At 45.5% G+C, this 144,179-nt stretch overlaps 2 protein-coding genes across 3 annotated transcripts; both read left to right on the top strand.

The window, feature by feature from the left end:
* The first annotated feature begins 25,130 nt into the window (after positions 1 to 25,130).
* Positions 25,131 to 94,750, top strand: LOC148481774 (phospholipase A2 inhibitor and Ly6/PLAUR domain-containing protein-like). Its single transcript, XM_088453024.1, has 6 exons — positions 25,131 to 25,182; positions 29,776 to 29,889; positions 30,258 to 30,404; positions 55,012 to 55,169; positions 90,936 to 90,972; positions 94,632 to 94,750. The coding sequence occupies exons 1-6, from the start codon at positions 25,131 to 25,133 to the stop codon at positions 94,748 to 94,750; spliced, it is 627 nt and encodes a 208-aa protein (XP_088309150.1).
* An 838-nt stretch (positions 94,751 to 95,588) lies between these two features.
* Positions 95,589 to 137,288, top strand: LOC148481773 (phospholipase A2 inhibitor and Ly6/PLAUR domain-containing protein-like). 2 transcript variants are annotated; one of them, XM_088453028.1, is made up of 5 exons: positions 95,589 to 95,727; positions 123,010 to 123,126; positions 124,669 to 124,815; positions 133,018 to 133,158; positions 135,402 to 137,288. In XM_088453028.1, the coding sequence occupies exons 1-5, from the start codon at positions 95,679 to 95,681 to the stop codon at positions 135,596 to 135,598; spliced, it is 651 nt and encodes a 216-aa protein (XP_088309154.1). In that variant the 5' UTR covers positions 95,589 to 95,678; the 3' UTR covers positions 135,599 to 137,288. The 2 variants fall into 2 exon arrangements, with proteins under 2 accessions (XP_088309154.1, XP_088309153.1); XM_088453027.1 differs by lacking the exon at positions 95,589 to 95,727 and adding an exon at positions 105,680 to 105,868.
* Positions 137,289 to 144,179: the final 6,891 nt, after the last annotated feature.

Genomic DNA, 144,179 nt, shown 5'->3' with positions numbered 1-144,179 from the left:
AGGAGGAGCTAAGACGGAGCGATTCCGCTCGGCATGTGGGACTTGTGGATGAAGCCCTTCATTCGCTTTGCCAGGATTCCAGGGTGGTCAATCTGTTGAAATCAGACCACTACATTTTGGCCACCGTGCTCGATCCTAGGTTTAAAGCCTATGTGGTGTCTCTCTTTCCGGCCGACACAAGCCTGCAGAGGTGCAAAGACCTGCTGGTGAACACACTGTCAGCTGAAGCGGAACGTGACACGTCAACAGCTCCTTCTTCATTTTCTCCTGCAACTGGGGCTGCCAGGAAAAAACTTAGGTATCCTAAGCAACCCGCTGGTGGTGATGCAGGACAGGCAGGACCAAGTTTGGACATCTGGTCCGGACTGAAGGACCTGGCAACAATTTCTGACATGTCTACTGTCACTGCATATGATACTGTCACCATTGACAGAATGGTGGAGGATTACATCGGTGACAGCATCCAAGTAGGCATGGCAGACAGTCCATACCTGTACTGGCAGGAAAAAGAGGCAATTTGGAGGCCCCTGTACAAACTGGCTCTATTTTACCTGAGTTGCCCCCCCTCCAGTGTGTACTCCGAAAGAGTGTTTAGTGCAGCCGGGAACCTTGTCAGCGAAAGGCGTAGGAGGTTGCTTCCACAGAATGTGGAGAAGATGATGTTCATCAAAATGAATTATCAGCTCTTCCAGGGAGACCAGCCTCCAGAAGGTACAGAGGGACCTGTGGTGGTGGATTCAAGTGGGGACGAGTTAATACTTTGTGAGGATGAGGATGTACACACTGAAGAGGGTGAGGAATCGGTGGATGAGGAGGATGAGGATGACATCTTGCCTCCATAGAGCCAGTTTGTGCAGGGACACATTAATTGCCAGCTTGTTTTGTGGGGGCCCAAACGAACCAATCATTTCAGCCACAGTTGTGTGGCAGACCCTGGCGCTGAAATGATTGGTTTGTTAAAGTGTGCATGTCCTGTTTATACAACATAAGGGTGGGTGGGAGGGCCCAAGGACAATTCCATCTTGCACCTCTTTTTTTTCTTTGCATTATGTACAGTTTGGGGCCTAGTTTTTCAAACTGCCATCCTGTCTGCCACTGCAGTTTCACGCCTAGATGGGTCACGTGTTTGTGCCGCCCACTCGTGTCGCTTAGCATAGTCATCCAGCTACCTCGGTGCAACGTTTTGGACATAAAAACACTATTGTGAGGTGTGAGGTGTTCAGAATAGACTGGAAATGAGTGGAAATTAAGGTTATTGAGGTTAATAATAGCATAGGAGCAGAAAAACCTACAAATTCTGTGATTTTAGCTGTTTTTATGCTTTTTTTAAAAAAAATACAGATCCAAAACACAAAACCCAGAACCCAAAACACGGAAGGGTGGTTTTGGCAAAACCAATCCAGATCCAAAACACGAAGAAAGATCCAGATCCAAAACCAAAACACAAAACACGAAAAGTGGCCGGTGCACACCCCTAATATATATATATATACTCCACTGCGGTGGCACTCTTGTAAAAGAAATATGCAATAAAGCAGGAATAAATTTCCGACGTTTCGGAGCTTAATTTATTGTCCCGTCCTCAAGGTACAAACACCAAATACAACAAACAACATTTAATTATACTTACAACCCACCACGTGTGTCCAGCGCTGCTTGGCGCCTGGGACCGGAGCTCACTCCAATGACATCATCACCCCAGTCCAGACACTCCGCGCATCTCTATGACGCACCCTCATCAGGGCGGGGGGAACAGTCCAGGATCGCGTCCCGGTAACCAGGGTAACCCGCAGCACCTGACCTACAATAGAAAAATATACAAACATCATACATATACATACTAAAAACTAGGGGTGTGCACCGGCCACTTTTCATGTTTTGTGTTTTGGTTTTGGATCTGGATCTTTCTTCGTGTTTTGGATCTGGATTGGTATTGCCAAAACCACCCTTCCGTGTTTTGGGTTCTGGGTTTGTGTTTTGGATCTGTATTTTTTTTTTTTAAAAAGCATAAAAACAGCTAAAATCACAGAATTTGTGGGTTTTTCTGCGCCTATGCTATTATTAACCTCAATAACCTTAATTTCCACTCATTTTCAGTCTATTCTGAACACCTCACACCTCACAATAGTGTTTTTATGTCCAAAAGGTTGCACCGAGGTAGCTGGATGACTATGCTTAGCGATACGAGTGGGCGGCACAAACACGTGGCCCTTCTAGGAGTGGCACTGCAGTGGCAGACAGGATGGCAGTTTGAAAAACTAGGCCCCAAACTGTACATAATGCATATGCAAAGAAAAAAAAGAGGTGCAAGATGGAATTGTTCTTGGGCCCTCCCACCCACCCTTATGTTGTATAAACAGGACATGCACACTTTAACAAACCAATAATTTCAGCGCCAGGGTCTGCCACACGACTGTGGCTGAAATGATTGGTTCGTTTGGGCCCCCACAAAACAAGCTGGCAATTAATCTGTCCCTGCACAAACTGGCTCTACGGAGGCAAGATGTCGTCCTCATCCTCCTCATCCACCGATTCCTCACCCTCTTCAGTGTTGTGTACATCCTCATCCTCACAGAGTATGAACTCGTCCCCGCTGGAATCCACCACCACAGGTCTCTCTGAACATTCTGGAGGCTGGTCTCCCTGGAAGAGTTGATAATTCATTTTTATGAACATCATCTTCTCCACATTTTGTGGAAGCAACCTCCTACGCCTTTCGCTGACAAGGTTCCCGGCTGCACTAAACACTCTTTCGGAGTGCACACTGGAGGGGGGGCAACTCAGGTAAAATAGAGCCAGTTTGTACAAGGGCCTCCAAATTGCCTCTTTTTCCTGCCAGTACAGGTAAGGACTGTCTGACATGCCTACTTGGATGCTGTCACCGATGTAATCCTCCACCATTCTGTCAATGGTGACAGTATCATATGCAGTGAGAGTAGACATGTCAGAAATTGTTGCCAGGTCCTTCAGTCTGGACCAGATGTTCAAACTTGGTCCTGCCTGCCCTGGATCACCGCCAGTGGGTTGCTTAGGATACCTAATTTTTTTCCTGGCAGCCCCAGTTGCGGGAGAAAATAAAGAAGGAGCTGTTGACGTGTCACGTTCCGCTTCAGCTGACAATGTTTTCACCAGCAGATCTTTGCACCTCTGCAGGCTTGTGTCGGCCGGAAAGAGAGACACCACATAGGCTTTAAACCTAGGATCAAGCACGGTGGCCAAAATGTAGTGGTCTGATTTCAACAGATTGACCACCCTGGAATCCTGGCAAAGCGAATGAAGGGCTTCATCCACAAGTCCCACATGCTGAGCGGAATCACTCCGTCTTAGCTCCTCCTTCACTTTCTCCAGCTGCTTCTGCAAAAGCCAGATGAGGGGAATGACCTGACTCAAGCTGGCAGTGTCTGAACTGACTTCACGTGTGGCAAGTTCGAAGGGCTGGAGAACCTTGCACAACACGGAAATCATTCTCCACTGCGCTTGAGTCAGGTGCATACCCCCTCCTTTGCCTATGTCATAGGTGGATGTATAGGCTTGAATGGCCTTTTGCTGCTCCACCATCCACTGAAGCATATAGAGGGTTGAGTTCCACCGCGTCACAACCTCTTGCTTCAGGTGATGGCGGGGCAAGTTCAAGAGTGTTTACTGGCGCTCCAGTCTTCGGCACACAGTCGCTGAATGGCGAAAGTGGGCAGAAATTTTTCGGGCCACCCAAAGCGTCTCCTGCACGCCCCTGTCGCTTTTCAGAAAATTCTGCACCACCAAGTTTATTGTGTGAGCAAAACATGGGACATGCTGGAATTTGCCCAGAGATAATGCCTGCACAATATTGGTGGCATTGTCAGATATCACAAATCCCCAGGAGAGTCTAAGTGGGGTAAGCCACTGGGTGATGATTTCCCTCAGTTTCTCTAAGAGGTTGTCGGCGGTGTGCCTCTTTCTGAAACCGGTGATACACAGCGTAGCTTGCCTTCGAACGAGCTGGTGTTTTTGAGATGCTGCTACTGGTGACGCTGCTGCTGTTCCTGCGTAAGTTGATACATCTACCCAGTGGGCTGTCACAGTCATATAGTCCTTAGTCTGCCCTGTTCCACTTGTCCACATGTCCGTGGTTAAGTGGACATTGGGTACAACGGCATTTTTCAGGACACTGAGGACACTTTTTCTGACGTTTCTGTACAGTCTCGGAATCGCCTGCCTAGTGAAGTGGAATCTAGACAGGATTTGGAACCGGGGACACACTACCTCCATCAATTGTCTAAATCCCACTGCACTAATGGCGGATACCGGACGCATGTCTAACACCAACATAACAGTCAAGGCCTGTTATACGTTTTGCTTCAGGATGACTGCTGTTGTACTTCATCCTCCTCGCTAAGGACTGTTGGAGGGTCAATTGTTTAGTAAAAGTAGTGGTGTTCCTACTTCCTCTCTGGGATGATGAACGACTCCCAGCAGCAGCAACAGCAGCAGCAGGAGGCGTAGCAATGCAGGATCCTCCGGAGGAATCCCTGATAGGAGAGTCAGTCATGCCAGTGACATGGCCTGCAGGACTACTTCCGATCCTGACTAAGGAGGAAATTGACGAGGAGGGAGTTGACGGTGTGGTTTGCTGGCGCTTGGATACAACAGGACAACGGGATTTAGGTGTCCCTGGACTGCTTATGGTCTTAGCCAAAGTTTCTGAGCTTGACAGTAACTTTTTATGAACGCGCTGCAGGTGCCGTATAAGGGAGGATGTTCCTAGGTGGTTAACGTCCCTACCCCTACTTATTTCACCTTTACATATGGTACATATGGCAAGACAGTTGTTGTCCGGATTTGGATAGAAATATTGCCAGACCAAAGAGGTGGAATGTTTGGTCTTCTGCCCAGGCATGACCGTGAAGGGCTTTTTCATCCCACGGACAACAACTGTCTCCCCCGGAGCCTGATTTAAACAAACCACATCACAATCAGAATCCTCCTCGCCAACTTCCTCCTCAGCGCCAGCTACACCAGTATCCTCATCCTGTTGTACTTCAACAGTGACATCTTCAATTTGCATATCAGCAAGTGGACTGTGGGTGCTCCTTTCAGCACTTGCAGGGGGCGTGCAAATGGTGGAAAGAGCCACCTCTTCCCGTGCAGTAATGGGAAGGTCAGGCATCGCAACCACTACCACACTTGGACTCTCCTTGGGGATTTGTGATATCTTCTTAGAACACACAGTTCTTCGCTGTGCTTTTGCCAGCTTAACTCGTTTGACTTTTTTAGTGGGAGGAGGGCTTCCATCGTCATGTGAAGCTGAACCACTAGTCATGAACATAGGGAAAGACCTTAGCCATTCCTTGCCACTCCGTGTTGTAAATGGCATATTGGCAAGTTTACGTTTCTCTTCAGATGATTTAAATGTTTTTTTCAAGGTCATTTTCTTGAACTTTGTCATTTGGGATTGTATGTGCCCTCTACTATGACATTGGGCATCGGCCGTGGCAGACGACGTTGATGGCATGTTATCGTCTATGTCATGACTAGTGGCAGCAGCTTCAGCACTAGGAGGAAGTGGTTCTTGATCTTTCCCTATTTTATTTTTATCGGAGAAAGTTTGGTCCTCCATTTAAGTTATATTGATATATACGTGCGGCTAAGGCGCACACAAACACAGGAAATAATTTTTTATTTTTGTTGGAGACTAGTGCACTTTGTGGGTTACACCACCCTTTAAGAAATTAGCCAGCCAGCCCTTTACTTTTGGGACACAGGCGCACGCTTGGCGCTGCTCCTTTGTTGAGGCACGTGCAGCTACAGCCCACACAATTCACAAACACAGAAAATATTTTTTTATTTTGTTTGGAGTGCCCTTTGGGGGTTACAGCACCCTTTAACGGACAAGCCAGCTGGCCTTTTACTTATGGGACACAGGTGCACGCTTGGCGCTGCTCCTTTGTTGATGCACGTGCAGCCACAGTGCACACAATTCACAAACACAGAATTTTTTTTTAATTTTGTTTGGAGTGCCCTTTGGGGGTTACAGCACCCTTTAGCAGTCAATCCAGCCGGCCCTTTATTTATGGGACACAGGCGCACGCTTGGCACTACTTTGTTCATGCATGAGCGGCTACTGCGCACACAATTCACAAACACACAAAAATATATTTTTTTATTTTGTTTGGAGTGCCCTTTGTGGGTTACAGCACCCTTTAACGGACAAGCCAGCCGGCCTTTTACTTATGGGACAAAGGCGCACGCTTGGCGCTGCTCCTTTGTTGATCCACGTGCAGCCGCAGTGCACACAATTCACAAACACAGAATTTTTTTTTTATTTTGTTTGGAGTGCCCTTTGGGGGTTACAGCACCCTTTAGCGGTCAATCCAGCTGGCCCTTTATTTATGGGACACAGGCGCACGCTTGGCACTACTTTGTTGATGCACATGTGGCTACTGCGCACACAATTCACAAACACAAAAAAAAATATTTTTTTATTTTGTTTGGAGTGCCCTTTGGGGGTTACAGCACCCTTTAATGGACAAGCCAGCCGGCCTTTTACTTATGGGACACAGGCGCACGCTTGGCGCTGCTCCTTTGTTGATGCACGTGCAGCCACAGTGCACACAATTCACAAACACAGAAAAAAATATATTTTTTTGCACTTGGGGGAGCACCCCTGATGGACAGAGCACCCCCTGGACAACACTACAACACCCCTTTAGGACTGGGACACTGCACAGGACTTTGGAGTGGACACAGCCCCTATGGACAATGGACTGCACAACACAGTCCAGCCAGCCCCTATGGACTTTGAAGTAGTGGACACAGCCCCTATGGACAACAGCAGCACAGCGCAGCACAGCACAGCACAACACTACTCTGCACTACACTACACTACACTACACAGCCCAGCCAGCCCTAACTCCCACCCTCCCTCTTCACTGTCCACCGCCGAGTGAGAAAATGGCGCCGACGCGGGTACCTTATATAGGATCCAAAACCCGCGAGACCCGGAAGGCGGGATGATGACGTTTTGCCTCGATTTCAGATCCGAGTCAGGCGGGAAAAGTCGAAATATACTTTATGCACATTTTTGTACTTTACACAAGAGCATATTAATTGTTTTTCTGCGAGATGGTTGGAGCAATAAGAGTTTCTAAATTGCTAGAATCTTGTGACACAATTAATTTATGCGCTCTGCCCTATAAATAGTTATTTAGCTGAATCACGGTGCTGGTTTTTATTTACACCAGTTACATAAGCACATTTGGCACTCTACATCAGTTTCATTATTGTCATTCTTTTATATATAACAGATATAACCTGTGCAAAGTCATTTTCACCTGAGGGGCTAAATGAGTAGGAAGAGGGGGGCGTAGGCAGAAGTATGTATGTATATATTATATATATACACACAGTTTCAGGGGCGTAACTAGAACTTTTTGGGCCCCATAGCAACATTTTTAAGGGCTCCCCCCTAACTTAACAATGCCCACAGTAGTAGTTCCCCTAAAACACTAAATGCCCATTTGTTATGGTGCCCCTTATGCAATGCCCACTGTAATGGTGCCCCTTACACAGTGCCCCCAGCAGTAATAATGCCTCCTGTAGTAATTCCCCTAAAAGTAATGCCCCCTGTAGTAGTGCCCCCAGTAGTAATGCCCCCTGCAGTTTTCTCAATAGTAAAGGCCCCTGTAGTGCCCCCAGTTGTAATGCCCTTGTAGTGCCCCTAGTAGTAATGCTCCCTTGAAGTGCCCCAGTAGTAAGGCCCCTGTAGTGCCACCAGTTGTAGTGCTCCCAATAGTGCCCCCAGTAGTAAGGCCACTGTATGCCCCCAGTAGTAAGGCCCCTGTAGTGCCCCCAGTAGTTAGGCCCCTGTAGTAATGCCCTAGTAGTAAGGCCCCAGTAGTAAGGCCCCTGTAGTGTCCCCAATAGTAAAGCCCCTGTAGTGCCCCCATATGATGCCCCCATTAATAAGGCCCCTGTAGTGCCCCCAGTAGTAGGGCCCCTGTAGTGCCCCCAGTAGTAAGGCCCCTGTAGTGCCCCCAATAGTAAGGCCCCTGTAGTGCCCCCAGTAGTGCGGCCCCTGTAATGCCCCCAGTAGTGCGGCCCCTGTAATGCCCCCAGTAATAAGCCCCCCCACGCACACACATAAAAGAAAAACAACACTTACCTTAAACCCCGCTCCAGTGCCTGCTGCCGTCCATCCCCGGTGCCTGCTCCTCGGAACTATGAGAGTGACATCACTCCCATAGGGCACTGCCGGACCCGGAGGACGGAGCTCGGGAGTGTGCTCCGTTCTCCGCAGCCGCGGGGGGGGTGGTTGGTCAGGGGGCGGGTGCCGCCGGGGGGGGCTAGAGAAGGAGCTGGGTGCCCGCTCGTAACACAGTAACACAATCTCAGTGGCACTCGGCCGGCACAGGGCGCTATAAGCCCTGGAGCCGGCCCTGAGTGTGAGGACTGGATACTGGAGTCACTGGTCTAATTTTTTTGATTCATTAGACGTCAGATGAGTCTTAAAACTGAATCAGCATCTAGGAACGGCGCCGTCTTCTCCTCTACAAGAAATGTCCATGAAAAATGACACAAAAGAGGCCCCAAAGACACAGTGCTCCATTTTATATTTCTGCTTATCTCAAAGCTACATTTGGTTTTAGTCTGACTGCCTCCTCCAGCTTTACTTGTTACATCGCTCGCCCCTGGCTTATGTACATAGGCATCACATGTTCAGCCGCAGCGTGAGAAAGAGAAACAGTAACTGCAGCTAACGACGTTACAGTGACATGTGCTCTACAGGTTCAGTAATGTTTTTTTATACTTTATGGATTAAGGCCCTGATTCAGACCCACTCGCGAGCGGCTGTCCGCTCGCAAGTGGGTCGATGTTCTGCACTGAGCATGCGCACGACGGAGGGAGCTCCGTCGTGCGCATGCGCCAGACGCGATGAGCGAAGGAAAGTCCTTCGCTCGTTGTGTCTGATCAAAGGGGGCATGCTGTCGATGTTGATTGACAGCACGCCCCCTTTGGTGGGCGTGCCGGGGGCGTGCCTCCCTGACGGAGGCGTTCCCACGGGAACGCCTCCCGTCAGAAGCCGGCCCACTGACATCACTAGTGATGTCAGTGGGAGTGATTTTGGCTCTAATAGAGCCAAAATCACTCCGGGGCTTGCGGTTGAAAACCTCAACAGCAGGCTCCGGCTCGCAGTTTCGATGGTCGCGATGGTCATGACCATCGCGGCCATCAAACTGCACGCTCGTATAGGCTGTGGGTGGTGACCCACAGCTATACGAGCGTCCAGGAGGACGCTCTATAGTTATGGAGGCCAGCCCTCATTCAGAGCGTGCGCTCTGCTCAGAGCGTACGGCTCTGAATGAAGGCCTAAAACTATAATATGGATTAAGTGAGATCAGTATGCAACAGTAAATATGTTGAAGAACGATTCATTCAATATTGAAAAAAAGATCAATAATTGTATTTAAAAATAAATAAATAAAAAAAAACTAAAATGAATTAAACTAAAAATAGGAAAGCATCCTAAAGTAAAAAAAAAAAAAAAAATTAGTTGGGAGCAAAGCGAATAAAAAAGCAACTTTGCACCTTTACCGAACATAGGGGGCGATAAAGACCCGGACGCTAAGCCGCAAACGCTCACTATGGGCCATTGTCACCCGTCTGCGCATGAGTATGCATCACAGTGCGCGTGCGGAAGCCAGTCATTGCGATCGGGAATCATGCGCTCGTTGTACAAAGACTGAGTGCTACTTTGAGTGGCAGACAGCGCCATTTGTGGGTGGTAACAGCGGAAGGTGCTTGTGAACGGGGGAGGGGTGCTGCAAATGCAGTCATGTCTGGGCATCAAAATGGAGGTTTATGGGTGTCCATAATTAGCATGGAAGCGTCATTGTACACGTCACTTGGTTGTATTTCAGCCTGCAGTGATCGCAGTGCTTGCGGCGGGGTAGGGTCTACCTCAAGCGTTGTGTGCAGCTCCGATGATTCTCAATGGTTCTGATTAATCATACACTTCCTGGAGATGACGTGTAGTAAGAAAGAAAAGTGGGCGTCTTAATACCGGCGTACGCTCACTCTGCCGTTGCTCTCTAAGACATAGAGGGCGTCCTTACACCAGACAGTGCGATCGAGGAATTTGCATACCCGGCCCCTTTTGGATGTGAGCGATCGCGGCTTAGCGCCCAGGTCTGAAACAGCCCCAGAATCCCCATTATGTGGAATTCTTACCCTATAGTGTCCTATACCTCGTGGTGGTGCTGGTGGGATTATTATTACCAGATACAAGCTTGCAATAACTATACACTCCAGATCAACACAGGAATGTTCAAAAATATCTTCTGGAAAAATCTTCAATTAAAGATCTTGGGGTCTATTTACTAAAGTGCATGTTTCTAGAAGTGGAGATGTTGGCCATTAAAACCAATCAGATTTTAATTATCTTATAATTTAGCTAACATCTTTTAGAAGATAATCGCTAGAATCTGATTGGTTGCTATGGGCAACAACTCCACTTCTAAAAACCTGCACTTTTGTAAATATATCCCCTAGACTAAATACCAGTTTTCTATCATCTCTATCATCTGCCCCAAAAGATATTTAGGGCCTGATTCAGAGCCGCTCGTAAGCTGCCGCTCGTTCGCTCCGAGCGATGTTCGCACATCTGCGCATGCGTACGGGTTGTAATACGCATGCGCGAACCAGTCAGTGCGGTCGAAAATCGTGTGCTCGCAAAATAGCGAATGCCTGCTAATTTGAGTGACAGGATGAGGCGTTTGTGGGTGGAAGGTGCTTGAAAACGGGGAGTGGAATTCCGAACGCAGGCGTGCCTAAAGGTCAAAACGGGCATTTTAAGGGTGTGCATAATTAACAAAGCAGCATCATTGACCACGTCACTTGGTTGTCTTTTAGCCTGAACTGCTCGCATGATTGCGGTAGGAAAATGCAACCACAAGAATAGCGAGCAGTTCATACGCCTTTCGATGTACTCGATTAATCTAATAAATAGCGGAGATGACGTATGATGCGAGCGGCCAGGGGGCGTTATTTACAAAATAGCGAGTGCATGTTTTGTACGCTCGTTCAGACATAGAGGCGTCAACAGACCGCAAAGAGCGAATGTTCAATTTAAATAGCCAGCCCCTTTTTCTGAACGAGCGAGTGCAAATAGCGTCCGGCTCTGAATCAGGCCCTTAGTCCACTAGGATGTCCCATTATATCTGTTATAGGACCACTAACCATCCAATTATACAGCGGCAGAATATGGCTAATGTAATAGGGATAATTCATCTCTATAAATCACAGACTAAGATGGCAACAAATAATAAAATCATTTAAGAAAAAGCTATTTAAGCATAAAGGGTTTTGTACAGATGTGTCCTCATTCCTGGCTCTCTTGTGTCATGTGGTGTGAGCAGAGCCGGCCATAGGCATAGACAAGCTAAGCAAATGCCTAGGGCATCTGGAATGCCTCGGGGCTCCCAAGACCGCCAGAGGTTTGGTGCAGGCAGGCACGGCTGGAGCACCTGCTGCTGGCTGGGCAGAGACTATGGCAGCTGCTACTGTCACTGGCAGCGGCGGTTTGCGGGGATGGGGCACCTGGACGACGGCTAGTGGTTAGCGCAGGTGCTGTGCTAGGGTTGAAGGGTGGTGTGCTGGGTGAGGGGTGCTGTGCTCTGTGCTGTGCTGGGACACGGTTGCTGGGTGATAGGTGCTGTGCTATGATCTGTGCTGGGTGAGGGGTGCTGGGAACACAGCACAATGTGGAAAGGGTCCACAGCACAGTGAGACCATGCCCCTACTGTGAGGCCACATGTTTTTTCAGGATCCCACGGGGGGCACCACCCAAAATCTTGCCTAGGGCACTAATTTGGCTAGGGCCGGCTCTGGGTGTGAGACTCTTGGCACGACTTTGACACTCCAGCATGGGTTATCGATTTGTACTTTTTCCTTAATTTATTCGCATCATAGCCGCATATAATGTCGCTCATAATGTACCAGATGCACTAGAGTACAGTAGTTCTTTTATCACAAAGGAATTGGTATAAAAAAATCCATTAGAATGTAAGCTGTCACGAGCAGGGCCCTCCACCCTCTTGTGCTTCTCCTTACTTATACTTTTATCTTACTCCCCACTCTGGCACCTAACACTTATGTCCTGTTGCTTATTTGAGTTTTATGATAGCTAATGCAGCAATGCAGGGCCGCCCCAGTGGTCGGAGCACCCTGTGCCGGCTCTTGAGAAGGCTTCGCCGCGCGCGCGATCGAAAATGGGGGAATGGCCTAATTACCATAGCCCACGCCCCTACGTGACATTATCTGGAGACATGCCTACATGGCACGCCTCCAAATAACGTCAGGCTGGGGGGGAGCCTCACTAGCGGGGCATCCCCCAGCCCTCTCTCATCACTGAATGGATGCCGCGCGCATGTTCTCAGCATCTAATCAGACTACGGGGTCCGGCACCGCCGCACAGCAGTGGCGGTGGGGGTCCCCAACCCCCCGATTTTACCACCCGCGGGCCACCCGCTGAAATTGGGATGTTGGGGAGGGGTGCGCCCTCTATGGGTGGCTCCCCTGAGCGACCACACTGGTCGGCCCTAGAGCCGGCCCTGCAGCAATGTATATAAATCTTGTCCTGCTTTGAATTGTACTGTAAGTAACTGGTTTCTTGTTCACTTATTTGTTTAAGTACTTTGCAAGGTGCTGCAGATCACTTGTGGCGTCATATAAAAATAGGATAATAATAATAATAATAATAATAATAAAAATATAGCATATTAAGTATATGTGTAAACAAATGGGGTCCCCCAATTCAAAATGTTTTATATACCACCGCCAGCAGCCCTATAGGTTATATCACAGGTTTGCAGTGAACACTTTATGACCTCCCCCCCCCCACCCCCACCTGAGGCTGCTTAGCCTGTGCAATCACAGTAAAGATTATGTCTGCAGCTAGCAACGGCCAAAGCTTGGTAAAATGACCCCTACCTGATTGGTAGATAGGGTCGTAGGGCAGAAGAGCCCTGAGGCGGGCTGTCGCTGGGGCCCCTGACCAATGAGGGAAGGGAGCTGTGAGGAGTGGAGGCAGTCCAGGTGGAAGCTAGGAGTACAATAAAGAGCTCAGATGAGTTGCTGGAGGGCTGCTGCCTGCTGAGAAGGTGGGAGGAGAGCTGTCAGACCCCAGAGACGATGGAGGTCTGCAGATAAACATAGGCTGCTGATGTTGAGTGGACCAAGGTGAGGACGGGCCTGCCACCCCCTCGGAGAGAAGATTACTGACCGCTGTCTGGAGAGAGGAACTGGGACCCCTGAGGAGACTGCTGATGCAGAAGGGTTGCTGTCACGGACAGAGAGGGGCCAGACCTCCCAGTCAGCTGTAGTGATGGGAAATCTAGTTCATTTTGGTGATTAGTTCATTATGATCTGGTTCACTCAAAAGATTACTTCATTTAGGTCATTACATCACTGGCTCTGATACACTGCTGAGAGAAGTGATTGGAAACAGAACTAGTCTATAACACATACAGGAGGCATTTCTACTACTACTAGCTCATTGGATGAGATGAGTCTTGTTCAAATGATCAGATATGATTAATATGTCTAATCTTTTAATATTTTAAAACAGAAATCACTTATACAACAAACTAGTAGTGACATGTTTAGATCTGCAATGTTCATTATTTTTGAGAAAGACCCAAATTCAGAATATTGCTAAGTGTCATTATTTTGCCTTTAAAACACAGTAAATGGATAAAAGAAAAACCCTTACCTTTATCCCAGTCTTATATTTTAATTGCACCCATTAATGTCTACTAAATGCACACCAGGGCTAGATTAAAAATCTGGTGGATGGGACTACAGTTCCAGGCCTCCACATAAAAATAGGCCCATTATCATTACAGCATTATGATACCCAGCTGCCTAGCTGGCACACAGTCAGAGCTGGCGCTACCATTAGGCAGCTGCCTAAGGGCGCCGGCACCTGGAGGGCAGCACTCACTGACAAGAGAAAGTAGCACACTTAATTGCCGGTGCCCCTGCTATCACCGAGCCGGGGTTTAAGGGATCAACTGCATTCAGTACTGTGCACATCACACATAGCCACTCCCGCTGATGATGAAGTTGGGGAACAGCAGCCTGAAAGCTGGAACGCTGTCTGTAGAGTCCTGCCATGCTTGTAGAGCAGCCAGACAGCTCCTGGGAGTCCGGGCATTCTCCTATCTCCCAGGTTTGCTCCGGAGGATATCATGATCTCTGCTGCTGATACTGTAATTACAGGGACAATACAGTGTGACAGGCTCACACAGCACATGGATCTGTGGGCCTGATTCAGAGCCGGATGCTATTTGCGGACGGTCGTTCTGAAAAAGGGGCCGTATATTTAAATTAAGCGCTCGCTCTTTGCGGTCTGTTGACGCCTCTATGTACTGACTGGTTCGCGCATGCGTATTACAACCCATACGCATGCGCAGATGTGCGAACATCGCTCGGAGCGAACGAGCGGCCGCTTACGAGCGGCTCTGAATCAGGCCCTGTATCCCAGCATCATATAAGTAGGGAAGCAGCTGCTGTTGTTTACTTTTCTCAAACAGTTATTCAACTGCTGCTACAGCCTCTCCTTTCATTCAGTGTGTAAGGAGCCCTGTGATAAGCCCCAATTGTACCATCATTCAGGTTTTTTCAGTCATTTACTGCACCATTATTGCTTAGATTAGTAAATTACTTTTTGCCTTATACTAGACTGATATACTGTCATTATACCTACTACAGGTTTATTACTTGTTTATTCTTCCTATTCAAGTGTTCTTTCTTGAATAATATTTTTTTTGCTTAAATATGTTCACTCTCAGGACCTCATTCAGAGCCGCTCGCAAAAAAGCGAGCGCTCGCTCTGAATGAGGGCGGCCGCTTCTTTTTTAAGAGCCAGACTCCTGGCCGCTCGCTAAGCTGTGGGTGATCACCCGCTGCTTTAGCGAGTGACCAGGTGATGGTCGAGACCATCGCGACCATCGGGGCTTGCGACGAGACCCTTGCGGTAGGGTCTCGTCTAACGCAAGCCCCAGGCAGCTTCTTGCTCTGACAGAGCAGGAAGCTCCCTACTGACATCACTGGTGATGTCAGTAGGGTCGCTTACAAATGGCAGGCGTTCTATCAGGAATGCCTCCATTTGTCCGGCCACCCCCCACCACGCCTCCAAAATGGGGCGAGCTGTCGATCAACATCGACAGCCGCCCCGTTTGTAGCGAGCCCCGGAGCGAGTGAATTTGTCACTTGCTCCGGGGCTTGTGCAGTGCGAGTGCTGCGTGTGCGCATGCCCTCACCATCGACCCGATGGTGAGCGCATAGCACTTGCGAGCGGGTCTGAATGAGGTCCTCACTCTCCAATATATATTTCATTTTTTGATATTCTATTGATATTTGTGCCATAAATATTTTTAAAACAACACACAATGGCCCTCATTCAGAGCCGCACGTTAACAACAGTACGCTCGTTGCATTCCGATGTTGACTAACCGCGCATGCGTCGGTGTTACACTGCGCATGTGCGTACGGCAGATTGCAAGCTTTTATTCTCTTGTTCCTAAAATAGCGTACAGGAAGTGACATGTCAAATGTGATTGACAGAACAGGGCATTTTTGGGTGTTCACGGGGGTGGAGATGGAAAAACGCAGGCGTGGCGAGGCGTTTTTGGGGCGTACATACATTAGCAGATGCAAACGTCAAATGTGTTCGGACCGTCTCATACGTCACTGGAACATCCTCTTTCCCTTCAAAATGCTCGCACAGCTTAGGGTCTGGATTACTCGACCACATTGGCGATGGCCTTCTCCTCCGTCACGGGACTCCACGATGTTGCAGCGATTAATCGCGGGTGGTCACAAAAGCAATTAGTGTTGTATTGAAAACCGGCTTGGTATGTGTTTGGAAAGCAGTTTATTGGGATAGCACAAAAGCGTACGCAGGTGGAAATCATACCTGCTAATGTCAGGATTACACAATCAATTTGCGTACATTTTTTGGGTTTTATTTTGGCCTCAATTTGTTGTTTATGGCCTATTGTAACAATAATGTCATAATGTTTTAATTAGCTCCCCTTTTTTTTTTTACTGTGGAATTTGCATCAGGTGAATTTTTAAACGTTCCTTCAAGAGGCCTTTTTTTAAAATAAATGAAATTGTTTTTTTGGTCAGTTTTTGCCTTTAGGGCCAGGATTAAATGTAACCCATTTGTACAATAATGTCACAATACAATGTCAGATTTTTATCATAAATTTATTGTTTAAACACAAACCAATTGGCATAATATTTTGTTGCCTTTTTTTCTGGCAAAGATACTTTTTCACAAAAATAAATAATCAATAACTGATAACATAAACGTACAAAAATAAATTAAAAACATTTCACAAGAAAGGAGAGGGAAGTTTTGACCAGAAAGGAATATGAGCCAAGCACAGAAGGAGTGTGGGAAAAGTCGCCATTGCTGTCACCGTTTTTTCGCCCGTTTGGATGGGGGAGGGTGGGCGCCAGACCGGGTCCGGGATGCCATCGGGCTGGCCTGTCCAGAGGCAGATGTTGTGGCCTCTGGACTAGGCACAGGGCTAGGCACATTTGGAGGATTGGCTGATGTTGTGCCAGAGGTGGAGGATCCTGATGTTCCGGCAGGAAGGGAGGTCGGCTCCACCATGTGCTGGCGAACGAGCTGCTCCAGGGCATCGGCGATGCGGATGTTGGCCCTGGTATTTTCCGCCAGGGCCTGACCAATGGTCACGTTGGCCGCAGCATTTTGCTCCAGGGCCTCAGCCACCCGTATCAGACTGGCGTCCATCCTCTGCAGAATCTCCGTATGGAAATACGATTTTAAATTGAGTTCTGTGAGGAGGCCCACTGCCTGCGAGGGGGCACGCCCTGGACTGGCTTCTGCAGGGTCCTCAGCCGGATGTACTGGTTCCTCCCCTGCAGAGCCAGCAGAAATTCTGCGGCCAAGGCTCCCCTCTGGAGCAGACTCATCCGCCTGTGTCTCTGTTGGAAAAATGAGAAAAGAGTCACATTAGAATCTACATATTGGCACAATAGCATTTCAGAGTTGGTGACATCACAAGACTTACCTGGGCCAACATGAGGAGCCGCAAAGTCTGGCATGTCCGTATCCATGTTGGACACGCCAAACACCTCCACAGGCTGCACACACCCCTGTGCCAGCTCTTCTAAGTCTGTCAACTCCAATGACACAGGGGTGGGACCCCCACCTGTCCCCCTTGCATGCCTAGCCCTGTCGGCAAGTTTTTGCTTGAGACGATATTTGAAGTCGCCCCATCTGTGGAATGAAATTGGAACCATTATCCTTTTGTTTAAAATGGGGCTTGTTTATAGGGTGGGAAAGTGTTTACTTACCGCCTTTTTACATCCCGGGCTAGACGGACATAATCACCCACCCTATTGACAGCAACGGCGACCTCCTCCCACATTCTCCACTTCTGGCTTTGGCTCATATTCCTGTCTGCCTGGGGCAGGATGTCCACACACTTCTGGATCAAAACCTCCATCTCATTTCTTGTGAATTGTGGCTGCCTTTTTTTTTTGGCAGCTTTGGCGGGTTGACTGGGGCCAGCAGTCTCTTCCATGTCATCGTCCTCACCTATTTGGGTAAATATGCTGATTTAGCCACTTCACAACTTGCACAATATTATGTTTGAAAATAATCATTGAGCCAAAATGCATGAACGCCTTACCGCCGGAATTTTGCCCATTGGTTCCCTGGTTTGAAGCCATGTCTCTACTTCCAGCATGAAATCATCCAGAAATTCTATGTGAGTTCGTGACGTATTTATACATGCGTCCTTAGTTTGCGGCCGCATCATTGATTGTGCATCCCTGTGATTCATCCTTAATTTGTGCGGGAAAATAAACACTATTTATGGCTTGGTGTGTGTGGATTCGAGGTTGCGTTGTTGGATTATTGGCGGTTAAGTTGGTTGGAGTTTGTGGTTTACGGTTGGAGGATTTTGCGGATTTTGGCATTTTTTGGGTTTGCTACAGTTTATTTTTTTATCCGTTCGCATTTTTGTTGTTTTTTTTGGGCCTCGTTTCCTGATTTGGTAAGTTTGGTGAAGTCTAACTTGTGGCCAATTGGTGTCTACTTCTTGTTTTTAATTTAATATTTTCAGCTTAACACTAATTTCATCTCTTTTAGATTTTTTTGGCTTGCGGACCCAAAGACCTTTTTGAGGGAAATCTTTTATATTAGCTCTTGGTAAGTCCATTATTTCTCTTGCATTTGCGAACTAATTAGCGCATTTTTCACTGTTGGTCTAGTGACTTGCATTTGCGAACTAATTAGCGTATTTTTCACTGTTGGTCTAGTGACTTGCATTTGCGAACTAATTAGCGTATTTTTCACTGTTGGTCTAGTGACTTGCATTTGCGAACTAATTAGCGCATTTTTCACTGTTGGTCTAGTGACTTGCATTTGCGAACTAATTTGCGCATTTTGGGATGCTTATTCATCATGTAAACCAGTTTTTGTTTTCCCTTTTCCATTTTTGCCTTACATTTGACCCCTATTTGACGTACGGTGTGCAATGTCGTTTTGATCGATGCCCAAATGCATGTTTCGCCTATTTTATGTTTTGGCTTGCACCAATTTGACAAACATAAATTCACCCTGTAAATTTTTGATGTATAATTTTTGGCTTGTTTACAGTTTTGACGTATCATGACAATACCCCGGCATGTAAGCAGCTATGGATGGTATCATAAAGCTAAGTTGTTTTATGTTACTTTTGGGGTGGCTCAAAAGCCTTACATTGTAAACTTTGAATTTCAGGTAGATCTGGGTCGAATTGTTCTGGCCCTGCTCCCGGAAGCCGACCAACCTCAATCTCGTCCCAGGCGTAGGCATCGTAGGCATGCAAGGCCCCAGATATTTCGAACACGTGTCACCCTTTTTGGAATGCCCGATGATGAGGTTTTAAGATGCTACCGTCTACCTCCCAAAATCATCATAGACACTCTCTCATTAATAGAAAGTGATCTTGAGCGGCAAATTGACAGTCCAACAGCAATACCACCACTGACGCAATTTATGGCGGTGTTACATTTCTGTGCCTCAGGATCGTTTCAAACAACGGTGGGAATAGTGGCGGGCATCTCCCAATCCTCCTTTTCCCGGATCCTGAGGGCAGTGATGGAGGCACTTTTCAAACACCTCCATCATTTTATTAAAATGCCTTTGGATATGGGTGCCCTTAGTGTGGCCAAGGCCAATTTTTACCAAATAGCTGGCTTCCCACACATCATAGGGGTTGTGGATGGTACTCACATACCACTTCAGCCTCCAGCACGGCTGGAGGCAATATTTAGAAACAGGAAACACTATCACTCCCTGAATGTAATGGTGGTATGTGATGCCTCCCTCCAGATCCTGTCCCTGAATGCTAAATTACCAGGAAGTGCACATGACTCCTTCGTCATCCGGCAATCAGGGATATGGCAGAAATTAACCAACCTACAAGCTGGTGATGCGTGGCTTCTGGGTAAGTGGAGACCTTTAGTACATAACAATGTTAAGCTTGATACACAGTGTTCCTGATGTTGTCTCTTATTTTTCACAGGAGACAGTGGATACCCTTGCATGTCCTGGCTGCTCACTCCTTATTTGGCTCCCACACCAGGCCCACAAAGTGAGTATAATTCCGCACTTACAGCCACCAGGCAAGTGGTGGAGCGCTGTATCGGCCTTTTAAAAGGCCGATTCAGATGCCTCCACCGCTCTGGTGGCGAGCTCATGTATTTGCCGGATATGGTGTCGAAAATTGTGGTCCTGTGTGGGATATTTCACAACATCGCCATAAGGAGTGGTGTCCCAATGCAGCCAGAGGATGCCTTACCTGAGGATGGCCCCCCCGAGGTTGGTCGAGGTCAGTATGTGGGGGGGCCATACGCGATGATGTGGTGGCCAGATTTTTTAGGTAAGTTTTACCAAAACTACAGTGTTTATACCTAATGTGTTTGTGTTTGTTTGCGAACATCTAATTTATTTTTATTTTTTTCACTATCTTCTGTTTGTTCACATAATCTTTGGCACTCCAACGCTCACTACTTCCTGCTACCCTTACCAAACCTGGATCTGGTGATTTTGGGCATATATTCTGGAACCCATATCGCAACGCCATGTTTGTGGAATCATGTTGGCATGGTCCTTCGTCAACCAGTTCTTGGTTGTTTTTTTTATTTAAATATTTTATTTGTATGTGTTGTATTTGAGATTATCACTGTTTTTTTTGGGGGGGAGTTACCACTTTGATTTCTCATTTATGTTGTGAATAAATGTTTGGAGAGTGAAATGGTCTTCCTTTTTTTGGACGTTAACAGCAAGTGTAACCAGGTTAACACACCTTACATTTGACTAAGGGGTAATCCAGTACTGACACCAGTTGATGTAAACTGAAATATGTTTTCAGGTTCCCAACCCACACCAAAAGGAAGCCTGTCCAAACCTTTGGATTTGGAAGATTGGCCTAAGCAGCTTGCACACCAACTAGGAACCTGTAAAATGTAGAAATATCTAATTGACACTACACCCAAAAAGGGAAATGACATTGTTACTGTTATGTGTTTCTTGTGGCTGTTTAACATACAAATACAAAACACAATCTTACTTTTAAAAAAGGGAAATCCTTGTCAGGGAAAACTATTTTTGTTTGGGAAAAAAAGAATGAGCCAGAACGTATATTAGAACTAAAAAATTTATTTAGAAAACGAAAATAAACAAAAAAAACTACTGGCGAAGGAGGCCAGACAGCAGGTCAAGGCCCACAAGAACGCCAATGACATGTTGGTGCATCTGGGCAACACATTCGTCCACCTCTTGCCGACGCCTCTGTTCCTCTGTGGGTGCGAAAAGTGTGTGGATTAATAAAACAATAGGGAATCCACATTAAAAAAACAAAAACACAACGAAATCACTCCTAAACCTAAAAAAAAGAAACCAAAACAAAAAGGGGGTGCTGCCAAAAATACAAGGCCTATGTACAAATTCCCACAGGTGTGATATGTGTATGTTGAAATCAGCAGGAAGAGGTAAAGGCAAACTGCTAAATCACCAAAAGTAAACCAAAAAAGCACGAATAAAGGCACAACACATGATTACATACAAACAGTTTGTGCTTAACAAAAATGAGAAAGAAAAACATACCGGGAGCCAAAACGGGAGCTCCGAAAGTCCCTCCATGATCTTCCTCGGAGGAGCCTTCATTCCCCAAAGAATGGGGAGGGGTAATGACGGACTCCGGGGAGGGGGTAATTGGAAGAGGGGTGGGTGGAGGAGAGGGGGAAGTGGGACGGAGGGGAAGGAGGCCCGACAGTTCCGGGAGAGGGTCTTGGAAGGCTGGGGAGGAGTGGGGTATAGGGGAAATATTTGGGGTGGAGTGTTGGCTGGGGGTTGGGGATAGTGGGCGGGAACGCTGTCTGGCCGGACGGTGACGGCGTAGTCTTGGCTGTCCACCTAAAATATGTCAAACAAATTGAGGTTAGTTTCTGGCCAAATCCGGGGCCCAAAACAAAAAAAAAACCCACCAACAAAAAACATGAAAATAGGAGTAGAATGAAAAAAACAGAAATAGAGGGAAAACATGCACACGCAGATATGAGGACAAATAATAAATAGGACAGACAGGAAAACATGCACACGCAGATATGAGGACAAATAATAAATAGGACAGACAGGAAAACATGCACACGCAGATATGAGGACAAATAATAAATAGGACAAACAGGAAAGCATGCACACGCAGATATGAGGACAAATAATAAATAGGACAGACAGGAAAACATGCACACGCAGATATGAGGACAAATAATAAATAGGACAAACAGGAAAACATGCACACGCAGATATGAGGACAAATAATAAATAGGACAGACAGGAAAACATGCACATGCAGTTTGCCCCACAAACACAAACATGAAAACCACAATACATAACACTTACTTTCCTGTATCTGCATGCGAAAGCATGCCAGCAAGCGGGGCGTTCGCCGTTGCAGGTCTGACCACCTGCGCTCCAGCTGCCCGATGTTGCGGCGTGAACCGAAGGACCGCAGGCGGGACCGTGCCTCCGCATACGCGGAGCGCTTCTGCCGGTTGGTGATGGGTGGAGGCTGTCTGGTGATACGGCGATCCATCACCTCCGTAAGCACCAGCAGCTCGCGCCTGGTGAATGCGGAGGCTCTCATGATGGCAATGGTGTTTTTCATACAAATCATTTTTGATAAAGTGTGCAAAAAATTTCTGATTGGCTAATGTATTTTGGAAATTAACAGGAGCAATTTTATTGGTTAGTGTATGAGTCATGTGTTCAACAGGGCTAGAAATCTCTGGAGAGTTATGATAGGCTTGATGCAGTGACATGCGTAAGCAAATTTAAATAAAGAAATGAATCCCGGGAAATATGCGGGGATCCACAGCAATAGAACAATTGTTTAATTGTGGTTCACATGTTTTTTGAACAATAAAAGCGAATGTTCCATCCGTACGTATTCTGCGGGTAAACACAAACACGGACAAGAGTAAAGTTTCTTGCATTGTGTTGAAAAAAAAAACAATTAAGCTAATTGATACATTGATTGGCATGATACGATTGATGGAGGTAGGCAGAATAAAGGAGCAGGTAATCGACATCTGACAAGGCCACTTCCGGTTTCACTTGTGCGTGCGTTCCCTTCAAGCCATTTCGGGGATGTACGCTCGCTATTTCGCACGCTCGTTAGTTAGAGGAGGGGTCGTCTGAGTTTAGGGAGGAATTTTAGATGCGAACGAAAATACGAGCGAGCCATTGAATTTAAATCATTTTGTACGTACGCCTAACGTACGTGCGCCCGCTTGCGAGTGGGTCTGAATGAGGGCCTATGATCTCCTGTGTCTTCCCTTGTTCTACCTTACTGCTATTACTTATAGGTACAAGCTGGAGACTTTTGTACACCTTAAACCAAATGGCCCTCATTCTACTATATGGGGGCGGGGGTTGTGTAGCTTTGCCTAGGGCGCCTGCAAACCTTGCACCGGCCCTGCACGCAATCTACTATAGATCATAAGTATTATAATTATTAGTATTATTGCATTTCTCTTTTCCTTTTACAAATATAATTTTTTTCTATTTCTAAGTATTTAGGGAGATAGAGTCTGATAGTGTAGGGGTTGTATATGCCAGCTTCTATCATGTATCTAGCACAGTCTATAAAATGACAGAAGCTGATTGGTTGCTATGAACTAATCTTTGCCAGAGCTGTGAATTATATCGACTAGTTCACTATGAAGATTAGTTCATTTGGAACTAATCATTCGCGAACTACCCATTACTAGTCAGCTGCCACTCATCTGAAGACTGGGGACCCTGTCGAGAAGGAGGACCTGGAAATCCCTGGAGTTGAATGCGGCACTGCTTGACTGAGGAGGGACCCATCGCTGCTGAAGACTGACACTGCCTGCTTACTGACAAGGGAGAGAGGAGTCACGCCTCCATCTGAAGCGGATCCTTGGGGAGTAAGTGACTGCTGCGCTGCCTGAAGTACACCAGGTGGAGCCAAGGATGGACCAGACCTGTATGCAGCACTCGTAAGTAAGTAGACCTATGGGAAAAGCTTGCTGCAGGACCAGAGGAGTCGGTGTGGACCCAGAGTACCAGACCCTTACTGCATTGGATGATGGGAAAAGTGATCTACAGGACCACAGAGAGCCTTGGCAACCATCATGCAGCTAGCCACTAGGATACCCAACCTCAAGAGGTGTGCGACCCGGTGCGGTGCACAGCATTCTAGGCCCACTGTGGAGTGGAGTTCTGTGGGAATTGTGGAGCAGAAGCACCACTGCAAGAGGGTGAGAGACACTGGTCTATGATTGTAATTTTTACATTTGTCAATGGGATTAGGCTTTCCTTCCGCACTCCCCGTATTTAGTTTATATACCTAGCTCAGCGGGCTAATTAAGGGGTAAAATCTTCGGGGAGGGCAGGATATTCCTAGTTATATAAGGGACCCCTTTAATATTATATATAGGCTCACCCCGGCCCTATAAGGTAAATGGGTTTAGGGTAAGTTTGTAGGGACTCTAAGAGGATTTCTAAGAGGATAAAGGTTTGTTATACTCTAGAATGTAAGTTTTTACGAGCAGGGCCCTCTACCCTCTTGTGCTTCTCCTTACTTTACTTTCATCTACTTCTTACCCCCCACTAGGGCACCTAACACTTGGTTGCTTATGCTCTGTTGCATTATCTATGTGTTATGGTCACTAATGTAGCAATGTATATTATCCATGTCCTTGTCCTATACTGTACAGTAAGTCACTTGTCAAATTATTTGTTTATGTACTTTGTAAGGCGCTGCGGAGCACTTGTGGCACCATATATATACAGGATAATAATAATAATAATAATTATTATTATTATTCTACTATACTTATGGAAACTGTTGGTTTTGCTTCAAACGCCTGTATTTCTTTTAAAATGTATTTTCAGCTGAATTGCCAATATTGACTCTGAATTATTTTTGTCCCTAGGTTTGTACATTTTATTCTTCAAATAAACAACTTTGTTTTTGAAGAATTACCATCTCAGTCCTTGTGTCTGCAATAAGGGGAAATTCCACCAACTTACATCCCTCTCACGACGTGCCCCTGCTGTTGGTTCCAAGAAGAAGAAGATAGTGAACCCACCAGCTAGCATGCCCTAGAAGTGAACCTGGTATATTACACATATCTATATATGGAATGGCACGGTTGCTCGTATCAGAACTGTATTTTGTCTTTATTGCCCAGATTAATTACTCAGAATCACAAAGATTTACATGAAATGCCCAGCGTCAGTAGTCATTGTAAATTTTTGTATTGTTGCGGCTAAATTTCAAAATCCATGGGGGCATCAAATGGGGCTACAGATGTGTCCTGACGTTTCATTGCAGCAGTCGAGACAAACAGCCCCTCTCGGCGCTACACGTCCTGAGTAACAAGTATACTGTTACAAACCTTAGTTGTAGTGTACATAACTTTGATCTTAATCCAGCCCCACCTTCCCCCAGGTCTATTTAATAACAGGAGCTGGCTGATTACATTGCAGTAGACTGATATACTGTTGTTCCTGTACTCATCTCCTGCAATATATAATGGGATCACTCCTCGGATTACTGTGTGTCCTCTCAGCTCTCACAGCGACAGGTAAACCTATGTTACACTCAATAATCTGTTCCAATTACCTGTCCTATCACCAGGTTTTCTGCAGATATTCTGTCTGAATTTAACATGTCCCACACTATAATAGAGATGTGCACCGACCTTTGTGTTTTGGTTTTGGATCTGGATTCAACTACATGTTTTGGTGTTGGATCTGTAGTTTCTTTTTAAAAAAATAAAAAAAATACAGCTATAATGGTGTAATTTTGACCTGTTAGCAAGTATACAATCAACCCGAGCTCGATTTTAAAATCAGAGTTCTGAACCACGGGAAGAACTGAGCTCAGGACTCTATTTGACTCAGTACCCTAAAGTGATTCCGAACTTGGACTCGGGGCCTGATTCAGAGCCGGACGCTCTGACAAGAGCGCTCGCTCTGAATCAGGGCCGTCCTACCTGTTATTGGAGCGGCCTCTTGGCTGCTCGCATAGCTGTGGGTGACCACCCACAGCTTATGCGAGCGGCCAAAAAGATGGTCGAGATGGTCACTCACCAATCGACAGCACGCCCCCTTTGGTGCGAGACCCACAGCAATGGCTTGGCCATTGCTATTTGGGTCTCGCGCATGCACGCGATGGAGCTCCCTCTGTCGTGCGCTTGCGCACTAGGGCAACATCGACCCAATTGTGAGCGCTCAGTGCTCGCGAGCAGGTCTGAATCAGGCCCTCGGTTCAACTCGGAACCTCTAAATTCCGTTGTTGTGTTCGTTCTGGGAACCGAACCAGTACAACTGTGTAATATACTAATATATTTCTATAAGACAGTTAATTTATAAATGGACAGCAGAGATGCACCTACAAATGCCACAAAAACGGAGAGTGAGGAGACACTTCCCTCTAAACTACATGCACTGGTAAAGGAAACGCAACAGGAGGAGGGGGCCAGGGGAGGGAGCGGCCGAACAAAGAGATGAAGTGGGACCAGGGAGGAGCTGACAGCAGCTGATTCGGAACTCGAATTTTAAAACTGAACTCGAGTTTTGAATTTCATACAAACTGGTCAAAATTACAGCATTCTAGCATTCTAGCTGTTTTTCTATTTTTATTTTTAAAATAAAATACAGATCAAAAACCGAAACACGTTATGATGGTTTTGTGAAACCAAAACCAAGACACGAAAATGAATCCAGATCCAAATCCAAAACACGGGGATTGGCGCACATCTCTAGTTTATTAGTATTAGTAAACTCACCTTTTATGGACCTGCCGCATGCCTTATCTGACCGCCGTGGCTGACACTCAGGAGCACCGGCAGACAGGAAGACAGGCAGCATTAAATAAGGGCAGCAGGAGGAAAATACCTCTATTCCGATAAACTGTCTCCGCAGAAATTACAGTTTTGTGGAAGAGATACTTATGTAAAAGAGTGATGATGAATGACTCTGTTAATTAAGTAGAACTCAATCCAATTTCTAAACTTAATTAACACTACATCATTTCAAGGTTTGATGAATGGACCCCCCAGAGAGAGGGGTTATCACTGTTTCATAAGTAAGTAGAGATGAGCAGGTTTGGTTTCCTGGAAACCAAACCCACCCGAACATACCTAGTCTGCTCAGATCTACACGCCATTTTCGGATACAAAAATGAGTCACGACGTCATCTTCCCAGTGTTTTGGATCCTATATAAGTCCTTCCCGTGGTGATTAAGCATAATTTGACACAGGACTGCTTGAGGGAAAGGAGGGTAGGCTAGACTAGTTATACCCCTTTTACACCGGAGCTAAAACCTGGGTTTTTTAAGGGTTAACCCGGGCAGCTCCCTGGTGTAAAAGGGGAGAGGGTTGGATCACCGGGTCCAGTGACCCAGCAATCCAACCCAGGTAACTAGCAGGGTTTAACACGGGCGTAGCCCGTGAAACCCTGCTGTGAGAACAGCGCACTCCGGGTCACGATGACCTGGAGTGTGCTGCTAGCCGGCCGATTGGTCCGGCTTCAGTGGCGCTTGGAGATGACGTCATCTCCAAGCGACCACTTTCACTCCACAAAAGCCGGGTCTATGCAGACCCGACTCCGGTGTGAGTGGCGCTGACTCGGGAATATCCCGAGTCGGCGCCGGCAAAATTCTGGGTCTGATCCGGATAGGAACTTTGTTCCAACTCCGGGTCAGACCCGGAATTTAGGTGGAAAAGGGGTATTAGTTAACTTAGCTTAGCTAGTCTAGTGTCAGTCTAATAGTGACAGTGATAGTGACAGTCAGGTTTAGCAACACTGTCCTTGATGGGCAGTGCCACCTACAGTGTCAGTGACAGTCCATTAGGTAATACTGGCCAAGCTAGTTTTGTGTATAGGCAGTTAGCAAATCATTGTTTGTTTTCCTTTAGTGCAGGAACATCATTTAATATAATTAATAATTAATATTGTTGTATGTGTTGCTTGAAAATAATATATTTTTTTATTTGGTGCAGTAATGTCAGACCGTGTTTTACGGTCTGACATTACTGCACCATATATCAGTCAGTAACGGTCAGCAGGTCTACGGGCATATCGCAGTGTGTCACAGTCAGGCATGTTTTTTTTTGTGAAAAAAATATATTATTTTGTTTGTGATAAAATTCAGGCCGTGATACTGTCTGTGTGAGATATAACAGTCAATAAGGGTCAGTAGATCAACTAGATCTAGTGTGTTGCAGTTGGTGGGCACCTTTTTTTTGTAGTCCTGCAGCTGCTGCCACCACCAGTCATCATGACAATTCTACTTCAATGTCATCCACTAAAGCTGGTGCTCAAGGGTACGTAAGTAAATGGGAACAGCTTGCAACGTGTATATATGTCGAAACCGCCAGTAAGAGCAGCGGAGAAACGCGTAAGAACTGTATATACATGTTGCAAGCTGTTACCATTTTCTGCAAGACAGAGCGCTCAAAACAACTACCAGGGTCTGTTCATGTGGCTAAACCAAGTACGGAGCTAGCAACAAGGCGCGTGAGTGACTAATGTGGAGCTCCATCTACTTTGGGCACACGGATTGAAACTTTTTCCCTACCAGCCGGCCGGCGGTAAGCACCATCAATGTATGTCACTAAGTAAGCCAGTTTCTTAGTCCTTTCCTTACGGACCCTGATGTCTCTACTTGAGACTTATTCCATACTGCGGTGACAATGGGTGGATCCATCAGGACACTTTGTATCAACCTTGCCATCATTTACAATTGATACAAGTTTGGATACTTAATAAAAAGTCCAGAAGTCTATTAATATCTGGAGATGTACATCAATCATCTATAACAGCACTGGTGGTTAACCCTTGTTTACTTTTGGACAGCTCTATGCATATGATGAATCAGATGGTTCTATAATTTAATTCATAGGAGACACCTTCTGCAGAGGTGGTCTCCATATATTTATTTACAGAATTAATTTATTAGGAATCAGCTTGCTACTTTTATATGTGTGTGTTTTTGTTTTTTTGTTTTTATTTATATTTACTGTGTTTTATGTAATATATAATAAATTGTTATTTTTATTAGCGCTCCTAGTCTGGATCAGTTAAATTGATAGGCATTCACAGTGGCCAATAATCAGTTAGTATATTAACTACAGATCCAGGCTTTTTTGATTTATTAGTGCAACTGTCATTGAGGTATCTTCTTCTGTTAGAAGAAAAGCTGGATATACAGGGCGCTGATATGGGCACTCTAAAAGTGAAGGTATACAAACTTTAAATACACAAGATAATTGTAATATGTAGCAACAGATAGACAATTTAACGATCTATAGCACTTGTAAGCAGCCTCGAAAAAAAACAGATAGACTCCTGGCTGAAATCTAGACTAATAAAAAACACAGTGCCGCTTAAAGTCTATTTCTACACAGTTGTATTGAAAAAAAAAACACAATCCTTGTAAAAAACTATAGAGAGCCGTGTATTTGTTTACCATTAAAAAGGATATTTTCCTATTTTTTATTATTCACAAACAGCACTAAAAGTGCATACATAATAAACATCAATTCAGAAAAAATGCTCATAGAGCCAAATATTGCATATCAACACTTATTGGCGTTCTAAACCTTGAAAACCCATACACATGCTACAATCTTGACACAAAGTAATGGTGTAGTTACTATTTGAGTAGAATCAATATTGGCTACAAATGTATCCATGTAGCGGTGCAATTCACTTTGCTGCAATGCCTGACTACGCATGTATTGGCCAAATATGGTACCACTGGTATTGCAAGTTTCCCTGTGCACCTCTGTGGGGTGTGAGGTAAAGCTTGTGATGTAGCTGAATGAGATTTGCCGTTTATGGTGCTGATTTGAATAGATGCAAACTGCATTAATCGTGTTGAATTGAATTACCCCTGTAAACCATAATGGAGCTGTTGGGAGAGTAGACGGAAGAACCTAGAGGAGACCCAAGTCTCTAGGGCCACCAAGCGGCAGAGCCACAGGTGAGGTCTTCATGGGATCTAAGGACTTTGCCATAGCCATGTAGAGCAGGCTGATGTGTATCTAGACAGCAAGACATTTTTTTTGTTTAATTGTTGAAATTGCTCCATTGACTCAATCTGTAATGGAAAAATATTTGTTATGACACAAGATCGTTGTCTTCTTTTATGTTTTTTTTTTATTTGCAGGTTTTGCTGTTACATGCAAACTGTGTCTGGGCGCTGATACTACCTCTTGCTTTGGGACAATGACATGCCCAGAGAATAATGCTTGCGGTGGTACCTGGTCATCAACTAGCACAAGTATGTTACGCAGAGCCTGTAGGCCTAATGTAATAGCCTGCGAGATGCAGGAATGGGCATGAGTCTGGCAATACTGTATAGTTAATATATTTTTAATAATTGACTATTGTGAAAGTAAAAGCATATTGGTCATTTCATATTGTAGATAGAAAAAGTAACAATATATAATGGCATAGAGGTAAATAGAAATAGTAAATTTCGTTGGAAGTTCAATTTGACAGCAGCGGAAAAAGCCAAACAGCAACTAAAGTGATTTTTATGTGCCCCAGTTATATATAAGTTCTTTTATTTTGAATGAGAAAAGAGGAAATTGTATCAGTTTATTTAAAATATTTATTTTTTAATTTACTCATTTTTGTATACACTAGAAGGGATCACATCTGATGGCTTTGAGATGTCTTGTGTACCTATGGCTGAATGTAATACCCAGGGAAGTATCAGCTTTGGCTATGGAAAGACCAGGGTGGTAACTTCCTGTTGTTATGCAGACGACTGTATTCCATCAACACCTTCATGTAAGTGTTTCATTTTAGTTACTTTTTGCTCGCTCACCATTATAGTGTGCAGATATTTGTAAATGTAAATTTTCAAGTGAAATTTCATTCGTGACTGAGGGTGGTATGTACTAAGGGCAGAAATGTGGTCAAACCTTTGAAAACTGCATTTTCGGGGGTTTGACCACATTTCTCATATGTACTAAGCACTGGAATGCATTGCTTCGACCAGGTGGGCTTCAATCCGCAATGCCTCCTGAGCAGCGGTGGCTCCAGAGGTGGGGCTGCAGAGCAGTCCAAAATTCAAATAGGGGAGCCACACCAACTGCCACTCCAAACGCTGCCAAACCTAGATGGCTGGGACTCGCTGGCAGTTGGTGTGGCTCCCCTATTTGAGTTTTGGACAGCGCTGCAGCCCAACATTTGGAGCCACCATTGCTCCTGAGAGTGATACAATCAGATCCCTCCCAGCACCCTCAGCAGTGCATGTGTCCTACTGTGTGGAGCAGAAGGACACCAGGGGGACTTCTGGGTCGTAGACCCTGAAGTCGCTCTATTGCAAAGGACAGGTGATATTATTGCTGGCATTTACCCGATAATTAGCGTAATGTCCGGCATCTCGGATGCAATGTTTTGTACATCCCGTCCTAGAATTTGAACCTGGAAGTGTTATGGAAAAACATCTCGTAATTGCCATCACCTGATCATTCTGATTGGTTACCCATGTGTCTTTTTTAGCTATCAGTGTATGCACTGTGAAAATAACTCTACAATGTTGGATAAACTGCACAATCCATCATGAAAAAGCTAGCTCTCCCCAACTCTCTGTCATTATTCATCATGTTCAGAATGAATATTCAACGCCTGATTGGCCACTTGAAATGTCAGATCAAAAGCATGTCAGGCTTGGCAGGGGCTGCTACTGGTCTAGATCTAATGGTAAAGGCACTTTATGACTGGGCACCTCTCGCTGACTTGTACTGAGGGTTATAATAGTTATGGACGTGTTACTCTGCATCTCTCCTCACATTCACACTTCAGTTGGTAATTTGCAGATAATCAGTCTCCAGTCAATATATCCCCTGTTGTCTAAGCCCCTGACCCTAAATTAACCACAGATGAAGCACTGTCACCACTACATTATAAAATAGTAGGGATGTGCACTGACCCCCGTGTTTTAATTATATTTTTGGATCTGTATCTCCTTTGTGTTTTGGATTTAGATTTCGTTCCTAAATAACATTCATTTCCACTCATTTCCAGTCAATTTTGACCACCTCACAGCTCACAATATTGTTTTCATCCAGTTTAGGCCCAAAAATTTGCACCGAGCTAGCTGGCTGACTAAGCTAAGCGGTAGTAGTGGGTGGCACAAACACATGGCAGTTCAACTTCCAACATGGCACATAAGGAACATATGTTTCATTAATCAAGAGGCCTGAGGAAGATGGAGTATGTACTGTATGTAGTGGAAGACAGGGAAAGGAAGGGCTGATACATAAAAATGTATTTTATTTTTTTATTCCAAAGCAAATTTATGAGGGAGGAGGGGAGAGCATGGATGAATAATATGTCCCTTGTTTTGCCCACAAACTCAACTTGGTGGTTCAGAATATTTTCTTTAAATTAAAGGGGCATGCAGGAGATGCTGTGTGTGGCCATAAACATTTCTGCACATTTTCGGCATATGTCAAAGGATGCAGCAGCTATGGCAGTTCAACTTTCAACATGGCACATCAGGAAATAAAAATATTTGTATTATTTAAGAGGCCTGATGGAATTGGAGTATGTATGTACTTGAAGGCAGGGAAAGGAAGGGTTGATTCATAGTAAATTTTACTTTATTTTTTTAATCCAAAGCAAATTTATGAAGGAGGTGTGGAGGCATTTTCAAAAATTGCAAAAAAATATTTAAATCATTCACATCAGTCCTTGCCCCTGAAGAATCCTTGAGCACTATGCCTGCTGTTGCTGCTGGGAGTGGATCTTCATCCCAGAAGGGGACCAGGAAGTCTACTTGTAGTAGGTTAAATAAAATTAACTGTTAAACAATTCTTTGCAAGGGAGAGCAAGTATGACAGCAGTCACCTAGCTGCACAGCAGATCACCGACGACATAATATCTATGCTGTTGTTAGATGTGCATCCAATATCCACCAATAATGCAGTGGGTTTTAGACAGTTAATTGAGGTCCTTTGTTGCCACTACCAAATCCGATCTAGATTCCACTTCACTAGAAAAACAATTCCCAGCCTGTACAGGGATGTTAAAAAAACTTTATTAGTGTCCTCCAAAATGCCATTGTACCCACTGTTCACTTAACCACAGGTATGTGGGCAAGTGGAACAGAGCAAACACAAGATTTCATAACTATAACCGCCCACTGGGTGGGAGTATTGCCTTCAGCGGTACCAACAGCAGCAACATCTAAGAAACAGCAACTCATTCAGAGGCAGGCTACTCTGTGTATCACTGGTTTCACTAACAGGCACACCACTGATAACCTTTTAGAAAAATTCAGGGAAGTCATTACAAAATGGCTTACCCCACTTGGACTCTCCTCAGGAATTGTGTTTTCTGACAATGCCACCAATATTGTGAGAGTATTACAATATGGTGAATTCCAACATCCCATGTTTTGCTCACACAATCAACCTGGTGGTGCAATTTTTTTTAAATGACAGGGTCGTGCAGGAGATACTCTCTGTGGCCCAAACAATTTCTGGACATTTTTGCTATTCAGCAGGCCCATTTAGAATATTGCAGCACCTTCAACAATGTTGAATTTGCCCTGCCACCAGCTGAAGCAAGAGGTGGTTACAGGGTGGAACTCCACCCTTTATATTCTTCAGCAGATGGAGGAACAGCAAAAAGCCATCCAAAGCTCCACAGCAAACTATGACATAGGAAGAGTAGGGGGAATGTACCTTACTCAAGCTCAGTGGAAAATTCTTTCTGTGTTCTGCAAAGTGCTGAAACCTTTCAAAGTAGTCACATGTGAAGTGAGTTCAGACACTGCCAGCTTGAGTCAGGTAATTCTCCTAATTAGACCGTTGGAAAAGCAGCTTGAGAAAATGAAGAAGGAGCTGAAATTATGTGATTCCACTAAGTATGTTGGACTTGTAGATCAAGTCTTTATTCACTTCACCAGGATCCAAGGGTTGTCAGGACCTTCCAATCTGATCAATACATTTTGGCAACCGTGCTCCTAGGTTCAAGTCATATGTTGTTTCCTTCTTCCCTATGTACACAGATCTGAAGAGATGCAAAGATCTGTTGGTAAGCAAATTGTCAGCTCAAGTGGTACTTGATGCAGAGATGGCTCCTCCTTCATTTTCTCCAGCAAGTGTGGCTGCCAAGAAAAAACTAAACCTTACCAAAAGTCCCTCTGGTGATGCAGATGAGTTAAAAAAAACAAGCTTTGACATCTGATTGGGTCAAAAAGAATTGCCTACAGTTAATGAGACCTCTACCATGACTCCATTTGTTATGGTCACCAGTCAAAGAATGGTTGAGGACTATATTAATGATAGCATCCAAATAGGCATGTCAGACAGTCCGTGTGACTACTGGCAGGTAAAAAGGCAATCTGGAAGCCCTTGCACAAACTGTCTTTGCTTTACTTGAGCTGCCCATACTCCAGTGTGTACTCAGAAAGAGTTTTCAGCACAGCCGGGAAACTTGTCAGCATTTGCCATTGGATGCTACTTCCTCAAAATGTGTAAAAGATGATGTCAATCAAAATGAATTACAAATTCTATGAGGAAGACCTTTACCGCCAATTACGTCCAAAAATTACAGAGGCACCTGTAATGGTGGATTCCAGTGGGGACAAATTAATATTGTGTGAAGATTATGTACACACTGATGAGGGTGAAGAATCGGATGATGATAGTGACAACATCTTGCCTCTGTAAAGCTAGTTTGTGCACATAGAGATCATTGCCAGCAATATCAGCTGCCAATTGGTAACTTGTTTTGTAGGGGCCCAAACAAACTTGATTGAGGATATTGTTGATGAAGCTGTTGGTGGTTAAGATGGTAGGTGCTTGGAACTAGCAGAGAGAAGGGAGCTAGCTGACTCTGGACTGATTGTTGTTACTTTTTTAGCCAAAGTTTCAGAATTTTCCAAACACTTTATTGATGGATGCACTGCCGATGACATAACAGGGAGGAGGTTCCTAGATGGTTAATGTCCCTACCTAGGCTTACTCTGGCTTTACAAAGGGTACAGATAGCTTGACAATTGCCTGGATTTGGGTAGAAATAATTCCACACATAAGAAGTGGATTATGCCCAGACATGACAATGGTTTTTTCCTTATCATGAGCAGCAACTGTTTCCACTGGTGCCTGATTTACACAAACAACATTCTCATTAACAACATCCTCACCAACATCCTCATCATCAACATCCTTATTATCATCAGCTACACATCCTCCTCATCCTGGTGCACTTCCACAGAACCATCCTCGATTTCTATGTCAGCATGTTCACTTGTGCTGCTCATCCCCATATTTGCAGATGATGCACAAGTTATGGAAGGAGGCTCCTCTTCAAGTACAGTTTTGGAAAAAAAAGGTCAGGATCACACATGGCACCCTCCGACACACTTAGGCCCTCATTCAGAGCCACTCGCAAAATGTGAGCGGTCGCTCTGAATGAGGTCGGCCGCTTCTTTTTTTTAGAGCCGGCCTCCTGGCTGCTCGCTAGGCTGTGGGTTACCACCCACAGCTCTAGCAAGCAACCAGGTTGATGGTTGCAATGGTCAAGACCATCGAGACTATCGGGGCTTGCGAGGAGACCCTTGCAGTAGGGTATCCTCTACTGCAAGCCCCAGAGAGCTTATAGCTCTAACAGTGGGGCAGCCCACAAACGGCAGGCATTTGCATTGAAACGCCTCTGTTTGTGAAACCACTCCCCAGCCACACCTACAAAACGGGGCAAGCTGTCGATCACCATTGACAGCCGCCCCATTTGTAGCGAGCCCCGGAGTGAGAGAATTTCTCTCTCGTCTGGGGCTTGTGCATGAGCAGTGCGGCTGCTGCACATGCACAGTGCCGAAGAATCGACCTGCTCGCAAGTGCTCAGCATTTGTGAGTGGGTCTGAATGAGGCCATTAGACTCTCCTCAGGGATTTGTTCCATTCCTGAGTGCACAGTTGGTTCCTGTGCCTTAACAATTTCAATTTTTTTGAAATATCTACAAGGAGAAGGGCTTACATCATCATAAGAGGCAGAACCACCAGTCATAAATACAGGCCAAGTCATTAGTAGAGATGAGCGGTTCGGATTCTGTGGAATCCGAACCGCTCCGAACATTGGGGATCCGAGTCCACCCGAACCCTGTTCGGGTGTTCACCGCCTGACTCGGATCCCCGTTCGGGGCCGAACGGCGGCCGCCTGATGTCGGATTCTCACTAGAGAATCCGACATCAGGTCTCCTCGCGTGTAGGGCAGAGCGCAGTGATAGCGCTCTGCCCTACACAGACACAGACACACAGCCGCCAGCGGCAGCTGTGTGTTTGTTACAGCAGCCAATGAGAGTCACACAGACTCTCATTGGCTGCTGCACGGAGGGAGCCGGCTGGAGCTCACACATGAGCTCCGTCTTCCGGCTCCCTCCTCAGCGTGTGACAGAGCGGACGGCGCGGGAGCGGGGATACAGGTAAGTTTTATTTTTTTTATTTTTTTACTTGTCAAAGGTCCGGGGGCGCTACTGGGGGGGGGGGGGTCTGCACTACTGGGGGGGTCTGCTACTGGGGGGGGGCTATACTACTGGGGGGGCCATACTACAGAGGGGCCTGCTACTGGGGGGGCTATACTACTGGGGGGGGTCTGCACTACTGGGGGGGGTCTGCTACTGGGGGAGACAATACTACTGGGGGGGCCATACTACAGAGGGGCCTGCTACTGGGGGGGCTATACTACTGGGGGGGGTCTGCTACTGGGGGGGCCATACTACTGGGGGGGATCTGCACTATTGGGGGGCCATACTACAGAGGGGCCTGCTACTGGGGGGGGGCTATACTACTGGGGGGGTCTGCACTACTGGGGGGGGTCTGCTACTGGGCAGGGCTATACTACTGGGGGGCCATACTACAGAGGGGCCTGCTACTGGGGGGGGCTATACTACTGGGGGGGGTCTGCTACTGGGGGGGCCATACTACTGAGGGGCCTGCTACTGGGGGGGCCTACTACAGGGGGGGCCATACTACAGGGGGGGCCCATACTACAGGGGGGGCTACTACTGGAGCAGCCTACTACTGGGGGGGCCTGCTACTGGGGGAGCCATACTACTGGGGGAGCCATACTACTGGGGGGGCATACTACTGGGTGGCATGCTAATGGGGGGCATACTACTGGGGGGGCCTGCTAATGGGGGACATACTACTGGGGGGGCCTGCTAATGGGGGGCATACTACTGGGGAGCATTCAACTGGGGGCACTGCATAGTGGACCGTACTACTAAGGGGACTGCATAGGGGGCACCACTGCTGGGGGACATTGTGTAAGGGACACCGCTACTGTGGGCATTGTGTAAAAGGGTCACTACTGTGGGCATTGTGTAAAAGGGGCACTACTGTGTGTCGTAACATAAATAAGAGACACTACTTTATGGTGTAATGTGAATCAGGCCCTATGTGCGGTGTAATGCTAATAAGATTGTGCACTGTGACTCCTAGGGCCGTAGCCCACTTTGTAAACAAGTACTGTGACTCTGCTGGCCGTACCCCACTGGGTGGGTGCACTACTTTTCATTTCTGCCACTGCTGTGTGGCAATGTGTCATAGATGTGCTTTATACTGTGGTGTCTGTGTCGTTGTGCCGCTGCTTTGTCGCTTAGTAACCAGTCAGCTCACTGCAACCTTTGGCCAATAATGTTGAAAACAATATTATAAGCTGTGATATGGTCTAAATTGACTGGAAATTAATGTTATTGAGGTTAATAATACTCTAGGAAGAAAAAAAGACCAATTTATGTGATTTTAGCTTTTTTTGTCAATTTTTGTAAAAAAATCCAAATCCAAATCCAAATCCAAAGCCAGTCACCGCAGTTTGGCAAATCCAAATCCAAATCCAAAGCCGGACGACGAATTAGAACCAAATCCAAATCCAAATCCGGCAAAAATGGTCCGGCGCACATCCCTAGTCATTAGCCTTTCCTTGCCACCTTGTGTGGTGAAAGGCATATTGCCAATTGTATGTCTTTCTGCAGCAAACTTTCCCTTTTAATTTTTTTCTTTACCAATGTAAAAGATTGTTTCTTTGATTTTAGATGCCCTGAATTAAGCCCAATATGCCCTTGGACATCGGCTTTAGTAGATGACATAAACAATCTACTGTAGCATTGTCATGACTGGTGGCAATGGCAGCAGCTCCCTCACTAGTATGTGGTTCCTGCTCTTCTCTCAAATAATCATTCTCCATATTATCTACAAACATGAATGAAGTGGGGTACAGCACATACGTCAATTTGTACCAATTTTAAATATTACACTGTGGTATCAATGACCTACAGTGTCACAATATTTTTTCTGAATATTACATTGCGGTTTCACTCATAATGTCACAATATTTTTTATGTATATTACACTGTGGTTCTACTTACAGTGTCACAATATGTTTATGAATATTACACTGTTCTACCACTTACAGTGTCCCAATATGTGTATGAATATTACACTGCGGTTCCACTTAGTGTCAAAATACATGTATGAATATTACACTGCACTACCACTTACAGTATCACAATAATTTTATGAACTTTACACTGTGATTCCACTTACAGTGTCACAATATGTTTTATGAATATTACACTGTGCTACCACTCACAGTGTCACAATATGTGTATGAATATTAGACTGCACACCACTTACAGTATCACAATATTTTTTATGAATATTACACTGCGGTTCCACTTACAGTGTCATAATATTTTTTATGAATATTACACTGCACTACCATACAGTGTCACAATATGTGTATGGATTTTACACTGCAGTTCCACTTACAGTGTCACAATATTTTTTATATATTGTACACTGCGGTACTACTTAAAGTATCACAATATTTTTTATGAATATTACACTGTGCTACCACTTACTGTGTCACAATATGTGAATGAATATTACACTGTGATTCCACTTAGTGTCACAATACGAGTATGAATATTACACTGCGCTACCCCTTATAGTGTCACAATATATATGTATGAATATTACTCTGCACTACCACTTACAGTATCACAAATATTTTTTATGAATATTACACAGTGGTTCCACTTACAGTGTCACAATATTGTTTATGAATATTACACTGCGCTACCACTTACAGTGTCACAATATGTTACACTGGGCTACCACTCACTGTGTCACAATATGTTACACTGGGCTACCACTCACTGTGTTACAATATGTGTATGAATATTACACTGCGCTACCACTTACAGTATCACAATATTTTTTATGAATATTACACTACGGTTCCACTTGCAGTGTCATAATATTTTTTATAAATATTACACTGCGCTACCACTTACAGTATCACAATATTTTTTATGAATATTACACTGCGGTTCCACTTACAGTGTCATAATATTTTTTATAAATATTACACTGCGCTACCACTTACAGTGTCACAATATGTGTATGAATATTACACTGCGCTACAATTTACAGTGTCACAATATATGTGTATGAATATTACTCTGCGCTACCACTTACAGTATCACAAATATTTTTAATGAATATTACACAGTGGTTCCACTTACAGTGTCACAATATTTTTTATGAATATTACACTGCGGTTCCACTTACAGTGTCATAATATTTTTTATAAATATTACACTGCGCTACCACTTACAGTGTCACAATACGTGTATGAATATTACACTATGCTACAATTTACAGTGTCACAATATATGTGTATGAATATTACTCTGCGCTACCACTTACAGTATCACAAATATTTTTAATGAATATTACACAGTGGTTCCACTTACAGTGTCACAATATTTTTTATGAATATTACACTGCGCTACCACTTACAGTGTCACAATACATTACACTTGGCTACATCTTACAGTGTCACAATATGTGTATGAATATTACACTGTGGCCTGGCCTGCAGCGTCACAGTAAAAAAACTAAAAATAAAAGTTAGACCTCTAACATGTGTAATGTTCTCTATTTCATTAGAATTTTGCACCAGGCCAGAGCAGGTACAGTAGACCACTGGTTCCCCTCATGGCCATTAGACTGCACCTCATATCAGTCATACTGTCCCAACATCAGTTGTAAGATGATGGGGCTGGTGGGAAAAGGGTCAAACATTGAGGTGCATAGTGTGATCAGATTACTGCATTTAAAGGGCACATCAGCAGCTGAAATTCATTGCCAACTTGTCGAGGTGTACGGTGAAATGTCATGACATGGAAACAGGTTTTGGGTTTTGTGCGCTGCCTTTGATAAAGACAGGACAGGCATTCAAAATGAGCAGCGATCCGGCCAGGCAGGTACATTCACCACAGGTGAAAATTTGTGCCACATTGAAGGTCTGATTCAAGAGGACAGATGCCTTTGAGTTAGTGATATTGTTGATGAACTGAACATCTCTGTGTACTGTGCACAGCATTGTTCATGAGCAACTGGGGTACAGGAAAAAGTGTTCACATTGGGTACCAAAGCAACTCACAGAAGTTCACATAACCAAAGGGATGGGATTGTCTCTCATACAGCATATTGTTGCAGGTGATAAAACGTTGGTGCATCATGTGACACCCGGAGATGAAGCAAGCATCCATGACATGGGAACACACCTTCAAAGACATTCAAAACATCTCCATTAGCAAAGAAGGTCATGGTGATCATGTATTGGGACCATAAGGGTGTGCTTCTTGTTGATTTCCTCAGCAAGGGAGAAACTGTGAATGCTGTCCGCTATTGTGACACATAGAGCCGGTTGCAGAAGGCAATTCATCGGAAACAACCTGAGATGCTGTGAACAAGTGTCTTATTGCGGAACGATAATGCCAGGCCACAGTCAGCCAACCACACATGTGAGTTGTTACGGCGGTGCTACCATTAGGAGGTACTGGACCATTCTCCCTACAACCCTGACTTGGCACCAAGTAATTATCAATCTCTTAGGACCAGTGAAGAAGCACCTGGGCAGAAGGTGATTCGTAACTGACTGTGCAGTGGCTTCAGGTGTCTGAAACTAGACATTGGAAGAAATGCTTAGACAAGTATGGGGACTATGTGGAAACAAAATATGTACCAAGGCCATACTATTGATTATACAGGATATGTTCAAAAAATGATATAAAAAATTACATACCAAGGAAAAAGTGAACAGTTGATGTACTTTATATCCAAAAGCTAAGGGATAAATATATCGTGGGTAGGTGTCACAAGAAATCAAAGGAACCTCAAATTATAAACAAACTCAACACAGCACAATAAAGTTAGGACAAAAAAATATACAAGCCTGCACTAATGCAATTAACCATACCAGAACGTAGCTTTGCCAGGTTTGTAGTATCACTTTCTCAGTAGTGTTCTCCAGGTGTATACTCAGTCTTATCAGGGAGATGGATTATCACAGGATAGATGTTTCAAAGCATATAAGATTCATCCAAGGACCACAAAGTAGTAAATTACCCCAGAGGAGAAAGTACATATAGTGTAGCATATTGAGGTAAACAAAAAGGGGGAAGGCGGGCCCCTAATGAAACAATTAGGCCCCCTACCTTATATATTGTAGGTAGAATAGATACATAAGTCTTCCATCAAATTCAGAGGACAGTGATCTGTTTTTAATCTTTAATTAAAGAGGTGCAGAATGTCCAGCAGAAAATGGGAGGAGACAGAGGCAAGCAACAGGCAGACAAATATATTGGGATGTATACAGTAGATTGCCAGATGTTGCTCCCTCACCCCTTCTTATGGCCCTTTATATATATATATATATATATATATATATATATATAGACTCTCCCACATGACCCATTCCATTAGGTACAAAATGCTCTGCTCCTGGTCTTCCTTCTTAATTTATGATTGAAGCCACCTGTGCTGAAACACCCTTCTCTTGAAATAACTAGCTCAAAACAGGTGACTGCAATCATTAATTATATGGGAAGTCCAGGAGCAGAGCAGTTTTGGTCACGTTGGAGGGTATATATATATATATATATATATATAAAGGAGCAGTGTATATGTGGCACTCCGATGCTTCAATAATTCACAAGTTTTCCTGTGGTCAACTTTTGAATGGCTATGCATTTTCATCAGGATAAAGAACAAACATGACACTCATCATTAAATAGATGCTCCCTCTCACCAAGGGAGTACGCTGCCACCTGATGGTCCCATCTAAATAATTTTATTGTTACTTACAATCACATTGTCTGTGACCTTTGGTGATGGGTGCACAAGGGTGATGTCATCAGGAGCGCACCATCTGACGGGACCAGCAGGAGGCAGCGTGCTGGCTTGGTGAGGGGGAGCACCTATTTAATGGTGAGTGTCATGTTTGTTCTTTGTCCTGACGAAAATGCATAGCCATTGAAACGTGTCCTTGATGGCCCAGCCAGAGCCCAGACTTGAATCCGATTGAACATCTCTGGAAAGATCTGAAAATGGCTGTGCACTGACGCTTCCCATCCAACCTGATGGAGTTTGAGAGGTGCTGCAAAGAGGAATGGGCGAAACTGCCCAAAGATAGGTGTGCCCAGCTTGTGGCATCATATTCAAAAAGACTTGAGGCTGTAATTGCTGCCAAAGGTGCATCAACAAAGTATTGAGCAAAGGCTGTGATTACTTATGTACATGGGATTTCTTCTTCTTTTTTTTTTTAATTATTAATTTTGCAAAAATCTCAAAAAACTTTTTACACGTTGTCATTATGGGCTATTGTGTGTAGAATTTTGAAGACAAAAATGAATTTATTCCATTTTGGAATAAGGCTGTAACATAACAAAATGTGGAAACAGTAAAGCGCTGTGAATACTTTCCGGATGCACTGTATGTTGATGTGCTGATTCTGGCAATGGGGTAAAGTTATTCTGACATTAGGGAGTGCCGGACTATTGGACTATATATAATATAAAAATGGCTGTCTGGACCGGCACTCCACTGTACTAAGAACACTCATGCTCCTGTGCCCTCCGCAGATGATTGTAAAGAAAAAAACAATCAGTGGTACTAGGAGACTTAGAGAAAAGTTAACTTTAATATGACACAGGATATCACATGACCAACGTTTCTGGGCTCACGGGCCTCTTGACAAAGGGGGCCGTGAGCCCCGAAACGTTGGTCATGTGATATTCTGTGTCACATTAAAGTAAACTTTTCTCTAAGTCTCCTAGTGCCGCTGATTGTTTATATATATATATATATATATATATATATATATATATATATTAGGGGTGAGCGGGTTCGGATTTCTGAAAACCGAACCCCCCCGAGCCCCCCCGATCCGAGGCAGATCCGAGTCAGGCTCGACTTTTCCCGCCTGACTCGGATCTGAAATCGAGGCAAAACGTCATCATCCCGCCTTCCGAGTCTCGCGGGTTTTGGATCCTATATAAGGTACCCACGTCGGCGCCATTTTCTCACTCGGCTGTGGACAGTGAAGAGGGAGGGTGGGAGTTAGGGCTGGCTGGGCTGTGTAGTGTAGTGTAGTGCAGAGTAGTGTTGTGCTGTGCTGTGCTGCGCTGTGCTGCTGTTGTCCATAGGGGCTGTGTCCACTACTTCAAAGTCCATAGGGGCTGGCTGTGTTGTGCTATGCTGCTGTTGTTAATAGGGGCTGTGTCCACTACTTCAAAGTCCATAGGGGCTGGCTGGACTGTGTTGTGCAGTAAGTTCTCCATAGGGGCTGTGTCCACTCCAAAGTCCTGTGCAGTGTCCCAGTCCTAAAGGGGTGCTGTAGTGTTGTCCAGGGGGTGCTCTGTCCATCAGGGGTGCTCCCCCCAAGTGCTAAAAAAATAATATTTTTTCTGTGTTTGTGAATTGTGTGCGCAGTAGCCGCACGTGCATCAACAAAGTAGTGCCAAGCGTGCGCCTGTGTCATAAGTAAAGGGCCGGCTGGCTTGACCGTTAAAGGGTGCTGTAACCCCAAAAGTACACTGCAGTCCAAACCAAAAAAAAAAATATTTTCTGTGTTTGTGAATTGTGTGCGCAGTAGCCGCACGTGCATCAACAAAGTAGTGCCAAGCGTGCGCCTGTGTCATAAGTAAAGGGCCGGCTGGCTTGACCGTTAAAGGGTGCTGTAACCCCCAAAGTACACTCCAGTCCAAACCAAAAAAATAAATATTTTCTGTGTTTGTGAATTGTGTGCGCAGTAGCCGCACGTGCATCAACAAAGTAGTGCCAAGCGTGCGCCTGTATCATAAGAGAAGGGCCGGCTGGCTTGACCGTTAAGGGTGCTGTAACCCCCAAAGTACACTCCAAACCAAATAACAAAATATTTTTTCTGTGTTTGTAAATTGTGTGCGCAGTAGCCGCACGTGCATCAACAAAGTAGTGCCAAGCGTGCGCCTGTGTCATAAGTAAAGGGCCGGCTGGCTTGACCATTAAAGGGTGCTGTAACCCCCAAAGTACACTCCAAACCAAATAACAAAATATTTTTTCTGTGTTTGTGAATTGTATGCGCAGTAGCCGCACGTGCATCAACAAAGTAGTGCCAAGCGTGCACCTGTGTCATAAGTAAAGGGCCAGCTGGCTTGACCGTTAAAGTGTGCTGTAACCCCCAAAGTACACTCCAAAGCAAATAACAAAATATTTTTTCTGTGTTTGTGAATTGTGTGCGCAGCAGCCGCACGTGCATCAACAAAGTAGTGCCAAGTGTGCGCCTGTGTCATAAGTAAAGGGCCGGCTGGCTTGACCGTTAAAGGGTGCTGTAACCCCCAAAGTACACTCCAAAGCAAATAACAAAATATTTTCTATGTTTGTGAATTGTGTGCGCAGTAGCCGCACGTGCATCAACAAAGTAGTGCCAAGCGTGCGCCTGTGTCATAAGTAAAGGGCCGGCTGGCTTGACCGTTAAAGGGTGCTGTAACCCCCAAAGTACACTCCAGTCCAAACCAAATAAAAAAATATTTTCTGTGTTTGTGAATTGTGTGCGCAGTAGCCGCTCGTGCATCAACAAAGTAGTGCCAAGCGTGCGCCTGTGTCATAAGTAAAGGGCCAGCTGGCTTGACCGTTAAAGGGTGCTGTAACCCCCAAAGTACACTCCAAACCAAATAACAAAATATTTTCTGTGTTTGTGAATTGTGTGCGCAATAGCCGCATGTGCATCAACAAAGTAGTGCCAAGCGTGCGCATGTGTCATAAGTAAAGGGCCGGCTGGCTTGACCGTTAAAGGGTGCTGTAACCCTCAAAGTACACTCCAAACCAAAAAAATATATATTTTCTGTGTTTGTGAATTGTGTGCGCAGTAGCCGCACGTGCATCAACAAAGGAGCAGCGCCAAGCGTGCGCCTGTGTCCCATAAGTAAAGAGCCGGCTGGCTCATTTCTTAAAGGGTGGTGTAACCCACAAAGTGCACTACTCTCCAGCAAAAATAAAAAAATATTTTCTGTGTTTGTGTGCGCCTTAGCCGCACGTATATATCAAATCGATATAACATAAATGGAGGACCAAACTTTCTCCGATAAAAATAAAATAGAGAAAGATCAAGAACCACTTCCTCCTAGTGCTGAAGCTGCTGCCACTAGTCATGACATAGACGATAACATGCCATCAACGTCGTCTGCCAAGGCCGATGCCCAATGTCATAGTAGAAGCCACATACAATCCCAAATGACAAAGTTCAGGAAAATGAACTTAAAAAAAACATTTAAATCATCTGAAGAGAAACGTAAACTTGCCAATATGCCATTTATGACACGGAGTGGCAAGGAATGGCTAAGGTCTTTCCCTATGTTCATGACTAGTGGTTCAGCTTCACATGATGGTGGAAGCCCTCCTCCCACTAAAAAAATCAAACGAGTTAAGCTGGCAAAAGCACAGCGAAGAACTGTGCGTTCTAAGAAGATATCACAAATCCCCAAGGAGAGTCCAAGTGTGGTGGCGGTTGCGATGCCTGACCTTCCCAGCACTGAACGGGAAGAGGTGGCTCTTTCCACCATTTGCACACCCCCTGCAAGTGCTGAAAGGAGCACCCACAGTCCACTTGCTGATATGCAAATTGAAGATGTCACTGTTGAAGTACAACAGGATGAGGATACTGGTGTAGCTGGCGCTGAGGAGGAAGTTGGCGAGGAGGATTCTGATGGTGATGTGATTTGTTTAAATCAGGCTCAGGGGGAGACAGTTGTTGTCCGTGGGATGAAAAAGCCCATCACGGTCATGCCTGGGCAGAAGACCAAACATTCCACCTCTTTGGTCTGGCAATATTTCTATCCAAATCCGGACAACAACTGTCTTGCCATATATACCTTATGTAAAGGTGGAATAAGTAGGGGTAGGGACGTTAATCACCTAGGAACATCCTCCCTTATACGGCACCTGCAGCGCGTTCATAATAAGTTGCTGTCAAGTTCAGAAACTTTGGCTAAGACCGTAAGCAGTCCAGGGACACCTAAATCCTGTTGTCCTGTTGTATCCAAGCGCCTGCAAACCACACCGTCAACTCCCTCCTCATCAATTTCCTCCTTAGTCAGGATCGGAAGTAGTCCTGCAGGCCATGTCACTGGCATGACTGACTCTCCTATCCGGGATTCCTCCAGAGGATCCTGCATTGCTACGCCTCCTGCTGCCGCTGCTGCTATTGCTGCTGCTGGGAGTCGTTCATCATCCCAGAGAGGAAGTAGGAACACCACTACTTTTACTAAACAATTGACCCTCCAACAGTCCTTAGCGAGGAGGATGAAGTACGATAGCAGTCATCCTGAAGCAAAACGTATAACTGAGGCCTTGACTGCTATGTTGGTGTTAGACGTGCGTCCGGTATCCGCCATTAGTGCAGTGGGATTTAGACAATTGATGGAGGTAGTGTGTCCCCGGTTCCAAATCCCGTCTAGATTCCACTTCACTAGGCAGGCGATACCGAGACTGTACAGAAACGTCATAAAAAGTGTCCTCAGTGTCCTGAAAAATGCCATTGTACCCAATGTCCACTTAACCACGGACATGTGGACAAGTGGAACAGGGCAGACTAAGAACTATATGACTGTGACAGCCCACTGGGTAGATGTATCACCTTTCGCAGCAACAGCAGCAGTGTCACCAGTAGCAGCATCTCAGAAACGCCAGCTCGCTCCAAGGCAGGCTACGCTGTGTATCACCGGTTTCAGTAAGAGGCACACCGCCGACAACCTCTTAGAGAAACTGAGGGAATTCATCGGCCAGTGGCTTACCCCACTTAGACTCTCCTGGGGATTTGTGATATCTGACAATGCCACCAATATTGTGCGGGCATTACATCTGGGCAAATTCCAGCACGTCCCATGTTTTGCTCACACAATAAACTTGGTGGTGCAGAATTTTCTGAAAAGCGACAGGGGTGTGCAGGAGACGCTTTGGGTGGCCCGAAAAATTTCTGGCCACTTTCACCATTCAGCGACTGCGTGCCGAAGACTGGAGCGCCAGCAAACACTCTTGAACCTGCCCTGCCATCACCTGAAGCAAGAGGTTGTGACACGGTGGAACTCAACCCTCTGTATGCTTCAGAGGATGGAGGAGCAGCAAAAGGCCATTCAAGCCTATACATCCACCTATGACATAGGCAAAGGAGGGGGTATGCACCTGACTCAAGCGCAGTGGAGAATGATTTCCGTGTTGTGCAAGGTTCTCCAGCCCTTCGAACTTGCCACACGTGAAGTCAGTTCAGACACTGCCAGCTTGAGTCAGGTCATTCCCCTCATCAGGCTTTTGCAGAAGCAGCTGGAGAAAGTGAAGGAGGAGCTAAGATGGAGCGATTCCGCTCGGCATGTGGGACTTGTGGATGAAGCCCTTCATTAGCTTTGCCAGGATTCCAGGGTGGTCAATCTGTTGAAATCAGACCACTACATTTTGGCCACCGTGCTCGATCCTAGGTTTAAAGCCTATGTGGTGTCTCTCTTTCCGGCCGACACAAGCCTGCAGAGGTGCAAAGACCTGCTGGTGAACACACTGTCACCTGAAGCGGAATGTGACACGTCAACAGCTCCTTCTTCATTTTCTCCCGCAACTGGGGCTGCCAGGAAAAAAATTAGGTATCCTAAGCAACCCGCTGGTGGTGATGCAGGGCAGGCAGGACCAAGTTTGGACATCTGGTCCGGACTGAAGGACCTGGCAACAATTTCTGACATGTCTACTGTCACTACATATGATACTGTCACCATTGACAGAATGGTGGAGGATTACATCGGTGACAACATCCAAGTAGGCATGTCAGACAGTCCATACCTGTACTGGCAGGAAAAAGAGGCAATTTGGAGGCCCCTGTACAAACTGGCTCTATTTTACCTGAGTTGCCCCCCCCTCCAGTGTGTACTCCGAAAGAGTGTTTAGTGCAGCCGGGAACCTTGTCAGCGAAAAGCGTAGGAGGTTGCTTCCACAAAATGTGGAGAAGATGATGTACATAAAAATGAATTATCAACTCTTCCAGGGAGTCCAGCCTCCAGAAAGTACAGGGACCTGTGGTGGTGGATTCCAGTGGGGACGAGTTCATACTCTGTGAGGATGAGGATGTACACAACACTGAAGAGGGTGAGGAATCTGTGGATGAGGAGGATGAGGATGACATCTTGCCTCCGTAGAGCCAGTTTGTGCAGGGACAGATTAATTGCCAGCTTGTTTTGTGGGGGCCCAAACGAACCAATCATTTCAGCCACAGTTGTGTGGCAGACCCTGGCGCTGAAAAGATTGCTTTGTTAAAGTGTGCATGTCCTGTTTATACAAAATAAGGGTGGATGGGAGGGCCCAAGGACAATTCCATCTTGCACCTCTTTTTTTTTTTGCATTATGTACACTGCAGTATCACTCCAAGATGGGTCACGTGTTTGTGCCGCCCACTCGTGTCGCTTAGCATAGTCATCCATCTACCTCGGTGCAACCTTTTGGACATAAAAACACTATTGAGAGGTGTGAGGTGTTCAGAATAGACTGGAAATTAGTGGAAATTAAGGTTATTGAGGTTAATAATAGCATAGGAGCAGAAAAACCAACACATTATGTGATTTTAGCTGTTTTTATGCTTTTTTTTAAAAAAATACAGATCCAAAACACAAAACCCAGAACCCAAAACACGGAAGGGTGGTTTTGGCAAAACCAATCCAGATCCAAAACACGAAGAAAGATCCAGATCCAAAACCAAAACACAAAACACGAAAAGTGGCCGGTGCACACCCCTAATATATATACTCCCAAAGGAGGCACTCCGGACTCGTAGAAGAAAATCACAAGAGATTCGGCATTTTTTCTACGATCCCGGAGTGCCTCCTTTGGGAGTATGTATTTCAGCTGACACACTTCGTGGATTTGATGTGGAAGGGCACCCGGCACAGCTAACTCGTTTTCCCACAGGGTGCCGGATCGTGGATTTCTATATATATATATATATTAGGGGTGTGCACCGGCCACTTTTCGTGTTTTGTGTTTTGGTTTTGGATCTGGATCTTTCTTCGTGTTTTGGATCTGGATTGGTTTTGCCAAAACCACCCTTCCGTGTTTTGGGTTCTGGGTTTTGTGTTTTGGATCTGTATTTTTTTTTAAAAAAGCATAAAAACAGCTAAAATCACAGAATTTGTTGGTTTCTCTGCTCCTATGCTATTATTAACCTCAATAACCTTAATTTCCACTCATTTCCAGTCTATTCTGAACACCTCACACCTCACAATAGTGTTTTCATGTCCAAAAGGTTGCACCGAGGTAGCTGGATGACTATGCTAAGCGACACGAGTGGGCGGCACAAACACGTGACCCATCTAGGAGTGACACTGCAGTGGCAGACAGGATGGCAGTTAGAAAAACTAGGCCCCAAACTGTACATAATGCAAAGAAAAAAAAGAAGTGCAAGATGGAATTGTCCTTGGGCCCTCCCACCCACCCTTATGTTGTATAAACAGGACATGCACACTTTAACAAATCAATCATTTCAGTGCCAGGGTCTGCCACACAACTGTGGCTGAAATGATTGGTTCGTTTGGGCCCCCACAAAACAAGCTGGCAATTAATGTGTCCCTGCACAAACTGGCTCTACGGAGGCAAGATGTCATCCTCATCCTCCTCATCCACCGATTCCTCACCCTCTTCAGTGTGTACATCCTCATCCTCACAAAGTATTAACTCGTCCCCACTTGAATCCACCACCACAGGTCCCTCTGTACCTTCTGGAGGCTGGTCTCCCTGGAAGAGCTGATAATTCATTTTGATGAACATCATCTTCTCCACATTCTGTGGAAGCAACCTCCTACGCCTTTCGCTGACAAGGTTCCCGGCTGCACTAAACACTCTTTCGGAGTACACACTGGAGGGGGGGCAACTCAGGTAAAATAGAGCCAGCTTGTACAGGGGCCTCCAAATTGCCTCTTTTTCCTGCCAGTACAGGTATGGACTGTCTGACATGCCTACTTGGATGCTGTCACCGATGTAATCCTCCACCATTCTGTCAATGGTGACAGTATCATATGCAGTGACAGTAGACATGTCAGAAATTGTTGCCAGGTCCTTCAGTCCGGACCAGATGTCCAAACTTGGTCCTGCCTGCCCTGCATCACCGCCAGTGGGTTGCTTAGGATACCTAAGTTTTTTCCTGGCAGCCCCAGTTGCGGGAGAAAATGAAGAAGGAGCCGTTGACGTGTCACGTTCCGCTTCAGCTGACAGTGTGTTCACCAGCAGGTCTTTGCACCTCTGCAGGCTTGTGTCGGCCGGAAAGAGAGACACCACATAGGCTTTAAACCTAGGATCAAGCACGGTGGCCAAAATGTAGTGGTCTGATTTCAACAGATTGACCACCCTGGAATCCTGGCAAAGCGAATGAAGGGCTTCATCCACAAGTCCCACATGCCGAGCGGAATCGCTCCGTCTTAGCTCCTCCTTCACTTTCTCCAGCTGCTTCTGCAAAAGCCTGATGAGGGGAATGACCTGACTCAAGCTGGCTGTGTCTGAACTGACTTCACGTGTGGCAAGTTCGAAGGGCTGGAGAACCTTGCACAACACGGAAATCATTCTCCACTGCGCTTGAGTCAGGTGCATACCCCCTCCTTTGCCTATGTCATAGGTGGATGTATAGGCTTGTATGGCCTTTTGCTGCTCCTCCATCCTCTGAAGCATATAGAGGGTTGAGTTCCACCGCGTCACAACCTCTTGCTTCAGGTGATGGCGGGGTAGGTTCAAGAGTGTTTGCTGGCGCTCCAGTCTTCGGCACGCAGTCGCTGAATGGTGAAAGTGGCCAGAAATTTTTCGGGCCACCCAAAGCGTCTCCTGCACGCCCCTGTCGCTTTTCAGAAAATTCTGCACCACCAAGTTTATTGTGTGAGCAAAACATGGGACGTGCTGGAATTTGCCCAGATGTAATGCCCGCACAATATTGGTGGCATTGTCAGATATCACAAATCCCCAGGAGAGTCTAAGTGGGGTAAGCCACTGGGCGATGATTTCCCTCAGTTTCTCTAAGAGGTTGTCGGCGGTGTGCCTCTTACTGAAACCGGTGATACACAGCGTAGCCTGCCTTGTAACGAGCTGGCGTTTCTGAGATGCTGCTACTGGTGACGCTGCTGCTGTTGCTGCGTAAGGTGATACATCTACCCAGTGGGCTGTCACAGTCATATAGTCCTTAGTCTGCCCTGTTCCACTTGTCCACATGTCCGTGGTTAAGTGGACATTGTGTACAACGGCATTTTTCAGGACACTGAGGACACTTTTTCTGACGTTTCTGTACAGTCTCGGTATCGCCTGCCTAGTGAAGTGGAATCTAGACGGGATTTGGAACCGGGGACACACTACCTCCATCAATTGTCTAAATCCCACTGCACTAATGGCGGATACCGGACGCACGTCTAACACCAACATAGCAGTCAAGGCCTCAGTTATACGTTTTGCTTCAGGATGACTGCTGTCGTACTTCATCCTCCTCGCTAAGGACTGTTGGAGGGTCAATTGTTTAGTAAAAGTAGTGGTGTTCCTACTTCCTCTCTGGGATGATGAACGACTCCCAGCAGCAGCAACAGCAGCAGCGGCAGCAGTAGGCGTAGCAATGCAGGATCCTCCAGAGGAATCCCGGATAGGAGAGTCAGTCATGCCAGTGACATGGCCTGCAGGACTACTTCCGATCCTGACTAAGGAGGAAATTGACGAGGAGGGAGTTGACGGTGTGGTTTGCAGGCGCTTGGATACAACAGGACAACGGGATTTAGGTGTCCCTGGACTGCTTACGGTCTTAGCCAAAGTTTCTGAACTTGACAGTAACTTTTTATGAACGCGCTGCAGGTGCCGTATAAGGGAGGATGTTCCTAGGTGGTTGACGTCCCTACCCCTACTTATTTCACCTTTACATATGGTACATATGGCAAGACAGTTGTTGTCCGGATTTGGATAGAAATATTGCCAGACCAAAGAGGTGGAATGTTTGGTCTTCTGCCCAGGCATGACCGTGATGGGCTTTTTCATCCCACGGACAACAACTGTCTCCCCCGGAGCCTGATTTAAACAAACCACATCACCATCAGAATCTTCCTCGCCAACTTCCTCCTCAGCGCCAGCTACACCAGTATCCTCATCCTGTTGTACTTCAACAGTGACATCTTCAATTTGCATATCAGCAAGTGGACTGTGGGTGCTCCTTTCAGCACTTGCAGGGGGCGTGCAAATGGTGGAAAGAGCCACCTCTTCCCGTCCAGTGCTGGGAAGGTCAGGCATCGCAACCACCACCACACTTGGACTCTCCTTGGGGATTTGTGATATCTTCTTAGAAAGCACAGTTCTTCGCTGTGCTTTTGCCAGCTTAACTCTTTTGATTTTTTTAGTGGGAGGAGGGCTTCCATCGTCATGTGAAGCTGAACCACTAGTCATGAACATACTAGGGATCGACCTTAACCGTTCCTTGCCACTCCGTGTCGTAAATGGCATATTGGCAAGTTTACGTTTCTCTTCAGCTGATTTAAATGTCTTTTTCAAGGTCATTTTCCTGAACTTTGCCATTTGGGATTGTATGTGCCCTCTACTATGACATTGGGCATCGGCCTTGGCAGACGACGTTGATGGCATGTTATCGTCTATGTCATGACTAGTGGCAGCAGCTTCAGCACTAGGAGGAAGTGGTTCTTGATCTTTCTCTATTTTATTTTTATCGGAGAAAGTTTGGTCCTCCATTTATGTTATATCGATTTGATATATACGTGCGGCTAAACACAGAAAATAATTTTTTTTTTGGTTTGGACTGGAGTGTACTTTCAGGGGTTACAGCACCCTTTAACGGTCAAGCCAGCCGGCCCTTTACTTATGACACAGGCGCACGCTTGGCACTACTTTGTTGATGCACGTGCGGCTACTGCGCACACAATTCACAAACACAGAAAATAATTTTTTTTTTGGTTTGGACTGGAGTGTACTTTCGGGGGTTACAGCACCCTTAACGGTCAAGCCAGCCGGCCCTTTACTTATGACACAGGCGCACGCTTGGCACTACTTTGTTGATGCACGTGCGGCTACTGCGCACACAATTCACAAACACAGAAAATAATTTTTTTTTTGGTTTGGACTGGAGTGTACTTTCGGGGGTTACAGCACCCTTAACGGTCAAGCCAGCCGGCCCTTTACTTATGACACAGGCGCACGCTTGGCACTACTTTGTTGATGCACGTGCGGCTACTGCGCACACAATTCACAAACACAGAAAATAATTTTTTTTTGGTTTGGACTGGAGTGTACTTTCGGGGGTTACAGCACCCTTTAACGGTCAAGCCAGCCGGCCCTTTACTTATGACACAGGCGCATGCTTGGCACTACTTTGTTGATGCACGTGCGGCTACTGCGCACACAATTCACAAACACAGAAAATATATTATTTTTTTAGCACTTGGGGGGAGCACCCCTGATGGACAGAGCACCACCTGGACAACACTACAGCACTCCTTTAGGACTGGGACACTGCACAGGACTTTGGAGTGGACACAGCCCCTATGGAGAACTGACTGCACAACACAGTCCAGCCAGCCCCTATGGACTTTGAAGTAGTGGACACAGCCCCTATTAACAACAGCAGCACAGCACAACACAGCCAGCCCCTATGGACTTTGAAGTAGTGGACAACAGCAGCACTACACTACACTACACTACACAGCCCTAACTCCCACCCTCCCTCTTCACTGTCCACAGCCGAGTGAGAAAATGGCGCCGACGCGGGTACCTTATATAGGATCCAAAACCCGCGAGACTCGGAAGGCGGGATGATGACGTTTTGCCTCGATTTCAGATCCGAGTCAGGCGGGAAAAGTCGAGCCTGACTCGGATCAGACTCGGATCGGGGGGGTTCGGGGGGGTTCGGATTTCAGAAATCCGAACCCGCTCACCCCTAATATATATATATATATATATATATATATATACTGTATATTCTGACACACTGTAATGTGTGTGTGTGTGTGTGTATTTATTAGAGATGTGCACTTCGGTTTTTCAGAAAAACTAACATACCTGATATATACTGTATATTCTGACACACTGTAATGTGTGTGTGTGTGTGTGTATTTATTAGAGATGTGCACTTCGGTTTTTCAGAAAAACTAACATACCTGAACTTAGAGGTTCCGAGTTAAATTGAGTCCCGGCTCGGATTACTTTTGGGGATCCGAGTAGAACTGAGGGCCTGATTCAGACTTGGGAATAGAGAGAGATATCTCTCTCAACTGATCATCTTGGTGAAACCATGTTACACTGCAGGTGGGGCAGATTTAAAATGTGCAGAGAGATTTAGATTTGGGAGGAGTGTTTCCAAACTGACATCTAAATTGTAGAGCAATAATAAAGCTGTGCAGTATTTGTGGGCTACATGCAAAATCAGCCAGTATTTACCCCACATGTAAAAAAAAACATGTATTTTACACTCCCTGCATTGCAATATGGTTTGTTCAGGTTCACAGTTGAGAGAGATATCTCACTCTATTCCCAACTCTGAATCAGGCCCTGAGTCCTATCTCGGGTCTGCTGTAAGTATGGATATAAAAATCGAATGTCGGTTGTGGATGGCATGTAAACAGGTCCAAATTACATGATTTTAGCTGTTTTTCTGAATCCAAACCAAAATCACTTAAGGATGGTTTTGCCAAAATTGAAACCAAAATTGTAATATTTGAGGGCTCTGAAAACTCAGAAGGCGATCGCAATAGCTAATTTATACACGCCCATGAAACGGCGTATAAATGGTCAAACACACTTGTGTTTTTCTACCCCGTAATGCTGAGTACCTGTCATTCACTTTGCGAGTGATACCTATGTAGAAGAGTAATCACAATGAAATCGCTGTGCATGTGCAGTATGGCGTTCATGCATGTGCAATAGCAAACAAACATTTGTTCTGAGAAAAAATCGGCATGGCGCCTGTCTCTGAATCATGTCCTATGCTAAGTGTTAATAAATCACAATTATTAAAATATTCAACATATTAAATTAAATATATGCTTTTATTTTCAGATTTTACAGTACCTGATGGTAACGCTAAACCAAATGGACTGGTTTGCCCAACGTGCATTTCAGCTAATTCTGACTGGTGTCACACTGTGGAAACCATGAAATGTACTGGAAATGAAACAATGTGCCTTCTCCAACGTACCAATATGTATGGTAATTATAAGTTGTGTGTAATTTGTTCTGTACCAGTCATGTGTCATTTGTTCTGTACCAGCCCTGACCTCACAAATAAAGAAACACCCATTGGAGAATCTGGAGAAATAAATCTAGGTGTGTTATAATCCCCCTGTATCAGGAGTGTACTGGCTGCCTGAGATTATTATTCACATTGTCATTGCATAAAATCAGTATTAGCTGACAGGTCACCTTCTTGCTCGAGCAGCCCTGTGAGCATGATCTACCATATAATGTGGTCTATACTTTGAGTATGCCAGGTTTGGAGGATTCACATACTGTACCAAATTCTGGTTCGTACCTTTACATACAGAAGGTGAGTCTGGGGGCTCTAATAATAGTCCAGGGAGTAGCTGTAGCAAGTCATTGCAGTCAGAGAGGTATTGTAGTGGTCTGAATGGTGAGTGTCAGGTACAAGAGAAGCAGTCATCTTAAAGCATGGGACCATAGCATAGGGAATGTGTTCTTCCCAGGAATTTACTTATATAGCCCAGACACAAGGAGCAGGTCATTCAGAAAATCCCTATTGCAGATCTACACAGATAAAGTGAAATGGATGAAATATTTGTTAATTGAGCCTGTAGATCACAGTGTACAGAAGACAAGACTTCAACCCAAGGTCCACACTTCAATACCAGCTGCACTAGATCCCACCTGGAAGTTGGTGATGTCTGGTGGAATGAGAAACCCTAAATCTGCGGCAGTAGAACAGTTTGTGCCATGCTAGTAAAGAGGCATAATTTACAATACTGACCGCAGGGCCGGCTACAGAAATCTTGGGGGGTTACACTGATATCTCTGGGACTTCCAACCCCCCATCCCAATGCACCCTCCTTGACTCTTTCTCCAAACCCAGATGCCAGGTCCACACACACACATATTCCCATATATATGAAACAGAGGGCACTCACCAAAGCATCACGCTAATTATTTATTTCTAGCATCAGGGTTAGAGCCAAGTTGTTTGTTATCAACATTTCTTTCCTGTAGGACCTTTGTCAAGACTTCAGCATCACATCCAAAACCAACCATGTATGTACCCCAAACGTCCTCCCTGTCCCCAGTAGTCTCTACTAGTTCACCCACTGTGTGAGACTGTCTCACACAGTGGGAGAAATAGTGCAAATATCTTAACAAGATACTTTAGATCCTGGGAATTTTCCAGTGAACCATCTGGAATTGTGACACACCTTTATTTGGATGTTGCCCCTGAAGAAGTCCTACACAGATGAAACGCGTTAGTTATTGGTTGTTATGGTGAAAGTCCATGTGTTTTAAGGGAGGAACCAGCCAATAAGAGCTAACACCAGCAAAGGTGTGGGCAGGGTAATCATCATCTTCTCTTGCTGTGACAATGGATGTTTGAACACTATGTAACCACTATAAGCAAATTTTATTTATGTACTAGTGTTTTAGTAAGAACATTTTGGAAAAAATAATTTTTGGGATATTAACTAATATTTGGTCATTCGGCCATTTTTTGGGTGTTTATTTGGCGAGAGGATTATTTTTAGAGTATAGTGGATTTCACAGCGACATCAGTGGAGAAACAACATTTATGGACACATGAGTATAATTATGTCAACCTCAATATGAGGTCATATTTTGTATAAAGTTTGATAAACCTTAACAGTATTCTTGTTACTATTGCGCCCTCTGGTGTCACAAGTACTTTCAATAGAAAACAATCCAACAGAAATCGTGCGTGAAATATCATTGCTCTAAAGTACAGTAGTAGTTAACAAACAGCAAAGAAAAAAACCCTCCCTCCTCATGACTGGCACTCTGTGCCCATGGAAATCCCCGATCAATCAGCATTTTTGTTGAGCAGTTCCCCAAAATCTCCCCAACCATAAAAACAGCATTTTGTACCTGTGTTCTGTACGGGTCAGATACAGTACAAGTTAGAGTGTGGGTCAGATACAGTGTCGGATACAGCGTGGATCGGATACAGTGTGGGTCACATACAGTGCAGGATACAGTGTGGGTTGGATACAGTGCAGGTCGGATACAGCGTGAATTGGATACAGTGCCGTTTACAGTGTGGGTTGGATACAGCGTAGGTCGGATACAGTGCAGGTCACATACAGTGCAGGATACAGGGTGGGTCGGATACAGCGTGGGTCGGATACAGTGTGGGTCACATACAGTGATGGATACAGTGTGGGTTGGATATAGTGTGGGTTGGATACAGCGTAGGTCGGATACAGTACAGGTCACATACAGTGCAGGATACAGGGTGGGTTGGATACAGGGTGGGTCGGATACAGCATGGGTCGGATACAGTGCGGGCCAGCAGTGTAGGCAGTGCAGGAGTGCTGGTAGTGTTCTCAGTGGAGGGGTGCCATCAGTAGTGCAGTAGTGCCAGCTGTGTCCTCAGTGGTGGTGTGCCGATGATTTCGGCAGCGCGGGAGTGTCGGCAGTGTCCTCAATGTGGAGTTGCTGGCAGTGGCAGCAGTGTGGGGGTGCCGGTGGTGTTCTCCATGCTGAGAAGCAGGCAGTGTCAGCATTGGGGGGGGTGGCGTTGTCCTCAGTGTGGGAGTGCTGGCGGTGTCGGCAAGATTCTCAGCTCGGGGTGCCAGCAGTGTCGGCAGTGCAGGAGTACCTGCAGTGTCCTCAGTGTGGGAGGGAAGGTGGTATAGTCAGTGCGGGGGTGGTGGCAGTGTCCTCAGTACGGTAGTGTTAGCAGTGCAAGAGTGCTGGTAGTGTTCTCAGCGGAGGGGTGCCAACAGTGTAGGCAGAGCAGGAGTGCTGGTAGTGTTCTCAGCGGAGGGGTGCCAGCAGTGTAGGCAGTGCAAGAGTACTGGTAGTGTTCTCAGTGGAGGGGTGGCAGCAGTGTAGGCAGAGCAGGAGTGCTGGTAGTGTTCTCAGTGGAGGGTTGCCAGCAGTGTAGGCAGAGCAGGAGTGCTGGTAGTGTTCTCAGCAGAGGGGTGCCATCAGTGTAGGCAGAGTAGGAGTGCTGGTAGTGTTCTCAGCGGAGGGGTGCCATCAGTGTAGGCAGTGCAAGAGTGCTGGTAATGTTCTCAGTGGAGGGGTGCCAGCAGTGTAGGCAGAGCAGGAGTGCTGGTATTGTTCTCAGTGGAGAGGTGCCAGCAGTGTAGGTAGAGCAGGAGTGCTGGTAGTGTTCTCAGTGGAGGGGTGGCAGCAGTGTAGGCAGAGCAGGAGTGCTGGTAGTGTTCTCAGTGGAGGGGTGCCAGCAGTGTAGGCAGAGCAGGAGTGCTGGTAGTGTTCTCAGTGGAGGGGTGCCAGCAGTGTAGGCAGTGCAGGAGTGCTGGTAGTGTTCTCAGTGAAGGGGTGCCAGCAGTGTAGGTAGAGCAGGACTGCTGGTAGTGTTCTCAGTGGAGGGTTGCCAGCAGTGTAGGCAGAGCAGGAGTGCTGGTAGTGTTCTCAGTGGAGGGGTGCCAGCAGTGTAGGTAGAGCAGGAGTGCTGGTAGAGTTTTCAGTGGAGGGTTGCCAGCAGTGTAGGCAGAGCAGGAGTGCTGGTAGTGTTCTCAGCGGAGGGGTGCCAGCAGTGTAGGCAGAGCAGGAGTGCTGGTAGTGTTCTCAGTGGAGGGGTGCCAGCAGTGTAGGCAGAGCAGGAGTGCTGGTAGTGTTCTCAGTGGAGGGGTGCCATCAGTGTAGGCAGTGCTGGAGTGCTGGTAGTGTTCTCAGTGGAGGGGTGCCAGCAGTGTAGGCAGAGCAGGAGTGCTGGTAGTGTTCTCAGTGGAGGGGTGCCAGCAGTGTAGGCAGAGCAGGAGTGCTGGTAGTGTTCTCAGCAGAGGGGTGCCATCAGTGTAGGCAGTGCAGGAGTGCTGGTAGTGTTCTCTGTGGAGGGGTGTCAGCAGTGTAGGCAGAGCAGGAGTGCTGGTATTGTTCTCAGTGGAGAGGTGCCAGCAGTGTAGGTAGAGCAGGAGTGCTGGTAGTGTTCTCAGTGGAGGGGTGGCAGCAGTGTAGGCAGAGCAGGAGTGCTGGTAGTGTTCTCAGTGGAGGGGTGCCAGCAGTGTAGGCAGAGCAGGAGTGCTGGTAGTGTTCTCAGTGGAGGGGTGCCAGCAGTGTAGGCAGTGCAGGAGTGCTGGTAGTGTTCTCAGTGAAGGGGTGCCAGCAGTGTAGGTAGAGCAGGACTGCTGGTAGTGTTCTCAGTGGAGGGTTGCCAGCAGTGTAGGCAGAGCAGGAGTGCTGGTAGTGTTCTCAGTGGAGGGGTGCCAGCAGTGTAGGTAGAGCAGGAGTGCTGGTAGAGTTTTCAGTGGAGGGTTGCCAGCAGTGTAGGCAGAGCAGGAGTGCTGGTAGTGTTCTCAGCGGAGGGGTGCCAGCAGTGTAGGCAGAGCAGGAGTGCTGGTAGTGTTCTCAGTGGAGGGGTGCCAGCAGTGTAGGCAGAGCAGGAGTGCTGGTAGTGTTCTCAGTGGAGGGGTGCCATCAGTGTAGGCAGTGCTGGAGTGCTGGTAGTGTTCTCAGTGGAGGGGTGCCAGCAGTGTAGGCAGAGCAGGAGTGCTGGTAGTGTTCTCAGTGGAGGGGTGCCAGCAGTGTAGGCAGAGCAGGAGTGCTGGTAGTGTTCTCAGCAGAGGGGTGCCATCAGTGTAGGCAGTGCAGGAGTGCTGGTAGTGTTCTCTGTGGAGGGGTGTCAGCAGTGTAGGTAGAGCAGGAGTGCTGGTAGTGTTCTCAGCGGAGGTGTGTCAGCAGTGTATGCAGAGCAGGAGTGCTGGTAGTGTTCTCAGCGGAGGGGTGCCATCAGTGCAGGCAGTGCAGAAGTGCTGGTAGTGTTCTCAGTGGAGGGGTGTCAGCAGTGTAGGTAGAGCAGGTGTGCTGGTAGTGTACTCCGCGGAGGGGTGTCAGCAGTGTATGCAGAGCAGGAGTGCTGGTAGTGTTCTCAGTGGAGGGGTGCCAGCAGGGTAGGTAGAGCAGTAGTGCTGGTATTGTTCTCAGTGGAGGGGTGTCAGCAGTGTAGGCAGAGCAGGAGTGCTGGTAGTGTTCTCAGTGGAGGGGTGTCAGCAGTGTAGGCAGAGCAGGAGTGCTGGTAGTGTTCTCAGTGGAGGGGTGCCTGCAGTGTATGAAGAGCAGGAGTGCTGGTAGTATTCTCAGTGGTGGGTGGCCAGCAGTGTAGGTAGAGCAGGAGTGCTGGTAGTGTTCTCAGTGGAGGGGTGCCAGCAGTGTAGGCAGAGCAGGAGTGCTGGGATTGTCCTCAGTGGAGGGGTGCCAGCAGTGTAGGTAGAGCAGGAGTGCTGGTAGTGTTCTCAGTGGAGAGGTGCCAGCAGTGTAGGCAGAGCAGGAGTGCTGGTAGTGTTCTCAGCGGAGGGGTGCCATCAGTGTAGGCAGTGCAGGAGTGCTGGAAGTGTTCTCAGTGGAGGGGTGCCAGCAGTGTAGGCAGAGCAGGAGTGCTGGTAGTGTTCTCAGCGGAGGGGTGCCAGCAGTGTAGGCAGAGCAGGAGTGCTGGTAGTGTTCTCAGCGGAGAGGTGCCAGCAGTGTAGGCAGAGCAGGAGTACTGGTAGTGTTCTCAGCGGAGTGGTGCCATCAGTGTAGGCAGTGCAAGAGAGCTGGTAGTGTTCTCAGTGGTGGGGTGCCAGCAGTGTAGGCAGAGCAGGACTGCTGGTAGTGTTCTCAGTGGAGGGGTGCCAGCAGTGTAGGCAGAGCAGGAGTGCTGTTAGTGTTCTCAGTGGAGGGGTGCCAGCAGTGTAGGCAGTGCAGGAGTGCTGGTAGTGTTCTCAGTGAAGGGGTGCCAGCAGTGTAGGTAGAGCAGGACTGCTGGTAGTGTTCTCAGTGGAGGGTTGCCAGCAGTGTAGGCAGAGCAGGAGTGCTGGTAGTGTTCTCAGTGGAGGGGTGCCAGCAGTGTAGGTAGAGCAGGAGTGCTGGTAGAGTTTTCAGTGGAGGGGTGCCAGCAGTGTAGGCAGAGCAGGAGTGCTGGTAGTGTTCTCAGCGGAGGGGTGCCAGCAGTGTAGGCAGAGCAGGAGTGCTGGTAGTGTTCTCAGCGGAGGGGTGCCAGCAGTGTAGGCAGAGCAGGAGTGCTGGTAGTGTTCTCAGTGGAGGGGTGCCAGCAGTGTAGGCAGAGCAGGAGTGCTGGTAGTATTCTCAGCGGAGGGGTGCCATCAGTGTAGGCAGTGCTGGAGTGCTGGTAGTGTTCTCAGTGGAGGGGTGCCAGCAGTGTAGGCAGAGCAGGAGTGCTGGTAGTGTTCTCAGTGGAGGGGTGCCAGCAGTGTAGGCAGAGCAGGAGTGCTGGTAGTGTTCTCAGCAGAGGGGTGCCATCAGTGTAGGCAGTGCAGGAGTGCTGGTAGTGTTCTCTGTGGAGGGGTGTCAGCAGTGTAGGTAGAGCAGGAGTGCTGGTAGTGTTCTCAGCGGAGGTGTGTCAGCAGTGTATGCAGAGCAGGAGTGCTGGTAGTGTTCTCAGCGGAGGGGTGCCATCAGTGCAGGCAGTGCAGAAGTGCTGGTAGTGTTCTCAGTGGAGGGGTGTCAGCAGTGTAGGTAGAGCAGGTGTGCTGGTAGTGTACTCCGCGGAGGGGTGTCAGCAGTGTATGCAGAGCAGGAGTGCTGGTAGTGTTCTCAGTGGAGGGGTGCCAGCAGGGTAGGTAGAGCAGTAGTGCTGGTCTTGTTCTCAGTGGAGGGGTGTCAGCAGTGTAGGCAGAGCAGGAGTGCTGGTAGTGTTCTCAGTGGAGGGGTGTCAGCAGTGTAGGCAGAGCAGGAGTGCTGGTAGTGTTCTCAGTGGAGGGGTGCCTGCAGTGTATGAAGAGCAGGAGTGCTGGTAGTATTCTCAGTGGTGGGTTGCCAGCAGTGTAGGTAGAGCAGGAGTGCTGGTAGTGTTCTCAGTGGAGGGGTGCCAGCAGTGTAGGCAGAGCAGGAGTGCTGGGATTGTCCTCAGTGGAGGGGTGCCAGCAGTGTAGGTAGAGCAGGAGTGCTGGTAGTGTTCTCAGTGGAGAGGTGCCAGCAGTGTAGGCAGAGCAGGAGTGCTGGTAGTGTTCTCAGCGGAGGGGTGCCATCAGTGTAGGCAGTGCAGGAGTGCTGGAAGTGTTCTCAGTGGAGGGGTGCCAGCAGTGTAGGCAGAGCAGGAGTGCTGGTAGTGTTCTCAGCGGAGGGGTGCCAGCAGTGTAGGCAGAGCAGGAGTGCTGGTAGTGTTCTCAGCGGAGAGGTGCCAGCAGTGTAGGCAGAGCAGGAGTACTGGTAGTGTTCTCAGCGGAGTGGTGCCATCAGTGTAGGCAGTGCAAGAGAGCTGGTAGTGTTCTCAGTGGTGGGGTGCCAGCAGTGTAGGCAGAGCAGGACTGCTGGTAGTGTTCTCAGTGGAGGGGTGCCAGCAGTGTAGGCAGAGCAGGAGTGCTAGTAGTGTTCTCAGCGGAGGGGTGCCAGCAGTGTAGGCAGTGCAGGAGTTCTGGTAGTGTTCTCAGTGGAGGGGTGCCAGCAGTGTAGGCAGAGCAGGAGTGCTGGTAGTGTTCTCAGCGGAGGGGTGCCAACAGTGTAGGCAGAGCAGAAGTGCTGGTAGTGTTCTCAGCGGAGGGGTGGCAGCAGTGTAGGCAGAGCAGGAATGCTGGTAGTGTTCTCAGCGGAGGGGTGCCATCAGTGTAGGCAGTGCTGGAGTGCTGGTAGTGTTCTCAGTGGAGGGGTGCCAGCAGTGTAGGCAGAGCAGGAGTGCTGGTAGTGTTCTCAGTGGAGGGGTGCCAGCAGTGTAGGCAGAGCAGGAGTGCTGGTAGTGTTCTCAGCAGAGGGGTGCCATCAGTGTAGGCAGTGCAGGAGTGCTGGTAGTGTTCTCAGTGGAGGGGTGTCAGCAGTGTAGGTAGAGCAGGTGTGCTGGTAGTGTACTCCGCGGAGGGGTGTCAGCAGTGTATGCAGAGCAGGAGTGCTGGTAGTGTTCTCAGTGGAGGGGTGCCAGCAGTGTAGGTAGAGCAGGAGTGCTGGTAGTGTTCTCAGCGGAGGTGTGTCAGCAGTGTATGCAGAGCAGGAGTGCTGGTAGTGTTCTCAGCGGAGGGGTGCCATCAGTGCAGGCAGTGCAGAAGTGCTGGTAGTGTTCTCAGTGGAGGGGTGTCAGCAGTGTAGGTAGAGCAGGTGTGCTGGTAGTGTACTCCGCGGAGGGGTGTCAGCAGTGTATGCAGAGCAGGAGTGCTGGTAGTGTTCTCAGTGGAGGGGTGCCAGCAGTGTAGGTAGAGCAGTAGTGCTGGTATTGTTCTCAGTGGAGGGGTGTCAGCAGTGTAGGCAGAGCAGGAGTGCTGGTAGTGTTCTCAGTGGAGGGGTGTCAGCAGTGTAGGCAGAGCAGGAGTGCTGGTAGTGTTCTCAGTGGAGGGGTGCCTGCAGTGTATGAAGAGCAGGAGTGCTGGTAGTATTCTCAGTGGTGGGTTGCCAGCAGTGTAGGTAGAGCAGGAGTGCTGGTAGTGTTCTCAGTGGAGGGGTGCCAGCAGTGTAGGCAGAGCAGGAGTGCTGGGATTTTCCTCAGTGGAGGGGTGCCAGCAGTGTAGGTAGAGCAGGAGTGCTGGTAGTGTTCTCAGCAGAGGGGTGCCATCAGTGTAGGCAGTGCAGGAGTGCTGGTAGTGTTCTCAGTGGAGGGGTGTCAGCAGTGTAGGTAGAGCAGGTGTGCTGGTAGTGTACTCCGCGGAGGGGTGTCAGCAGTGTATGCAGAGCAGGAGTGCTGGTAGTGTTCTCAGTGGAGGGGTGCCAGCAGTGTAGGTAGAGCAGGAGTGCTGGTAGTGTTCTCAGCGGAGGTGTGTCAGCAGTGTATGCAGAGCAGGAGTGCTGGTAGTGTTCTCAGCGGAGGGGTGCCATCAGTGCAGGCAGTGCAGAAGTGCTGGTAGTGTTCTCAGTGGAGGGGTGTCAGCAGTGTAGGTAGAGCAGGTGTGCTGGTAGTGTACTCCGCGGAGGGGTGTCAGCAGTGTATGCAGAGCAGGAGTGCTGGTAGTGTTCTCAGTGGAGGGGTGCCAGCAGTGTAGGTAGAGCAGTAGTGCTGGTATTGTTCTCAGTGGAGGGGTGTCAGCAGTGTAGGCAGAGCAGGAGTGCTGGTAGTGTTCTCAGTGGAGGGGTGTCAGCAGTGTAGGCAGAGCAGGAGTGCTGGTAGTGTTCTCAGTGGAGGGGTGCCTGCAGTGTATGAAGAGCAGGAGTGCTGGTAGTATTCTCAGTGGTGGGTTGCCAGCAGTGTAGGTAGAGCAGGAGTGCTGGTAGTGTTCTCAGTGGAGGGGTGCCAGCAGTGTAGGCAGAGCAGGAGTGCTGGGATTTTCCTCAGTGGAGGGGTGCCAGCAGTGTAGGTAGAGCAGGAGTGCTGGTAGTGTTCTCAGTGGAGAGGTGCCAGCAGTGTAGGCAGAGCAGGAGTGCTGGTAGTGTTCTCAGCGGAGGGGTGCCATCAGTGTAGGCAGTGCAGGAGTGCTGGAAGTGTTCTCAGTGGAGGGGTGCCAGCAGTGTAGGCAGAGCAGGAGTGCTGGTAGTGTTCTCAGCGGAGGGGTGCCAGCAGTGTAGGCAGAGCAGGAGTGCTGGTAGTGTTCTCAGCGGAGAGGTGCCAGCAGTGTAGGCAGAGCAGGAGTACTGGTAGTGTTCTCAGCGGAGTGGTGCCATCAGTGTAGGCAGTGCAAGAGAGCTGGTAGTGTTCTCAGTGGTGGGGTGCCAGCAGTGTAGGCAGAGCAGGACTGCTGGTAGTGTTCTCAGTGGAGGGGTGCCAGCAGTGTAGGCAGAGCTGGAGTGCTAGTAGTGTTCTCAGCGGAGGGGTGCAAGCAGTGTAGGCAGTGCAGGAGTGCTGGTAGTGTTCTCAGTGGAGGGGTGCCAGCAGTGTAGGCAGAGCAGGAATGCTGGTAGTGTTCTCAGCGGAGGGGTGCCAACAGTGTAGGCAGAGCAGAAGTGCTGGTAGTGTTCTCAGCGGAGGGGTGGCAGCAGTGTAGGGAGAGCAGGAGTGCTGGTAGTGTTCTCAGCGGAGGGGTGCCAGCAGTGTAGGCAGAGCAGGAGTGCTGGTAGTGTTCTCAGTGGAGGGGTGCCAGCAGTGTAGGCAGAGCAGGAGTGCTGGTAGTGTTCTCCGCGGAGGGGTGTCAGCAGTGTATGCAGAGCAGGAGTGCTGGTATTGTTCTCAGTGGAGGAGTGCCAGCAGTGTAGGTAGAGAAGGAGTGCTGGTATTGTTCTCAGTGGAGGGGTGTCAGCAGTGTAGGTAGAGCAGGAGTGTTGGTAGTGTTCTCAGTGGAGGGGTGTCAGCAGTGTAGGCAGAGCAGGAGTGCTGGTAGTGTTCTCAGTGGAGGGGTGCCTGCAGTGTATGTAGAGCAGGAGTGCTGGTAGTATTCTCAGTGGTGGGTTGCCAGCAGTGTAGGTAGAGCAGGAGTGCTGGTAGTGTTCTCAGTGGAGGGGTGCCAGTAGTGTAGGCAGAGCAGGAGTGCTGGTAGTGTTCTCAACGGAGGGGTGCCAGCAGTGTAGGCAGAGCAGGATTGCTGGTAGTGTTCTCAGTGGAGGGGTACCATAAGTGTAGGCAGTGCAAGAGTGCTGGTAGTGTTCTCAGTGGAGGGGTGCGTGCAGTGTAGGCAGAGCAGCAGTGCTGGTAGTGTTCTCAGCGGAGGGGTGCCAGCAGTGTAGGCAGTGCAAGAGTGCTGGTAGTGTTCTCAGTGGAGGGGTGCCAGCAGTGTAGGTAGAGCAGGAGTGCTGGTAGTGTTCTCAGTGGAGGGGTTGCCAGCAGTGTAGGCAGTGCAAGAGTGCTGGTAGTGTTCTCAGTGGAGGGGTGCCAGCAGTGTAGGCAGAGCTGGAGTGCTGGTAGTGTTCTCAGCGGAGGGGTGCCAGTAGTGTAGGCAGAGCAGGAGTGCTAGTAGTGTTCTCAGTGGAGGGGTGGCAGCAGTGTAGGCAGAGCAGGAGTGCTGGTAGTGTTCTCAGTGGAGGAGTGCCAGCAGTGTAGGTAGAGAAGGAGTGCTGGTATTGTTCTCAGTGGAGGGGTGTCAGCAGTGTAGGTAGAGCAGGAGTGTTGGTAGTGTTCTCAGTGGAAGGGTGTCAGCAGTGTAGGCAGAGCAGGAGTGCTGGTAGTGTTCTCAGTGGAGGGGTGCCTGCAGTGTATGTAGAGCAGGAGTGCTGGTAGTATTCTCAGTGGTGGGTTGCCAGCAGTGTAGGTAGAGCAGGAGTGCTGGTAGTGTTCTCAGTGGAGGGGTGCCAGTAGTGTAGGCAGAGCAGGAGTGCTGGTAGTGTTCTCAACGGAGGGGTGCCAGCAGTGTAGGCAGAGCAGGATTGCTGGTAGTGTTCTCAGTGGAGGGGTACCATAAGTGTAGGCAGTGCAAGAGTGCTGGTAGTGTTCTCAGTGGAGGGGTGCGTTCAGTGTAGGCAGAGCAGCAGTGCTGGTAGTGTTCTCAGCGGAGGGGTGCCAGCAGTGTAGGCAGTGCAAGAGTGCTGGTAGTGTTCTCAGTGGAGGGGTGCCAGCAGTGTAGGTAGAGCAGGAGTGCTGGTAGTGTTCTCAGTGGAGGGGTTGCCAGCAGTGTAGGCAGTGCAAGAGTGCTGGTAGTGTTCTCAGTGGAGGGGTGCCAGCAGTGTAGGCAGAGCTGGAGTGCTGGTAGTGTTCTCAGCGGAGGGGTGCCAGTAGTGTAGGCAGAGCAGGAGTGCTAGTAGTGTTCTCAGTGGAGGGGTGGCAGCAGTGTAGGCAGAGCAGGAGTGCTGGTAGTGTTCTCAGTGGAGGGGTGCCAGCAGTGTAGACAGAGCAGGAGTGCTGGTAGTGTTCTCAGCGGAGGGGTGCCATCAGTGTAGGCAGTGCAGGAGTGCTGGAAGTGTTCTCAGTGGAGGGGTGCTTGCAGTGTAGGCAGAGCAGGAGTGCTGGTAGTGTTCTCAGCGGAGGGGTGCCAGCAGTGTAGGCAGAGCAGGAGTGCTGGTAGTGTTCTCAGCGGAGGGGTGCCAGCAGTGTAGGCAGAGCAGGAGTGCTGGTAGTGTTCTCAGCGGAGTGGTGCCATCAGTGTAGGCAGTGCAAGAGAGCTGGTAGTGTTCTCAGTGGAGGGGTGCCAGCAGTGTAGGCAGAGCAGGACTGCTGGTAGTGTTCCAAGTGGAGGGGTGCCAGCAGTGTAGGCAGAGCTGGAGTGCTGGTAGTGTTCTCAGCGGAGGGGTGCCAGCAGTGTAGGCAGTGCAGGAGTGCTGGTAGTGTTCTCAGTGGAGGGGTGCCAGCAGTGTAGGCAGAGCAGGTGTGCTGGTAGTGTTCTCAGCGGAGGGGTGCCATCAGTGTAGGCAGAGCATGAGTGCTGTTAGTGTTCTCAGCAGAGGGGTGGCAGCAGTGTAGGCAGAGCAGGAGTGCTGGTAGTGTTCTCAGCGGAGGGGTGCCAGCAGTGTAGGCAGAGCAGGAGTGCTGGTAGTGTTCTCAGCGGAGGGGTGCCAGCAGTGTAGGCAGAGCAGGTGTGCTGGTAGTGTTCTCAGTGGAGGGGTGCCAGCAGTGTAGGCAGAGCAGGAGTGCTGGTAGTGTTCTCAACGGAAGGGTGTCAGCAGTGTTGGCAGAGCAGGAGTGCTGGTAGTGTTCTCAGCGGAGGGGTGCCATCAGTGTAGGCAGTGCAGGAGTGCTGGTAGTGTTCTCAGCGGAGGAGTGCCAGCAGTGCAGGCAGAGCAGGAGTGCTGGTAGTGTTCTCAGCGGAGGGGTGCCAGCAGTGTAGGCAGAGCAGGAGTGCTGTTAGTATTCTCAGTGGAGGGGTGCCATTAGTGTAGGCAGTGCAGGAGTGCTGGTAGTGTTCTCAGTGGAGGGGTGCCAGCAGTGTAGGCAGAGCAGGAGTGCTGGTAGTGTTCTCAGCGGAGGGGTGCCATCAGTGTAGGCAGTGCAGGAGTGCTGGTAGTGTTCTCAGTGGAGGGCTTCCAGCAGTGTAGGCAGAGCAGGAGTGCTGGTAGTGTTCTCAGCAGAGGGGTGCCAGCAGTGTAGGCAGAGCAGGAGTGCTGGTAGTGTTCTCAGCAGAGGGGTGCCAGCAGTGTAGGCAGAGCAGGAGTGCTGGTAGTGTTCTCAGCGGAGGGGTGCCAGCAGTGTAGGCAGAGCAGGAGTGCTGCTAGTGTTCTCAGTGGAGGGGTGCCATCAGTGTAGGCAGTGCAGGAGTGCTGCTAGTGTTCTCAGTGGAGGGGTGCCAGCAGTGTAGGCAGAGCAGGAGTGCTGGTAGTGTTCTCAGCGGAGGGGTGCCAGCAGTGTAGGCAGAGCAGGAGTGCTGGTAGTGTTCTCAGCGGAGGGGTGCCATCAGTGTAGGCAGAGCAGGAGTGCTGGAAGTGTTCTCAGTGGAGGGGTGCCAGCAGTGTAGGCAGAGCAGGAGAGCTGGTAGTGTTCTCAGGGGAGGGGTGCCATCAGTGTAGGCAGAGCAGGAGTGCTGTTAGTGTTCTCAGTGGAGGGGTGCCAGCAGTGTAGGCAGAGCAGGAGTGCTGTTAGTGTTCTCAGCGGAGGGGTGCCAGCAGTGTAGGCAGAGCAGGAGTGCTGGTAGTGTTCTCAGCGGAGGGGTGCCAGCAGTGAAGCAGAGCAGGAGTGCTGGTAGTGTTCTCAGCGGAGGGGTGCCAGCAGTGTAGGCAGAGCAGGAGTGCTGGTAGTGTTCTCAGCGGAGGGGTGCCATCAGTGTAGGCAGTGCAGGAGTTCTGGTAGTGTTCTCAGCGGAGGGGTGCCAGCAGTGTAGGCAGAGCAGGAGTGCTGGTAGTGTTCTCAGCGGAGGGGTGCCAGCAGTGTAGGCAGAGCAGGAGTGCTGATAGTGTTCTCAGCGGAGGGGTGCCATCCGTGTAGGCAGAGCAGGAGTGCTGGTTGTATTCTCAGCGGAGGGGTGCCAGCAATGTAGGCAGAGCAGGAGTGCTGGTAGTGTTCTCAGCGGAGGGGTGCCAGCAGTGTAGGCAGAGCAGGAGTGCTGGTATTGTTCTCAGTGGAGGGGTGTCAGCAGTGTATGCAGAGCAGGAGTGCTGGTAGTGTTCTCAGCGGAGGGGTGTCAGCAGTGTAGGCAGAGCAGGAGTGCTGGTAGTGTTCTCAGTGGAGGAGTGCCAGCAGTGTAGGAAGAGCAGGAGTGCTGGTAGTGTTCTCAGTGGAGGGTTGCCAGCAGTGTAGGCAGAGCAGGAGTGCTGGTAGTGTTCTAAACGGAGGGGTGCCAGCAGTGTAGGCAGAGCAGGAGTGCTGGTAGTGTTCTCAGCGGAGGGGTGCCAGCAGTGTAGGCAGAGAAGGAGTGCTGGTAGTGTTCTCAGCGGAGGGGTGCCAGCAGTGTAGGCAGAGCAGGAGTGCTGATAGTATTCTCAGCGGAGTGGTGCCATCAGTGTAGGCAGTGCAAGAGTGCTGGTAGTGTTCTCAGTGGACGGGTGCCAGCAGTGTAGGCAGAGCAGGAGTGCTGGTAGTGTTCTCAGTGGAGGGGTGCCATCAGTGTAGGCAGTGCAGGAGTGCTGGTAGTGTTCTCAGTGGAGGGGTGCCAGCAGTGTAGGCAGAGCAGGAGTGCTGGTAATGTTCTCAGTGGATGGGTGCCAGCAGTGTAGGCAGAACAGGAGTGCTGGTAGTGTTCTCAGTGGAGGGGTGCCAGCAGTGTAGGCAGAACTGGAGTGCTGGAAGTGTTCTCAGCGGAGGGGTGCCAGCAGTGTAGTCAGAGCAGGAGTGCTGGTAGTGTTCTCAGTGGATGGGTGCCAGCAGTGTAGGCAGAGCAGGAGTGCTGGTAGTGTTCTCAGTGGAGGGGTGCCATCAGTGTAGGCAGTGCAGGAGTGCTGGTAGTGTTCTCAGTGGAGGGGTGCCAGCAGTCTAGGCAGAGCAGGAGTGCTGGTAATGTTCTCAGTGGAGGGGTGCCACCAGTGTAGCCAGAGCAGGAGTGCAAGTAGTGTTCTCAGTGGAGGGGTACCAGCAGTGTAGGCAGAACAGGAGTGCTGGTAGTGTTCTCAGTGGAGGGGTGCCAGCAGTGTAGGCAGAGCAGGAGTGCTGGTAGTGTTCTCAGCGGAGGGGTGCCTGCAGTGTAGGCAGAGTAGGAGTGCTGGTAGTGTTCTCAGTGGTTGGGTGCAAGCAGTGTAGGCAGCACTGGAGGGGTGCCATCAGTGTAGGCAGTGCAGGAGTGCTGGTAGTGTTCTCAGTGGAGGGGTGCCTGCAGTGTAGGCAGAGCAGGAGTGCTGGTAGTGTTCTCAGTGGATGGGTGCCAGCAGTGTAGGCAGCACTGGAGGGGTGCCATCAGTGTAGGCAGTGCAGGAGTGCTGGTAGTGTTCTCAGAGGAGGGGTGCCAGCAGAGTAGGCAGAGCAGGAGTGCTGGTAGTGTTCTCAGCGGAGGGGTGCCAGCAGTGTAGGCAGAGAAGGAGTGCTGGTAGTGTTCTCAGCGGAGGGGTGCCAGCAGTGTAGGCAGAGCAGGAGTGCTGATAGTATTCTCAGCGGAGGGGTGCCATCAGTGTAGGCAGAGCAAGAGTGCTGCTAGTGTTCTCAGTGGAGGGGTGCCAGCAGTGTAGGCAGAGCAGGAGTGCTGGTAGTGTTCTCAGTGGAGGGGTGCCATCAGTGTAGGCAGTGCAGGAGTGCTGGTAGTGTTCTCAGTGGAGGGGTGCCAGCAGTGTAGGCAGAGCAGGAGTGCTGGTAATGTTCTCAGTGGAGGGGTGCCACCAGTGTAGGCAGAGCAGGAGTGCTGGTAGTGTTCTCAGCGGAGGGGTGCCAGCAGTGTAGGCAGAACAGGAGTGCTGGTAGTGTTCTTAGTGGAGGGGTGCCAGCAGTGTAGGCAGTGCAGGAGTGCTGGTAGTGTTCTCAGAGGAGGGGTGCCAGCAGTGTAGGCAGAGCAGGAGTGCTGGTAATGTTCTCAGTGGAGGGGTGCCACCAGTGTAGGCAGAGCAGGAGTGCTGGTAGTGTTCTCAGCCGTGGGGTGCCAGCAGTGTAGGCAGAACAGGAGTGCTGGTAGTGTTCTCAGTGGAGGGGTGCCAGCAGTCTAGGCAGAGCAGGAGTGCTGGTAGTGTTCTAAGTGGATGGGTGCCAGCAGTGTAGGCAGAACAGGAGTTCTGGTAGTGTTCTCAGCGGAGGGGTGCCAGCAGTGAAGGCAGAACAGGAGTGCTGGAAGTGTTCTCAGGGGAGGGGTGCCAGCAGTGTAGGCAGAGCAGGAGTGCTGGTAGTGTTCTCAGTGGATGGGTGCCAGCAGTGTAGGGAGAGCAGGAGTGCTGGTAGTGTTCTCAGTGGAGGGGTGCCATCAGAGTAGGCAGTGCAGGAGTGCTGGTAGTGTTCTCAGTGGAGGGGTGCCAGCAGTCTAGGCAGAGCAGGAGTGCTGGTAATGTTCTCAGTGGAGGGGTGCCACCAGTGTAGGCAGAGCAGGAGTGCTAGTAGTGTTCTCAGCGGAGGGGTGCCAGCAGTGTAGGCAGAACAGGAGTGCTAATAGTGTTCTCAGTGGAGGGGTGCCAGCAGTGTAGGCAGAGCAGGAGTGCTGGTAGTGTTCTCAGCGGAGGGGTGGCAGCAGTGTTGGCAGTGCAGGAGTGCTGGTAGTGTTCTCAGTGGATGGGTGCCAGCAGTGTAGGCAGAACAGGAGTGCTTGTAGTGTTCTCAGTGTTGGGGTGCCAGAAGTGTATGCAGAGCAGGAGTGCTGGTAGTGTTCTCAGTGGTGGGGTGCCAGCAGTGTAGGAAGTGCAGGAGTGCTGGTAGTGTTCTCAGGGGAGGGGTGCCATCAGTGTAGGCAGTGCATGAGTGCTGGTAGTGTTCTCAGTGGAGGGGTGCCAGCAGTGTAGGTAGAGCAGGAGTGCTGGTAGTGTTCTCAGCGGAGGGGTGCCAGCAGTGTAGGCAGAGCAGGAGTGCTGGTAATGTTCTCAGTGGAGGGGTGCCACCAGTGTTGGGAGAGCAGGAGAGCTGGTAGTGTTCTCAGCGGAGGGGTGCCATCAGTGTAGGCAGTGCAGGAGTGCTGGTAGTGTTCTCAGTGGATGGCTGCCAGCAGTGTAAGCAGAACAGGAGTGCTTGTAGTGTTCTCAGTGTTGGGGTGCCAGCAGTGTAGGCAGAGCAGGAGTGCTAGTAGTGTTCTCAGCGGAGGGGTGCCAGCTATGTAGGCAGAGCAGGAGTGCTGGTAGTGTTCTCAGCGGTGGGGTGCCAGCAGTGTAGGCAGTGCAGGAGTGCTGGTAGTGTTCTCAGTGGAGGGGTGCCAGCAGTCTAGGCAGAGCAGGAGTGCTGGTAATGTTCTCAGTGGAGGGGTGCCACCAGTGTAGGCAGAGCAGGAGTGCTAGTAGTGTTCTCAGCGGAGGGGTGCCAGCAGTGTAGGCAGAACAGGAGTGCTGGTAGTGTTCTCAGTGGAGGGGTGCCGGCAGTGTAGGCAGAGCAGGAGTGCTGGTAGTGTTCTCAGCGGAGGGGTGCCAGCAGTGTAGGCAGAGCAGGAGTGCTGGTAGTGTTCTCAGTGGATGGGTGCCAGCAGTGTAGGCAGAACAGGAGTGCTTGTAGTGTTCTCAGTTTTGGGGTGCAAGCAGTGTAGGCAGAGCAGGAGTGCTGATAGTGTTCTCAGAGGAGGGGTGCCAGCAGTGTAGGCAGAGCAGGAGTGCTGGTAGTGTTCTCAGCGGTTGGGTGCCAGCAGTGTAGGCAGTGCAGGAGTGCTGGTAGTGTTCTCAGCGGAGGGGTGCCAGCAGTGTAGGCAGAGAAGGAGTGCTGGTAGTGTTCTCAGCGGAGGGGTGCCAGCAGTGTAGGCAGAGCAGGAGTGCTGATAGTATTCTCAGCGGAGGGGTGCCATCAGTGTAGGCAGAGCAAGAGTGCTGTTAGTGTTCTCAGTGGAGGGGTGCCAGCAGTGTAGGCAGAGCAGGAGTGCTGGTAGTGTTCTCAGTGGAGGGGTGCCATCAGTGTAGGCAGTGCAGGAGTGCTGGTAGTGTTCTCAGTGGAGGGGTGCCAGCAGTGTAGGCAGAGCAGGAGTGCTGGTAATGTTCTCAGTGGAGGGGTGCCACCAGTGTAGGCAGAGCAGGAGTGCTGGTAGTGTTCTCAGCGGAGGGGTGCCAGCAGTGTAGGCAGAACAGGAGTGCTGGTAGTGTTCTTAGTGGAGGGGTGCCAGCAGTGTAGGCAGAGCAGGAGTGCTGGTAGTGTTCTCAGCGGAGGGGTGCCAGCAGTCTAGGCAGAGCAGGAGTGCTGGTAATGTTCTCAGTGGAGGGGTGCCACCAGTGTAGGCAGAGCAGGAGTGCTAGTAGTGTTCTCAGCGGAGGGGTGCCATCAGTGTAGGCAGAACAGGAGTGCTGGTAGTGTTCTCAGTGGAGGGGTGCCAGCAGTGTAGGCAGTGCAGGAGTGCTGGTAGTGTTCTCAGAGGAGGGGTGCCAGCAGTGTAGGCAGAGCAGGAGTGCTGGTAATGTTCTCAGTGGAGGGGTGCCAGCAGTGTAGGCAGAGCAGGAGTGCTGGTAGTGTTCTAAGTGGATGGGTGCCAGCAGTGTAGGCAGAACAGGAGTTCTGGTAGTGTTCTCAGCGGAGGGGTGCCAGCAGTGAAGGCAGAACAGGAGTGCTGGAAGTGTTCTCAGCGGAGGGGTGCCAGCAGTGTAGGCAGAGCAGGAGTGCTGGTAGTGTTCTCAGTGGATGGGTGCCAGCAGTGTAGGGAGAGCAGGAGTGCTGGTAGTGTTCTCAGTGGAGGGGTGCCATCAGAGTAGGCAGTGCAGGAGTGCTGGTAGTGTTCTCAGTGGAGGGGTGCCAGCAGTCTAGGCAGAGCAGGAGTGCTGGTAATGTTCTCAGTGGAGGGGTGCCACCAGTGTAGGCAGAGCAGGAGTGCTAGTAGTGTTCTCAGCGGAGGGGTGCCAGCAGTGTAGGCAGAACAGGAGTGCTAATAGTGTTCTCAGTGGAGGGGTGCCAGCAGTGTAGGCAGAGCAGGAGTGCTGGTAGTGTTCTCAGCGGAGGGGTGGCAGCAGTGTTGGCAGTGCAGGAGTGCTGGTAGTGTTCTCAGTGGATGGGTGCCAGCAGTGTAGGCAGAACAGGAGTGCTTGTAGTGTTCTCAGTGTTGGGGTACCAGAAGTGTATGCAGAGCAGGAGTGCTGGTAGTGTTCTCAGTGGTGGGGTGCCAGCAGTGTAGGCAGTGCAGGAGTGCTGGTAGTGTTCTCAGGGGAGGGGTGCCATCAGTGTAGGCAGTGCATGAGTGCTGGTATTGTTCTCAGCGGAGGGGTACCAGCAGTGTAGGTAGAGCAGGAGTGCTGGTAGTGTTCTCAGCGGAGGGGTGCCAGCAGTGTAGGCAGAGCAGGAGTGCTGGTAATGTTCTCAGTGGAGGGGTGCCACCAGTGTAGGGAGAGCAGGAGAGCTGGTAGTGTTCTCAGCGGAGGGGTGCCATCAGTGTAGGCAGTGCAGGAGTGCTGGTAGTGTTCTCAGTGGATGGCTGCCAGCAGTGTAGGCAGAACAGGAGTGCTTGTAGTGTTCTCAGTGTTGGGGTGCCAGCAGTGTAGGCAGAGCAGGAGTGCTAGTAGTGTTTTCAGCGGAGGGGTGCCAGCTATGTAGGCAGAGCAGGAGTGCTGGTAGTGTTCTCAGCGGTGGGGTGCCAGCAGTGTAGGCAGTGCAGGAGTGCTGGTAGTGTTCTCAGTGGAGGGGTGCCAGCAGTCTAGGCAGAGCAGGAGTGCTGGTAATGTTCTCAGTGGAGGGGTGCCACCAGTGTAGGCAGAGCAGGAGTGCTAGTAGTGTTCTCAGCGGAGGGGTGCCAGCAGTGTAGGCAGAACAGGAGTGCTGGTAGTGTTCTCAGTGGAGGGGTGCCGGCAGTGTAGGCAGAGCAGGAGTGCTGGTAGTGTTCTCAGCGGAGGGGTGCCAGCAGTGTAGGCAGAGCAGGAGTGCTGGTAGTGTTCTCAGTGGATGGGTGCCAGCAGTGTAGGCAGAACAGGAGTGCTTGTAGTGTTCTCAGTTTTGGGGTGCAAGCAGTGTAGGCAGAGCAGGAGTGCTGGTAGTGTTCTCAGCGGAGGGGTGCCAGCAGTGTAGGCAGAGCAGGAGTGCTGGTAGTGTTCTCAGCGGTTGGGTGCCAGCAGTGTAGGCAGTGCAGGAGTGCTGGTAGTGTTCTCAGTGGAGGGGTGCCATCAGTGTTGGCAGTGCAGGAGTGCTGGTTGTGTTCTCAGCGGAGGGGTGCCAGCAATGTAGGTAGAGCAGAAGTGCTGGTAGTGTTCTCAGCGGAGGGGAGCCAGCAGTGTAGGCAGAGCAGGAGTGCTGGTAATGTTCTCAGTGGAGGGGTGCCACCAGTGTAGGCAGAACAGGAGAGCTGGTAGTGTTCTCAGCGGAGGGGTGCTATCAGTATAGGCAGTGCAGGAGTGCTGGTAGTGTTCTCAGTGGATGGGTGCCAGCAGTGTAGGCAGAACAGGAGTGCTGGTAGTGTTCTCAGCGGAGGGGTGCCAGCAGTGTAGGCAGAGCAGAAGTGCTGGTAGTGTTCTCAGCGGAGGGGTGCCAGCAGTGTAGGCAGAGCAGGAGTGCTGGTAGTGTTCTCAGTGGAGGGGTGCCAGCAGTGTAGGTAGAGCAGGAGTGCTGGTAGTGTTCTCAGTGGAGGGGTTGCCAGCAGTGTAGGCATAGCAGGAGTGCTGGTAGAGTTCTCAGCGGAGGGGTGCCATCAGTGTAGGCAGAGCAGGAGTGCTGGTAGTGTTCTCAGTGGAGGGGTGCCAGCAGTGTAGGCAGTGCAAGAGTGCTGGTAGTGTTCTCAGTGGAGGGGTGCCAGCAGTGTAGGTAGAGCAGGAGTGCTGGTAGTGTTCTCAGTGGAGGGGTTGCCAGCAGTGTAGGCAGTGCAAGAGTGCTGGTAGTGTTCTCAGTTGAGGGGTGCCAGCAGTGTAGGCAGAGCAGGAGTGCTGGTAGTGCTCTCAGTGGAGGGGTGCCAGCAGTGTAGGCAGAGCAGGAGTGCTGGTAGTGTTCTCAGCGGAGGGGTGCCAGCAGTGTAGGCAAAGCAGGAGTGCTGTTAGTGTTCTCAGCGGAGGGGTGCCAGCAGTATAGGCAGAGCAGGAGTGCTGGTAGTGTTCTCAGCGGAGGGGTGCAGGCAGTGTAGGCAGAGCAGGAGTGCTGGTAGTGTTCTCAGTGGAGGGGTGCCAGCAGTGTAGGCAGAGCAGGAGTGCTGGTAGTGTTCTCAGCGGAGGGGTGCCAGCAGTGTAGGCAGAGCAGGAGTGCTTTTAGTGTTCTCAGCGGAGGGGTGCCATCAGTGTAGGCAGCGCAGGAGTGCTGGTTGTGTTCTCAGCGGAGGGGTGCCAGCAGTGTAGGCAGAGCAAGAGTGCTGGTAGTGTTCTCATTGGAGGGGTGCCAACAGTGTAGGCAGAGCAGGAGTGCTGGTAGTGTTCTCAGTGGAGGGGTGTCAGCAGTGTAGGCAGAGCAGGAGTGCTGGTAATGTTCTCAGTGGAGGGGTTCCACCAGTGTAGGCAGAGCAGGAGTGCTAGTAGTGTTCTCAGCGGAGGGGTGCCTGCAGTGTAGGCTGAACAGGAGTGCTGGTAGTGTTCTCAGTGGAGGGGTGCCAGCAGTGTAGGCAGAGCAGGAGTGCTGGTAGTGTTCTCAGCGGAGGGGTGCCAGCAGTGTAGGCAGAACAGGATAGCTGTTAGTATTCTCAGTGTTGGGGTGCCAGCAGTGTAGGCAGAACAGGAGTGCTGGTAGTGTTCTCAGCGGAGGGGTGCCAGCAGTGTAGGTAGAGCAGGAGTGCTGGTAGTGTTCTCAGCGGAGGGGTGCCAGCAGTGTAGGCAGAGCAGGAGTGCTGGTAGTGTTCTCAGTGGAGGGGTGCCACCAGTGTAGGCAGAGCAGGAGAGCTGGTAGTGTTCTCAGCGGAGGGGTGCTATCAGTGTAGGCAGTGCAGGAGTGCTGGAAGTCTTCTCTGTGGAGGAGTGCCAGCAGTGTAGGTAGAGCAGGAGTGCTGGTAGTGTTCTCAGTGGAGGGGTGCCAGCAGTGTAGGCAGAACAGGAGTGCTGGTAGTGTTCTCAGCGGAGGGGTGCCAGCAGTGTAGGCAGAGCAGGAGTGCTGGTAGTGTTCTCAGTGGAGGGGTGCCTGCAGTGTCGGTAGAGCAGGAGTGCTGGTAGTGTTCTCAGTGGAGTTATTGCCAGCAGTGTAGGCAGAGCAGGAGTGCTGGTAGTGTTCTCAGCGGAGGGGTGCCAGCAGTGTAGGCAGAGCAGGAGTGCTGGTAGTGTTCCCAGTGGAGGGGTGCCAGCAGTGTAGGCAGTGCAAGAGTGCTGGTAGTGTTCTCAGTGGAGGGGTGCCAGCAGTGTAGGTAGAGCAGGAGTGCTGGTAGTGTTCTCAGTGGAGGGGTTGCCAGCAGTGTAGGCAGTGCAACAGTGCTGGTAGTGTTCTCAGTGGAGGGGTGCCAGCAGTGTAGGCAGAGCAGGAGTGCTGGTAGTGTTCTCAGCGGAGGGGTGCCATCAGTGTAGGCAGTGCAGGAGTGCTGGTATTGTTCTCAGCGGAGGGGTGCCAGCAGTGTAGACAGAGCAGGAGTTCTGGTAGTGTTCTCAGTGGAGGGGTGCCAGCAGTGTAGGCAGAGCAGGAGTGCTGGTAGTGTTCTCAGTGGAGGGGTGCCAGCAGTGTAGGCAGAGCAGGAGTGCTGGTAGTGTTCTCAGTGGAGGGGTGCCAGCAGTGTAGGCAGACCAGGAGTGCTGGTAGTGTTCTCAGTGGAGGGGTGCCAGCAGTGTAGGCAGAGCAGGAGTGCTGGTAGTGTTCTCAGTGGAGGGGTGCCAGCAGTATCGGCAGTGCAGTAGTGCCAGCTGTATCCTCAGCGGGACACTTCGGCCCATGGGTGGAACTGCTGTCCTGCTGAAATCGGGATGTTGGGAGGGGTGCGCCCTCTATGAGGTTTCGCCGATCTTCGACAGCACTGGTCGAACATGCCTCGAGCTGGCCCTGCCATAACAGTTCACATTCTTTTCAGGTCATAATTAGGAAGTGTACATTAGAAAGGGATTTTCTCTGGGTCTTAGGCTGAATGAATCCATCATGTTAGTTGCATCTATTGTATTGTTGTATTTTTTACTTAAGAGCAAAGATTTTCTCTTAGAAAACATACTTTTAATAAAGAGTTGCCCTTTTAGTTTTTACACTTTTAAATAAGTTGCAATAATTCTTCTTCTATATTTGTGTTGTTTGTTCTTCACAGCTCCCTTTAAACAAACTTTGGCTATCCGGGGTTGTGCCACTACAAGTATCTGCTCCCTTGGCACCAAAGTAATTAAAAGTGGTTTCGTGGACACAAAAGAGTCTCATTCATGTACCAGAGGACGTTCCAGCGCTCTGCGCAGCAGCCAGTTACTTTCTTCTGTTATTGTTATCGTAGCAGCTAAATTTGTGTATTTTTGAATTAAAGAAATGAATTTATTGCACAACCGTCTTCAACTTTTTTTAAAATAAAATCTATACAAAAATGTAAATTAAATTTTGTTTTCAAACATTTTGTTTTTAGTTTTTATAATATTATTTATGCTGATAATTACTGGATGAGTGAAATAATACAAAAGAAAAAGAAAATAATTCTAGAATTGATTTATAGTCTAATTATCCATTCGGGACTTTTAATCTTGAAACTGACAACCCTGAATACTAACTTAATAGTGTAAAATCAATTAGCATTATCCCTACAGGTTCTCACTATAACAGCTACAGCCACTTCATGTTTGCCCAGGTCTGGCAATCCTTGCACAGTGTGAACCCCCAAAATAAGGGTCCCCCTTCCTGAGGATCAACAAGCCAGCCCATGGTAAAATATAGAAATAATACTGTTCTTCACAATGGGATTAAAGGTTCCAGCGGCTGATTGGCTATGAGTGGTCTGAGTCTTAGCCAATCATAGCTAAAGTGCAGGTAATCTCGTAGGTCCTGTCATTGTCCGTGGAAGGGCTGAATATACGTACTGTATACACAGCTCTTCCAGGTCTGCTGGATCAGGGATTCAGTTTATTTTTTTGCCAAGCACCTGGATGCTTACTGAAATAAGGACCAACCAGCCCCATGTAGTATGTAAGTATGTAGTGTGAGTGCAGACAGCTGGGACCACCAGTCCCACTGTGAAGAACATTATATCTATTCTTAACCCATTACCCCTGCACCCACCACCTCCAGTGGTGCAGGGAAGAGACCAGGGCTGGTTGATGCAACAACTGCCTGTGCATAAAGACTATTGAAATTTATACTGCATAATATTTAGGGGTCAATCCTATTAGGTGCGAATTGCGAGTAGCGAGTTTGTTTCTTGAAACGTGCAGACTTCGCAGCGACGCATGCTCCCGAGAATTCACCAATCCAATTAAAACTGTCTATTCGCACTACTCGCAGTGGAGAGGTGCAAATTGACTGCCAAATGAGATTTGCGTGAAATGCATGAACATGTGGGGAGACCTTCCTGGAACCCCCAAAATGGATAATTTTGTTAGCAGGACCATATAGAAGGCTTTTTTTGGGAGCATTAGGAAGTTACTGTAGGTTTTGAAATGGTGTCAAATGACTGATTTGTGCTTTTTTTAAACAAAAATAATGCAAGAAAATGATAAAATAAGAAACTTTTTCGTTTAATCTCAAACAAATTAAACGAAAAATGCAAAAAAAAGTAGAAAAAAGGGTGATTTCTGGGTACTTTGAGGGCACATTGAAAAATTGAAAAACAAGTATAAAAACATTTATTTTTCAACTAAAAAATGATTGTTTTTAAATTTGGGGTGCCTAAACTAACAAAAAAGTTGATTTATGGGTAATTTGAGGAATTTTTTTTTTACCTCAAACACATTATATGTAATTATTGGACTAATTAAGCTAATTGGAAACTTCAAAAAGCCTATCTAGTCATTAGGAGCGGTGTCCAAGGGGTTCAGCACAGTGGGCCTGATTCAGAGCCCCTCGCTAGATGCGATCGCTCGTACAATGTGTATGCAAATTGCGTAGGCAGTGCTGTCGCACAGCAATGCATTAGCACGCCCAGTATTTCTTAAAGAGCGATCACATAGTGTATGCAGACACCCACCAGCCTGTTTTAAGATGCCCACTTGTGCACGTCATGTCCAGGAAGTGTATGCAACCATCGGTACATTGGATGCTCTCGCAGCGCTTGAGGTTGACCATACCCTGCCGCAAGCACTGCGATCACTTCAGTGTAAAAGCAAGCCAGGTGCCTGTTACCGCCTACAAACGGCTTCCCCTGTCACTCACTCTGCATGGCTTAGTATACGCAGCGAGCGAATGCATTGTGAACTTTCACTAAGGAATGCGCACGTGCACTGCGATGCACACAAGACATAAACACTGCATACCATCGGCAGCAGCGAGAGTATGCATCTTAGCGAGCTGGTCTGAATGAGCGCCCAACATGTTAACCTTAAAATAAAGAGTTTCCTTTCCATTTCTCACCCCCAGAGAGATGCAAGTAGAAAGTTGTAAATTCAGGCTGACTGGTTCAGTGCGAGTTGCTAATTGGATTGCAAAATTAATTTGCTGTGCGAATACAAGGTGAAAATAGCCACTCACACCTAATAGCATTGACCCCTTAATGTTTATCTGTAGGAAGTTGTGCCCTTATAATTAGACAACAGAATATATGTTATCGTATGCATGTCCATACGTAAGATGATATCTCAAACTATCAAAACAAGATATTGAATATTACGCTGCATGATTTGACATCGTAACCTTGTTGCTAGAAGTTGTTTTTTCCTTTTTACTATACTTACTACTATGCAATATACCAAACAAGAGTAGTGAACTAATCAGGATATACTAATGATTCATGATTTGGGATGCTGTCATTGACGTATACTACTTTATAGCCTGAATAAGATTATTTTGGTATTTTTACTCTGAATTTTAATGCACAATATGGCTCTGCTGGTTGATAGGTTATTCATGATACATATATACTCAATGCATGTTATATGAAGGAACAACAGCACCATCTGCCTGTGACTGGAGGCAATTCCTCCCTTGTTTGATATTATAATTCAGGATTCCCAACAATCTATTTGCCCAATTTAACTGTTATTGAAGGTCGACTCTTGACTTTCTAAACAGAATTTTTTGGACCATTATATTATTATTTTCCTATTTTCTTAAAGAGTATAGTAATACAAATTTATATTTTAGTATGATCATCACTTCAAGCATAATTTTGAATAAAATAGTGCCCCTTAAAGGAGCCTTCTTTACTTCCCTGTGCAAGAAATCATATATTTTTTGACAGTATACAGTACATGGGTCAATTCAGATGGTTGCAGTATTGCATCAGGGTGGACACAATTTATTGAAGATACAGTAGTGTCTTTACTGCCTGTGCAGTACATGGTAATTATGGTGTTAGTTACACAGGATAGCAGGTGGTTGTGATGATACTGTAAGTTCAGAGACCTGTTTATCCTAAACAATAACTGGCTACATAAGTTAGAATAGATGGAAGGTGTTTACCTTAGATGGTGTCAGTCATAATTGCGGGTTTGATTTTCAGAAAACCGAACACGCCTGAACTTTTCCAATCCAAATGGATCCGAGCTGGGACTCTGAGCTCACTGCCATTTTTGTATTCCGGTGGATCTGGTGTGATTTGGATCCACTATAAGTCCCTCCCGTGGTGAATCAGGTGGCATTTCACAAAGGACCATCAGAGAGAGAGAGCAGTGTGACAGTGCTGAGCTCAGGCTTTTTCACACAGGAACACTAGAGAGAGCTGTGTGCTGACTGACCTGACCTTATTTAGTTTAGTAACTGCAGTTGAGAGACTGAGGGACAATTGAGATTTGAAAAAGTGAGATTGAGAAATGCAGACTTTTGAAAGGGGGGTTTCCAAATCCTTGGTTACCGAACCAATGAAAAAACATCTAGCCACAAATAAATATATATATATGATTTGTTCCTGATGATGGGGACAGTTGGGCCTTGAAATGTAGAACTTGTGAGTAAAGTCTTTAGCCAAATCCCGGAGTGACGTGTGGTGCTTATGTGGTGCATAGCCACTAATGTACCTTTGCTGCTTTGTGTTACTATTTGCACAGGCACCCGGGTCATATTGAAATAAAGGAGCTCTGAGTGCCGGATCATCGAGAAATATATATATATATATATATGTATATATATACACAGACAAAGTATCCCCCTCAGAGCTATAAAAGTCCCAATGGAAGAAAATAGGCGGCACTCCGATGTAGAAACTTGATAAAATCCACAACATGATAACACAAACAGTGGTCAACGTTTCAAGGCCAACTCAGGACCTTTTCCTCAGGACATGTGTGTAAAAAGACTTCTTACACACACGTCCTGAGGAAAAGGTCCTGAGTTGGCCTTGAAACGTCGACCACTGTTTGTGTTATCATGTTGTGGATTTAATACAATTCATCAAGTTTCTACATCGGAGTGCTGCCTATTTTCTTCCATTGGGACTTTTATAGCTCCGAGGGGGATAGTTTGTCTGTATCTTATGTGCAGGAAGGCACCCGGAATATTTACATCACACAGTGTGTCAAGTGCCAAACTACTGGATTATATATATATATACATATATATATATATATATATATATATATAAAGGTCAGTAGGTCAAGGGCCACCAAGTTAATAATATCAACATTGCGAGTCAATATGGATCATGACAAGACAATCAATTGATAGAACAGAAGTAGCAGCAACCAAGTACTAGCACCACAGCTGCCTCCACCAATCATGATGATATGAGTCTGTCAACATCTACTAAAGCTGGTGCTTAAGGGCATAGAGAGTTTAAGACAGAGCATCTGAAATCAAAACAATATTTTACATTGCTGAAAAAAAATCAGCTCTAAAAAGGTAAAACATAAAATTGCCAACATGCCATATACCATATGCAGTGGCAAGGAAAGGCTCAGGCCTTGGCCTTTATTTGAGAGTGGTGATTCTGCAAATGCTGTCAGTCAGACATCTAACATGACAATTCAAAACATTCTCACTCAGAGTCTAGAAGAAGTGTCAAAAAAATTAATCAGGAAAATCAGTGCTGAAAAAAGCACTATGGCAGAAGAACAAACTGTGTGTTCAGATATGTCACAAATCCCTGTGGAGAGTCTGAGGGTGTCCATGAGTGCTATGTGTGAACCTCACCTTTCTGATACTGTACTCATAGAAAAGAATATCTGAACCCTTTGCAAATGTGGAAATGAGCAAAATAAGAAAATATGCTGACCTACCTGTAGAAATTGAGGCTGCTACAGAGGAAGTGTAATATGATGAGGGGAATATTTATGTAGCTGACACCATTAATGAGGATGTTGTTTGTATAAGTGAGGCACTAGTGAAAGCAGTTCTTGCCCTTGATAAGAAGAAGGCCATTGTCATCCCTGGGCAAAAGACCAAAAAATCCACCTCTTATGTGTGAAATTATTTTTACCTAAATTCTGACAACAGTTGTCTTGGCATCTAGAGGTTGGGACGTTAACCATCTAGGAATCTCCTCCCTGTTTCATCATTTGCAGCACATTCTTGAAAAGTTTTTGCAAAATCTGAAAATTCATCTATAGTAATAATAACAAGCAGTACAGCATCAGCTAGCTCCCAATTCTCAGCTTGATCCCATCACCTGCAATATCCACTGCCAACACTTTCATGATCAATCTCCTCATTAATGATCAGAGGTAGTCCTGCATCAAATTGCTAAGGCTAACTGTGTCCTCCCCTATCCAGAATTCCTAAAAAAAATCCTTGAGCGTTAGGCCTGCTGCTGGGGTGATCTTCATCCTAGAAGGGGACCAGGTCTACTAGTAGTAGTTTCAAAAAAACAATTTACTGTTAAACATTCTTTGCAAGAGGAAGCAAATATAACAGCTGTCACCCAGTTGCACAGTGGATCACTGAAACAATGACAGCTTTTCTAGTATTAGATCTGCATCCAATATCTGCCATTAATGCATCTGGTTGAGGTCTTGTGTTTTTGCTACCAAATTCCATCCTGGTTCTATTCTACCAGAAAAGCAATTCCTTGCCTATCAATATTGCTGATTGTAACTTCCTGCTGAAATAGTTATATAAAGAAGAATGTTATCTTTACAATTGTCTGGACACTAAGTTAATGGTGAATTTGCATAGGATCCTCTGTACTTGAAGGCTGTTGTAGGAAATTAAGTACCACTTTGGTCTTAAAAGTTCACTCCTTTTTTCCTGGGCACATTCTCTATAACGTAGATCCACCTTTATTGCACAATGATATTCGTTCATCAAGATTAGTGAGTAAATCCCAGGGGGCTATCTCATTTGTGACGCACAGGTATTGGAAGAACAAGATAGTGATATGGTTCCCTGGTCATACATATACATAAAACGTAACTTTTATTAACTCATATTAAAATAATTTCAATTGAATACTGTACAATATACAAAAATTGGTAAAATATTAATAAAATTGAAGTGAAATATAAAATGTGTATTGAGGACTGTTTAATAGACAAACCAGAAAAATCACAGAATATAATTTTGTGGTGTTCAATGCCAGTATATGTGTGTGTAACTGTGTACTAATGTAATAACAGTAAGTCACTTGTTCTGTGCTTAATAGTTACATCTAGGGGTGTGCACCGGCCACTTTTCGTGTTTTGTGTTTTGGTTTTGGATCTGGATCTTTCTTCGTGTTTTGGATCTGGATTGGTTTTGCCAAAACCACCCTTCGGTGTTTTCGGTTCTGGGTTTTGTGTTTTGGATCTGTATTTTTTTTTTAAAAAAGCATAAAAACAGCTAAAAACACAGAATGTGTGTGTTTTTCTGCTCCTATGCTATTATTAACCTCAATAACCTTAATTTCCACTCATTTCCAGTCTATTCTGAACACCTCACACCTCACAATAGTGATTTTATATCCAAAAGGTTGCACCGAGGTAGCTGGATGACTATGCTAAGAGATACGAGTGGGCGGCACAAACACGTGGTCCATCTAGGAGTGACACTGCAGTGGCATACAGGATGGCAGTTTGAAAAACTAGGCCCCAAACAGTACATAATTCAAAGAAAAAAAAGAGGTGCAAGATGGAATTGTCCTTGGGCCCTCCCACCCACCCTTATGTTGTATAAACAGGACATGCACACTTTAACAAACCAATCATTTCAGCGCCAGGGTCTGCCACACGACTGTGGCTGAAATGATTGGTTCGTTTGGGCCCCCACAAAACAAGCTGGCAATTAATCTGTCCCTGCACAAACTGGCTCTACGGAGGCAAGATGTCGTCCTCATCCTCCTCATCCACCGATTCCTCACCCTCTTCAGTGCTGTGTACATCCTCATCCTCACAGAGTATTAATTCGTCCCTGCTGGAATCCACAACCACAGGTCCCTCTGTACGTTCTGGAGGCTGGTCTTCCTGGAAGAGTTGATAATTCATTTTATGAACATCATCTTCTCCACATTTTGTGGAAGCAACCTCCTACGCCTTTCGCTGACAAGGTTCCCGGCTGCACTAAACACTCTTTCGGAGTACACACTGGAGGGGGGGCAACTCAGGTAAAATAGAGCCAGTTTGTACAGGGACCTCCAAATTGCTTCTTTTTCCTGCCAGTACTAGTACGGACTGTCTGACATGGCTACTTGGATGCTGTCACCGATGTAATCCTTTAACAGACAGACGCACGCTTGTCGCTGCTGCTTTAAAGATGCAGGTGCGGCTACAGCCCACACATTTCACAAAGACAGAAAAAAAAAGAATTTTTTTATTGTTTGTGGAGCGCACTTTGAGGGTTACACCACTCTTTAACAGACAGACGCACGCTTGTCGCTGCTGCTTTGAGGACAGTATCATATGCAGTGACAGTAGACTTGTCAGAAATTGTTGGCACGTCCTTCAGTCCGGACCAGATGTACAAACGGGCCCTTGACTTATGACACAGGTGCACGCTTGGCACTACTTTGTTGATGCATGTGCGGCTACTGCACACACAATTCACAAACACAGAAAATATTTTGTTATTTGGTTTGGAGTGTACTTTGGGGGTTACAGCACCCTTTAATGGTCAAGCCAGCCGGCCCTTTACTTATGACACAGGTGCACGCTTGGCACTACTTTGTTGATTCACATGCGGCTACTGCGCACACAATTCACAAACACAGAAAATATTTTGTTATTTGGTTTGGAGTGTACTTTGGGGGTTACAGCACCCTTTAACGGTCAAGCCAGCCGGCCCTTTACTTATGACACAGGCGCACGCTTGGCACTACTTTGTTGATGCACGTGCGGCTACTGCGCACACAATTCACAAACACAGAAAATATTTTTTTATTTGGTTTGGAGTGTACTTTGGGGGTTACAGCACCCTTTAACGGTCAAGCCAGCTGGCCCTTTACTTATGACACAGGCGCGCGCTTGGCACTACTTTGTTGATGCACGTGCGGCTACTGCGCACACAATTCACAAACACAGAAAATATTTTTTTATTTGGTTTGGACTGGAGTGTACTTTGGGGGTTACAGCACCATTTAACGGTCAAGCCAGCCGGCCCTTTACTTATGACACAGGCGCACGCTTGGCACTACTTTGTTGATGCACGTGCGGCTACTGCGCACACAATTCACAAACACAGAAAATATTTTGTTATTTGGTTTGGAGTGTACTTTGGGGGTTACAGCACCCTTTAACGGTCAAGCCAGCCGGTCCTTTACTTATGACACAGGCACACGCTTGGCACTACTTTGTTGATGCACGTGCGGCTACTGTGCACACAATTCACAAACACAGAAAAAATATTTTTTTTTTTAGCACTTACGGGGAGCACCCCTGACGGACAGAGCACCCCCTGGACAACACTACAGCACCCCTTTAGGACTGGGACACTGCACAGGACTTTGGAGTGGACACAGCCCCTATGGAGAACTGACTGCACACCACAGTCCAGCCAGCCCCTATGGACTTTGAAGCAGTGGACACAGCCCCTATTAACAACAGCAGCACAGCACAACACAGCCAGCCCCTATGGACTTTGAAGTAGTGGACACAGCCCCTATGGACAACAGCAGCACAGCGCAGCACAGCACAGCACAACACTACTCTGCACTATACTACACTACACTACACAGCCCAGCCAGCCCTAACTCCCACCCTCCCTCTTCACTGTCCACAGCCGAGTGAGAAAATGGCGCCGACGCGGGTACCTTATATAGGATCCAAAACCCGCGAGACTCGGAAGGCGGGATGATGACGTTTTGCCTCGATTTCAGAATCCGAGTCAGGTGGGAAAAGTCGAGCCTGACTCGGATCTGCCTCGGATCTAATTGTTAAAGGAATGTATTCACGAGTGAGCCACAATTAACCCTTGCCGCTCTGGTTGCATAAATTAGAGATGGTAGTACATGCAAAGGAAAAAAGATGTATATTCAATTTAATAAACATAAATATACATTTTGGTTATGAATCACCAAAGTTATTTTCATCAGAAGTGAACAGAAAATAAATGATGAAATAAATAAAAGAAGAGTTTAAAATGACACACAGGGCCAAATGTAATAGGGTGTGAGTTTGAAAATGTGAGTGTTTAGCAGTAACCTCTCACACTTTTTAGACTCACCCAATGTAATGGAGTCTGAGAACAGGCAAACTCACATGTTTTTAGATTAAAAAAACTCTCACGATTAAAACTCTCATCCAGATGTTTTTCCATTTTGAAGATAAAACCCAACTAATGTGATAGGTTACTGCTAAACTCTCACATTTTCTAAACTTTCACCCTATTACATTTGGCCCACTCTGAGAATCTTATTAATATAGAATCTACAGTGTCAATAAATAGGGACTTGTTTAGTGTCTTAACATTAAACTGCATAAAAAGTGTGTACTTTATTTCCTATACTGTAACATTAAAATCACATATTGATTGTATACGTGTCTGTGTAAATTATTCAAGGTATATAAACAACTTAATATGCTAAATAAGCTGTATACACAGACTTATTTAACAAATCACACAGACTCATGTATACAATCTATATGTGATTTTAATTTTGCAGTATAGGAAATAAAGTGCACACTACTTATGCAGTTTAATGCTAAGACAGCAAAAACTAGTAAAACATAGTCATGAACAAATAAGTGGTGAATAAATATAAATAATAATAATAATAATAATAATAATAATAATAATAATACTAGCAGGCTGTTACTAATGAACAAAATGAAATGAGCCTAAGAAGCTAGAACAGTCACTGTGAAACATTGTATAAATTAATCTCAGTGCTTTGAAACAGTTGCCAGTTATAAATAGATATGATATGATGTAACTATAACACACAGAACAAGTGACTTACTGTTATTACATTAGTACACATACATATACTGGCATTGAACACCACAAACTGATTCTCTGTGATTTTTCTGGTTTGTCTATTAAACCGTCCCCGATACTCATTTTCTGTTTCACTTTAATTTTATTAATATTTCACCGAACTTTGTATATTCAATTCAATTGAAATAATTCTAATCTGAGTTGATAAAATGTATTTTTTATGTACATTATATGTACGACCAGTGCACCATAGCACTATCTTGTTCTTCCAATACCTGAAATTCAACCATAGTGGGTAGCACCTCTTCAATATAAATTAAACAATTAATGCTTAGATAAAATGTACGACTGAAGAGAAAGCAGTTAACTGGTGCAGTCGCTTTTTCTTGTAAATCATCTGTGAATCTATCAGACAGTCTTTGCAAAAAGGCAGAGAGCAAGGTCTCATTGTTCCAGCTTAATTCGGAGGCCAGTCTGTGCAATTATATGACATACTGCACCACTGTGAGGGAACATTGATGTAACCATAAGATGTCACTGGCAGCTGAAACTACTCTCCCAGGTTCATCAAAGATCTTTTGGAAGGTGACTATGGAATAGTCATTATCAGAGAGAATAGGGTCTGAGCACTCGCAGAGTGGGGAGGACCATAACAGAGTAGGTTCAGAAAGCTAGGAGATAATATATGCAACCTTTGTCCTGGCCAGGGAAAAGTTACTTGGTTGAAATCCAAAATAAACTCCACACTGGTTCAAAAATCCCATGCATAGTTTGGGGTCACCATCATATTTATCAGGAGTAGGCAAATTGAGCCGAGAAGTGGAAGTAGGGGAACAGGATCTCGCTTGAACAGGTTGTGGAGCAGAACTGGATCTGTTGAGAGTGAACTGAAGAGTCTACCTGCAAGAGGAGAGCTCTTGAAGGCATCACTTGACCCTGTGTCACTTCTTGTTTCTCCAATCGATTGGCCAGGCTCAGTATAGAGTCTGTCACATGGGTTTGTCTACCTGCCACATCCATTTGGCCAATCAAACTGTAAGGGATCAGGCTTTTTGTGGACTCTGAAAAGTTAGGCAGTCTGTTGAAGCTCTTCCTCATTCAGTAGTTCTTCTAGGGAACTCGACAAAAGTGGGGGCTGATGTGTAGTATTAGCTGGTGAAGGACACTGTAAGGAGGCACAGTAGCACATAGGAATAATAGCAGTGATATCCTGCAGAAGGAGTGCAGTCACCTGCTGGAGATGCTGAGGAGTGTGCACAGTAGGTATAAGTGCTGGTATTCACACAGTAGAGATGGTGATATTGATGAGAGCACACAATAGATGAGATGCTGGTGCTTGCTGATTGCTGAACAGAGTGCACAGTGGAATGCTGCTGACTGATGAACAATAGCACTGGCTTCACACAGGACACTATAGAAGCTGCTGAGACGGGAGCCATGTAACCAGTTACAAGTGAAGTTGTTTTGGCAATGTACTGCTACTGCACCAGAAAAGTTTAAGTAGAGCACTCAGGTTCCCTATCGACTTTCCAAGTCAGCTGGAGGAGAAGCAGTCTCTGGTTGGAGAATCCGGTGTCTGCTGACTGTAACCAATATGGTGGCACCCATGCAGCGCTGGTACTGGGTAAGTTCTGGAAAGATGCTAACCTCAAAGAAAGTTAGCAGGCACAAGTGTCCCAAAGGAGAAGTGGCAGGGGTGTCATCTATTATAAGTTCCCCTTATAATCTTTCCAGTTTACCCTGAAATAAGTTTAACAATCCGCAGCCAAATGTAATAGGTTCTGATATGGAAATGTCCACATTTTTCTGTGTTTTTTCTGTGGGATTTAAAGCTGACAAAGGCTACTGGTTTTGCCATTGAAAAAAATTGCCTCCTTAAATTCAGTGGCATAACTTTTGACACCAGGTCTCCTCCACAGTTCATGGGACTTGAAAATTGGTGGCAGTCCTTTGCTTTATTGCTGTCTCCTTGCAGATCAGAGAGAGGGCAGAATGTATCATGTGTCACAATTTCATTCCGATACATCCCGCCTCTATTTGCATACATACCGGTAGGTCTTAGCTTTTTATAAGCATCATAGTCCCTATTCGGACTTGAAAGTAAACCTTCACTTTTTCTCCTAAAAGCTTTTAGGAGAAAATGGGATTTTTCTTTATTTGTATGTCCTTACATGTTTTTATACTAAAAGTCTTTTTTTTTATATAAAGTCAAACCTGGATAAGTGAGACCTAGATAAGTGGGAAACCTCTGTTACACCCCTTTCAGACATCTCAAGAATCCCAGGAATTTGGCCTGCCTCAGCCAAATTCCCAGGTTGCCAAATCTGTCTGCAATCGACCAGGGTTTTTCCCGGGACTTAAGTCCCGGGAAATTACCCTGCTTCTGTCTGAATGGTGCTACCCGGGAATTTACTCCCGGGCTTCACCAAACAGGTCCTGATTGGCCGGATGCAGCTGCCTGTTGATGAGATCATCAGCAGCAGCCGGACAGTGGAGGGCAGACGCCATAAAAGCTAAACATAGCTAAACATAGCACTAAAAAGGCAGTGCAGCGCTACACGGGTGCCGCAACAGTTGCAGAGAGACCCGCAACACTACTTGGTGCTGACAGAGGAGAGAGTGCAGTACCAGGTATTTGGAGAGTGGTGCCAGGTGTGTAATTACTGTTTTTTATTACCTTATTAAAAGATCTTGTTTCTTATTATATGTGGCATATATTTTAAAATACTGAAAACATTATTAATATACCATACAAGAGATTTATTTTTTATTCATTTGCTTATTTATTATTTTTTATTTACATTTTCTGGGTTTTCTTTAGCGTGGTAATCTTTCTTTTTTCTGTGTACAGGTGGATGCTGATTATGGCACATTGGAAGGACGAGGAGGTCCGTGAGCTCTTACATGTGAGGGGAGAGGAGGAAATAAAAGCTCAAATCACAGGCACTGTTAAGGATGCCATGATCTATTGCAACATTGCCAAAATCCTGGCCACCCGGGGTATTGTGAAGACACAGCAGCAAGTCCTTAATAAGCTAAAGAACCTAAAGAAACAATACACAAAGGTCCATGACCACAATGGTAATCGCAGTGGTGTGGGAAGGATGGAGTGGCCCTATTTAGGTCCTATTTGATGACCCAGATGAGGACTCATCTAATACCGTCATCATTGAACCAAGCACTAGCACAGATGTGATCTCTCCAACGCAAAGGCAAGATTCTGAGTCTGAGCCACAGACCCAGGGAGACAAGCCCACCCTACGTGGTAACAGTAAGTTTAATTCAAATAACTTATGTTCTGCTGCATTAATCTATGTAATGTTGTAGTTCAATTTCTAGTATATAGTAGAAACTGTATTGTTTCTGCGTTTATCTTGTAGTGGAGGATGGGCACCGCATGCAAACAGACGTGCTGCTTTTTGAATTGGGACCATTGTTTTGTGTTTTAAATATTTTTTAAATCTGTTGCTCAATGTTTTCTCTCTTTTACTTTCAGTTTTCACAGTGCCAACACGTAAAAAGAAGAAGAGCAAAATTGATGTTGCTACCAAAGCCATGACAAATATTCTTTGTGAACAACTACGCGACCTAGATTCGGAATGGCAGACACTAGAGGATGCCAGACTGCAGCGGTTCATGGCCAATGAGAGAGAAATGCAGAGTAATTTGCTAAAGGAAATGATGGCTATGCAGGAAAGGCTCAGTCGCGATAACCGCATATTTTTTACTCAAATCTGAGCACAATCCACTACAAAACAACACATTTTCCACCACCCACCCATTTTGGGCAACAAGCTAATTATTCAAACTCATTTGGGGAACCATCCCAGTATGTGCAACAACCTCAGTCTCCCACCTCATTTGAGCATACATCACAGTATGACCAGCACGCTAATTTCCCCACAGCATTTGGGCAAACTACATACAAGTATGCTCAACAACAAGTAAAGCCCCCCCCCCAGCATTTGTCCAAACATCCCAGAATGTGCAACAAGTAAAGTCCCCCCCAGCATTTGTCCAAACATCCCAGAATGTGCAACAAGTAAAGTCCCCCCCAGCATTTGTCCAAACATCCCAGAATGCGCAACAAGTAAAGTCCCCCCCAGCATTTGTCCAAACTACATCCCATATATCCAAGCATCCGCAAACACCTCAGTCACCCTCAACATTTACAGATAGTACATTAGATAATGTACTCGAAGGTCAATTTAAAGATACTTTGCCAGCTAATACTCTTTCACAGGAACGTACTCCTGACAAAAACCCCAAGTTTACAGTTTACAGAAATATTTAACTGTGGTGATCAAATATATCTAGTGATGTTAACTAGACATATCCCATATGATGATGATGAAAATGTTATGGTTACTGCTTTTGTCATTTTTTTGTTTATGGATATTGAGTTGGTGTAAACAAGGATCTACCAAAAAATTCTGGTCTTATTTGTTTTATTTTAAAGGCTTGTTTAATGCCTCAAAGCTATATGTGCACTTAACATTGTTCTCAAAGTCTACGCTTCGACAATATCAATCCATACATACATATGGAGTACTTTGAGTTCAGAAGTAAATCTGCACTTTTATTTATTTTTAGACTATTGTTTGGTTTTGAATTGTGTTGTATTTTGTGCAACATTATTTCCTATGTAAGAAATATGGAAGTGCTTTCAAACTTCGTATGCAGCTTAAACAAAAGGCCTTTATTAAAATAAAAGATTTTTTGAACAAATCGAAAATTAAGTTTTTGTATTTATTACAATAACACCATAGAATTAATGTTTTTGAAATGGTGGTTCTAATCAATTCTATGCCATTGGTTTGATAAGCAAGTCATGTTGATGAAAGGGTAGAAGGATCACTCCCAACAGGCTCCTCCACGATGTCCCACTCTGGCAGGTATTCTTCTTGCTGTATCTCACAGATGTTAGGCAAGATACAGCATGCCACTACAACATCAGTAATCAGCCGAATGTCCACATCGTTTCTTTTTAACAAGCAGCGCAAACGTCCCTTCAGTCTCCCGAATGCATTTTCAACAACCATTCTAGCTGAACTGAGGGTATGGGTGTAGGCGATCTGCTTTTTCGAAAGCACAACCTGTTGGCTGTACCCAGGGTCGGCGCTAGGCTGTGCTGCGCCCAGCGCCGTCCTGTGTTGCCGCCCCTTCTCTCCTCCGCTCCCTCCCCTTGAGCTTAAATATCAACTATAGCGCTGGGAGGGAGGTGGGCATTTCCTGCGCCCTCCGGAAACAGTAGTGCTCCGGGCGACGGACTGGCTTGCCCATGCCTAGAGCCGCTACTGGCTGTACCCTTTCATCAACCACCTTCGTAATGGATACGCAGCATCCCCAATGATGTGGACTGGTATCTCCACTCCATCCACAAGCTTGGACTTCTGCAAATGGAAACAAATATTACAGTTATTATTAAAGGCTTTACAGGTAACAGTGTTGTCATACACTTGGTACAGGTATATCTACTTTCCTCTATTTGTAGGTATACAGATTGATTACAATTTGGCATATATGCAGATACGGTATATCAGAGCAAATTGCAGGTGACTACCCAAAAATCATGTTGTGGTTCGGTATGGAAGATAATACATATCGGTTTTTTGCAATTATAAGCATGACATAAATGTGTGTATAGTTACCTCATGAGGAAACAGCCAACCATTCTGCCTCTCCTCCGCAATCTTGTACAGATGAGGATTGGCCAGCACACGAGCGTCATGAGCACGACCAGGCCAGCCAATGAAAACATCAGTGAAGCTGTGAGAGCAAGATAATATCCAGTTAAAACTAGACATATAGACCATGTGAAGTAGAATCTGATTGGTTGCTATGGCCCAACATCTCCACTTCAAATAACCCTCACTTTATTAAATATACCCCTACCTTTTAAATACACTACAATATATAAATTTATTTATTTCTGATAGAAAGCGTATATAAGATCCGGTTACAACTATACATATAAACTTTTTAAACACACACAACATTTTAGATACTTTACTTTGCATGCAGGTCACAATATACATCTAATTAAAAGTAATAAATGTGGCTTACCAATACCGATGGTCAATGACGGCTTGCAGAATGATGGAATGCCATCCCTCTCTGTTATAGTAATCTGCTGGGCTGTCTGTGGGAGCAATTATGGGGATGTGGGTGCCATCAATTGCCCCAGAACACTGAGGGTAACGGCGGCGCAGAAACCCGGACACTGTCTCATCCAGTCGCTGCCCATGGGGTAGGGCAATAAACTGGTGGTACAAGGTATCCAGGATGGCCTGGGTCACTTCACGCACCAAAACACAAACCGTGGAGATGCCTACACCAAACAAGCAGGATATTGTGCGGTACTCGCCAGGGGTAGCATACCACCACAAGACGATCACAAGTCTCCTGCTTGGGGCAATGGGCTGTCTCCATCGAGTAGTGTGCCTGGTAAGTGACAGGGTCAGGAGTTCCAGGATGGAATTAAAGGTGCCTTGTGACATCATAAAATTTGCAATCCATTGGTACTCTGTAAACCTCTGTACCGTAGCCCAGAAAGCCTCTCCATGTTGTCGATCTCGAGACCATATTGTGCGAGATGACCCTCCGGTCACTCTCAATATGGACGAGACGCTGGACATTACCAAGGCTCTCCTCCGGCGTAGGTAATGTCAGCGCTTGGATGCCCTCTCCATGAATAAATGCTCCCTTCTCCTCAGGATCTCACACTGTACAATTAAGAGCAGTGTGAGCAGCTTCAGCCATGCCTCAATTGCTGTGTAGCACACCAAATCCACCAGACACAACAAGATCTCCATGCTACACAGATGCTTGGAAATACAGCAGTGCCTTATGGGTGCCCCTCCCAGTCCCCTTATACCAAGCCCCCACCTTTGCATGACCTCATTAATGTGTGCCAGCATATCGTCCACTTAAAATGACCAAACTGTGATTTTCTGTGTAAAACTCTGAATAACCCTGCTCTTGTCTGAATGGTGCTACCCGGGAATTTCCTGGGTAGAAACTGTAGTGTGAAAGGGGGGGTCTAGACCAAATACCCGGGATTTTCCACAGGAGAAATTCCCGGGTCTGAGCAGGAAATTTCCCGGGTTTTCCTGAACGCAGTGAATGACTCGCGCATGCACATAATGATGCATACACATGCGCAAACATGGCCATAGCGTGCGTTCACGGCTTAGCAGCCGAGTGTGAATCAGGCCCTCAGTTCAAATGTTGACAAATGTGCTTGAATCCTGAAATTATACGGATGACTTATTTCTTTGCTTGTTTCCTGATTGGCTGCAATCTCTGTACTTTCCTCTCACTGTCACACTTACACACTTACACAGCCATCTGTAACACATCTCCCTCAGCTGCTCGTCACCGTCACATGAAATTCTGCACCAGGTTTATTTTAGCAAATGTCAACCTCCACGAGAATACATTCTAAATGCATGGCAAGTATTAACCCACGTTGTCGTTTTACTCCTGCCAGTTACATATCCTGAAGCCCTGCACTAAACTAAATCTAAACTAAATGCAGTTTATTGCTCCAATGTAGCACTGAGTCTACATTACTTCATCATTTCCTGCAGTTATGGGATATTTATTTACCCTTGTCTGTATCTCAGCTCTTCTCTCTGTTGGTGAGTATTATTATACTGGAAGACACTTTATTGCTTCCACATGGAACTATAGTGGTATCTCTGTAACATTATTTGTTGATTGTTTGTTGAATATATCTGTTACTGAGTTGCAATTATTATTTTATTCCTCTATTTTATTGTAACCAGCTAGATTGAAGTTTAACTTGTTTTTGTCCTCAAGTGTGTGTAGTGTTCCAGAGGAGTGTTGGGTATGAAATTGCGGCACTCGGGATGCCTGCTGTTAAAAGGTCGACAGTAGCATCCTGATGCTGAGATTACTGACAGGGGAGAGGTAAGCACCTTAACCTTCCCTCCTTAACCCCCTAACCCTAACTCTCCCTACCCCGCACCCTAACTCTCCCCGTTAGTGCCTAAACCTAACCCCCCTTAGTGCCTAACCCTATCCCCCCCCCTGGCGGTGCCTAACCCGCCCTGTACATAGCCTAACCCTAACCTCCCCCCTCCCGTAGCCTAACCCAGAAACCCCTGGGGTTCCTAAACCTAACCTCCCCCCCCTCCCCCCCGTGGCTAAGACCTACGGGCTCCCGCTGTATTTACCATCGGCATGCCAGCTGTCGGGATTCAGGCGCCGGTGTCTTGTCCCCAGTTTGGGATTCCAGTGCCAGGATTTAGTCAACCGGCATGCCGATGGTCGGCATTTTAACTACATCCCCCAGAGGAAGCAGAGATGGACTAGAGTAGAACCTAAGGGCCTGATTCAGAGATGGATGCAATTAGCAGTATCGGATCACCATCGCAACCATCGGTCGTGATTGCTGCAGTAATCACCCATCGGAGTTAGCTTAATCTTACTCTGAATGGGCAATGGAACTGCTCAGCCGGGGTCAGGAAGTTTGCAACAGAAGATGCAGGCCATGGCCCCGTCACTCTCAGATAATGGGGGGTGACACATTGCCGTTTCCAGGAATGGAGGATGGCTCCACGCACTCCCTAACCCCAAATGGCGCTGCTGCAGTTGGAAACTGCAAGAGATCTCACAGTAGAAGACCGGAACATGCGCCGACCTTCTAACATCGGAAACCTGATGGTTTGCGTACATCTCTGATGGAGGTCCTAAGAACCAAATTTAGAAAGTTACTTTTCTTTATGGTATTAAATATGGTTTTAAATACTGTAAGTTACATGCATGATGTTTGTTTTACATACAGACGTGGGTATCTGGTTGATAGATCTACAGTTAAAAGGGCGACAAAGTCTAGGTAGACACCAGATGATAGACAGACAATAGTTTGACAAGGACAAAAAGTCGATAGGGACAAAACGGTTGACACACTAAAAGTCGTCATGTAAGAAGGTTGACAGGTACAAATGGTCGACATGATCAAAATGTCGACACAAAAAACGGTTGCCATGAAAATGGTCAACACATGTTTTTTTTTTTAGAGTTAGGCACTTACCGGAGGGTTAGAATTAAGCACTTTCTGCCGATGGTAATGGTTAGGCACTTACCCCAATGGTTCGTGTTAGGTACAAGGAGGGAGGATTAGGCACTAGAAGAGATGGTTAGGGACAGGCACCAAGATGGAGGGTTAGGGTTAGGCACCAGGAAGGAGGGTTAGGCACTTACCAGAGGGTTAGGGTTAGGCACTTACCAGAGGGTTAGAATTAAGCACTTTCTGCCGATGGTAATGGTTAGGCACTTACCCCAATGGTTAATGTTAGGCACAAGGAAGGAGGATTAGGCACTAGAAGAGATGGTTAGGGTCAGGCACCAGGAGGGAGGGTTAGGGTTAGGCACCAGGAAGGAGGGTTAGGCACTTACCGGAGGGTTATGGTTAGGCACTTACCGGAGGGATAGAATTAAGCACTTTCTGCCGATGGTAATGGTTAGGCACTTGCCCCAATGGCTAGTGTAAGGTACAAGGAGGGAGGGTTAGGCACTAGAAGAGACGGTTAGGGCCAGGCACCAGGAGGGAGGGTTAGGGTTAGGCACCAGGAAGGAGGGTTAGGCACTAGTAGGGACGGTTAGGGTCAGGCACCAGGAGAGAGGGTTAGGGCTAGGCACCAGGAAGGAGGGTTAGGCACTTACCGGAGGGTTAGGGTTAGGCACTAGAAGGGATGGTTAGGGTCAGGCACCAGGAGGGAGGGTTAGGTTAGGCACCAAGGAGAGGGTTAAAGTTAGGGTGATGATTAGGGTTAGAGAAAAAAAATGTGTTGACCATTTTTGTGTCGACCTTTTGATCATGTCAACCATTTGTACATGTCGACCTTCTTACATGTCGCCTTTTAGTGTGTCAACATTTTGTGCATGTCGACCTATTGTCTGTCTGACATCTGGTGTTTATATAGACATTTTCTACCTTTTTACAATCCACACCAGACACACACTTAGGGACTCATGTATAGTTTTATGCATTAGGCCAGCATAAATGAGTCAGAAAAAAGATGCTTATCCGTGTGTAGCTCTGTAACAGTAACAAATGCACAAGGGGTATGCCAGGAGTATCCATAATGGGTGCAGGATGTGAGGTGCACACAGGTCCCTAGGTCTAGGGGGCCCACACCGTACACTCTACACCCATAGACTCTTACCTATTTGCCGGCGGGTACAGTAATCACTGGGAAAATGGCGCCACTTCCCTGAAGATCTGTACATGTGCAGTAGACTCTGGACAGTGCCTCGTCTACTCAGTACATGTGCCTCAGAAAGTGGGTTTGGAGTGATTGACCTTGTTACCCATCAATGTTAAATTCACCTCATTCAATTTGCACACCATATATTATTGTAAAGATGGGTCATATTCATAAGATAGAATGGTGTCTGTGCAGCAGGCTTGTAACCGGTGGTGTGCGGCCAGTGCCACAGCACATAGTACATAGCTCTGTGGGTGGTACCAAAGCTGCCCCACGGTCCCTGCTCCAGTGCTTGACACTCCTGACATGCTTCCGGCATCCTGCATCCTACAGTAAGAATGATATGGTGGTGCTGCTGCCCTTACCAGCACTTACAGCCCTGCCCCCTTGGTATGACATCATGACTTCATGCGATCAGGGGTGTGGCTGGTAAAGGGTGCCAAAAATAATGCTATGGTGGTGCTGCTGTCCTTATCGGCACTTACAGCCTCACCCCCTTGGCATGGCATCATGTGATCAGGTGCATGGCCGGTAAAGGGCACCAAGAAGAATGTTATGACTCTGCTGTACAATATTATTAATAAATGCAAAAGTCTGATTTACTATGTAAAATACCATTAAACACAGATATAAATACAAAGTAAGAAAACAAATTAAATTTAATTAAATGCAAACATCTGTTGTCTTCTACTTTGTAATCAAATTATAATATACTTATCTGCCACGGGGTGAAAGCATATTTCAGTTAAGCAATGTAAATAGATGACTCCAACTTCATATAATATAGCAGCCAAACTAATACCTCATACACTATCAGTAGGAGGCTCCATATATTCTCTGTACAGTGCTAGGTAATATGATGGGGCTACATACTGTAAATAACTAGTAATACATGTTGGTGACATAAATGGATCAGGTTTCCGAATACAGGATTCCATATCCTAAATGCTTGGGACCAGGGGTATTTTGGATATCGCATTTTTCCATATTTTGCAATATTTGCATATCATGAGAGATCTTAGGAATGGGACCCAAAAGTAAAAACCGAGAATCATTTATGTGTCATATACACCTTATACACACAGCCTGAAGGTCATTTTATAAAAAATGTTTTATAATTTTGTGCATTAAACAAAGTTTGTGTACACTGAACCATCAGAAAGCAAAGGTGTCACTACCTCAGTCATGCTCCACAAATACCGTATTTCGGAATATTTGGACATGGGAGACTCAACCTGTAGTAATTTTTGCTACAATAAGTTCCAACCTAATGCAGCATTGAACATACGCCCATACGCCCATTTGTAAAGAGTATCTTATGAATATTTGCAGAGGATATGCTCCAAATGTGGGTGCCCACAGGTCCAGGTGATGCAGAGTCGTTATATCTTTAAATCGCATCCACATTTGTGGCTGAGGACGCAAATTAGGTTCTAGCTTGGCATTCTCACATAGGCAAAGTTCAGTGATGGCACGGCAACACAACTGCAGGCCAGTCTGTTGGACATATCTGTAAATGTACTTTGTTCAAATGTATATTTGCACCTAGTATAAGATAGGTATAAATGCTCATTTAGGGGATTATTTGCACCTAGTATAGGATAGGTATAAGTGCTCAATTAAGGGATTATTTGCACCTTGTATAGAATAGGTATAGGTGCTCATTTAGGGGATTATTTGCATCTTGTATAGGATAGGTATAAGTGCTCATTTAGGGGATTATTTGCACTTAGTATAGGATAGGTATAAATGCTCATTTAGGGGATTATTTGCACTTAGTATAGGATAGGTATAAGTGCTCATTTAGGGGATTATTTGCACTTAGTATAGGATAGGTATAAGTGCTCATTTAGGGGATTATTTGCACCTAGTAAAGGATAGGTATAAGTGTTCACTTAAGGAATTATTTGCACCTAGTATAGGATAGGTATAAGTGCTCATTTAGGGGATTATTTGCACCTAGTATAGGATAGGTATAAATGCTCATTTAGGGGATTATTTGCACCTAGTATAGGATAGGTATACGTGCTCATTTAGGGGATTATTTGCACCTAGTATTGGATAGGTATAAGTGCTCACTTAGGGCATTATTTGCACCTAGTATATGATAGGTATAAGTGCTCATTTAGGGGATTATTTGCACTTAGTATAGGATAGGTATAAGTGCTCATTTAGGGGATTATTTGCACCTAGTAAAGGATAGGTATAAGTGTTCACTTAAGGAATTATTTGCACCTAGTATAGGATAGGTATAAGTGCTCATTTAGGGGATTATTTGCACCTAGTATAGGATAGGTATAAGTGCTCATTTAGGGCATTATTTGCACCTAGTATAGGATAGGTATACGTGCTCATTTAGGGGATTATTTGCACCTAGTATTGGATAGGTATAAGTGCTCACTTAGGGCATTATTTGCACCTAGTATATGATAGGTATAAGTGCTCATTTAGGGGATTATTTGCACCTAGTATAGGATAGGTATAAGTGCTCACTTAGGGGATTATTTGCACCTAGTATAGGATAGGTATAAGTGCTCATTTAGGGGATTATTTGCACCTAGTATAGGATAGGTATAAATGCTCATTTAGGGGATTATTTGCACCTAGTATAGGATAGGTATAAGTGCTCATTTAGGGGATTATTTGCACCTAGTATAGGATAGGTATAAGTGCTCATTTAGGGGATTATTTGCACCTAATATAGGATAGGTATAAGTGCTCATTTAGGGGATTATTTGCACCTAGTATAGGATAGGTATAAATGCTCATTTAGGGGATTATTTGCACCTAGTATAGGATAGGTATAAGTGCTTATTTAGGGGATTATTTGCACCTAGTATAGGATAGGTATAAGTGCTCACTTAGGGCATTATTTTCACCTAGTATAGGATAGGTATAAGTGCTCAGTTAGGGGATTATTTGCACCTTGTATAGAACAGGTATAGGTGCTCATTTAGTGGATTAATTGCATCTTGTATAGGATAGGTATAGGTGCTCATTTAGGGGATTATTTGCATCTTGTATAGGATAGGTATAGGTGCTCATTTAGGGGATTATTTGCACCTAGTATAGGATAGGTATAGGTGCTCATTTAGGGGATTATTTGCACCTTGTATAGGATAGGTATAAATGCTCACTTAGGGGATTATTTGCACCTAGTATAGGATATTATAAATGCTCACTTAGGGGATTATTTGCACCTACTATACAGTAGGATAGGTATAAGTGCTTATTTAGGGGATTATTTGCACCTAGTATAGGATAGGTATAAATGCTCATTTAGGGGATTATTTGCACTAGTATAGGATAGGTATAAGTGCTAATTTAGGGGATTATTTGCACCTAGTATAGGATAGGTATAAGTGCTCACTTAGGGCATTATTTTCACCTAGTATAGGATAGGTATAAGTGCTCAGTTAGGGGATTATTTGCACCTTGTATAGAACAGGTATAGGTGCTCATTTAGTGGATTATTTGCATCTTGTATAGGATAGGTATAGGTGCTCATTTAGGGGATTATTTGCATCTTGTATAGGATAGGTATAGGTGCTCATTTAGGGGATTATTTGCACCTAGTATAGGATAGATATAGGTGCTCATTTAGGGGATTATTTGCACCTTGTATAGGATAGGTATAAATGCTCACTTAGGGGATTATTTGCACCTAGTATAGGATATTATAAATGCTCACTTAGGGGATTATTTGCACCTACTATACAGTAGGATAGGTATAAGTGCTTATTTAGGGGATTATTTGGACCTAGTATAGGATAGGTATAAGTGCTTATTTAGGGGATTATTTGCACCTAGTATAGGATAGGTATAGGTGCTCACTTAAAGGATTATTTGCACCTAGTTTAAGATAGATATAAGTGCTTACTTAGGGTTTTATTTGCACCTAGTATAGGATAGGTATAAATGCTCATTTAGGGGATTATTTGCACCTAGTATAGGATAGGTATAGTTGCTCACTTAGGGGATTATTTGCACCTAGTATAAGATAGGTATAAGTGCTCACATAAGGAATTATTGGCACCTAGTATAGGATAGGTATAAATGTTCATTTAGGGGATTATTTGCACCTAATATAGGATAGGATTAGGGGTTTAGCAATGGGGGTGGGGCTTAGCTACGGTCCGTCGACGCATGCATCGGCACTTGTCACAGTATTTTTTGTGAAAATACCGTTATAAGTGTGCGGAGGAGATTCGCAGGGACAGAGCTTTATTGCAAGCTCTGTCCCTGCAAGGCATTTTTAGTAAATCCCTGTGATATTGTCTGAATTCGCAATTCGCAATTCGTAATGCGAATTCAGTCGGTAATACCACACTACAATCTGCATTCAAAATGCGGATTGCAGTAAATAGAGCCCTTACTGGACATCTTGAAATGCCTCTGTGTTTTATAGCTCGGGTATAAAAGTCAATGCTTGCACAGAGCTGTCAGTCATGAGCTGACTGCCTACAAGTACATTGTGTATTATATATATTGAGTGCTTACAGTATGTCTGGGATAGCTATAAACATATGGGCATTGTACATTATTTAGTAAATTGATTTATCTAGGAAATTTATTGTCAAGAAAGTAAGTTTAATTTTTTCTTTTTGTTGTCTTGTTTTAATGATGTCATGGATATTTAAGCCTACTGTACAGTATGTTAGAGCATATCTTCTGTTAGAGCATGTATATCATAATTCCTATGCTGGGGGAACAAAATATAGGATAGAGACAGATTTATGTTAGTTACAGCTATAAGTTCGAAATACTATTTTATTCTATTTTTTTTTTTTTTTTTAAATATTTGCTTTATTTTGAGTCTTAGAATTATCTCAGCAATCAACTCAGTTGTCTGTCTAGAAAGTTGCAGGGGTGTATCTACCTCTTGGCCAGGATGGCACTCGACAGGGAAGCCGGCTGAGTGGGGGGCGTCACCCGGCAGTGCCAGGGGGTAGAATTAGTATCTGCAAACATCGAATGATTTCGCTGTCGCCATAAAATTGTATGACGAAGGAAAATCATTCAGATGTCACTAAAAGCCCATAAGCTCACTTTTGTGTTTTATAGTTTTCTCACATAATTGTAGGATTACCTTGCGAGTTTGTGAACTGACTGATGGCAGTGTCCCTGGGGGTCCGTTTGCACGTGAGATCTCGCCATGTTTGCCAGATCTTGCGCATGTGCAGTGAGGTGGGTCAGGAGGCGATACGTAGCGCGTCTGCACATGGCTGATGCTCTGTGGAACTCGCATGGATCATCGGAGGGGGGAGATTTATCTGGCTGCTGAGATGTTAATAAATCTTGGTGTTATTGCTACTTGCTTCGCCACAATAAGTGCCGCTATAGTACATTTGATGCTTGGTATTGATCGTAAATGTCCCATTCCGCTTCTTTAAAGCTGGCAATGAAAGTAGCCATGTTGCTGGTGATATCGGTCAATTAGCCCTATATCACAATGTGTAGGTTCCCACCTAATTATTTTCCATTTTAAAGCAGATACCGTAAATGCGCATATCCACTACACAATAAACTGGACGTTTTGAATGATAACTATATCGTTATTGTTCATCGTCCGCAATAATGTGCAGTGGATATGCCGTTAATGACCAGCGATGTGCGTTACCGCTGGTCGTTGACAACATCTATCATCGCCCGTACTTACAGGGCAACCTGACGATATCGTCAGGTTCTGCAAGTATGGGGATGAGGGAGAGTTACGTCTCTGAACGATATATGGTTCAGTGTGGGTGCTCAATGTCATTAATGACATTGAGCACATCACTCACATCGCTCATGGAGCATATCGTCTAATGGATACCCACCTTAACTACTACTGGTTTATTATCCAGTAAAGGTGAGAGTTCTGTATTACCCAATGTGGATCCTTAATTAGCAAGACCTCCTCGCAAAAAGTCCCATCTAGAGGTTCAGGTTGTCATCACCAAAAAGAACTGGTCCTGAAATATGCAGTAGGCAACCAGATCAGACACTCCGCACCCACCAGTGTGTCTGAATATGGTGTGAGTGGCTCATAGCAGGTTTTCGGGATTTCCCATAGACTCAGTGTGCACACTGTTTAATTTTCTGCATAAGTACTACTTTATATGGCTATATATATATATATATATATATATATATATGAACTGTTTGTAACAATGTATATTGTTACCTTGTATTAAATTAGATTTATTAAACATATTTATTATTGACCAAGCCGCATATGGATCATTTTTAGAGTATAACTGTTTCATTATACCTACTAAGCGCTGGTTTCTTTATTTTATGTATTTTCTCTCTGGGAGTTTCACACACTCCCTTTAAAAGAGTTGCTAAATGGTGAGAACTGTTCTCATTGTTTTACTTTTACACAGTAACTACTAAGCATGTCCGCAAATGTGCACAGAAGGTTATAGTTATCCACTGTGTGTATTTACCTTACAACTGCACCAATGGTCTCCCGAGTGGCCCAGAAGTGATCTGGCTTCTTGATGTGAGCAATGAATGGCTGCATCTGTGACGTTTGTTCCACTTACAATTTATCTGGAATGACAATTTTCAGGAAGGTGAAAGGCACCAGCCCAAATTTACATTCTTCACCTGAAGTAATTCATTTATTCATTCTTTCATTCATTCATCCACCAATTCATGTATCAATTCATCCATTCCATCATTAATCCATCCATCCATCCATCAATCCATCTATACATTCATCCATCCATCCATCAATTCATTCATTCATTCATTCATTCATTCATCCATCCATCAATTCATTAATTCATTTATCCATCAATTCATGTATCAATTTATCCATTCCATCATTCATTCATCAATTCATTTATTCATTCATTTATCCATAAATTCATGTACCAATTCATCCATTCCATAATTCATCAATTCATTCATTAATTTATCCATCAATACATTAATTCATTCATGTATCAATTCATCCATTCTATCATTCATTCATCAGTTCATTCATTAATTTATCCATCAATTCATGCATTCATTCATTTATTTATCCATCAATTAATTCATTCATTCATCAATTTGTTCATTAATTTATCATTTAATTAATTAATTATTAATTTATTTATTCGTTCATTTTACTTATAGAAATAAGTAAAAATAATGCCTTGGATTATTAGTATTATTATTATTACTTTCTTATATAGCACTGATTATTTTATGCCCTTTTAGAGCTTACAGTCTAAGGTCCCAAACACAGACACACACAGCCAATTACACAGATACACACTTACACATATACCCACACACAAATGCAGACATACACTATCCCTTTAAATAACCAAATGTATTCTGGGAAAGCAGAAATTTTTGGCTTGATCTCTTAGACATCTTGCATATTTGATGCCTCCAATTGTTCCGGGTAGCTGTGTCTCAGGATCCTCCCTCCTCACAGAACATCCCAGGACCCAGAGCTTCCACTTCATCACTCTGTCACCACAGGCTGGTTAAATGCAGCTGCACAGTCTCATGATGGGATCTCTGATCATTGTAACTTGCATCCTCCTAACTCTTGCGTCTATGGGTGAGTAAACGTCTCCGGGGGTTTCAGGTTACTAATAGTGATTTTTGTCTGTTTTTTATTTATTTTTATTTTTTTAATGCAGCATCTTTTATATACTGTACATAGATAGATAGATAGATAGATAGATAGATAGATAGATAGATAGATAGATAGATATACAGTATACTGTATTTGAGAAAATGATGCTCCCAATCCTGTATTTTTTGTATCTGTAATATGTATCTAGAAATGCAATTGTGAACCTTTATTTGGTTATTGATGGTACACACTATAATGCTGATTTGTGTGGGACATTTAGTTACTAGCAGATTTCCTAATGATGTTTTTCAGTTCCTTCCTTTCAATCTGTTTTTCCTCATTTCAAAATACAGTATTAGCTCTTTATTGGCCTGAAAACATATTATTTAAGTCCTGAACCTGTTTAATGTTTGTGATGAGAATGTTTCTGCTGGGCTGCTGTTCCCTCCCTGCAGATGTCTCTGTTCTCTGCATAGGAGGCAGGCTGTCTGCAGTGTTCTGTTCTGCAACCACAGACTGCAGCAAACGCAGTGAGAGGCTCTAGGACACTATCTGCAAATACATGATTTACAAGGGGAGCGGTTTAGTCACAGCCCCAATGTGATTTTTAGAACTCAGCAAAATCAAATAAATTACATAAGGAGCCATTAGACATGATAGGGCTTGCCAAGCAGATTCTGGAATGAAACAATTATACTGTAATCTTGCACTGGATATATGTGTTATATATATATATATATATATATATATATATATATATACAGTGCCATTATTTCCTGAACCTCTCATTAACTATTACATAATTTCCCGGGCCACAATGTATTTTCCATAATATCAGTTTTATGTTAAAATTCCTTTTGAGTGCCTTCTTTTATAAATACTATATGTATATGAGTATATATAATATATATATTTATATAATATATAAAATTGTATTTCTATAGCTCCACCCACAGTTCCTGCACCTATATATATTTATACAGGATGACTCTCCCATATCCAAAATGCTTGGGACCAGGGGTGTTTTGGATATTGGATTATTCCGTATTTTGGAATATGTGAATACCTTAATGAGATGTCTTGGGAATGGGACCCAAATCTAAACACAGAATGCATTTATGTTCTATATACACCTTATACACACAGCATGCAGGTCAATTTATACAATAGTTTGAATAATTTTGTGCATCAAAAAAAGTTTGTGTACATACATGAAATTCATTTATGTTTCAGATACACCTTATACACACAGGACCTCATTCAGAGCCGCTCGCTATTTGCGGTCGTTCGTTCAAAAAAAAGGGGTGGCTATTCAAATGAACCGTTCGCTCTTTGCGGTCTGTTCACGCCTATAAGTCTGAACGAGCGTACAAAACTTGCAGTCGTAATTTTAAAAAAGACGCCCCTGGCCGCTCGCACCATACGTCATGTCCGCTATTTAATAGATTAATTGAGTACATCGAACAGCGTATGAACTGCTCGCTATTCTTGTGGTTAGTTTTTCCTACCACTATATTGCGAGCAGTTCTGACTATAAAACAACCAGGTGACGTGGTCAATGACGCTGCTGTTTTAATTATGCACACCCTTAAAACGCCCGTTTTGACCTTTAAGCACGCCTGCGTTCTTAATTCCACTCCCCGTTTTCAAGCACCTTCCCCTGTTACCACCCACATACGCCTCATCCTGTCACTCAAAGTAGCAGGCATTCGCTATATAGCGAACAAACGATTTTCGGCCGCACTGACTGGTTCGCGCATGTGTATTACAAACCGTATGCATGCGCAGATGTGCGAACATCGCTCGGAACGAGCGTACTGCCGCTTACGAGCGGCTCTGAATCAGGCCCACAGCCTGAAGGTTATTTTATACTGTATTTTAATAAGTTTGTGCTTTAAGCAAAGTTTGTGTACATTGAACCATCAGAAAGCAAAGGTGTCACTATCTCAGTCATGCTAAAAATATTCCGTAATTCGGAATATTCCGTATGTCAGAATATTTGGATATGGGAGACTCAACCTGTATATTTATATATATGCACACACACACACATACAGATCACAGTTTATGTTCTATGGGCCTGATTCAGACCTGGACGCTATTTGCGGATGCTCGTTCTTAAAAAGGGGCCGGATATTTAAATTGAGTGCTCGCTCTTTGCGGTGTGTTGACGCCTCTATGTCTGAGCGAGCGTCCGAAAAATGCGCTCGCTAGTTTGTAAAGACGCCCCTTTGCCGTTCGCATCACACGTCATCTCCGTTATTTATTAGATTAATCGGGAACATCGAAAGGCATCTGAACTGCTCGCAGTGCTTGTGGTAGGATTTACTGCCCACAATCACTGCGAGCAGTTCAGGCTAAAAGACAACCAAGTGACGTGGTCGATGACGCTCCTTTACTTATTATGCACTCCCATTAAACGCCGTTTTGACCGTTAGACACGCCTGCGTTCGGATCTCCACTCCCCCGTTTTCAAGCACCTTCCCCTGTTACCACCCACAAACGGTACATTCTGTCAATCAAATTAGCAGCCCCTCGCTGTTTTACGAGCGCACGATTTCCGACTGCAATGACTGGTTTGCGCATGCGCATTATGAACCATACGCATGCGCAGTTGTGCGAACATCGCTCAGAGCGGCCGCTTACGAGCGGCTCTGAATCAGGCCCTATGTACACATATACTGTTTGCATTGCATGTGCTATTTGTATGCGTATAAATATGTGCACTATGGTTATGTGTGTGTATGTATATATATATATATATATATATATATTAATCCCATAATAAACTGCATTGAATTACCATGGCCACACCCATTTTATGATTTACGAGACAGACACTTATAGTGGGCAAAATTGGCATTACAAGCACCTACCTGTTATGATACAATAGTGGTTGACCCATCTGCCCCTGGCCCACTAACTCTTCGTGTGGTATCCACCTACCTCCTCCCTCTGGACTGTAAGCTTTTATGAGCAGGGCCCTTACGTCTGTCCCCATGTGTCTTCCCATTTTCACACTCTCCATCCTTTTCTCTAACTGTATGATCATTTTATAAGTTGTATAATATCCGCATGTTCTGAATTGTATGGTTACATCTGCTCTGAGAATTTACACATGTTCTGACCTCATGTATGACTGTACTCATGTTACTTGTAAGTTCATGTATCTGCTGTCCTATTTGCTTTATTCTGTTTCATTGTTTCCTTGCCTGTACGGCGCTGTGGAACTTTCGGCACCTGGTAAATCACCTTTGATAATTATGATGGTAACACTTATGGGAGCAATTTTCAGGATTATCTCCTATTTTCTAATACTGCATTTCATAACTACCTGACCTTAACCAGAAACAGGGTAGACAATACTTCACAAGCTACAGATTATTAAATGAACAGAAATGGACAGCTCCAGATTTGTGGAATTGCTCAGGAGGGCCTAGCTGCCATCATAGAAAAAGTTGACATCTTGAAATTAATGTTGGGGAGGGGTTAAAAAGATTCATATTTTCTATAATAAAACCATGAGTAATAACTAAAAGAATTCCATAAATGGTAGAGTAATAAAATAGAAGTTTTTAGCCTTCAGCCATGTGTTTATAACAAATGTTGTCTCCTAAATAACTATTTTGACTATTATATTCTTCTCTTAAGTCAGCTTTTACCTCTGTTTCTCTTCTGCCCTCTTTCCCTTATTAACAAGAAATATATGGCAATGTGCATGAGACCTGGGGGCACACCATGCTGGTGGACGTACTTCTCTATGGAAACAGGGACTGCTATACTATCACAATAGCTAGAGTCTCAGGATTTGAGAACAAATAAATTATTATTGTAAAAGGTTAAAGGATAAAAATGAGAGATGGGGGCAATACCATTCCTAAGTGTGATACTACTAAACAACCAGGATGTTACAATTATGGCTTCCGTGGATTTTGCACTATTTGCATAAAGCACAGAGAATTTAAATTTGTGCAAAGCAACAATGGTTGACTTTATCAATAGACATGGATTCCATGCATTACCCTATATGTCTCAGTAAGATGCTATTAATACAGTACTTCTCTTGACTTCCATAAGCATATTAGATAAAAAGCTATGAGGAAAGTAAACCCTATATCCTATATGTTCCTGTGTAGTCTATGAAATGACCAATTGGGTCTGAGGAACAACCTGCCCAAACTCTCTAGGTTGATGTAACAACATATTTTGCATGGTTGTTTGTTATGTTGGATGTTATAGTCACAAAACATATTTCCATTCATTGTCTATGAGCTCAGGGTCTCATTCAGACCCGCTCACAAGCGGGTCGATGGTACCCAAATCCACATGCGCATGATGGAGGCGCTTCTGTCATGCGCATGCACGAGACCCGGCGAGCGATGGGGAAGCCATCGCTCGGGGTCTCGCACCAAAGGGGGCCTGCTGTCGATGGTGAGTGACAGCACGCCCCCTTTGGTGGGTGTGCCGGGGCGTGGCTGTCCAGATGGAGGCGTTCCCATGGGAATGCCTACCGTCTAGGTCCGGCCCCACTGACATCACTAGTGATGTCAGTGGGAGTGATTTTGGCTCTGATAGAGCCAAAATCACTCCAGGGCTTGCGGCAGCGAGACCCTACCGCAGGGTCTCTCTTCGCAAGCCCGTTGGTCACGATGGTCTTGACCATCGCGACCGTCATCATTGACGGGTGGTAACCCACAGCTATGCGAGCGTCCAGGAGGACGCACCAAAAAAGAAAAAACGCCCTGATTCAGAGCGGGCGCTCGTATAGAGCGTCCGGCTCTGAATCAGACCCTCATTTCCTAACAATCCCCCCTATCTGTGGCTGACTGCCATTTTAGACATTTGCAATGGAGCCTCCTCATTCACTAATCAAGGATCAGTGATCCATGAGGGATTTTCCGGTATAGTCTTAAATCTCTGCAGCTCACATATGTGAATTTGTCTAGAACATATGTTAAATCAAGATGGAGCCTCCTTGAGATAATGGAGCTTATTTGTGAGGCTAGAAAAAGGCCTTAGCTTAACACTGTGCAAAAAGCTCATCTCTACCATCACCAATGGCAGTCAGTATTCCCTCCTATAAAGTGCAGTTGAAGCAGGATTATGTATGATTTTGATTTATCACATCACTAGGATTCAGATCTGGACCCTTGGGATTAGATATTGGGTTAGGAGAGAGGCCTTGATTAGACTCCATCTTATATGGACCAATGCTTCTAGTAGATATATGGATGATGGCAACTGAACAGATATGGATGGAATACTCAGGGGTATATTTACTAAAGTGTGAGTTTTTAGGATAGAGATGTTCCCCATAGCAATCAATCAGATTATATCTATTATCTTCTAGAAGGTGCTACATAAATGATAACGAGAATATGATTTGTTGCTATGCTATGGGCAACATCTCCACTTCTATAAACACACACTTTAATAAATATACCCCTCAGAGTGGTAAATGAACATGGATATTGTCTGTATAGTAATCCTGGATGAGATATAGTCTAATTCTGGTCTCAGGACTGTAGTACCCCAACCCCAGCTCCACAGGCAGAGAAAGCAATAGGTGCTGCTGTCCTTTCGTGCTATTCTGGCCTGGTGCTGTTAATGTGTATATCTGTGTTACCCTCCTGTGTCTTGATTTTAAGAATCCCAATGGTCTGCAGGGTGAAATGGGCAGGACTGGGTGACGTGAGGAAATTAATCTTAGTAAATCGTGTCATAGAGGCTCCACATCCACCACTCTCCTCCCATATTGTCATAATCACACCACTCTCTTCCCATTTTCTCATTATCACAGCACTCTCCACCCATATTGTCATCATCACACCACTCTCCTCCTATATTGTCATCATCACACCACTCTCTTCCCATGTTCTCATCATCATGCCACTCTCTTCCCATATTGTCATCATCACACCACTCTCCTCCTATATTGTCATCATCACACCACTCTCCTGCTATATTGTCATCATCACACCACTCTCTTCCGATGTTCTTATCATCATGCCACTCTCTTCCCATATAGTCATCATCACACCACTCTCCTCCTATATTGTCATCGTCACACCACTCTCCTCCTATATTGTCATCATCACACCACTCTACTCCTATATTGTCATCATCACACCACTCTACACCTATATTGTCATCATCACACCACTCTCTTCCCATATTGTCATCTTCACACCACTCTCTTCCCATGTTCTCATCATCACAGCACTCTCCACCCACATTGTCATAATCACACCACTCTCCTCCTATATTGTCATCATCACACCACTCTCCTCCTATATTGTCATCATCACACCACTCTCCTCCTATATTGTCATCATCACACCACTCTCCTCCTATATTGTCATCATCATGCCACTCTCTTCCCATGTTGTCATCATCACACCACTCTCTTCCCATGTTCTCATCATCACGCCACTCTCTTCCCATATTGTCATCATCACACCACTCTCCTCCTATATTGTCATCATCACACCACTCTCCTCCTATATTGTCATATTCATGCCACTCTCTTCCCATGTTCTCATCATCGCACCACTCTCCTCCTATATTGTCATCATCACACCACTCTCTTCCCATGTTCTCATCATCACAGCACTCTCCATGCATATTGTCATCATCACGCCACTCTCTTCCCATTATCCATCATCATGCCACTCTCTTCCCATGTTGTCATCATCTCACCACTCTCTTCCCATGTTCTCATCATCACTCTCCACCCATATTGTGATCATCACGCCACTCTCTTCCCATGTTCTCATCATTACAGCACTCTCCACACATATTGTCATAATCACACCACTCTCCACCCATAAAGTCATCATCACGCCATTCTCTTCCCATGTTCTCATCATCATGCCACTCTCTTCCCATGTTCTCGTCATCACAGCAGTCTCCACCCATATTGTCATCATCATGCCACTCTCTTCCCATGTTCTTATCACGCCACTCTCTTCCCATGTTCTCATCATCACAGCACTCTCCACCCATATTGACATCATCACACCACTCTCTTCCCATGTTTTCATCATCACAGTACTTTCCACCCATATTGACATCATCATGCCACTCTCTTCCCATGTTCTCATCATCACGCTACTCCCTGCTCTCTTACCTAAACCACTGTATGCCCTCTCACACTTTTACTCCCCTCTTCACAACATTGCCCTTGTACATTAACATGTTACCTAGACATTAATATACCTCCCTGCACACCCACATATCCCCCTGCGCACCAACTTACTCATCCTGTACACCAAGATACTCCTCTTGCACACCAACATACCCCTATGCACATCAACATACCCTTATGCACATCAACATACCCCTATGCACATCAGCATGCCCCTATGCACATCAACATGCCTTCCTGCACAACAACATGCCACTCTGCACACCAGCATGCTCCCCTGCATACAAAAATGCCCCAACAGCACATCAATTTATCCCCTCAGCACATCAACTTGCTCTCCCAGCACATAAATATGTTCCTCCTGCACACAAACATGTCCCCATCACACCAGCATGCACCCAGCACTCCAACATGCACCCCTGCACACCAACATTCCCCTGATAGGACAATTTTTCTTACCTTCTTTCCTGCAAGCCTGGAACTGCAGCAGCATTTGTGAAGTGTGTGTATCAGATGACTGTAGCAGTCACATGACATATCAGCAGGGAGTACCTGACTCTGATCAGACATTACTAGGGCTAGTTATTTTCTCCTGTAGTCTGTTAACAAAGCATTTTTCGCAGGTGGCACTCTCTAACAGCCATGTTATCTGAAGCATGAGCTCTGCCTGTTCCTCCCAGACTATGCCCCTGCATGGACAAGTGTTTTGGCATTGTCCCCAGGCTAAAATTTGCCAGCCAACCCTTGAGTGAGTCTGACCTGTCCTCTGCCACCTGCATAAATGAGCAGCATCTCTGGTATTGAATGAGACAAAAAATAATACAAAACACTAGACTCAACAAACTCCTCTGGCTCTAGATTAGGGCCCAGCTGCTGCAGTACAGCCTTACTAATGATGAAAACGTATATATCATCATTAGTGAGTACTTGCACTCAGGGGTGCTAAGGGAGTAAGGGGAATAGGGCACACATGACCTGGGACTGGCCGCTGTAGGAGCCCGGGAGTACACGGGAAATGTAACTACAGTATGCAACCTCGCTCCACTGGTGTAAGTTGACTATACCCCTAACTCATTGGCAGGATCAGGGCACATTGACATTTATGATGTATACACCACAATGTCAACATTGGAATGTCAACATGGCTCAACGTGTCGACTGTCACCATGTCAACATCCTGAGAATGTAATGCCTCCTGTCAAAATACCAACACTGGCATCCCTATGGTTGGTATCCCGACAGGGGTCAGTTAAGTATACTTACCCTCCTCCCTTCTCCCCCTAACCCTCCTTTTGTAGCCTAACCCTAACCCTCCCTACCCTGCACCCTAACCCTTCCTGTTAGTGCCTAAAACTTAAGTTTCCCCCTCCTTGCCTAATCATCCCTCCTTAGTGCCTAACCCTAACCCCCCCTAGGTGTGCCTAACCCTAACCTCCAGTAGCCTGAAGTACACCTGCAGCCTTTGTTTGTTTACATTGTTCTCACCTATAACCCCATTCCATTGATCCTGAAAATTATCCCATTGTTTGTTAACATGCATGCAAACAGTGGTGAAACTACCAGGGGTGTGGCTGCTCTGTTGTTTGAGCTGCCAATGTGGCCCACCACTCCTCCTGTACCCAGTCACACACACAAGGTGGATTGGTTCAGTCAGGGCCTTTGAGGATGCCTGGGTGTCAGCAATGTTGTTTCGGTGGCAGCCCATCAGCTGGCGCACTGGCAGGCAGTCATGAATAGACAGCTGTGAGTTACTGGTGGGGTATAATGTGTAAGGGATACTTCTATTGTGTGGAATAATGTGTTATATGGGGCACTACTATGTGGCATAATCTATAAAGGGCATTACTGTGTGGTATAATGTGTAAGGGGTATAACTGTGTAGTGTAAGGATTATTACAGTGTGGCATAATGTATAAGGGGCACTACTAATGCATGGCATAATAGTGTATAAAGGATACTACTTTGTGGCATAACCTAAATGGGGTCTCTGTGGCTTAACATGAATGGGCTCTGTGTAGGAGCAAATGTATGTGTTTTTTTTCCTCTGGGGGGGGCTTTTAAGGTTGTTCTATGTGGCCCACAAAGTTCTAGTTATACTTTTGCATGCAAACACAGACGCTCTGGATTTAATATGAACTTGCATGTGTCATCAGGTTTGCTTAAACTGAAGTTAAAAGGACACTTTTGTAGCTTTCTCACAGGTTTTTGGCAGACTACTAATTTCCACTGGAGCCAGCTCCGATACTTGTGTAGTTTAAGAGTGCCCGCATTTTTAGGGATTGTGTGACAATGTGTGGCCCTGATGAAGTTTGAAACTAGGTAAAAACCTAATCCTGGTCACACTATACCACCATGCTACATTTGGTGGAGCTAGGTCCAAAACTCTGGCTGTGCATAAAGGACAAAAAGACAGACAGACAGATACGCTTTCTCACTTATTATATAGATGTATTATTTATTACCAATTATTTATATAGCACACACATATTCTGCAGCGCTTTGCAGAGAATATTTGGCCATTCACACCAGTCCCTGCCCCAGTGGAGCTTACAATCTATGGGCCTGATTCAGAGATGGAAGCTCTTTAAGTGCGCTCGCTCTGAATCAGGGCATTTTTTTGTTGTTGCGGCCACCTGGCCGCTCGCTAAGCTGTGGGTGACCACCTACAGCTTTTGCGGTTGGCCAGGTGATGGTCGCTATGGTCGCGACCATCATGACCATCGGTGCTTGCGACGAGACCCTTGTGGTAGGGTCTCGTCCGTTGCAAGCCCCAGAGCGCTTCCTGCTCTAACAGCAGGAAGCTCTCCACTGACATCACTGGTAATGTCAGTGGTGCCTCCCACAAATGGCAGGAATGCCTCCATTTGTGTAGCCACCCCCCTGGACCACCTACAAAACAGGGTGAGCTGTCGATCAACATCGACAGCCACCCCTTTTGTTGTGAGTCCCGGAGTGAGAGAATTTCTCTCTCGCTACGGGGCATGCGCATGCACAGTACCCCACCATCGAAATGCTTGCGAGTGGGTCTGAATCAGGCCCTATATTCCCTATCACATGCGCACACATACACACTAGGGTTAATTTGTGTAGGGAGCCAATTAACCTACCAGTATATTTTTGGAGTGTGGCAGGAAACCGGAGTACCTGGAAGAAACCCACGCAAACACAGGGAGATTATACAAACTCCGCACAGGTAGGACCATGGTGGGAATTGAACCCATGAAGTCAGTGCTGGGAGGCAGTAATGCTAACCATTACACCGTCTGTGCTGCCCTATTGTCTTTGAAGACTGCAGAGCTGAAGATCAGTGTACAGATGGGTTAACATCCCATTGCTTTTATATCTCAGGCTGGTATGGCTCTTCGGAGCTCTCTACCTCTTGAGCAGTGTCTTCTCCTCACACAAATTAATTAGGCCATAAACCTGAATTGAAGAAACCTTCTTAAACATAACAATGATAATGAAAACTCTTTGGTGGTTTCTAAGATCTCTTTCATTTATATATTATTCATAAATTATATTATTCCACAGTTAAGGCCTTACACTTATCATTATTATTAATATTATCATCATTATTTATACAGCACAGAACCCAATAAACCTGCCATTGTGTTTTCAGCATTTTTGATAATATGTTATCGTGTATTTATATTTATAATCAGGCTTGCCTACCCTCCCGATTTGGTCGGGAGCCTCCCGAATATCGGGTGTCGCTCCTGACCCCCCGGAAAGGCAGGCAAGCCTCTCGGCTGTCGCCTGCCCCCTCGCTAATCATAGAAACCCCCGCAGCAGGGCCTCGCGATCGTGTCATTGTGGCCCCGCCCCCTGCTTCACAATGCGAATATTTTTGGCATTCTGAAGAGGGGCAGAGCCACGATGACACGATCGGGAGGCCCCGTCCCTGGCTCCACCCCAATGTCGCATCATTATCTGGCCTCGCCCCCCGCTGTGCGCAGACATTCAGCTCCCTCCCGGAAGGCAAATATGTTTATCATACTTATTTCACACATAAAACATATTATTTTGAAAGGCTCCTGCATTGTATTTATACAAAATGCTCAAAATGTCAAATAAAATCATAGCTGCCCACTCTCCCTGATTATTAAGAGATCTCCTGAAGACCCGATTACATGTATATAAGTAAGTAGATAAAGCACACGTATTACAATACCCCCCCCTCCCAAATGCCAGGCGAGTGTATAATAATACAGTGCCCAGAGTCACACAGTACATAGTATATTATAGGCTATGACTACATGGTGATATTCTCATGCCTTCTTGACTTACTCTGTGGACCTACTCTGCAGACATTATAAACGCTTCCCACAAAGTGTTGTAAAGTAGACACAAGCCATTTAATGTGCTTGTTGGAATTTAAACCTCCAGAATGGGTCAGCATACATTTAGCAGCAGGGGTTAATTTGTTAGTAGGCTTTGGCTGATGCTGGGTACACACTAGGTCGACAGGTCGGCCATTTGGATGAACCACCGACCTATCTGAAGATTGGAAAGTGCATATACACTTACTAAACGTCCGCCCGATGTGTCGGGCCTGATGTAAAAAACTGGGCGGGCATTTCAATTTGCCTGACCAGTTGTGCTCTCACTCACTGGTGGTTCACTGTAGCATGTGCAAGGATCCGGTGGTGGGGCAGATCACCCGTACACACCAGCAGATATACTGATATAGCTGCAGATATATTGGCCATATGTTTGGTTTCACAGCGGATGCTATATGTTTGCGAACGATGTCATATACAGACATATTGGGAGTACACACCCACTGATGCACTCATGATATATCGGCCGTTTGATTGAACACCTGATATATCGCCAAGCTTAAGTCATGGCATGTCCTTAGGGCTATCAAGGGTTGTTGGGTATGTTCTGGGTGTGATTTGGTGTTTTATACTATTGTCCCTAGGGCTAGGAGGTATTTTGCTTCTTCAGATGTACCCACCCACCTTCCCCTTTTTTATTGGTTAGATGTCAGCTTTCCTGTTAAGGGAAAGAACAATAGCAATGGCTGTATTGTTTTAGGTTTTGAGGAGCTCTCATCTCCAATACACAAGTTAAGTTGAGTCAAACCTACTGGCCTGCGGTATCACCAGACCAGGTGGGATTCTTGTGTGGCATTGGGAGGGGATACCTTGAGTGATTAGTGATGGGCTGGCAGATGGCCCCATCTAAGATTTCAGTTGGGTGATGGGCTGGTAGTTGACCCCTTAAAGGTTTTAAGTTTGGTGTTGGGCTGGCAGTTGGCCCCCATCTAGGCTATTATGAATTTCATTCAATAGGCTGGCATATGGCCCTATCTTTGAACTGATGGCACTCTGTGTGTAGGGACAGTCTTTCGTCACCACTATACTTTTTCTCTTCTAAAAAAATAAAGCTGATCCTTTATACCCCAGCAATAAGTCTCTCTGTCTTTATTTTAGGTAGGTTGTAGTGTTAACCTGTGAATAAATGTAGTCTGACACTAGTCAATAGAAACTTTGGACCTCATTCAGAGTCAGTCGAAGTGGCCGCACGGTCGTATGGGAAAAGGGGCCGGATATGCAAATGATTCCCTCGCAAGTTGCGTCCCTAAGTTCGGATCGGTAGCTGACCGACCAAGGGGAGGAAGCGGCCAGAATACAAAAGAATACACCCCCTTCTCGTACGCATTACACATCATCTCCGGGCATATAAGGATTAATCGAGACCATCGGGAACCATCGGAACTGGTCGTAGAGCTTAAGGTTGACCATACCCTCTCTTAAGCTCTACGATCATGTCAGTGTAAAAACCTCCCATGTCACATGTGCCATGATGCTACTTTGTTACTTATGCACTCCCATAAACCGTATGCACTCCCATAAAACGCTGTTCGCATAATTAGGCACGCCTGCGTTCGGATCTCCACTCCCCCGTTTTCAAGCACCTTCCCCTGTTACCACCCACAAACGCCTCAATCTGTCACTCAAACTACCGACCTGGCTGTGTTCAAGGAGAGAGAAATTTCTGATCGTAATAGCTAGTTTGCGCACGCGCATTGCGGACGTTACGCATGCGCAGTATAGCGAACATCGGTGGCGTACGACCGTGCGGCCGCTTCGACCGACTCTGAATGAGGTCCTTTATGAGCTGCAGCATTGCAAGATGAATGGTCACATGTGGGCAGTTAGACATACCATTTTGACTACCACTGCCCAGTATAAAATTATATGAAAAAATTAACCCAAAGGAAATATAATTGAAAAAAGTAATGTATCTCTGGCACTGAGAAATGTACTTTATAGATCAAAACTTCATTGTGACACATCGTAAATGGGAGCCGGGCAAAATAGGACTGTTAACGGTAGTGGCAGTACTTATGATATAAATGGTCAAACATCCTCTTACCCAAAACCTGAAATATGGGCGGCAATTGGCAGATAAAGGATGACCCAACAAACATTGATAATCAATAATCAAATGATTTATCAGTTAGATTAATGGCATCATAATACAACTTACTATTGTCATGGATAAATAATTGGTTAGATGAATAATTAAAAATACAAATAATTTAAAATCACAGTATCACCAGTTAAAAAATCAGGCTTAAAAAAAAGCATAAAAGAATAATGAACGCTCATTTAAAACTGGAACATATTTCAAAGCAGCTGTCTGCTTCATGAGGCAGTGTTCCTCAGGCAGTATGTTCCTTAGGCAGAGCTTTCCTCAGACAGAGTCTTCCTCAGGTTATGTTCATCAGGCACTGTGTTCCTCAGCCAGTGTGTTCCTTAGACAGATTGTTACTCAGGCACTGTGTTCCTCAGGCATAGTGTTCCTCAGTCAGTGTGTTCCTCAGGCAGGGTTCTTAAGACAGAGTGATCCTCAGGCAGAGTTTCCTCAGGCAGAGTGTTCCTCAGGCAGTGTGTTCCTTAGACAGATTGGCACTGTGTTCCTCAGGCATAGTGTTCCTCAGTCAGTGTGTTCCTCAGGCAGTGTGTTCCTCAGGCAGGGTTCATCAGACAGAGTGATCCTCAGGCAGAGTGTTCCTCAGGCAGTGTGTTCTTCAGGCAGTGTGTTCCTCAGGCAGCGTACTGTATTCCTCAGGCAGTGTGTTCTTCGGGCAGAGTGTTCCTTAGGCAGAGTGTTCCACAGGCAGTGTGTTCCTCAGGCAGGGTTCATCAGACAGAGTGATCCTCAGGCAGAGTACTCCTCAGGCAGAGTGTTCCTCAGGTAGTATGTTCCTCAGGCAGAGTGTTCCTCAGGAAGTGTTGAATGAATCATGTGAACAAGTTAAAGAATTGTAGGTTGCACTTTTTGTGATTTTCTGAACTCTTGGAATTGAAAATGTATTTTTAAAAGATGTAGCATTATTATTTTTATTATTATTATTATTATTATTATTATTATTATTATTATTATTATTATTATTATTATTATTATGATGTAATTGTTTCTCAGGTAGAGTGTTCCTCGGACAGTGTGTTCCTCAGGCAGTGTGTTCCTTTTGCAGTATTCCTCAGGTAGTGTTCCTCTGGCAGAGTGTTCCTCAGGCAGAGTGTTCCCCAGGAAGTGTGTTCCTCGGGCATAGTGCTCCTCAGGCAGTGTGTTCCTTAGGCATAGTGTTCCCCAGGTAGAGTGTTCCCCAGGCAGTGTGTTCCACAGGCAGTGTTGAATGAATCATGCAATCAAGTTAAAGAATTGAAGGTTGCACTTTTTGCAATTTTCGGAACTCTTAGAATTGATATTTTATTTGTTGATGATGATGATGATGATTATTATTATTATTATTATTATTATTATTATTATTATTATTAATAACTTTTACTTATATGGTGCTACCAGGTGTCCCTAGCACTGTATAGGAAAATATTACAGTGTAACACAACCAATTCAATATAAAAAAGTTCAAGCAGACAACAAATTCAGAGGCAGATAAAACACAATAATTTAATGACCGAGTGCCTTGTGGTGGGCACACAGTAATCATAGACTGTACATAGACTGTGAGTGGGAGCGTACTGTAGGGACAGAACAGAAGGGTGCAGGGCATTGCTTGTGAGTGCTGCCTCTTTGTCTAACTTACTACTGAAGATCTTCTGTTGTGGCTGGAACACAATGGCTTATCAGAGCTCTGAACCTGCTCGAATGAGAAGTATTCTCATTGTCATAGTTGGATATTGTCCACTTATTCTCAAATCTTCATATATGACATCAGTTTTCATTTTTGTACAGTTTGGTTTTCGAGCCAGGAATAAACAATAGACTAATGTTCAGAAAGCTGCTCTCCACAGCTGTAAGCAAACTAAATAACTGACAATTAAATTGTTCTCCTTTTCAAACTGCTGAGCACTAACAACTCTCCAATCCCCATTTGTCACTTGTTCCAAATAAGGGGTATATTTACTAAAGTGCAGGTTTTTAGAACTGGAGATATTGCTCATAGCATCCAATCAGATTCTACTTAACATTTATCTAGCACCTGTTAGAAGATAATAGATAGACTCTGATGCTATGGGCATCATCTCCACTTCTAAAAACCTGCACCTTAGTAAACCTAATTCTCTTATACATGGTTCCTATTAGATACTGTATGTGCGCTGACCTCCGTGTTTTGGTTTTGGATCTGTTTTTTTTTTTTAATCCATAAAAAGTTTTTATAACAGCAAAATTCATGTAATTTTTGCAATCCAAAAGCCAAAATCCGAATTTCTAAGCGTGGTAAGATCAGAACCTTGAATCGGATCTAGTTCCTAACCACTGGCCCTCCTGCTATGACCAATGAGGATCTGCACGTTCATAAGATAATTAAATATACTTGTTCCTGTTGTGCCGTATGCCGTGGCAGCCTGCCTGCTAGTCCATGCATCCACATGTGAAAGTCCGTCCAGGCTTCTGTTCTTACGTCCGCAGCCATCATCATTAGTAAATGGACTTGTACCCACCCTATGCTGGGTGCAAAAAGTTCCATCTAAAACAAGTGTCCCATCTCTGTCTGCACGCTATGGACGACCACAGAAGTCAGCGAACACGCCCACAACACTCACATTAGACAGAACCGTTCCCTGCTTCCGCATCCGCTCCACTCAATTAGTGTCCAGAAACCCCCATTTCACGGAAAGAGAGGTCCATCAACGGATGCATCAATCCATGTACACTTGCAATCTTCATGCATGTGCGTATGCAGGATCCGGTGCATGCACACTCTGCAAATTCTGTCTGTGGTGCGTGTGCAGCATGCAGATATCTGTGAGATCCATCCGCACTTCCAATCGTCTTTATCAAGTGCTCATGCACTACAAACAGGGGCGTATCTATAATGGGTCCAAGGGGGCCCACACCGCACACCTTGCACCCATAGTTTTATACTTATCTCTCCGTAGTGCTGTTTTGTAGCGCCGAGCTGACACTGCTGAGCAGCAAAAATCATTGGGAAAATGGCGGTAGACATTTTCCCAGTGATGTGCGTATGCACAGTACTAGCATCCCCAGGAAAACAGTGCTGGCACCATTTTCCCGGAGACCTGGGCATGCGCAGTAGATTCTGGCACTAAGCCAGAATGTACAGTGCAGTGCGGGACCACCAGAGAGAGGAGGGGCCCCGCACTGAGTCTGAGCCTCCTCTCTTAAAACTCCTCTGACTACAAAATTTCATAGGTATCTATAGTCATGATCCTACAAATCAAACCTATCACCTCATGCTTTGCAGTTAGACATTTTAAAATTTGATGATAAGTTTGCAATGCACATTTTTGTGCCCAACATTGTCTATTATTAATAACATTATACATAAAGATCTTAGAAGCAATCATTGGATTATTGGTAGGTTCAATTGGTCACGAGTGGTACTGCAAAAAACTATACTTTTTATTTTTTATTTGATCAATTTACTTACAGTATGCAGTTTCCACCATTGGGAAATTTTAATTTTGACCTTAACGTAGAGAAACTGTACCATACATGTCCAGAAAGTCTAAAATGTTTTTGTTGTGCTTTCTAGGCCATTCTCTTACATGTGCGGTCTGTAGATCTGAAGAAGCGTTCTCCTGCACGGGAGAGGAAAAAGTGTGTCCTAAGGACTATGTGTGTGCGTCTACCAGTACCGTCACTATAATGGGTAATGTATGAGAATTCTATATGCTTTCATTGCTGCTGTATTTTGACCCTTTCAAATGTTCTGGGTAATATTGAGATACTTTTCGCAGCGTTCTTTTGTGTATATGACAGATTTGCTGTTGGAGAATGGGTCCAGCGGCAACACACATATGTATATATACAGGTATAAAAAATATATATTAAATATATCTAAAATTGTAAAGCGAGGCACAAATTTATACTCAAAAATCTCATACTGAAACCTCAAACAGTATCAAAGATGCATTTGTTTAATGACTTATGCTAAAATTTTCTAAATGCATTAGATATAAAGTACAATTATGAAAATAATATAAAGTACTTGATCATACTGTATATGAGATAATTAATTCCCTCCTGTATATTATTGTATATGGGTATGAAAACTCACTTAGCAAGGGAAGGGATTATAAATGAATCTCTTTGTAAAATAATTATTGTTTCTTGACTTTCCCCCATATAAGTATTAAAACTATCTGGGATTCCTCCTGGGCCTGCCTGGCAGAGTAATGTACTGTATGTAACTATATGTAGTACAGGCAACAGAGCTTTCCACACAATGGCGACCTGGCCTCCACTACCTACTGCGCTGCTGTGGGTGGGTCTCGGGAGGAGGTGATCACTTCCCTGAGTGCACTAGTGGTGGCCATGGGGTGATGGTGCCCTCAGTCTGCCCTTAAATACAGCCCTGGTAAGGAGGCCTAACACAATGCTCTGTTTCATTCTACAATGGGGCAGATTTAAGTGATAACTGTCTTAACACCCAACAGATAGATTAATCTGGCCTAAATGGGAACATGTGCATGGTAAACACAAATGGGAGAGTACTCACCAGAGCAAACTCTGGTCACCTTGATGGTGGTTGATCCAGAGAACCACAATGCCTGCATAATACACATTTGAAGCCCTCCCACACAGCTGAGCAACAACTAACTACAGTTTGGTTTTTGGTTTGGTTTCCCTGAAATACAAACACACCCAAACTTAGGGGTTCCAAGTCGAGCCAAGTCCCAGTTCGGTTTTGTAGTCAGTTCAGAACTCCGATTTAAAAACTGAACTCGGGTTTTGGATTACATGTAAACAGGTTAAAAAATACATTATTTTAGCTGTTTTATTGCCATTTATTAACTATTATTTTTGAAGGAGTCAACTGCCTTCTTAAAATTCTTTCTCTACTCTTCTATCATAAACCCCTTATCAATATTTACTATTACGAATTTACAGATATCACACGTCTTGAGTAGATGAAATATGACTGTCTTGCAACGGCTTTTGTTTAATAGTTTGCCACCTTCTATCAAGATATCACCCTCCCATTTCTATTGAAACCAACCTATTCAAATCACTGAAAATAGACGTTGTAGTTCATTATGATGATAGAGGTGGTAACGTAGTAAGAAATAGTTTAAGAAGGCACTTTTTATGTTGTGAAGAATGATTTGCTCTAATTCCGGCTATTCTGTTTTCCAGGAAAGAAAATCCAAATTATATATTTACCATCTTCCTTCTTGATCTTTCATTCCAGAGGGAAGAGCAACCAAAACATTTACCAGGTCATGTGAAAGACGTAACACCTGTGGAACTTCTGGGAGTATTGGCTACCAGAGAGGAAAAATTAAAACAGCTATATCTTGTTGTTACTCAGATTCCTGCTATCCCTCCAGCCCCGCATGTAAGTTCTAGATTCAAAATGTGTAGCACTTTGGACTTACTACACAGTAGGGATGTGCAGGCTCGGATAGGTTCGAGTTTGCTCGTGGAGTTCGGATTTTTCCCTCCAAAAAAACGGAACTCAGAAAGAGGCAAAACATCATCATTCCTGGACTTTTGTCATCTTGCATGGATGAACATCATCATTCCTGGACTTTTGTCATCTTGCATGGATGAACATCATCATTCCTGGACTTTTGTCATCTTGCATGGATGAACATCATCATTCCTGGACTTTTGTCATCTTGCATGGATGAACATCATCATTCCTGGACTTTTGTCCAGGAATGATGATGTTCGTCCATGCAAGATGACGTTTTGCCTCTTTCTGAGTTCCGTTTTTTTGGAGGGAAAAATCCGAACTCCACGTGCAAACTCGAACCTATCCGAGCCTGCACATCCCTACTACACAGTAACACACTTCTCAGGTCTCAAATAGTATCTAATGTCTATCTTTTTATATAGAATTCTATATTTAGGATAACAAGAACACATTTTAATACAAATGAATAGTAAAAAGTAGATACTATACTGTATGTACATCAGGGCCGGCTCGAGGAACATTCAACCAGTGCAATCGAACAGGGCGCCACCTAATAGAGGGCACACCCCTCCCAACCATCCTGATAGCAGTGGGACGGTCCTGTTTTTTCAGGCACTGCCCCATTCCACCAGTGGGCCGAAGTGTCCTACCAGTGGTCGCGAGGTTGGGCACCCCCAATTCCGCAGTGTGTGCCAGCCCCAGAGAAGAGGAATGGATGCCTCGCGCATGCGCATGGCATCCAGGGCTGGGGGCAGCCCAGCTACTGAAAGAGTGCTTCCAGCCTGACGTTAAATGGGAAGCATGCCATAAGGGCAAGCCCCCAAATAGTGTCATTTAGAGGGAGTGGCCTATGGCAATTAGGCCATGACCCCTTTTCGAATGCACATGGCACTGGAGTCCCTGTCTGCAAAGGGAGTGTTTCCTCCTGGAGCTGGCACTAATGTTCATCAAAATACAACAAGGGCCAGGCATAAAGAGGTATAACAGGTGTTACCTTAGGGTCAGGATAAGAATACATTTGACCCCCTTTTTAAAACAAAGAAGAACTGAGGAAGAAATGTTATGAGGTTTAGATGGGTGGGAAGGGTTGGGGTGAAGTAAGGAGATGTTATAGCACTAGCTAGGAGACTGAAGCGGTGTTCTTAGTACTGTAACTCTTATTTAGAGAAGAATGGCTACAACAAATAGTTGGGTATATGGGAAAGGAATAATCAAAAGCCTGAAATGACAATCAGATAAGGAGGTTAGTAAACTAATCTTGTTGAGCAATTATGAGCCCACACTTGATTGATTGAATGTGTGGCCTCGGTTATAAGTTAGAATGTTATCCACCCTATATGACTTCTAGATGCCAAATTTTAGCTTTAAGTGTGAAGAGAGTTAGCGGTCGAGGGTTATCATTTATTTTAAGCACTAGAGATGTGCGGTTTGGTTTTCCTGGTAATTGAACACACCCGAACTTTGGGTCAAATGGAGTTCTGGCTTGGATCAGTTTTGGGGTTCCAAGAATAACTGAGTCCTGGCTTGGACTGCTGTTAGTTCGAAAATCAAATATAAAAGAAATAATCTCGGTTTTGTAAAGCATGTAAACAGGTCCAAATTACATGATTTTAGCTGTTTTTATCAATTTCTAAAGGAATCTGAACCAAAACACTTGAGGGTGGTTTTGCCAACACCAAAACCATTATATTGTAGAGATATAATGGTTTTGGTGTTGGCAAAACCATAGGGAATCTGAGTAGATCCTCGAGGCGGCTCGGATCTTTCCGCCTGACTTGGATTCCACTTTGAGGCAAAACTTCATCTTCGCGGCATTGGATTCTCATGGGTTTTGGATTCTATTTAAGACACAGCAGACGGGACTCTGCGCACTTCCTTGTTAAGCACACTGCTGTATGCTGTGCTTAACTCTGCAGCATATGCTGTGCTGTTGTGTATAACTGTATATATGGGGTGCACACTGCTCTGCTGTATTCTGCTAGATAGGCTGTGCTGCTTAGTTAATGTGTATATAGGGGGATGCATGCTGCTGTGCTGTACTCTGCTGTATAGGCTGTGTCCAGTGTCCACACTCACAAGTTACAAGTGGCCGTGCTGCTTAGTCAATGTGTATAGGGTGTGCACACTGCTGTATGTTGTGCTGTGCTCTGCAGTATTGGCTGTGCAGTATCCAGACTTCATCAGTAATATATTCACATGCATATATAATTTAAGCCATGTGGCTCCTGTCCATGGAGAAATACAGCTGTGCCATAAAAAATTGTATGTTTCTACTGTTTTGTGCACTAAGTTTTGCTCACGTGCATATATAGCCCTGTGACTCCAGTCCACACAGGAATACAGCTGCGCCCTAAAATAAAAATAATTGTATTGTTACTTTCTACTGTGTGCTTTGTTTGCTCATGTGCACATATAAGCCCTGTGGCTCCAGTCCAGGCAGGAATACACCTATGCCATTAAAAAAAAAAATGGATTGTTTGTAGTACTGTTTGTTGTGCATTGTTTTGCTCACATGCATATATTAACTATGTGGCTCCAGTCCATGCAGGAGTAAAGCTGTGACATAATTTTTTTTTTTATTGTTTGTACTGTTTGGTGTGATTTGTTCACGTGCTGCATATATAAGCCCAGTGGCTCCAGTCCATGCAGAAATAAAGCAGTGACATCAAAAAAAGATATTGTATTGTTTGTACTGTTTGGTATGCTCAGTGATCTGTGAATTGAAAAATGGATAACATTTAGTTCAGAGAAGAGCAACCAAATACTGTTGCAGCTGCTGCCACCAGTCATGATGATGACACTAGTCCGTCAATCTCATCTACTATAGCCAATGCTGAAGGGCACAGAGAGTCTAAGTCAGGGCATCTAAAATAAAAAAAACAATATACAATGCTAAAGTATAAAACACATCTAATAAAGGGAAAATGTAGTGCAGAAATACATAAAATTGACACTTGCCATTCACCACACGGAGTGGCAAGGAAAGACTGAATGACTACTGGAAAGAAAAAAAAGGCAATTTGAATGCCCTTGTACAGAATGGATTTGCATTACCTCAGCTGCCCACCCTCCAGTGTATACTCAGAAAGAGTTTTCAGCACAGCCAGTAACCTTATCAGCAATCAGCATAGGAGGCTACTTCCTCAAAATGTGGAAAAGATGATGTTTATCAAAATTAACTGGAAATTCCATGAGGAAGACATTTACCGCCAAGTATGTCCAAAAAATACAGAGGTACCTGTAATGGTGGATTCCAGCGGGGATTAATTAATATTATGTGAGGATGATGTACACACTGATGAGGGTGAGTAATCAGATGAGGAGATCGACCTCTTTCAGTTCCAACTGAGGTTTAGCTGCCTTATGCCCATTAGTAGCTTGTTTTGTGTGGACCCAAACAAACCAATCATTTTAGGCACAAGTGGCAGTCCCTGACGCTGAAGTTATTGGTTTGTTAACCTGTGCATGGGCCCAAGACAATTCCATCTTGCACCTCTTTTCTCTGCATTATGCACTGTTTGGTGTATTGCTGACTGACATTTTTAGAGTTTATTATACTGCCATCCTGTCTGCCTCTGCAGTGTCACTCTGTTCCCTAGATGTGTTATGTTTAAATTTGAACTGCCATGTGTTTGTGGCACCCACTGCTGTCACTTAGCTTAGTCAGGCAGCTAGCTTACTGCAATATTTTGACCTAAACTGGATGAAAACAATATTATGAATTGTGAGGTGGTCAAAATTTACTGGAAATGAGTGAAAAATAATGTTATTGAGGTTAATAATACTCTAGGGATATAAAAGAGTCAAATTATGTGATTTTAGCTTTTTTTTTGTACATTTTTGGAAAAAATCCAAAACCAAAACCAGTCACTGCATTTTGGCAAAAACCAAAACCGGACGACGAATTAGAACCAAAACCAGCAAAACTTGTCCGGCGCACATCTCTGTTATATTGGAGGGTGGTTTTGCCAATCTCAAAACTGAAGCACGGGTGTCTGCACACATCTCTACTAAGCACTTAGCTGCTATTATGATGATGTTTGCAACTAACTTCCTGGAAAATGTATTGAAATCTTAGTGGGTTGGAGAAAACTCAAGGGTTCTCTGCTTTAGAAGCCTCAAACAGGCTATTCAAGTGTCTCGGAACATTTTTCCATAAGGTAGTACTGTAAATTTAAGTCATGGCCACCATATATGAACCATTGTCTTTCTATGATGCAGTGCCTCCAGAAATCTGGTGAGAGAGCAGTAAATGGAGTATAATAATACTGATAGTACACTTTGCAATAACTTTTTGTAATTTTAGTTGGGTTAAAATTTGGCAATTCCTAGTTTCATGTCTTTCCAAACCTCCTCATCCAGTGGGACGCCAAGGTCACTCTCACATTCTGCTTCATCCCAATTTTGTAGAAGTAGGATAGAGTTTAGCAGAATACCATTAATTTGGGAGATCAATCCCATGCTCTTTGGATTTTACACATACTGAGAGATCACTATTTTTTCTCCTGGAGACGCTTCTTCTGTCTAAAATGCCGCTCTGCTTGTAAACAGCATGCGGCTTGGAACATGATCTAACTGATGGGGAGTGAGTAACAATTTTTATTGACTTAGTTACTGCTATTTTCAACAGTGTATACCATACCTGTGTAACTGTTTCATGTGGCTGGTATTGGAAGACATTTACTGGAGAAATTGTCAACTAAACGCTATTTGGTCTATTAGAATAGACCATTGGATTTGTCAGGAGCATCATTTATTATTTTAACCTTATGGATGTTTCTTAAATAAGTTTAATACTTATGATGAAAGTATAAATTATTGTCCAATTTTTATTGATTTGATTTTATGATTTTTTGAAATGTTTCATGTGATTGTATATATGCAATATTATTAAATATGCATTACAGGTTGAGTCTACCATATCCAAATATTCCGAAATACGGAATATTCCGAAATACAGAATTTTTTTGGCTTGACTGAGAAAATGAAACCTTTGTTTTTTGATGGTTCAATGTACACAAACTTTGTCTAAGGCACAAATTATTAAAAATATTGTATAAAATGACCTACTGGTTTTGTGTATAGGGTGTATATGAAACATAAATAAATTTAATGTATGTACACAAACTTTGAGCCACAAAATTAGTGACAATATTGTATAAAATGACCTGCAGGCTGTGTGTATAAGGTGTATATAACACATAAATGCATTCTGTGTGTATATTTGGGCCCCATTCCCAAGATATTTCATTATGGTATGCAATTATTCCAAAATACGGAATATTCCTTTATCTAAAATACCCCTGGTCCCAAGCATTTTGGATATCAGAGACTCAACCTGTATATGTGAACCAGACTTCTCCTGATTAATTTATCTGGTTTATTTTTGGGTTAACCAAGATACTATAAAATTATTTCTTCTGTGGTTTTTATGATTGGAGGTATACAGATCCCTCTATGTTAATTGCTGCAATCTGGGTTGGGTTCTGATCATAAAATGTAATAGGCATTATAGTGTTAGTGTCATCAGATTCTGCTGGTGTTTTTGGTGCTTTTTGGATTTTGTCTAGAAATGTTCTCAAATGTAATGAGATCTTGGAGAACGTGGGATATGGGTAAAAAAATGTAGGAAATGCTGTCACTGTTTTGCATTTAGCACATGGGATGGGGACCTCTTTTAGATTCTGCCAGGAGCAGCCATCAACCACCTATTCTGAAATACTCGTATACAGTAAATTTAAAATCAACTTGGATCCAATTATGGATCTTAGCTTTAAATTACCCATTGGAAAAAACAAGGCTTAGCCAGTTAGCAGTCAGGGGGGAGACAAAAGAGGTGATCTTCAGTTTCATTAAGAATAAGTCCCAAAGATAGGTTGAGTACTGCTGACAAAAAATCCTTAGAGGCGGAGAAACATGTTATAGTTACACTCTTGTTCGGTGAATACTTTTATTGGAAGACTAACTATACCACACTGGACTGCATTTACATTCTCCAGGATAGGAGCAACCCTCCCATTGATTGTCTTATATCGATTACCAGCGGTCGGGAGGTAAAAGATTTTACTTGCTGCAACAACTTAGTATAACGCCTATCCGTACTGCTTATGTGGAGTTTGGCTAGGAAGAGCTTTGCTGTTTTGCCCCAGAGACAGTCTGCTTATTAGTCTGGGTTACTGTATACTAGCACCAGCATATGTGGAGTCTGTCTGGAAAAAGCACTGCTTCCTGTATCAAAGATATTCTGATTACTAATGTTATGTATATAAACTCACTAGCTGCTGTTTAATGGAATGTTGTGAGTGGATTACCGAGTATAGCCTCGGGCTATCAGCCAGGGCCTGGGGTGCCTTGGAGAGAGGGAACTCCTTTATTGGGGGAGTCCCCACCTCCCCAGTGATGCATGGCCTGGGCTGGCTAGCATTGGGTGCGAATGCTTTGGCTGGGGGACCCATTGAAGTGAGACCAATGTCTGTGGCATTACATCCCTGCTAGAAAGAGTCTGGTTCTGGTCGTGGCAAATTTGGGGGACCCCTACTCATTTGTCCCTCATTTTCACAAACAGGACTGGCTCACTGAAGTGTTGTCTTAGCAATGGCGCACACAAAATAATTTATCTGAACAATAATAAAATGTAGCTTTTAATAAATAAGCATTAAAAAAAACTTTATCTACTATATAAAAGCGAAAATTTGTCCTTCTGTCTTTCTATACAAATCCACAGTTTAGAAGCCACAATCGTGAAGTTTTACAAATGAGCGTATTAAAACACGGCGGAGGCAACTAAAAAAATTTGAAATCGAAATTAATTACTGTTAAGTTTTAATTAATGAAAAACCAGAATTTACAGGTCAGGGATTGAATTACAAAAGGATGTAGCTTATCTACTATTTTTTCTTTTCTATTTTCTCTACTAAATCGAAATTCATTACTGTTACTTTTTAATTAATTAAAAAGCACAATTTATGCATAGCATTTGCCTTCTACAGGTCAGGTACGGAATTACAAAAGGATTTAGCTGTTCTACTATTTTTCTTTTCTATCTTCTCTACTATATCAAAGCGATAATTTGTCCTTCTGTACTTCTGTCTTTCTATACAAATCCACAGTTTACAAGTGAAGATTGTGACATTTTACATACGAGCATATTAAAACATGGCAGAGGCAACTAAAAAAAGTTTGAATCGAAATTAATTACTGTTAATTTTTAATTAATTTAAAACCACAATTTTTGCTAGACGCTCATTGTGGGGCCTCACGGCATATGGGTAGGGCCTCGGAGCAAGTGTTTTGTGTTGTCATGTTTTGTCATGTCATGATCTTAAGAGAGCTTTAGCAGGCTTTGCCAGCACTCTCAGCTCTCTGACTATATCAAATTATGCAACAACATTAACTTCTTTCTTCCAACTGTGTCAAAATTATGACTTTGCAAGGACCCTGCTGTACTGTGAGCTACCAAAATATAACACATGGAATGCTTCTCCCAAAGTTTTTCTATGCAGAAAACAGGGAGTCGCTGTAGATGGTCATCCTGGTATCAGAGCAACAGAAACTCTTGGCCGTGTTTACACTGTACATCCTACAAATTTTGAATGCTTCTATCTCCAAAGTTTGCTTTACACCATTACAGGTCCTACTTCCTTCGAAGACCTTAGGACTGTTGATAGGGAAGTTTGTTACACTTTTCGTGAGGCCTGCCTAAGGAGAGGTTGGTTGGAGGATGATGTGTAAACAAACATTCTTAAAATCCCGGGCAATGCCGGGTACTCCAGCTAGTAATGGATAAAATTCAGTGAACTATGTAAAAAATTAAGATATAAAGATACGAGTGTGTCAAACAAGGAAAGTTGTGTAATAAAATAAATTAACTCACTGTGTGTCTCCTGAATTTTGTGTTATATTAGTAAATATGTTCTATAAGACTTTTATTGATATAATAATTTTATAGGCTTAACCAGTGAACCATTCATACATCTATATGAAAGCAATATCTAATGTTCTTTAAGAAAACATTTAAATATATGCATCACTTAGATAAGAGTCTGTTTATAATAGGATATCCCAGTTATGGTGGGAATCGGATGATGTCTGGTTGATATGTCATGCATGTGTCATTCACAGTACCAACTGATGATGCCCAGAGGAACGGCCTGTCCTGTCGGAGCTGCACCTCACACGATTCTACTTGGTGCCACACTACTGAAACAATTGATTGCACCGGACAAGAAAATAATTGCATTTTCCAGACTGATGTATATTCAGGTACATTCATTTTGTGATCAATGGCAGTCTCATTTATATTATTATTATTATTATTATTATTATTATTATTATTATTATTTATATTATTACTATTATTATTATCATTGTTATTATTTATATTATTATTATTATTATTATTATTATTATTATTATTATTATTATTATTATTATTATTATTATTATTATTTAATGGTATATTGGTCCATACTTTTTTGCCTACTTATGATGCTATATTCCCATCACTCAATGCCACACTCCTATTCCCCAAGTCTTAAACAGTTTGATCAACCTATGGAATGTATATCGTAAGGCGGCATGTCTAGTCCATATCTTCTAGCCTGTGCATATATCCCTCCTGTCTTCCATTGGAGGTTTGGTTACCTGACCATAGCTACTGTAAGAAAATTTTTGTCCATTTTATCATTCAGATAAAATAGAAATAATGATATATACCCAGGATTTTACTGCCTTGCCTTATTAGTGATAAATTATAGACATGGAGGAAAATATTAATCATGGTGGGAAGAACATTTATTTTACAGTTTGTCTATTAAGGGTTACTACCTGTACATACTAAGCAAATATGAATATATGGGTTTTTTTTTGTTTGTGTTTTTTTTTTAATTGTATGACCATAGTTCTTTTAAGGCAGATTCAGCAATATACTGCCCATACATGCCTACACTCCTCGAAGTTGCAGGAGGCTCTCGATTTTTCAGGTAACCCCCTGCACCACCGGAAGTGTAGGCCGATCTCCCGCATCCTGCCCACTTCCCTGTGAAGCGCATGGAATGGGAAGATTTAATGGGAAATCCACAGGTCCGCAATTAGGGGGCAGGACTAAACAACACAATTTGCGCCGTTTAGCACAATCCCCTCTTCTCAGACCCGTGAATTGCGGACTTTCTCTGGAAAGGGGCGGGGCCTAATGTCATCACCAGTCCGGTCCTACCCCCCCAATCCAGCGTGCTGCAGGAGCTCTCCAGCCTGCTCCTGGAAAGCTGTTCTACATTGTTGGTAGGTATGATACTGCCCTGTTTACTGAGAGGAAGGTATTAGCATCGTGGTCAGGGTCGAACATAGGGGTGTGCAAGCAGTGCCATCACCCAGGGTGCAGTGCCCTGGAACGGCACTCTGCAGCACTGTAGCTCCAGGTACGCACCCTACAGGATGCTCCAGCAGCTAAGTACTTCCTGGTGCCAGCTTCCCCGGCCCCCACCACCTCGGTGTGATGTAGTGACATCACATGTTCAGGGGGCAGGGCTGGCACAGGAAACTGAATCACCCTGCTCCGGCACTGATCAAAATTATGCTGCCGTTGGTGTGAAATCTGACCCTCTCTTATCAGTGTCAGTGATGTCACTTCCAACGTGTCCTGGCATAACACACATCTACATCCAAGCACTTCTGTTATTACCCATACTTACTCATCAAATAACACTTCATGTCGAAAACAAAGACACTCCTGATAATCACCCAATAACAACATAACCACAATATTCACAACCAGACATGTATAACAATATAGAAGAAAAGAAAAAGGCACACAGCAGTACACAGGCCCCCAAAAGAAAAAAACAATCTGGAGTGGAGGAAAGGTGAGGACAAAAAAGTATAACAGTAATGCTGAAAAGAAAAAAAGGTAATGCAAAGGATAAGCTATATAATAAATCAAGTGCTGATAACAGAAATAAACAGATGAGGGGGAAGGAGAGAGATGGATTAAGAGGGGAAAAAGAGAAGTACAGTGCGCTGTGTGGTCGGAGAATACCGGTTATCGTGCCTTAACAAGGGTGTTAAGGCGCGGTAACCGGCATTCTCTGACCCAAGTGCCGGGTGCGCGGCTGTAAGCGCCGGGCTATGCAGAAAAACAGCTGTGCGCCCGGCACATTGGTCGGATTTCTCCTTGCATTCCCAGGGGGGTGTGAGAAGAAATCCTTAGCCTGCCCAAACAGCGCGGTGTATTGAATAGTTCCGGGAGCTCCCTCCCATCGCTATTCAACAATGAGCTGACTTGAATTCCCCCCTATGTGTCTAATTATTACTTGCATGTCCTGCAGTACCAATGAACGTCACATCAAGTACCCCTGGGGGTACAAGTAACAGGTTGCAGTCCACTGATTAAAAACACTCATGCATCACTTGTACTGTATGTTAATGATACAGTGTTCTATATACATAGCTGGCATACAAACAAAACATAATAAACCAATGACTTCACAACTGTTTTGTGTTACTTGCAGGAGCAAAGTATGGCAAGACGGCCGTCCGTGGTTGTGGAACTAAAGCTATCTGTGACATGAGAGGAATCCAAAACCACAATTTTGGAGGCACTAATCTGAGAAGAGAGATTACCTGCTCAAATAACGGCTTCAATCTGCGCTCCAATTTACTATATCTGGCAATCACCGTTATAATGGCATTCAGATTAATGCTGTAGTCCACATTGGTCACCGATAGCATACAGTGCCACTGTTGTTAACAGTCTTCATCTTCCCGTGTGTAAACGTTGGGAGCGCAAATGTTGGTGTTTGTTTGTTTTTTACGTCAAGCACTTAAGTGCATGCATTAAAGATTATTATGCTGTGCATGGGACAAGCTTACATCACAGGTTACTGTTCCTAAAATTACCAGGGATTTTATTTTTACCCACAGCCTTTTGAAACCCTCATGTACTAATAACATTACTAATAAAAAAAAAACAATAGATGGATTATATAAAACATTCTGAATAATGCAGCACAGAGTAAGACTATTTAGTGATCACATTAAAGAACTACCGTATACAATAAAGTAGAGAGGTTGGGCTTTTATTAAAACTCTGGGAATGAGGTTACTAGCTAACTTGGAAAGTTTTGGAACTGCTTTTGTGCGGTCGCATACAGTAACATCTTATTTGTTATGTCATACTGGCCAGTGATTATATAATGTATCTTGTTTAAACACACCTCCAAAATACAAGACATCTCATTGCATACTCGCCGAGTGTATTAATAAATTAGCCAAATGGAAAAGTGGCAATTCTTCGATCCATCAATGCTCAACAAATAAATGAAACTTGGAACAAAAGACACATAGAGTGCACACTAATTCCAATGAACCTCCTGCACTAGTCAAAACTAATACTTTGGACAACAATGATACAAATACCCACTGGAGACATCTTTTCCTGGGCCAAATAAAGGATCACATGGGCCTGTGGCTGAAAATGATCAGCGGCCTATTAGCAGGGAGGGTGTGGCCAGTGCTGTGTGGGTGTGGCCAGCGCATGCGGTCATGTACACCCGCTACTCTTCCAGCCACAATTTCTCCCTAATATGTAAAAAACTATAAAATAATATTTGAATACTTATGATCTATGACTGTCCAAATGGCAATTGTCATGATGATGGGCCTATTTTTATGTGGAGGCCTTTCTTAAACAGTATGTGTTTATGTCATTTTTATTTTTTTTTCAATTAAAATTTCAGTTTCTTCCTCTTTATGTTAGGGCAGTCAGACATCGCAACTTCATAAGTGTAAATAATGTCTGTGTCGTTTCTATGCACTAATCATTGTGATGCACAAAGATAACAGCTTTCTTGAAATGTTGCTAATAATATTAAATGGTAATGTGACTGTGGGGGAACCGTTCTAGGTTAACCATGGCTCCCCCTGCTGAGAATAAATGGAATTGTTTAATGAACCCAGAATAACAGACCATTGTACAGCAATGTCACTTTAAGGTCTGAGTATGAACATTAATCGGCTGTATGATTAAAAGTTCAAAAATAATTTATTTTGATCTGTGTTAGCGAATTTCTATCTCTTAAAAGTGTCAAAGAAAAAAAATACACAGTGAATGTCTCCCCCGTTTCCCCCTTCTCCTGCCTCCACCCCCTTCAACAGAAGTTGCTGCAAGGATTTTTATAAACACTGATGTTATGGGATCACATATACTAGCTGTCTGGTACAATTGCTGTTATGTATTAGGAATGTCCACATAAGGATTAATAATGATATCATGCTCTATTACTCAATCGTTCATTGTTTTCACATTCCCTAAATAAAAAAAAATGCATTTCAAAATAAAGTTGCTATTTAATGCTAATATACATACAGTATGGTATTATTGAATTGTATAATGAACATGAAATAAAGTAAGTTTTATAGTTAACTAAATATGACCTTCCTGCTCTCTTTCAGTTCTGCACAGCAGATAGTCACTTAAGGAGGGAGGGTCTTCTCTTTTTAAACAGACAGATAATGACTGACTGACAAGCAGCCAGACTTACTTTGCACAGATGCACTGTTGTGAGTGGTGGATTCATATACAGGTGTTTGCCCAGGAATGTCACAGTAACTCAACTGCCTGCAACATCAGCTTTTCATCAGCATCAGATCCTATTAGGACATTGCCCTAAGAGTGGGGGATGAGCTTCAGTTATGTGTAATAGAGTGGGGGGATGTACGTTTTAACACAAATGCAGTGGACTGTTAGGGGTAAATTTACTAAAGTGAGAGTTTTTAGAAGTGAGTTTTAGAAGAGATGTTGCCCATAGCAACCAATCAGATTGTACTTAACATTTAACTAGCGCCTTCTAGAACAGACATGTCAAGCTCAAAATACCAACCGGCCGAATATTCAAGGTCTTAGAGTGTGTGGGCCGCAACAACAACAAAAAAGTCTTATAAGCAATTTTGAAAGGTTTATTATTAATAAAAAACAATGCAGTGCCCACTGTAGCAGTGCCCCTTATGCAATTCCACCCTGTATTACAGCCCCTTTTGCTATGCCCCCTGAATTAGTGCCCATTATGCAATGCCCCAGTAATGCCCCTAGTAGTGCCCCAGTAATGCCTCTAGAAGTGCACCTTATACAGTACCCCAGTAATACCCCTTATGTTGTGCCCCCAGTAATACCCCTTATGCAGTGCCGCAGTAAAGCCCCTAGTAGTGCCCCTTATGCAGTGCCCCAGTAATGCCCCTAGAAGTGCACCTTAAACAGTGACCCCTGTAATGCCCCTTATGTTGTGCCCCCAGTAATGCCCCTTATGCAGAGCCCCCAGTAATGTCCCTAGTGCCCTTTATTCAGTGCCCCAGTAATGCCCCTAGAAGTGCCCCCAGTAATGCCCCTTATGTTGCGCCCCCAGTAATGCCCTTTATGCAGAGCCCCCAGTAATGTACTTAGTAATGCCCCTTATGCAGATCCCCCAGTAATGGCCCTTATGTTGTGCCCCCCAGTAATGCCCGTTATGCAGATGCCCCAGTAATGCCCCTTATGTTGTGCCCCTTATGTTGTGCCCCCAGTACGGCCCCCTCCCAGAATAGAACAGGCCCCACTCTACCTTTCTTCACGATGGCTGCTGGGCACTGCTCCAGTCCACAACGTCCTGCATAGACACTGCTGCTGACTGGATCTAATTAGATCCAGAGCGGCAGACACGGGTGACGTCACCCGCGCGCTGCATCACTGGGAACGCTGGCCTCTGAAGCGAACAAAGGCTTCTGATTGCTTCAGAGACCACTGTTGCCAGCCTGGTAAGTAAACACTGCCCGATTGGAGCTGTGCTGCATATTATATATATGTGAGCCCACACTCTTGGGCCACAGAAAGTGTTTATTCGGGCCGCATGTTTGACATGCCGGTTCTAGAAGATAATAGCTAGAATCTGATTGGTTGCTATGGGCAACATCTATTCTAAAGCTCACTTCTAAAAACTTTCACTTTAGTAAATGTACCCCTTATGGAGCGTACACACGGTCAGATTTGTCAGACTTGTCAGATTTGTCACATGAACGATTGAACGATTAAACGATTTGAACGATTTTACCAAAGTTTTGAACGATTTGAACGATTTGAACGATTGAACAATTTTTGACTGCATTAAAATGAATGGAATCGTCCAAGTCTGACTGCAAACCCATCAGATGTCAGATATCGTTATCTGACAAACGGGAACGCGCATCGTTGATCGTCCATCGTTCAGGCATGTCAGATATGAACGATTTTCCTTCAGATATGAACGACTGAACGATTTTTAAATCATTATCGTTCATATCTGAAGGAAAAATCTGATCGTGTGTATGCACCATTAGTGTAACACTGGTATGTTTATTGTACAGTATTTATTCTGAATTCAGTTCTTGTTCTTTAAGTGTGTCCATCTGTCTACAATTGCTAGAGCCTGAATATACAGATCAGTATTGTAACAGTTCCTGCAGAAACATATTGTTCCTCCGAACTGTCTCATTTTTGGCAGACTGCAAAAAAGGCAAAGTTTCATGGAAAAATGAGTATGTCTTGGTGGATTGGGTAGATTGGGTAGATTGGGAGAAGGCCCTAATTTAACCCATTTTCAGATGACTAAATGTTGGGAGGTGTGTGGAATTAATATATATTCCAGAAGCGCTTGGCCGGCTGTTGGTAACAATAATCATGATATGCAGTTCTATTCAGTAAGGCCACACTGTGTTTCTTTCTTTGTTTCAACCTCTTGTGGGAATCCTACCCAGCTGAAAATGTCTATACGGGCCTAATGTGTTCTACATCAGTGCATGTTAGAGCTTTGCTTCGGGATAACGGGTTGCATATCCAACTACTGCTAGAATAAATCGCTTACCGGATTTGCTAGGCTTTGAAAGGGGACTTATAATGTCCATGGCTACTCTCCTGAAAGGCTCACCAATGATGGGCATAGACATTAAGGTAGCTTTACTAGGAGCTCCACCAAGTGTCTGACATACTTCGCAGAAGTTGCGATATTTAAACACATCCTGTGACAAGCCTAGCCAGTAAAAGCTATGTAATAAACGGGCTCTGGTTTTCTTAATCCTATATGCCCAGCTACTGGGATGTCATGGGCAAGCTCTATTAACTGGGATCTGTACTCTCAAGGCACCTCTAACTGCTTGTGAGCTTTACCTAATGTTGGTGCTTCCGATACAACAAATCATTCTCTCACACTATCTGAGCATGTTGCCCTTCATTAAGGGTTTGATCTGCTCAGCTGCGTAAGCCTGCTAATGATGGGTCTGTCTGTTGGGCATGTCTAAATTGTACTCTGTCCACCTCCCCTAAGCCCCCTTGTGTCAAAGCCAGGTTTGAGTCAGGCATATTTATCAGTGATGATTCAGGGTCTATTGTGGGTGACACATCCAAGACTTCTAGTGCAGGTCTGGAGATCTGTTTGGAACCTAACTGGCAGCTCTACCTTGACTCCGGGTCACAACATTGGCAAAGTGGTTTGTTAATCAATGGCCTAAATCATTTCCCAAAACAACTTCTGCTGGGAGTCATAAGTCTCACTTCCACCTGGCCCCTACCATGTCCCCAGTCCAACCAAATTTCAGCCATAGGTATGTCCTTCAAGTCACCACGAATTGTAGAAATGTGAATTCTTCGCTTAGGGAGTAGACAAGACTCAGGACCAATTCAGGACGTACTAAGGTGATTGATGCACCCTTGGCACTTTTGTCTTCCCACCCACATGGCCTGGAGATGTGTACGTATATTAACTGGAGCAACCTTCCCCACACTCGCAATGGTCTCAAATTAGACACTATTCCTTCTGCCTCTGGCGCATCAGGATAGTAGTCTGCCTCAGCAGTGTATGCAAACTCCTCCTCACAAGAAGCCACCGAAGGGGCCCCATGCCGTGGACCAGGAGATGGGCCGTGGCTGCTAGGACAGTCCCACTGAATGTGACCCAAGCAACCACAACGATAACATTTCCTCAGCTACTGTAATTTGACTGGATGGGATCGGATTGCTTCACTCAGCTGTTGTGGTTGTGACACCTGGGCTCGATTCTCCCATCTCTGCATCCTATTTTCCCTTTGCCCAAAAAATGTTTCTCTTTCGGGTCATATTGGGGGTAGTTCTTTCGGTACAGTAGGTCTCCATCCTGGCCGATTAACTAGATACTCATTGGCCAGATCCGCAGCTTGCTCATGGGTTATGGGTCACCCATTACTTTATTTCTGTAGCCAATTTTGAAAGCAGTTGATAAAATATAAATAAATCCCTTTCTCTTCCAGCCATCGGGTGCATGCTATCCGCAACTGGCTATTAAATTCCTTATGGGAGCTATCTCCCTTTTGGCTAAGTGCACAAAACTACAGATGCTACACGTGCGCACTACCGATCCTGCACATGCCAGGGCCGAAACTAGGATTTTTGTCACCAGGGGCAAGACAGTAATTTGGCGCCCCCCATGTAATTCCCCCTGCAGTAGTGCCCATATTGTAATGCCCCCATAGTAATGCCCATATGTTAATACCCCCATAGTAATGCCCCAGTAGTGCCCACCATACAGTAATTCCCCTGTAGTGCCCATGCTCCCATATTAATGCCCCTGTAGTGCCCATGCTTTCATAGTAATGCCCCTGTAGTGCCCATGCTCTCATAGTAATGCCCCTGTATTGCCCATGCCCCATAGTAATATCCCTGTAGTGCCCTTACAGTAATGCCCCTGTAGTGCTCATGCCCCCACAGTAATGCCCCTGTGGTAATGCCCCTGTAGTGCCCATGCCCCAATAGTAATGCCCCTGTAGTGCTCATGCCCCATTAGTAATGCCCCTTATTGCCTATGCCCCCATAGTAATGCCCCTGTGGTAATGCCCCTGCCCCCATAATAATGCCCCTGTAGTGCAGCTTATTAAAAAAAAAATACTTACCTTGAACCCCGCTCCTGCATCCAGCGTCGCGTCCGGTCCGCCGGCTGCTCCTTGGAACTATGGGGGAGATGTCATGACGTCTCCCCCATAGTGCCCGTGGGGAGAGCTGGAAGCTGGAGTTCGGGAGAGAACTCCAGCCTCCGGCTCCGGCTACACCGCGTCGCTGCAGAGAAGGAGCCGGGCGCCCGCTGGTAATAAATATTACCAGCGGACGTCCGGCTTGGAGCCTCTCTGCAGCGCTGGGCTGGAGGTCACTGGCACCAGGTACAGCGGCTCACCCGGTGCACGTGCACCTCCAGCCCCCCCCTAGTTGCGGCCCTGCACATGCACACTACCGCTCCTCCAAGTGCGCACTACCGATCCTACATGTGTGCACTACCGATCCTGCACATGCACACTACCACTCCTCCAAGTCCGCACTACCGATCCTACACGTGTGCACTACCGATCTTGCATGTGCATACTAGAATATTCAATTCATTATTTTGCATTAATAACTAAAAAAATGCATTTATTTATTACCAGTTGTTTAGATAGCGCACACATATTCCTCAGCACTTTACAGAGAGAATATTTGGCCATTCACATCCGTCCCTGCCCCAGTGGAGCTTACACTCTATGGGCCTGATTCAGAGCCGCTCGTAAGCAGCCGCTCGTTCGTTCCGAGCGATGTTTGCCCAACTGCGCATGCGTACGGATCGTAATACGCATGCGCGAACCAGTCAGTGCGGCCGAAAATCGTTTGTTCGCTAAATAGCGAATGCCTGCTAATATGAGTGAAAGTAGGAGGCATATGTGGGTGGTAACAGGGGAAGGTGCTTCAAAACGGGGAGTGGAGATCAGAACGCAGGCGTGCTTAAAGGTCAAAACGGGCGTTTTATGGGTGTGCATAATTAATACAGCAGCATCACTGACCATGTCACTGGGTTATTTTATAGTCAGAACTGCTCGCAAATTTGTGGTAGGAAAAACCAACCACAAAAATAGCGAGCAGTTCATATGCTGGTCGATGTACTCGATTAATCTAATAAATAGCGGACATGACGTATGATGCGAGCGGCCAGGGGGCGTTTTTATAAAAAAAACGTCCGCATGTTTTGCTCGCTCGTTCAGACATAGAGGCGGCAACAGACCGCAAAGAGCGAACGGTTCATTTGAATAGGCACCCCCTTTTTCAGAACGAGCGAGCGCTAATAGCGACCGGCTCTGAACCAGGCCCAATATTCCCTAACACATGCCCATTAGGGGTAATTTTGTTAGGAGCCAATTAACCTACCAGTATATTTTTGGAGTGTGGGAGGAAACCGGAGCACCCGGAGGAAACCCACGCAAGCACAGGGAGAATATACAAACTCCACACAGCTAGGGCCATAGTGGGTATCGAATCCACAACCTCAGTGCTGTGAGGCAGTAATGCTAACCATTACACCATCTGTACCTTTTATTAGCAAAATATTTCTAAGCAACAATAAAGTAAGAAATAAGTGATTAAAATAGAAAAAAAGAGCGATATAATTTTGTTACTGTCTCTTTTTAAACTGTTTTATATGAGAATCAATAATTCATCCATAACCTAAAGGTTTTCATCCTTCTGTTCTGTTTGCTGCTTGGAGAATGGAATTCAACTTTATTAACACATTGTAACTTTGTAACTTCCCAGCAATATTGTGCTCTAATGTATCCTCTGTGTTTTGGTGTTTATTTCCTGAATATATTCAATAGAATGTTTCCCCTGCTTTCCAGATCAAGGTTTGTTTTAATATTTTAATAACAATAATTCCATCTGTTTGGTAAAACTAATTATTGGCTGGTAGTAGTTTTACATAAGTTAAAATCTGTAGTGCAATTTAGCCTTCATCTTGGATATATTTCTCATCCACTTAATCGCAGATAAAATGAAACAGTAACATTGTGTGGTTTATGTAATAGACATACCACTCTTCTGTGTGTGGTCACACTCTGATATACGCACAAATTGGTGTGCGTTGTGACGCACGGGGCAGCACACAAAAGAGCGGCTATCATATAAATTGGTCCCTGTTGTGACTGAAGAGTGGAGTATGATATATGGTGCATTCCAGGGTTTGGATGCAGATGGGTAATGGCGTTACCCTAGAGATGCCTATGAACTTCTCTCCGCAGAGTGATGTGACAGGGTTCCAAGCTGATCCCTCCTAGCACCCCCTGCGTCATGTGTGTCATTCTGCACATGCACATAATGACCCCAGAGGGACATCTGGGTCATAGTCCCGGAAGTCCCTCAATTGCCGAGGATAGCTATTACCGACAGAGCTGTTTTTGGCGTTTTTGTTCATGCATAGCGGTGTAATTACTGCCAACATGCATACGGAGAGTGGCAGGAT

Source organism: Taudactylus pleione, unplaced genomic scaffold (assembly GCF_031769625.1).
Source record: "Taudactylus pleione unplaced genomic scaffold, aTauple2 ptg000563l, whole genome shotgun sequence".
Classification (NCBI taxonomy): Eukaryota; Metazoa; Chordata; class Amphibia; order Anura; family Myobatrachidae; genus Taudactylus; species Taudactylus pleione.
The sequence above is the reverse complement of the archived record's forward strand: the minus strand, read 5'-3'. Positions and strand labels throughout refer to the sequence as shown.

Bases quoted from the DNA above. Each gene is read 5' to 3' on its own strand.
- LOC148481774 (XM_088453024.1), top strand. From the start codon at position 25,131: ATGGGATCACTCCTCGGATTACTGTGTGTCCTCTCAGCTCTCACAGCG. The intron at 25,183-29,775 runs GTAAACCTATGT...TTTTATTTGCAG, and splicing joins CTCAGCTCTCACAGCGACAG to GTTTTGCTGTTACATGCAAA. The intron at 29,890-30,257 runs GTATGTTACGCA...TGTATACACTAG, and splicing joins CTGGTCATCAACTAGCACAA to AAGGGATCACATCTGATGGC.
- LOC148481773 (XM_088453027.1), top strand. From the start codon at position 105,796: ATGCAGCTGCACAGTCTCATGATGGGATCTCTGATCATTGTAACTTGC. The intron at 124,816-133,017 runs GTAAGTTCTAGA...TGTCATTCACAG, and splicing joins CTATCCCTCCAGCCCCGCAT to TACCAACTGATGATGCCCAG. The intron at 133,159-135,401 runs GTACATTCATTT...TGTTACTTGCAG, and splicing joins CCAGACTGATGTATATTCAG to GAGCAAAGTATGGCAAGACG.